Genomic DNA, 141,076 nt, shown 5'->3' with positions numbered 1-141,076 from the left:
GCATGTAGCCGTAATCGTCTCCATACTAAAGGAATTAAATTTGTCAGATATAAACCGAACCTATTTGTCAGATATAAATAGAACCTAAACTATATATAAAACCCGGCAACACACTTGCGAGACTCCTGGCACTGCGTGTCCATGGGCGGCGGTGTCACTTAACACCAGGTGAGCCTTCTACCCGTTTGCCTGCTATACATAAAAAAGACTGCACTTATGTACACGCGTTAGAAGTTATACTTTGGCGTAACAAGATAAAAATCATTTCAAAAATGTTATTGTATGTTTGTAGAAAAAACGACACTAACAATAGAAAAAATGTATTTACAATACATTGAAAGTTTTATTATAACTCATTATCTAGTTAAATAAAGTTTATTTAAATATCACAAAAAAAGTATTTCTACATAATTAAAGAAATGGGCATTTTTCCATTTTTTTACATTGTCGGTTTTTTGTGACAAGAAAGAGAAAGAAAAGTGTAAAAGAGAAAATTAAAGACACCCGGTCTTTAATTTTCTCTCGTCATCTTTCCCTAACGCGCCAAAAGAAGTATAACTTCACTTGAAACTGCTATAGTCCAGTTCAAGGTAGGCGATGTAACCACGACCAAATGAACAAGATACGAGCCAGGAAATATAAAAAGTATATACTTATTTTTCTTTTTATTATTAATTTCGGACTTGTCTTAGAAATAAATTTGTGAAAACAGTTGATTAATAAATAGCATTTCAGTTCATGAATTCCTAGTTATATATATTTAGTTATCTATAATATATTAATATAATAGTTTAGATTTTTTATCTGTTGGAACAAATAACATACACCAAGCAAAATTGTAGCACAAACAAAAAACGATTGAATGAAAAATGCATTTTCAAGACTACGTCACTTAAATTTGTTGTGTAATGTGAACAATGTTGCTCCGTCTGTTCCACTAATATTCCTCTAGCTAATAGCTTTTAACTGTGCAAACAATTTTCCGATAATTCTTAAGATAGTAAATAAACATATTTTGGCTGGTAACGACTGTTTTGTCTGCGCCACGTTCAAAGGTTTGAACACTTTGCGTTAAATGTATTACAAACGCCTTTGTTATGACGAGTCTAATTAAGCACAGACGTTGTTTAGAAACTTCTTAGTTCTTAAGATAGCGTGTTTATTAAGAAAATTATACGTATAATTCTTATTTTTTGAGGCACATAGATCATTGGGATCACTTACCGCCGCCCACGCGTTACAAGAGTTGCGTCGTTTGGCAATATACTCCCTAATCTTTTCCTTATTAGGATTTACAGATGGAAGCTTTGTATTTAACTATCGAGAAGGCCGCCCTTTTTATTTTTATAAATCTATAAGGAAAGTATTAAATAAATGTCAATTTATAAGTAGTAAGTAGGTGACCAGCCTCGTGTAGCATAGATATTTAAATTTAAGCCCAGTTCCTTACGAGTTTATACTGGTAGGTAATTGCGCACAGGTATAAGTGAATGGGTCGGGGATCGAGGGGAACACGTCACTTATCACTCATCTCGACTTCTATCCATACAAACCTTAAAAAGTGTGTTTATATGTTGCGTTAAAGGTATATTTTATAACCTACGTGAATGACTTCGTTAAATGTTTTCGGTATTCAGAATCGAAGACAGTTAACACTGCTAGTCTTGTGTATATCTGAAAATGTGATGCTAAGAAATGAATTGTCCGAACAACATCTAAAAATTATTGATACACTTTGCCGATACGGGACGAGTTTTATAGCTGTGTTATATTTGCCATTTCAAACAGCGGCGCTAATGTGGACAGTTTACGATATAATATTGAAATGTCGGAATAGATAATAAAGTACGGTAATTGGCACCTTAAGCTAGAACTCAGCGTGAAATTTAAATTACCGTACGTCATAGGTTTTGAACATTTTATGGAAAACGAACGACACCTGCAAGGCCGGGCTTACATGGTACCTTGAAAGGTCGATGTGTTTACTGAGTATGAGATGAGTTCTCCAGAACCTTAATAACGTTTTGTTACAAAGAGGAGAGCAGTGTTGGCTTCGTGGTTTGAGTGTGTGACTCTCGCCCTTCAGGTCCGATACACGGCTGTCTTTGTGCGCATTTAACATTCGCGCGAACGGTGAAGGAAAAATCGTAAGGAAACTCTTCTCAGACCCAATACTTCGACGGTGTATGTGGCATAGGAGGCATAGGAGGCGAGAGAGGCATCTTGACAAATGATCACGACCGATACAGAAATCTAGATACAGACCTAAAAAGGTTGTAGCGCCACTGGTTATTTTTTTGTTTTATATCAACAAAAAGGCCTTACCAACCTTATTTAACCTAATTGACAAGTATACTACGCAATGAGTTTCATTTAGAATTGATTGTTTGCTAGTGAGTTGTAAATCACGCGTGTCAAAATGTTTGGTAATTCAAATGCGGGGGCGCAGCTGTTGCAATTCGTGTTTGCTTTCAATATGATAGATCCACATGCAAATTGTTTGTAAATCTCCCTATTTTAGATTCAATTTCAGATATTACGGTAACCATCAAGGATATATTGATTCTATATTCGAATCTCGACTGTGTTAATAGATTGTTTCTGTGCTTACCACATTTTTTAAAAATAACTTTAGGAAAGTATTAGAATTCAAAAGTTTCAAGTGTCATCGTGTGTCAGGCACAGATTATACCTAATATTACAAAATTACAAGTCGCATATTGCGTTGTAGCATGCACATCCTTACCACACATATGCAGGGTTTTTTGGTCTTATCATTCTTAATTCTTTATAATTACTTATTAATAAAAGCTTGCCAACGCTCGGTATACTAATGCATTGTTTGTCATCTAATGTGACTAGCACTTATAGACAAACTTAACAAACAAAAAAAGAATTTATAATAATTGATTTTAAAATGTGAGGGGTGCTACGTTTATCAGAAATATCAATCCCAAATAACGAATAAGTACATGATTATAACCTACTCTATTCTTCTCTCGAATATAGTAAAATTATAAGTATCCAATAATATAAGCAAGCTGAGACTATAAGCGTCGATTGTTCAATTCAAAACCTCTATAATAAGTAAACATCACGCAAACATTGCAAAAGATTTCAACAAAACACGTGGCACGTGACATTATATTTAGGTTGATCCTCGTAATTTTCCGCTCACAACATTGTCTTAACTATGGCCCTGAAAGTTTCATCGTCGGGCACATTTTATTGGCTCTAAATTCGTACGCAACGGTATGAAACGCAACTTTAATTTGCCAAAACCAAGTAAACGTATTTTATTGCTTTTTAAATAATGTGTTTTGGAAATCGTAATGGCAACCCGCTAGATTATGTGTCGCATGTGCGGAACTTTTTTACTCTACCCCCTAATACCATAGCCTAACGACTTTCCTGAAAGAGTGGTCGTAAAATATAGAGAAATCTCTCTCTAGGCCGGTTACTCATAGTTCAGTATTCAGTCCTCAGCTGTATGAGACCTGACGTGAAAAATTTTCCTCCACCAATATCGGTCCTGCGCTTCTTTTACAACTGTGATTTGATGACGACGAAACTTTGACTTGATCAGTCCATCGTTGGCGAACGTCCACGCGACCTTTTGCCTTCGGTGTTGCCAATCACGATGAGCTTATCTAGATTATCGTCATTGTGTGACCAAAGTACGAAATTATGCTTTGTCGGGATATGGTTGATAAACGGGTTTTATATGGAGCTAGTCGAGTTGTATTTGTGCGTTGAGATGTCCACAATATTCTTAACATAGAGAGCCAGTTCTAACAAAAAAGTTCAAAACCAAACTTTACACAATAATAACTTTATTTTTTAATAATTTTCTTACGTAAATTCTTAAAAATTTAGCTAATTATATGTTTTGTATCGTATAAAATATACCATAACATAGATATTATTTATACCAATGAGTTGTTATACCCTCGTAGAAGTACATTTGGCTTGCCGATTTAAGATGGGTATAACGCTCTTGGCTGTAGTGCAGGATGGTATATACATATTTTAGATTGTAATGATATGCTGCAGACATGACCTCGAATCAGTGGGTGACGTTATCAAATTTAATTTAATTTAAAACAAGGAAATTAGTTTATAAAATTAATTTGTACAACCCAATAACAGTTTTATATTTTATTCCTTACTATATTCTTTTATATTTGGTATCTAAATATGATATGTTTATATCATCGAATCGTAAACCGATAATGAATTTTATTTTCATTATTATGATTGATTGTGACTATGACAATTTACAATCAAACGAATCTAAAACGATACGAATATATCGTATCAAGTGAATTACGAAAGTAACAACCAAATTTTGTAATAAAAACCAAATGTTTGAAACTAATTAAATTAAAATGAATTATTCGGCTAATCAATCTGATATTTGGAATTTGAATGCGCAGAAAATATCAAAAGAATGAGGTTCCACGAGGTAAAAAAAATGCTGACACCGTGCAACGTGAGGCACGTGTAATTATTATAAATGAATATGTATTTGTACTTGCCAATATTACCGAAATATATTTGGTTTGAGTATATCTAGAATGCGTTAAAATGCGTTATCATTTCGTTCGATACAATATATTACAATATTCACTTTTGCCGACTGTTTTTCATCAAAGCATAGTTTCGTGGAATATCTTTAGATAAAAGTTTGAATCATCCAGCACGTGGCAACTAAATTATATTTGTTTAGGCCGTACGTATTGACGTTGGCAAACGCGAAACGGCATCAAAATGCGATAAGAATAACAGATTCGTTATAAATTTATTGAACTGTTACTACATATCTTTGACTAAGCCACAAGTTCTATTGGATTAACAACCTACAAGTTCCCACAAAACATTAGATATTTCTTTTTTATTTTTATTTTCTTTATTCATACTTCTTTGTAAAAACATACAAATACAGCGAAGAGTGATACATTAGAAAAGGAAAGACAAGAATTAAACAAGTCACGATAAGGTTAAGAAGTGTATATACAGAAGAGTTTTAAAAGATGATAGAGAGGTCAATCGACAGATGATAGATCAAGAAAGAGCCAGTATGGAGTCGGGCAGCCTTTTCCACAACTTAATGGCGGATATGCTAAATGAATTGCCTATGAAGGATGAGCTGTGGGATGGAATTTCCATTAAACATCTATTGGAAGAGCGTATACTTAGAAGGACCTAAGAATTGGAAGTGATTTTTGAGATAAGAAGTAGTTTTGGGATTGAAAAGAATTGAGTATAGAAGTTGAATAAGATGAGCGTGAGCGTATATTTAGTATGACAAGTGACACAAACTGACCATTGAAACAAGTGACATAAAAACAAATAGTTATACATAGATGTTGTTATATATGTAGAAATTATGTTTAATTTTTACATTTTTTATTTCCAGAAAATTTGAAAGAGGTAAGAATGGAAAAAAGGCAGGCCTTCGCCGAAAAAGGGCAAATGGAAACATTTTCCTAGTTTAATTAATTCAAACATTAATTTGACTGTGAATAAGTTTGATTTTTTATATTATTTTAAAAATCCAAGAATACAACAAAGTTATAAAATAATTACAATTTTAAATAAAACAAAAGAATGGTTATAAGTTAATCACGCAGCGTATTTTCTTTTAAATACTGGCATGAAGGATAATAATCTATGAAAATAGCCTATTTCTGACATGTCATCTTACTGAAAGCGTTATGAAAAACCTTTTTTACGTATAGTATTCAAGGTTGTCGCTTAACAGTGACTTTTTTTAAGCAGTAAGATCTAGGATTGCGGGCACAACAATTATATATCGAAGCAAAGAGTATTGTAATATACCTTTTAAGGTGACTGCTTTATTTAGGTTTTAACGTACACAACTCTTGTCTCTTAATTCCTAATACTAATACTTCAATAAACCGGCTTTGTACCGTCTAATTACAGTGTTTTACAAACCACAGCGGTTTTCTAATGTAATATTTTAAATTAACTTCAATTAACTATTTATTAATTTAAATAATTATAATTATTGTATGTTAAGAAATTTTTAAATACTGTATATATTTGTTTTGTCAAAAATTAAATATACTTTAGTAAATTTGTTTTTAGATATTTTCCTACTAGTATAGACTAAAACTTATTGTCTCAATAATTCATCAAAAGCATTGAAACTTGGTAAATTAATTTATGTAACACCGTTAAAGATAAAGTGGTATGAATGATGACAAATGTTGACTATTGTAGTTATGAGAAGAATGGAGGAGGCTAACGTCAAAACTGGACTCAAAAGAATAAAATAATTTAATAAGTCCTTGTACTCATTTCAAAACTCAAAGTACTGTTTTCGTACATGTTAGCTCTGGATTATCTTAGCTATATCGATCTTGTCGCTGCGCACTCGCGCCATCAGTCATACCTGTCCTTCCACACAACTATTGTTCAACACACGTGCCCAACTGAAAAATTTATTCTATTTAATTTCTTTGGCAAGTCTATCGTCGATATTTTCATTTGGTCCCGGCGTGGGACGGCGTCCAATATAGCAGGTGACTGGCGTTATTTAACAGCTATATTCAATATTCTATTGTTTTATCGTCTTTATCGATTTTATTGAGAGTGGCCCTAAACATCAATAAAATCGTGGAAGTAGAGGCCGAATGACGACCGAAAAGAATAAATATAACTTTCCATTATAACTCAAGGTTACGATAGCCATCAGATATTTAAAAACTTTATGTACTTTGAGTATAAGTTTATCCACGACTTTAGAAGCGCGGACTCCTTAATCAGTTCAAAAGTAGCAAGAAACTTTTTTCACACTAAGATACAGCCATTTTAGCCGTATGTGTATCGTCTAAGTTATTCAATTTCCCCGAATAAATATGCTCCAAACATCTTTAAGGTTGTCAGTGCCTCCGTTAATGACATAATTTTATGCTGGACACAGCATCTGCCAAGGACGCGTCACCGGCCAAGCAAGGTCTATTTGTGATCACAGCTATTCCTGAAAGCTTACAATGTTTTATTTTAGGCCACTGTCAACTGGGAAGTACGCGTCTATTAGCGGCTTAAGGGTTCTGGCACATCATATTTTAAAATACTTGGCAACACTAAAAATATGACACGTTTGATCTAATGATTTCTAATACATCTGTTCGTCTATTCATAGGATTTATTGTTAATATAAACTTGTTTAAAATATATAAAACATTTGTGCGTCAATTGACGTCAATGATTTTTTTCGTATTTTTTCCGGTTTAAGATATTTATTACTCATTAAATACAATCTTACTTACATAAAAAAATATACTTATACAATTATTAATTAATTGTATATTACACTTAAACTTTATAATTGAATTTTATTGATCGGCTTTCATTGCATTTCTTTTTTCATTTGAAGTTGTAATTTTTATTTAAGCAATAATAACCCATCTAATTTAAAAAAATTATACTTATGTAGATGAAATATGGTTAATCCCGCTTTCTTTGGTACATCATTTCTTTTATTCTTTCAAACATCACACATTTTACTAGGAGGACAATCATATAATTATGAATATATGTTATATAAAGGATATACATCTGTGAAAATAATATGAGAACTTATGAAGGCGCTGCACTAACCAGATCCTTCCAACTTCCTTACAATCGAGTAGCCCGTAATATCTCAATACACAACTCGTGACTGTACTGAATACATAATTAATACAACAAGGTTTATAAATCGGACGTTCTGAAAATGTCTGCCGAGTCTATTTCATCACAGTTTTAATGATATATTAGTTATGGACACAAGCAAAATATTGCTTTTATTCTAACATCCATAAACAATAATAATGAATCGTGTTTAATTTTATGTACTATGGTATTGCTACGAGGTGAAAATTTCGTAGAACCTCGTAGCTTACTCAAACTCAAAATAACTATAGCCAGATAGGTAAACAAGTACATTTATGAACGTCAACAGAAAAAAAGTTAAACTGAATCTAAATTTAGATTTACCACCAGTTCGCAAGTCAAGGGCGTAGAGTGGGCAAGAAGAACTGGCAAGAAACTTTCCGCCACGGTTTTTAATCGTTTTGAGTCAAACAAAACTTGAACTAGAGCAAATCAATTCCAAGGATTAAGATCATTTAAACATTGGTTAAATAACAATTCTCTGATTTTGCTTGGGGGTTTGTTGTAAAAAAGAATACAATTTCCATATAAGGAGTCATTTGTATTCTGTAATCGTTTTGTTATAGTTCTTCTTTACTAGTATCGTTTCCGGCTTGTCTATTGTTAAAATAATGCAAGGAACTTATAATTAACTAATTTTAGTGCCAGGTTTTAAAGAAATTAAATACAGCAACGACAATACATGAAATTAATTTTCGTATATGTATTCTGATCTTCTATGTCAGCGACAATATTGTCTACTGTTAAAAATGAGTTATAGTAGGTGCGATACAATAGCATCAATCATCATCGACCGACAGACTAAGAAGGTCGAGCTTTTTGTAGTACAATGACACATACTTTACTATGAAGGGTATGACGGTATTTTAAGTGAGACAGTTATTTTGATTGAAACTTCATGGCTACTGCAACGATCCATACGCGAGTTCCTGGAAATATAGGACCTTATTTTATTAAACTTACTTTTTGTAAATCAAGTTATAATTTTATGAGAGTTCAGTTGAATAAATAAGGAAATAATTGAATGCCTTTATGCATTTAGTTTTAATAATTAGAAATTACAAATTCAACACTTTGATAATTCATCTTTTGTAGATTGGTATATTTTATAGGTATAATGTAAAAAATGCAAGTTTCTAGACAAGACACGCTTTACGAGTCTGACGGCCAACTCCAGTCATGGAGGCTAGAAGAGGCTGCTACATTCCAGGCTCTTTTTCTATTGGTTATAATTTTGAAAAGTACCTATTACCTTTATTACACGTATGACATATATGTACCTATATACACGCCTGATACGGACATATTTAAAAATAAGAGAAAAGTCACATAAACATTTCTCTTAAGAAAAATCTTCTGCTGTAACTATTCAGTCATTTGTACAGTAAAAATGTGGCAATATTGTTTGGCATTTACGTAGATAATATCTAGACATAGCATTGTAGCTGGCAGCTCTCATCAAGGTCCCAGATGACCGGCACGCCACTATAAATACTTCATGCACTCAATGGAGGATTTATTGGCTTCGGTACCTAGTCGAATATCTAGCGTTCTTGAGAACTGCTATCAACACTTGCCATCAATGCTTTCTTCTTAAAAATTATGCATTGTTATAGCTAAATATGCATTCTCTTTAAACTCGATACTAAATTTATGAAATTTATGAAAAACACAAAAACGTTCATCATATCACTGATTAAACGAAGTCTAAAATCAGACTTGGAAATTTTAACAGCTAATGCAATTTATAGGCATATAATAAGAAATTATTGAAATTAACTCCCAAAAAGAAAATTACTCGAAAGGTTTTAAGTTTACCGCTCGCTAAACTCTCAAATTTCTCTCAGAGACAATGAGATATGCCAAAAAGTTTATACATCAAAATATTTTATCAATTTAAGGACAATATCGACTGTTATGTCTATGCATAGACATTTATACTATACTTAAGTAATTACTTACACATTCTAAATTTAAAATGTTTTTCAATTTGCAAATCTCCACAGAGGTTCTACATAATAAAACCGTTTTTGACAAAATAAAAAATAAGTTACAATGCTTACAATTAATAATGTATGTAAAGTTTTATTTTTTCATATTTCATAGTACCGGTGACCCAGAGCTGGTGCTTTCTTCATTTAACGAATAAGTATCGCAATACATCGAGGAACTGCCAGAGTTATGGGCACACTGCCACAGGAACCAAACTTTTTAAATTTGTTTTAATTTTCAATTATAATATTAGATTTTTTAAGATGGAAAGCAGATGTTGAAAGGGACGTGTCAGTCTAATGTAAGCATAGCGTGAACGTTTGAAATACAATTAAAAACTGCAAGCGTGGGTTGACCGTCACGACTAATTCTGTTGGAAAAATCTACAAATCCGAGGAATTTATCCACGTGATATGATGATCTTTTTCTCCTGGAGATAATATAATCCAGAACAATAAGTTTTCTTTACAAAGTTAATAGTGCCATGGTGAATTAGACATAAGATTGTCTAAACAAATTTATAACTTTTGCTAAGAGTAATGATTAAAATGATGAAATTAAATTATGCACATATGAAACGGTTCAATTGTAACCAAACACAACAAAATACTAATACTCATAGTCACAAATGGACAATAATTAACTAAGTCTATATAAGCTATATTAAAAAAAAAATGAAACGCAAAATATGTTGCCAGCGCATAACTAGCAGACAACTGAACCAATTATAGTAATTTTGTATTATTTATTTTAGTATGGGATAGTATAAAATTATCCATATATTAGTATGTTGCTACTAATAAGGTAGGCTAAGTAAAAAACATATTAAGGCGAAAAATACCACGCGGTACCCCCGTGGTATTTTTGTGTAGTACTAGCTGCTAATTATACTAATCATTTATTTATATATTTTTTTAATGTGTGAAAAAAATAATATTAAACACATGATTCAATTAAATCAAACGGCTTCTTTTATATTATGACAATATAGTGTTGACGTGAAAACTGTGTACGTTGGAGATCATCGCTAAATTCCTTAGTTTCGTCTATCCTACATATATATATTTTTTTATATTTATATCTTTTTTTATACTCGTACAACTATTTTTGTTTCGTTAGATTGTTTATTAAAAATATAAATGTAGTCTATACATAAATCTGACGTGGCTTTTAAGCTATAAAGGCTATTACTGGAGCAAAGAGGAAACTAATCACAGTTAACTTGAATGTTTTTTTAATGAACAGAAAGAAACCGGACGGAAGGCTCACCTAATATTAAGTGATACCGTCGCTTATGGACCTGCTTTACCAGCCATTTAAGAATTAGAACGCTATTTTTTTATGGACCTTAAAGCTTCTCCCAGCTTCTAAAGTTGTTGATTGTTGAAGAACTATTGGTTACCTTGTTCAGCAGGTAAATGTTTGGCTTAGGTCATTAACAACAATCTCACCACCGCTGCTGGTGTAGCTGAAGTATGGTGTTCAAAACCGTATTTTTCCTACGTTTAAATAAATGTAAAATCTAAATCTATATTAACCTATTGTTGAAGGATAGTACAACAGTGCCGTGCTGGATTTTTACGAGTATCCGTTTGTAATAAAATTCTAATCGTACGTACAAGTAGCGGCAAGCGAACTATGAAATTAACATAAAATATCTAATGCTCGTGAGTTTTAACGATCTTTTAATAATTTTATGCGGTATATAATAACTTTATTGACGAAATCGGTAAAGCATTAAGAATACACTTAAAGGCCTGTATTCACTTTGATTAGTGTTTATTGCAGGTGATTAGTGATAAGGAGAAAAAAAGTGTGGACTGATGTGTGCAGGTGGTTGGCTGCGTAGTAACGTTATTAGAAGCGGTGTTCTATTTTTTTGCGAGTGTACTGCGAGTAGCCACGGCCCGTGCGCCCTCCCCTCCCCTCACTCGCAGCGTGCCTGCCAAAACACGTCTAGACTGGCAGCAGGACTCTTCGGACCTGAGAGCAACTTAATATTCCGTCGTATCTTCTGTCGATTCCTTAAAGAGTTGGTAGCTTGCACCATGATTGGGTCTTCTATTAATCCATTTTCGAACCCATACTTTTCTTGGTCTTGCAAGTTGAGCTTCCAAATTTCTTCGGTTTCAAATAGCACGGCGTTAATTACTTCTTTCTTTCAGTACTTCTTCCAATTGCAAGCGCGCTTCTCGATGTTCGTCCAAACTTGCTGATCGACAACTGAATTTATTTAACAGAAAACTAAACAATAATTGGACAGTATTTGCATTGCACTAATCATACTCAATTACTTATCACTTGCACTCGCACTAATCAAAGTGAATACAGGCCATAAGTTTGGTTAAATAAAAATATGTCTTGAATAAATTAAGATGGCGCCTGGTAGACAGTACCGGTGGTACCAGAGCTGGTGATTTCCTCAACGACTAAGTATCGCAATACAGTGAGAAATCTGAATTCATTTTTTTTTAAAGTTTAGCCTTTAACGTTGGCATAAAGGCTAAACTTTTAAATTTTGTTTTTGTTTTCTATTCATTATCAATTTTTAACCATTAAGAATATTGTAAATTCTGTAAATTTGTGTGTTGAAAATCAATACTTTTCTTCTTGAGTAAATGAATTTTTAAGAAGTTTATTCTCATTAAAAAACATAAATCATTTGAAAACAAACAAATAATTACATAAAAACATTGACTGCCATCGTGTGCAATTATTGTATCTAAGTTCATCTACCAACAATCTTCGCAGGTGTATTCGGTATCAGGTGGCTTACTCGCTCCGAAATAAGTTATAGCTGTGTGACCATTCGGATCTGATTTTAGATTGATGTCATAATTAGTGTTATTACGGCGTGTCGGATTGAAGATAAGTTTAAGCAGTGTATGTCTTTATTGTTTTTTAAACTAAGATGCAGATTGTGCATTTGTATAACTGCTGAATATTGATGAACTTAGTAAATGTAAACTTGGATACATTAAGATCATTTAAATTAATTTAATAGAACCTGAAATTGTTTAAGTTTATTAGTTGATTTGAAGAAAGACTAAAATAAAACAAAGAATAATACAACATTTACATGTAGATAATAAAATTTCATTTAGACGAGGCCCCAAACCGTAAGGTTCCAATCAACGGTACTGAAGGAATAATAAATATCTCGAATCAATAATATATAACCTATAATAAATCTAAACTGTGTTCTACATTTGAAAACATTGGAAATTAATAAAAAATCTTTTAAAAGTGTACTCCTGCCCTCCACAGCGTGGCGATCGCTGTATTAATCCCCTGCAAAAATATTCCCTTATCTATAAATAATCTTCAGCGTGCGACTCTCATCCCTGAGATCATAGGTTTGATCTCCGTCTGTACACCAATGGACTTTTTTTCTATGTGCGCAATGACCATTAGTTCGAACGGTGCAGGAAAACATCGTGAGGAAACCGGCTTGCCTTAGACCCAAAGAGTCGACGGCGTTCGTCAGGCACAGAAGGCTCATCACCTACTTGCCTATTCGATTAACAAATGATCATGAAACAGATACAGAAATCTGAGGCCCAGAACTAAAAAGGTTGTAGCGCCATTGATTTATTTTTTATAAATAATAAATAGGTCCTATTGCACGATTTTCAACACAGTTTGACAGAAAGAGTCAGAAGACTGATTTATTATCTATGAATAAGGGGGAAATTGTTTTTGATAGACGAGTGTCAATTTTAGCTACCAATAAAAACGTGTTGAATGTAATGAGAATTTTGTCTTTTAAAGAACACGTGCGAGTAAGCTATGAACCACAGAACAGCTTCAAGTTGAATACGCGATCCACGAACATAACGAGATGGATTTATGAGTTTTTTTATTTTTATTTCGTTAAATCAATCAAACGATGTTAGTACATCAGTACAGTTTTATTGACTAAGGTTTTAAAGTATATCATAAGTATCTCTCATCAGTTAACCGTTCAATAATACGATTAGGAAATGCAATCCCGATCTCGTGAAATCCCCGCGAGGTCTGGCTAGTGCCACCCAGTGTCGGAAAGGGTATTGTGCTGCTGGGTACATAGTGGCTTACACAAGATGCTTATCAGACAGCAGTCTCAATACTCTTTGCTACTTTAAAGGCCCTAAGGGACCATTTTATTGTTTAAAATTTCTTAAAATTATTTGGAAATTGAATTTCTTACTGTGACTTACAAAGCTATCATTTAACAAGAGAGTCAGTAAGAGTTTCATAGCAATGCAAATTTTTTATATTAAAAAAAAGTGCAACTTAAATTAATTATTACTAAGGTAAAAGCTCCAATAGATGATCACTCCATGTATTTGTATATCTATACTACTGTTTATACACTGTATATCTGCCTAAAATATTTTACCCTCATGCACCTCAGGAAGTGTCACTTCAATATGTATGTTACATTTTAATCAGAGTTTTAGACAGGCTAAGGTGGGGCATGGCTTAAAAAGCTTAGGGAACACTGATCTAATCTATCTTCTGTCTAGTAATGAAGTATGCGGCCTTGAATATAATAATACAATATAAACAATATATAGCACAGAATAAAGAACCGATGCACGAATATAAATTGTATGTGCAAAGATTCCGTATTAAACAAACACGTGCAAATCTGTCTAATTTTATAGCCAAGGTAAGTGTATATGCACGTATTAAAGATATTCTTGTTTCATAGAGGTTTTACATATCCGGATTTTGTTAGGAATCAGGAAACTGCAAAAGCGCTTTAGCCCCCACAACAAGGGCGTCCTGTCTGTTCCGTTATTTATTGTATTAACTTTTAGCTACAAAATCGTTGGATATGGAGATTTGTAAACCTATTTAGCTCCGACTCACCCAATACAATACTTCCGTAGTAGTTGTTACCGGGGCCCGAGGGGAGACGCGAATCTCACCAGTCCTAGCTTCATAAAATCCCTTTATAGAAAAGGGGAGAACAGACCCTCCCCTACTGTTAAGCTTTTCGGCTACAGATGTGCCTGATCGCGTGGTTGGTAGGCTATTAGAGGTCCTATATATGAAACCAGCACTTTTTTAAATATAATACCCCCCCACCGGGAGTCGATTCCACAGTTCGCTAGTTTACAAAAGAAAAAGCCATCACGGTGATGTTGATGAAATTTGGAATTGATGCGGTTCATACGGTGTTGAAACGAGGCAGGAGGGATCAACCCAAACATTTCTTCAGAACACTCACCCTAGTACACTTTATAGAAAACACATGGAAGATTGGTCAAAAGGAAAAGGCTAGTATTTGGGAGCACCAGCCCAGATGTGAGCAGTATTGAATATGAGGTCGTACTTGAGCCTTGTAGAGCTGGATATGTTGTACTTCAGTGAAATACCCAAAACAACCAGATTTTTTGAAGTTTGGCTTTTTCTTCCAGATGACTGCGGAATTGGACTTCTTACTAACGAGAGCGCCTCCAAATTGAGGAGACACGACGAAAGGATCTTTTTGACAGAAAACGAACAAACCTGAGTCTTTATAGAGTTAAACTTAATAAGGCAAATACCTCACACAGACATTTTCTCCAGTATCGTTTCAATTAAGAAAACAAGTTTGTTATGGTTCTCATCGACTTCAGATCGAGACATGTTCGTATGGCCGGAATATGATATGTCGATGGTTCTGTCGTCTGCATATCAATGAATGTTGTCTATATTTAACAGGTCATTGATATGCAGGACGAACAGGGTCGGCGAGAGGACACAACCTTTCGGAATGATGGGACGCTCCGTCAACTACAACTTTCATGTTTCATCATATAAGAAAATTAGCCAGCTATCGTATGACGGTAGCTTCGAAAGAAGCGCCCTATGCCTAACTCTATAGAAGGATATATCCAAGGTAGCGGCCAATGCCTTTCTTCTACTTTCCACAGATTCAGCATACCCATGAGTCAGATAGGCAAGAATATCACCAGCCATGACCTTGGAACTACGCCCAAGGAGTACTGTAGTCGAAAGAGCCTTGTAAGCACCGGAGTCAACTTTGAAGCACAAGTTTTAAGTAGGATCGAGGGAAGGCCGTCAGGACAACTCGGCTTGTCAAGGAAGAATAAGACTTTCGTAAAATTCGGTAAATTCCCTGAGTCATCGAGCGTGGAGTTAGACGTAAAGAGAGAGCACAGGAGCTCTGATTTCTCCTTCGCCGAGTGAGCCATCGAGTTATCCTCCTTTCGAAAAGATGGTAGAGAGGGTTGACAAAAATTCCATGTGTTGATTTCGCCAATGACCAAAAGGCATTCCAGAGGGCATTTTCAAGAGCTTCTCACCAATTATGCTCACATATTATGTTCCGATTTTGCTTTAAAAATTTCTCGTTAATTTAGTACCGTTAGTTTAGGACGGCAACGCACTCGTGAGCCCTCCGGCATTGAGAGTGTCCTCCTGCTCGTATGCCCCCTATTCTATAAAAAAAAACCTTCAACGTGTAGTCACTAGGAAACGTTCTCTAAATTGATTTTTATTTACTTTCCTTCAAACGAGTAATTCTTCTAATGCATTTATTTTGACGTAGACAATCTAGTGATTCCACCCTTGGTGAATCGTAAAATCAATACACTGAAAATCTATAGAACAACACATCGCGTAGCCAATAGCATATGGACACGTTAAGTAGAGCACGGTATTAGGAATAACAATCAATAAACTTTATTTTAGAAAAAAAATTCGAGCTCAGCAACATTACCACGTAATTTCAATAGAATTTGCGATTCCATTCATGATAATAAAAAAATATTTATAAGTTTATATTAATAATACATAGCTTCAATCCGTTTAAAAAGTGTTTTCTTCAGTATCTACTAATTGAAGCAATTCGTTCCTAAAATTAAAAAGTAATTAACAACCCTTTTAATCAAATTAAACACATGTTTCAAAGAATCAAATAATGATTTATGACCGATGAAAGCGAACACATTAATTACGATGTATATGATTTACTGGCACATTGACGCCAAATATATTTAAATATGTCGGCATTCCAAGGTTTATTTTCGCACTATTTCAGAATGATCTTGATAATATCAATCTCCGAGGATCAGCGCTCAACACCTTGCTGCATCTATTTCTATGAGAGACGTCCGCCCAACATTATATAGGAATGCGGCGACGAGGCGTTGAAATACAACTTTCTTCTTCACACTTCTGCATTTACCAATTCTTTATCACCTAACACCAAGTGAGCCTCCACCTCTATTCAGGAACAGGAGTAAATGCTCCATTGACGTTTCACTGCCATAGGGATCAAACTTTTTAAATGTATTGTTGTTCTCTATTAATCAATTTTAAATTATTATTACTTTGTAAGTTAAGAATATTGTAAATACTCTATATTTGTGTTGTTAAAATACTACTATACTTATTAAACATGCATTAAATTGTTAAAAGAAATTTAATTTTATTATTTCAACAGTAAATCAGTTAGGTGTATATTATATAATATATTATTTTATATTGAAATAACTATTACAATTTTTATAAATAAGTAAATTTTGAAATAAAATATACAATTATACTAATTAAATTCTGGTAAAATCACGGAGCGACTCATCTAGCATAATCTCTAACAATTTTCACACTTTATTGGCTAAATATGTCTATTTATATATCTATAAACTAGTATTTATATTTAACTCCAACACACAAACAGATTTAAAAAAATTAAAACAAATTCAAAACGTTTGGTACCTGAAATCCTACCTGGAATGCCGGCAGCATTTTCTCGTTGTATTGCGATACATAAATCTTTAATTAGTGCCTGGGCACTAGGACACTACGGCAAAAGAGGGAACCTCCAAAGGGAACAAAATCAAAGTCGAAGGAACGACTTGTATTTAAGCAGTTTTTGTAAATTGTAAATTGAATAGGTGAACTAAATAGACAACTATTAAGTTTTTTATTCTATTTATTATATATATATATATATATATATATGATATTAGGAGTTTAAGTTTCTGTTCCTGATAGTTAACTCACATAAAAACGAGGTTAATCGATTCCTTCGTTATCATCATAATGACGAAAAAACCTTATCTTTAGTCTATCTCCTAAGAAAACTCAAAGTACCTAAAGAGACATAGATGTTCAAATGCATGTGCGTCGTACGTTAGTGACATCAATATATAACAATTTAAACAGTAAATGCACCGCACCTGTACATTTACAAGCACTAAACCATTCGTCTTCCACTTTTGTATCATCACGCGACGTCTAGAAAATCTTGTATCTATTCATTAGGAGGAACCCTTGCCAAATCTAATTTAAACTATGATTACGTTAGGAGTTAGATATCCTAGCATGACCTCTATCGTATAATCGCAAACGTTAACGTTAAGAGATATTGGACTAAAACAATTTCGATATATGCGCATAGGTTATATATCTTATAACCATTAGGCAATTACTACACTCCGTGTTTCTTACTTTAAATTAACTTTTTCATAAACAAGTTTATATTCGTCTATTTTATAATTCATGGAAAATAATGATTATGATTGTAATTTACAACTGATGGACGTACCACCTGAAAGCTGGGAAGTTGAAATAAAAGAGATAGTGGGAAAAGATTGGAAAATTGTAGCCAAGATGAGAAACAAGTGAAGGAATTTGGACGTCCGTGGGAGGTTAGGTACTAATATTAAATATAATAACATGAATATATGCTAATATTTATTGTAGTACTCGAATACAGGCTATTTATTACATTATTGTATTTACTATATGGCCATATTAAGCCAATTGGAGAAAAGTGCCTATACTTTTGCAGTAAACTTGAAACGAACTACTTTTGGCTTAATTAGTTACGGGTGTCATTCAGTATAATTATGGAACTATATAATATATAACTTGCGGTTACCTGGATACAACACAGGACACTGTACAAGCCAAATTCTAAAACCAAAGTAATAACCAAGTCTTTTATCATGTGTCGCTAAGCATACATTATAAAAGACTAAATCTAACCAATGATACGATAACTAGATAATTTAAAACACGCACTTGGCTTAACGGTCCTGAAACTTGTTGATAGAGACCCTATGATAAAAACATACTAAATGTAACATCAAAAGCGATAATCAAAACCAAATTTCCGATTAAATTAGCATTCGATGATTTGCCTTCAAACTTACATTGATCTTTGATACATAATATCTAATGTTTCTAGAGACTAAAAAAAACATAATTATTATATTGTACATTATTTAGATTCTTTATTTCCGTGGTTTAATGCGCTAAATAATTTTTTATTCGTTTATTATATGATATAATAAACTGCAGTAAATAGAGCAGTGTTGGCCTAGTGGCTTCAGCGTGCGACGCTCATCCCTGAGGTCGTAGGTTCGATCCCCGGCTATGCACCAATGGATTTTCTTTCTATGTGCGCATTTAACATTCGCTCGAACGGTGAAGGAAAACATCGTGAGGAAACCCACTTCCATTAGACCCAAAAAGTCGACGGCGTGCGTCAGGCACAGAAGGCTGATCACCTACTTGCCTATTCAATTTACAAATCATCATGAAACAGATACAGAAATCTGAGGCCCAGACCTAAACAGGTTGTAGCGCCATTGATAATAATTATTAATAATAAACTGCAGTTAAAAGCACAGTTCTGTTTCTCGTTTTACATAATGCTGAGTGATTGAATATTAAGACATAAGAGCAACGTCTAAATTCTATTCTAACTTTACAGACTCTAGGAAAATTTAAGTCGCGGAAGCAATGTCGTTTTGCATTCTTTTATCGTAACGAAGAATAATGTTATACTATGAGGGTCAAGATTACCAATGGAATATTGCCAGAACACTTTTTCAAATTAATTATTGTTCCGCGCAACTCTATAGCATTCTATTATAATACTACCGCGGTCTATTCTTGATCTCTTGGAATATTTACGACCGTTTAATTTGCCCTCTTAATCTTGCACAAGGCGAATATATTTTAGAATCCTTGTTCATAAACGTACTTCAAAAATATGAAGATAGATGAGGATTAGATAAGAAAATAACGAGGGTTCATAATGGTTTTACGTAATTCAATTATATACAACGAAAAAGCATATTATATTCATATAATTAATTAAACTATAAAATTCTGTCCAATAACGAAGAAAACATCAATGTATTATATTTAAAAAGTATATTTATTTTTGTCTACTGACGTTAGTTTCAGTGACAAGCAATGCGGAAAGTTGGATTAAATAAATAACGGAATGCGTAATCGTTTTGAAACGAAGGACTAACACTAAAACAATAGTCGAAATTTTAACAGTTGATCACATCTCATTATATATATATATATCACAACCATCAATTTCATATACTAGGTGTACAAGGTTCCTACAAAGATTCCACAGATTATATAAACTATTTGTTTATGATAGTAGAATGATCTATTTTCACAGAATCTATTAATTTTAAAAGGCCGGCCATAAAGTTCATTTTCGTTCTCGATTCAAACACAAATATTTCCGGTTTCTGCATTTCGAATTTCAAATATTAGTATCATTTAAATCAATCAAGTCTTGTTACATCAAAGGTTAGCTAACAAGAATGTTCAGTCACTAAACTAAAAGCAACATCTGAGGCGCGAAAACACAAACAAATTGTTAATTGTGAATAAAACGCTTTATGGGCACATCCATTAAATACATTTCCGTGTGTTTTTGATTACTAAATATAACATTATCTTGTAACATGAACAAGTCACTTGGCACAGAATGACACAAATAAAAGTTTCAAATTGAAACCCGTGTCACACGCTCCGTCAACCATAACACACAGACAATACGACACTATACAAAATATAAATCAAAATCCACATCAATCACATCATATTCTTACGTAACAGAAATATCCAACACTCAAATCAGATTAATTAAAGCACAGAGCTGATGAAACCTGTTGCGACATCGAAGCGTAAAAGTAAAAATACACACCTCAAGGTAGATGCCTCTGTAGATATGGACATCAATTTCTTTTAAAGTATAACGAAATTGTAAATTACGTTTTATTCTCCCGGTAGTAAAGTACAAATTGCATTACATAATTAAGGTTGTAGGCGGATGCTATGCGTAGGTTGGCTGCTTGGCAGACCGCCAGGATTCACCTGCCGACCCTAGTGTAAGATAAAAGCTAAATATTATTTACAACTGTTTCCATCTTCCCTAAAGTATGCTGTTTAGTATTACATTGACTAGGATATGTTGAAAAATTTGGGTATTCGTTTTCACGTTTACTCCGGTATAATTAAAATAATATACATTTAAAATGTTTAAATTTACGTGAACATTTGTATTTTTTCTTTGTAGTTTTTGGTCCAGTTTGTCTTTTAGTTATAATGTTTAAGTTATTTTCTCTTTGTCATTGTAATGTTTCCCTTTAAATGTTGTACACACTCGTCATTGATGCACATGCATGTATCGTGTTGATGTATATCATGTGTTTTCTGTAAGTGTTTGTATGTGTTTCGTTAGTGTGCCTTTTAAAATAAAATAAAACATATCATTACTTGAAGAGAAATGATTTAATAATTTATGCAATTCGTGTCATCCACTATACATTATTTATTAACACTTCGTTACAGTTATACAATAGCAAATAATATAATACATAACAATTATAACGGCCATATTGATGACGAGCGATCTCTTCTAGGCAACCCTAGAAAGGAAAAAAACAAAAAGATATGACGGATAAATTGCAGGAGCTGCATAACCAAATCATAAAAAATAAAACATTATTGAAATACCGACCATAATAATACATAATACTAAAAAAATATATTTATTTAAATAAAATAAACTAAAAAGCTAATCTAAAGCTGCTTAATTGCTTAAGGCGAATTTATTAAATACTATTTACAATCGAGACACATCAAGTCAAACTATTTCATTTTCTGATGTATTTTTCCGTATGTATTTTGCCGAAATAGAAGAGTTGGTAGCCCAGCCCATCTTTATACGCGAATACAAGGCCCACCGACAAGTTATCTGGGGCTTCATGAGCGCATGGAACTAGATCGGCCGGTCAAGTCGTCTGCTCTAGGGTCACCGGCACCTGGTTATAGCTCAGTTCGTCCATCTAATTTCTTGGAAAATGTTTACTTTGCAATTTACGTTGACGAGTTTCTGTAGATTCCACAGTAAAAGACTCGAAAAGATTAATCAAATTAAGAATAGAAATTATCGCGTTTTTCTGTTATTTCGTGTATTAAAAGCTTTTGTTTCATGCACTTGTTGATCGGCAAATCACATTACGCGGTTCTGTGAAATATTTCGAGAAAATATTTTTAGCATCAAGATTCTAGAAAGATTTTTCCTTGTCATTGTGAAAATAAATAGTTTCTTGACAGACATGTCGTGTGGGAATGTTGTATTTTCATACTAAATGAGAATATAAGATGCCAACAAAAATCCAAATGAAAAGATTTAATATTAACATAACTTAGAGTGGTCAAATTTATATAATAGTTAGGCTACTATATACTGAGTAAGACTTAAATTAAGTTAAACTTAGCGTTAAGTACAACAGTTATACTTGTGTTGCATTTTCAATATTATAAAGTATTTTATTTATCAAAGCACCCCGGTTTGATTCGCCTCAATTCGGTTTTCATTCAAGCGTGGAGATTTGATAATCCCCACTCTAAAGTTATATTAGGAGCAGCAGAAGCAGCAACACCTTGATGGTGAAAGTCTTCTACAGTCCGCTTTACAAGACGGCTTCTTTCGCTACCTAATTGTTTAAACGACTCCCGGTGGGTATCTTCCCTGAAAGTTACGACTTCCAACTGTTTAATGAAAGAGTTTACTCCTCCCTCAAAAGCCGGCAACGCACCCATAAAAAAATGGGTGTCCATGGGCTGGTATGGCTTTTTATGGACGTCCCATAGCCTCGTTTGCTAGATAGCCTTTTTCAATAAATGAACACAAAATACTAGTAGTTCTAAATTCTAAATTCAAAACATTCTTTAAATTAATAATTAGTATATATGTAAAATCTATCAAAACAACATCCTTTCAAAAGATGAATAGTTTCCTGACAATTACTTCCAAACATTTCGATGAGACTACCGTCTAATGTATTTTTTGTTTCATCACGCGGCTTGAATATGACATGAAGAACGGATCTACAAATCAAAACGTCTATCAATAATTTCTAAACATATTTATAAAACCTATATGTTTTTTTTTTATTATCTCTACACTGACACGTCATTTAACATTACTAGCCTATCTTAAGACTAATAAGTATTAATTAAAATTGATATTTAACATAAGAAAGTGTCTAATAATAGTATTTACAGTATCTATGATATTAATTTATTTATTTGCAAACAAAAATATTGTGGTGGTACAATCTTAACTCGGCATATTCTGTTCATAATAACGCACAAATTTGTCTTACACAATTAAAAGGTAGAATTTTAATAAGTACGTACATATTACATTACAATTATATCAAAAATATAATTTCCATTCAATTCTTATATGATTATTTCATAACACATCATGACATTACTAAAATATATTATTGTATAATCCAATTAATATTAATTTTAATGTTTCACTCCAATTCATTAATATACTAATATTTTTTTCCGAAACTAGTATATTAAGTCAATTTTTAAAAACTTTAGTAGAAAGATCTTTGTTCCTATACAATTCAGAGATATTTTTGGCATAACCAATTTTTTCCCATACTTTTTTAATTCGGCAGTTGACAATTCTCGTGGACTTAAATATATTTATGTATACAGAATATACATACAGGGAGGAAATAAAATTGTAAGCTTCCTTAACAAAGGTACGTAACTATCTATTAAGTGGAAGATTCTGTTCTTATGTAATAATAATTGTGTAATCTGTAATTGTAAAAAATCACACAAAATTAAAACAAGGTTATTGATGTCAATGCACTTACACTACGTAAGATGTAAAAAACACTTGCCAAAATACGTTCAATATTTTTACGACTTCAGCAACGCTCACGACATTGTACAAACGAAATTAAAATACATTACGGATTTATCTCAATTTATTTTGAATTAACACAGACGACGTTTAAACACTTACAATATGTCTATAGGTCAAATACTAGATAATATATATCTATAAATTAACACCTTTTACCCGTAGGGCAAAGACTACTGATTTCCACTTGCAAGGGTACTGACATACTTCTCGCTTCATTCACTTTCATGATATTCACCTTATGACATGCGCTAGATAATATATATAAAGCACATACTAAATACATATTGACAATAATTATTTATGTTAATAAACAAGATGTTGTCTCATTCGGTGTCGAGACCCTTAGTCCGTGGGGTACTAGCGCTATAAGGCATAGTCATTTTGTATGATGATTTGCTATTTTAAAAGAGTACTGAGAGTTTTTTACGCCGGCTTTTTCTCTCGGCCTACACCCTCTATCTTCTATGCCGATGAGTAGGGATGTCTACCGATTCAAATTATGACGTGGATTAAGTGATACCTGTATCTTATATTCCATAATTAACATATTTTTTAAGGCTTTTTAACGCTGCCAGTAATTTAGGATCCTTGCCTAAAGGGACTCCTTTTAATAATATATTTTAGTTATTATATTTTAAGATAAGTTATTGTTTTTTGTTAAAATAATTAATGTTAGTTGTGTGATTACTTTATATACGTTAATTATATTAGGTTATCTGTTCAATAATATCTATGTTAAATATCTTCTTAGTTTTTGTTATTATTACACCTAGTCCATGCTGTAATAACTATATATAATTTATAGTAGATTACTTAGTTGTTATATTTACCGTCTGATTAATTAACAGGTGTTAACTCAATAATGATAATTTCTTAATACGTAAGTCGTAAATATATAAAATAAAATCCTATATAAATATACAAAATGAAGACTATAAGGCCTATTATTAGATTTGAATTCATCTATACATCACCAGAGTTTGAGGTGAGGTAAAACTGTATATAATGTAACTGTAATATCCCGCTATGTTTTTTTTATTTACTAAATCGTTTGTGCTACGGCAAGCGATAGTGTTGCTACGTTTGCTACGGCCTACGTTGCGTAGCATTACATTAATGTGTGTAATTCTATATACTCTGCTTTTTAGACCCACTCACACATACACAATAGTGTGTAGGTGTGTGTACTTCTAAGTCAAAGATAAAAAACAGTCCCAAATGGTAACTTATCTTTATTGCTCAAATATACGCACTTAAAAATACATCTGAATGGCACAAGCCTGCCCTATAATCAGTCTCCTAATTACATAGTCCTATATATACTTTGTTACTTCTGCTCCTCAGTAATAATTACCTATAGTAATTCAATAATAAGATAATAAGTTTTGGGTGCTAAATGCTACTTTATAAATCGTAATGAAAAACTTATATTAAAACATCAATTCCAATAATAATAATGACAATGCCTTCAGGCTTAGTATTAATCGAAATCTGTGAAGCTTTTAGCTTCGTATGACAGCAGTGATGTTGCCGCTGGCAGCTAGCCCGGAACCCCGAACCAAGATTATAAAAGAGGGCGTACTTTTGCTCCCACGCCCGTCCCGCCACTAATCACACGCTCTCCTCATGGGGCGCGCAAGTCTCCTCCGATAGTACAATATATTACTAATAAATTAATGTATATGAATTAGTAAAGTGTTTACAAAGTGATAGTGATACGGTAAGTGGAGTTGCCACGGACTGTGAATTGTGGATTGTGAGACAGTGTCGTCCTCTGGAATCTATGGATTTTAGTGTGTGGATCCTTGAAGTGATTGCATAAGACGAAAAACCAGTCCTGTACACAAACATTGCACGATTTAACTGTACAATAAATGGTTCTCCACTTTAATGAGCAAAGTAAGGAACTGATCCAAAACGAGCAGCACTGGTTTTCCGTACGAAATAAAATTACTCCACAATACTCATCTGTTTGTCGTGTGATACATTTATATATTGGAAGTTACATACCTTTATTTACAATGATAATCAAAACTAAAACTTTGAGGGTATGCCGGCAAAATACCGCCTTTAAACTTACGTTATATCGATATAGACATAGACATCTTAGTTTAGAATTTAGATTGATTTACGGCTTCTTAATAGTACTTATTTAATATAAATGTACCGTTCTGATTGACCTCAATTGTCGAACAAAGACTACATTATGGCTTCGAGATTAGCTTCCCTTACATAGATCTGGGTGTAATATTAAATATTATTTTGAGAATCTTAACACTGAGTTGGCGCCTGTCCATTTTTCATTAGAAGTACCTACACGCATTACATATAGAATACTTTTTAGATTATAAAATGACAATTATATGTTCGAAAACTATATACGTTTAACAATGTCTTTTAGCATTTCTTTCCTTATGTAATTATTGCATATTAACTAATTTGAGAAATTTATCGATAAAAATCTATTAATAAACGAAGAAGAATGAATAAATTATATTTTTAAAGAAATCAATTTTTTAACCGGATTAAAGCTATTTGTATTATTATAAACTTATAATTATTTACATAATTTTACATTTTTTTTATATAATTTTAAATTTTTCCGACGTTTCGCGTGCTGTAGCACCGTGACCACACACGCTGTACGTAAATAATTATAAGTTTATAATAATACAAATAGCTTTAATCCGGTTAAAAACATGTTTTCTTTCAATGTGTAAAAGCTATGTTAACAAAAGACAAAATTATATTTTGTTAATTCAATAATGTCAATATGCAATAAATCCACGATAGACCTATTGAGTAACCATTTAGGTTATATTATCAAAAACATTTTTTATAATCGTGGTGGAAATTAACAGGTGTTTGTGGGGGACAACCCACACCAGAATCTCTGCTATTCAGGATTGGTAGGATAAACTTAAACGACCTTGGATAGTCCCTGACTCTTAGAGAGACTCCAGGGCCGCGATTTTTGCATTCTACGGGAGCAACAATAGAATTCTTAATATATGGCCAACAGACAAGTTAGGGTTGCCAAAGTATTGGTTACGACACCTCAAGTACATTTCTATTTCGATTATTACCTTCGGCTGTTTATATCTGGATGACGAATAGTCTTATATTTGTTATTTGATAGTTCATACGCAACCGGGCTCGTTACATTATCTAGGAATTTTAAAAGCTTATTTTATTCGTGATTTCTTTTATCTATCCGCAGACATTTTCACGTTAACCTTTTTAATATGAAAACTTGTTAAATTAATTGTTAGACAATGGTTTTGTAAAAAGCATTATTATATTTTAAATAGAAACAGTTTTCAATAAAACTTTCATTACGTTGACAAGACATAGTCAATATTTAGTATTGTCTTTTGTTAACATAGCTTTTACACATTAAGAAAAACACTTTGTGAACGGATTGAAGCTATGTATTATTATTAAAAACTTATCATTATTTACATAATTTTACATTTTTTTTTTTCGACGTTTCGGATTTCGCAAAAATGACACCATAAATGACACAGAGGACACCGTGAGTCATTTTTGCAAAAAAACCCGTCATCTTTTAGTCGATATCAACTTCGGGGCAATAAATACAGATAACATAACTTTCTCTGCAGCTGTGATACTTTTGACATTCAACACCTTTTGTCTTCAGTCACCGTGACCACGCACGCTGAAAAGCACACTAAACGTCGGAAAAAATTTAAATAATAAATTTAAAAATAAAATAAGTAAATAATTATAAGTTTTTAATAATAATATATAGCTACAATCCGTTCAAAAAGTATTTTTCTTAATAGTCCATATTTGCCATAACAAAAACAAAGTTACTTTTGCAATTATGTCAATAAAATATAATCTAGAAACAATACACAGCTATCGTTCACATTCACAGTATTAATGATCGTAGCCATACCTAATGATAATACAGATTTATTTTACTGATAATGACGATGTAACTAAAAAAACGCGTGTGTACTTATGTACACGCATTAGAAGTTCTACTTTGGAGTAACAAGAAATTTTACCCTTCGGCTTCATCCACGAGAAAAAACGACACTAACAATAAAAAAAAATTACACTCATCCTTTTTCACTAATGCGCCCAAAGAACTTCAATAAATAAAATATCCTGTATTCAAGTACTAATAATGATAACTTTAGGTTTATATATTTAATATGAGTACACGACCTCCGACGGAGTGAAGGCCTCCTCCAAATTCTGCCATTTGTCTCTCATCTTCGCTACTACTTCTCTTTTTTCGAACAAATATGTAGGTGATCATATTTCGTGAGAATTTAACCCAGGTTATACTGCGTGTACCAAGTCGCAGAGACAAACACATATGACCGTAAAGATATTATGAGACTACATGTTTTTTATTCATAAATCATAGAATCTGACGGGTTATGCTACATAGTTACAAAAGAAGCAATCATTCATCTCTATCTCGAAACACGCAATAAAGCGTTGCTTCACTCGAAAACTCATAGAAATATTCACAAAGAGACAAAATTTATGGAGTATACACAGTTGTTTGGTTTTATATGCTTGCTATTTAAGAAACGATAACTACACGGGATATATGTGATTTTATTTTATGCGTTTTTCATTCCAGCAACCGAAATAGATGTTAACATTGGCATTCAACTGTTTCTCTCTTTCTATTTTCAATCTAAATATATTATTTCGACGGCTTCAAACGCGAGACTGACATTTTTACGTCGTTCACCGGAAAACGTTGAATATATCTCATATTATATATCGGACCTTTGTTATTCTTTACGTAGAGGAAGTCAATGGTATCGATGAGGTATGAGGGTAAAATGTGATAAGGTTTTCATTCAAATGACCGGTAATAAGCTAATTTAAAAATAAATATTATTCTTTAAATATTTAATCAAATATGTTTTTAAAAATGCATTATATGCATGCAATAATAACTAACATTATAATACCAACTATATAATCCTGTTATCAAACAATAAACCACAACAAAATATTTTTTTATATTAATATCACTTATATTCTTCCTTCTCCTATACTTCCAAAATCTCTATAACCGAGCAATAATTCTATTCTCTATTACTCTATATATTTGTTTGTATATTGTACATCTAAAATGGTTTCTATATAAATATAAAGCAAAATGTTTTGAAGTAAAAATGTTACTAGTTATAAACGATATACATAATAGGTTAAAATTTCTAGCCAGAAACAGCAAGATAAAGAATAATTGCGAACCTAACCAATTTAATGTAGTATTATGCAGTAACGCCTAACTTTATTATTAAATAACCCGTAGAACAAGGGTTTCATGGACTAACTACTCCGAGTCAACCATTCTTTCCACCAATTTCGTTCAACCAATAACTTTCTTAAGAATTGGGTTTTAGTTACGAAATATGCCTGATTAACGACAGTTTAAACTATAGATTTAACTTCTGCCAATTGGATTAAATAACGTTAACACGCGAATGACTCTGAGTGCGGATATAAGTGTCTACCAAGGACATAAAAGATATTTGCTTCTATTCGTTGACGAGATAAAACAGCTGTTGAATGTAGATGTTGACATTTCGTTTTAGTTGGTATATTATATTTCGTTAATGACGCAAAATAATTTTGTTTGAAACTGAGTTTATGAAATTTGTTAATGCTTAATATGCTGTTATGCATTTTAGTTAATAATTGTCACATTTAAAGATCTTAACCACAAACAAATACAATATCCTTATTTATATTTTATTTATTTATTAACACTTCGTTACATCTTATCTTAATATATATAAATCTCCTGTCACGATGTTTGTCCGCGATGGACTCCTAAACTATTTAACCGATTTTAAATTAAATTGGCACACCGTGAGCAGTCTGGTCCAACTTAAGAGATAGGATAGCATAGATCTTTAATTATTGTCGCAATTTTATTTTATTGCAAATTATTTGTCTATAATTAATTGACAGTCTCCAAAAGTTTCTAACAGATGTCGATACTTTTCGACTGGATTGAGGAAGTAATCAATAGATGGCACTGCTATGGTAAACCGACAAACGTGTCATATAAGCTATCATGATTACTACGTGTTATTGAGGCTAAAGTATAAATTAAATTTATTTTATAGTAAACGAAATACCGTGAAATTCAATTATTTCTACTTTTTTTAATTTTTGGTGTTAGCATAGCCAACCACGTGTTACTTAGACCGAAGTGTAAATCAAATTCAAATTATAGTGACGGTTATCATAGAATTATGTTTCACGGTAGTAAGGCTAGCTCCACATTAAGGAGAAACGAAGTTCGCGGGGGTAGCTAGTTAATATATACAAATTGAACATAATTAAATGAAGCGGCCTTATCGCTTTCGAGCGATCTCTTCCAGGCAATGTATCAAATTACATAAGGTAGGCAAGAAGTGCAAAAATACATATAACATATAGTTATAAAGAAGAAACTAAACAGGAACAAAAAATAAACTAAACTGATACTGGATACATGAAAAACAAAAAGTAAAAAGTGCACATTAATCTGTCTCACGTCAGTTGGTAGTTAGTACGAATGTTAGGGATACGATGTGGACATGTAGTGTTTGTACAGAAGAAATTTAAAGGAAGATAAAGAAGGAAATGTCTATCTTTAAGATCCAATGAAGTTTTTATTCAATGTAATGTCAGTTTTATAATTTCAAATCAAAACTAAGTAAGTAATTGTGATGTGTTTCAATCCGGCAAAGTGTAATATTTCGTTAATAATTTTATTAGAAAAAAAAAATTCCTATTCCTACAACACAACAATGCATGGGTTATGTCTCTTGAATAACGCTCGTTATTTCCAAACTGCAAACGATAGAACGTTTTTTTCTATAAAAAATATGTTTCGTGACAACGAAAATATTCTGTATTAATGACATAAGATTGCTTAGGTTTTGATTATTATAATATCATCGAGTATAAGCCAATATATTACAGTCAACTCTCAAAAGAGCCAACTGATAATTACACAGACTACTAAAGTGATACATTTTATTAGTTTGGTTAAAAGCGCTAATTTCATTCTTTTCGTTTTGGATAGAACTCGATAGATCATATCTCTATACATCAAGGCAGGCTAAAGTCCATAAATGATGCTATGTCCGAATCTTTGCGTTTGACAGTCATTTATAATCTATCATGTATACGTTACGGCTGTCATGACGTAAATTATGCAGACACATTGATCATTGTCACAGGACGTCCATCTTTGCCAGAAAGTGTCTAGAATCTTGCAATGTATCGGCTATGCTCCAATTGCAAGTCTAATCTTCAAGCCAAACTATTTTGCTGGTTTATTATATAATTTGGCCTAGAGGTATAAGCACTCTCAATCTGGTCGTGTGTACTCCCAACCTGCTATGCTGCCATGTTTTTTACGTATGCAATAAATACTAGCTCGAACGTCGAAGTTCAACATAGGAAGGAAACCGTCATTTTTGGTGATATTTAGAGTGACTTCGGTCAAGTGAAAATCCTATTAAATTTTAAGCACTAAATCTTGACTGTAAGGAAAAGATTCTGAAATGACTTTTGTGGATGTCAAAATCTCGTTTCTTTTGACATTTTACTTTTGTTTTTTGTCTTGCAAAGTTTCATTTCTGAATATTACCCAAAATGTTACTGTGAGATCTAATTAAACAGACAACGTGTGACATACGCGCATCCCCTTTAATTATAGGCCTTCTCCAATTTTTCCATTAGTCTAATCTATGTCTTATAATAAGGACTAAATAGAACTCAGTAGTTAAACGTCAAGGAGTATACTATTTAGCTCCCCACTTCACGATTTAGTTGGCAATATAATATTATTTATTCTAAGTAAAACATCTCATTTTTCCTCGTAAAAACTTAAACACTAGGTTGTAATATATATTAAAACTGTGAATGCACTATATATGTGTGTTAATAAATAAAATATATAACAGATACATATCATCAAAAGCTTTAATCAGACGCAGAATGGTGTCTTTCCCATCCTGTTGCGGAAGTACGGAACGCCAAATATATACGTAGTCCCTGTTATACCTCTTATGCAATGATGTATATGTCTATTAACAACTGTATGTTATATGACTTAAAGGTCTCGTTACCAGGCCATAAAATTAAAAAAAAATCTGTATGTTATTCCCAACAAATGGTTCAAATCAATGATTACGCGAATACATTTTACAAGTTTGGTATCGATATTGGTTGGCAATATTCTATTGAAAATGCTTGAATTGTTATAGGAAATTAAACAACTTCGACAGTCCTTGGTTTGAGGATTTTTTTAAACAAAGAAAAAACAAAACATACACACCATGAAACTTTAATGAAGATTAATTTTAGTAGGTCCTGAAGTCAACTTCCAATTCTGCGTTAATTTTAACAGGTTGACAGAAGTAAAAATCCAAATCGGTACATATTGTACGTACTAAAATGTATTTAAGTAGACATAACGGGTAACAGAATGGGCATAAAACTCTGGGTTTTACTCCAATCGATTAATTATTTCAGCTTGGTAGGCAAGTTCCGAGTTGTTTTACAAAATGATATTGTTTTTTTATATTTCTGGTCTTTTAGCGTTAATTAACTGTTTCGTCTTTTATTTTATAAGTTTACACATTACATAAAAATAAGTATTATGAGTAAAAAAATACTTATTAATAGTAAGCTCGGAAGCTTTCCGTTGAAATCGACACATGTTACTATAATAAGAAAAATCATAAATAATTCATAATTTCGATAAATAATTCGATGGCCGGTGAGATAATAAAGATTACATACTATCGGAAATTTTCTGTACTTAAAACGTCATAATTATAAAGTCTACAATAGAAAAATACTAATGAAATAATAGATTAAAATGGCACATAAGTCTCAAAATCTGTAACCTTAAAACAAGGTGAAGGGCAAAGAAATCCTTGGCCCCGAGCCGGGAATGAAATGTTCGGTCGAGAAACTGTAGGTAGGTTACGATCAAAAAATCCTATTAAGATCGTTAGATTTTCTTTATTACGAATTTTAAACGTGGTAAACCTTTAGAAAAATATTATAAACCCCGAAATCTCATCCATTTAATTCAAAAAAATAATAATGATATTAAACCACAAGCTTGTAAATTACTGGGAGCTAGGCCCGGGCTGCGATTGCTATAAAAAGATTATCATAGGATGGCCGGCAGCGATGGCTGTGCGACATGCAACCCTGGAAAGCGAGTCGACTGTGCCATCGAGTACTGTTGCCAAAATAATTAAAGAAATCACTGTCGATGTCCCTCCGCCGCGCCCGCGCCGCTCTAAAAACGTCGCTCTTTGCCCGGGAGTCGCAACTCGGGGCGCGGCGGGAAAACATCTCCCGCGTCACTCTTATTTCTTCTTTCCTTCCCGAAGCTGTCGAAAAAAAGTTTTTTAGTAAGTTCAATTAAATCTATATCCTACAGCAGCAGTGTTTTAGCATTGTGTGTGATAACAAGTGATTAATAATGACTCTTTGGAATTGAATTAGTGAAAATTGTTCAAGTGATTGTGTTACATAACGCGAAGAAAATTTTGTAGCCGTCTTAGAATTTTAAAAATACCGCACTTTCTAGGCGCCCAAGAACTAAAATAGCATTATATCACGTGGTACACTTTCGACCTATAGTAAAGCTCCACATTTCTGTATACTTTATAATTATTCTAGCTATTCTAAGTAACTGCAGATACGTTTTTCATCTGTTTTCGAACATTATTAATCGATGTTTATTTTATAATCATCAGTATTTAAGCTTTTACAAAATTTTATTAAGAAAGGATTTCATTTGATGCTGCTATTTCGTGACGTTAATAACAGGTGGCGTTAAGAGCAGTGACATATTTACGTCAGTCTATGAAAAAATGACGGATCAGTTGGATACGTATCGGAGCAATTTATGATAATTACGAGAAATAGTAATATCAGTACAAATTTAAGATATTTAACTAGTTAAAACAGAACGTTAATAGTTTATGTAAAGTGATTATCAAAAACGTTATATTCGCTCATGTAATAAACCAGTTTTCGGTGAGTGAAATAGTGAAAAGAAAACGGTCCCTTCAGCAAAGGATATTGCTTGTTAAAATCACTTTATTATTTTGAGTCAATTAATCGTGACATGAATTAAATAACTAAGTATTTCTTTAAAAATAACAAACGTCTTTGAATATTCAATATGACATGATTACTGTCTACGTTTAACTCTTACTTTAAATGAAGTTTCAAATAAAAATCACCTGGTACATATTTCTTTATCTAATTTTAAGTATTAAGTCGTAGAAAAAGTGGATGACTCATTAATGTTTATGTTATAACTGCAAATTGAAATTAGCATAACCTATAAGTTTTAGAACTGATAATGATGACTTGTCATTTTCTAACCTATGTTTTCTTTGCGTTTTAGAACTGACGGCAACGTAGTAATTCCACCATGGAGGACGCTCACACGAAATCCGTGGACGAAGTCTTAGGATTTTTCGGCACAGACTCGGACAAAGGTCTTTCACCAGACCAAGTGAAAAGGAATCAGGATAAATATGGGCCAAATGGTAAGTTTTATATAAGTTTTCTAAAAAAAAATAGTGTTGTCTCATATCTTTTAAATCCAGTCAGAGCCAGACTTTCAAGTTCACATTATTGATGAAAGCAGTAGTGAATAACTTTTGTAAAAAATGCAGTCTCATTGATAAAAAATATCCTGTTTGTCACATTCTAGTCCTAAATATCATAGTAATTTATTAAATTGATACATTGTGTACTATTATTTTAAAATACTTATTTTACTATGATTAAATAGGGCCCAAAGTTTGTATAAACAAATTTTCTGAATAAAGAAACACAAAAGTTATGTATAAAACCCCTGTGTTTCTTATATAAATTTACTTCAATAAGGAAGAGCATTGAAATTCCCTATGTAAACCTTGATGACTATATTGAACTAGTCTTCAAGATTACAACACAACTGAATGAAGCTGAATTCTTATACAGATGTATATCTAATTTAAGAAGCTTGAAATTAAATAATGACAAATAGTTTAATATGTAAATAAATATATCAAATCTTATTCAATTCAAAAAAAAATAGAAAAGGCACAATAACATGGTTACATCAGTTTATACAAATTTCGTTAACTGTAAAATATAAATGTTATTTCCAGTATCATTTACATTTTCTTTACTACAGTACCAAAGCATTGACAACTTTCACAATAGTTTTTTTATTTCAACATTTTAGACAGCAACACAGTCAGACATTGTCACAGTGTTAAGGGAAACCATTAATTAAGCTTATTGTGCTTGCTTTATAATTCAATGATAAATGAGACTTTATGACCTATATATTACTGACCCTTGATCCTTCAAACTTAATGGGTCAATTGAGAAGTTTTATATTGTTAAATTTAAAACATATATAAACTTGGTTTTAAATCTTTTTTAATCTATCTAACTCCGTTAAGTGTAAAAACTTTTGAATATTAAATATAAATAATGATATTGTATTTAATGCTAATAAATGACAAATTGTCTTTAAAACCAACATTAACAATTAAATTCAAACAAATCTGAAACAGTGTGTTAATGGCTGCTATCAGTGAAAAATCTTTATCCTTGAATACATACACTGTTGAGGCTTAGCACTGGATGACACATATTTTCTTGTACTTTTTAAACAAAGATTAAAAAGCTTTGTTTGTGTTCAACACAAACCATTTCTATTGTTTCAACACATTTGTGATGATATTCATCTCACTGTTTATGTGTAAAAATTAGTTATTTTATCGATTTCAAATTTCACTCTAAACAATGAAGTTAACATAATAATTTCTATATATTTTTACATATTAGAAATGTAGTTTTTAAGATGAAGGTGTTGATTGACTGTTCAAGGTAGATAAGCTGATGCGTTAAAAAATACTTGAATTAGATTTAGATCACTCTCAATAATGATAGTGTTGTTAGAAACAGTATCTAGGCCGAGATATAGACAGTATTGTATGTGTGCGTCATTGGCACGTTTATTTTTAGCTGGATAAGAGGTGGCCGGTGAAGTGTTATATACCAATGGTGCGTGTAAACCTCCTGTGAGCCGTGATCGCCACCGTGCCCTGTGACCCTATCTATTTTTAATACTGAGAAACACTGTTAGATGATGTATTGCATACTTTTAAAATCTGCTTACTTCAAAATGCTCATACATATTTGTAATAAAAAACGAAAACGTAAAATAATTAAAAGGTTATGAGTGTTTGTATAAAAAAAATTGTTTAAAGGCCTTGCTCAAAGACAAATAGTTATGAATAATACCTTCGTGTTGGGAAAATTAATGAAAAAGTGCAATCCAAACTGTATACATTTACGGACATATTATACTATATCCATTTCAATATATTTTGATTTATTAAAATCAGTTTGTATAATATGTCCATTGTGTTCACATTCTAGGATGCGTGCCGCCGCGTTCAATAATGATAAGGCGGCTAGTGATAACGTAATTGGAATCATCTTTTTGCAATGTTAATTGTTAATTAAAATACGTTAATCGCTGTTTTTCAAAAGTACTTTCGCTGTCCCAAAAATGGGCAGGGACTAAATTACGAGAGCACATTTTAAATCACATGTCAAAAATTCCATTGATTTACATTTGCTGTCGAAAATGCACGATGAAAAACGTCTGATCGGAACTAATGAGTCGGTTAAAGTAGACAAGTGTATGTTTATTTTCACGGCTTCACATCACTTTGCAGCTTGTTATTTTGCTTCAGCGTTCAAAGCAAAATAATCGCATACAAACAATACGTCACTCTACTTAAAGCTTGGTCACAATACGGAAAACTTCCAACGAGAATAGATTTAAAAATAAATAATGTGTCCTTGTGTTTAATATTGTCCTAAGTATTTCATAGGTAAACGGCATCAGTATAAAGTCTTAATGTGATCCGGGTAAAAGACTGTATAATAAATTTGCCCTTATATTTTGTCAAATGTAAAATATGTTCTATTTTCAAATGTGTGCATCCTGAACGCATTCTTAAAAAAGGAATTCCTTTATCGTACTCTTAAAGATCGTACGGGGAGTGAATCTTTGATGTGTGCAGTATATTAGGCCATGTGTTTCTATACCGCAGTAAATGCTCTTTTAATGCCTTTGTACTCAAATTTATTGGTTCCCAAGGCACATTCAAAATTGTTGGTCATTAATTAAATATTTATAAATATTAAAGTGGTCGATAATTCATTCATTGTAGCTTCGATACGATTCTAAAATTGTGTTTTATCTATGTTATTGGTTTTATTAAATGTAACTAAAAACGCGATGACTTAGCCTTTCTTTTTTAATTTATGAAGTTACAAAGTTTCACGTGGCTTACACTACTATAGCCGATGGCTCACGATTGCAGACCATTCAATCAAGAAACCAAGTTAAATTTCGTATAAGAAATATAATTCTAGAACGCCACGTCCAGCGAGTTAATATCATTAAACGGAAGCGACCCGTTCCCTATATAAACGCCGTAAACGCGTAAATCATACGAGATTTAAACCCAGTAATATGAAATAGCTATTATTTCATTATGTTCTCCGGTACAATGCTAAAATGGTTTTATCGTGGAGGAAAATGACTCAATCGTGTGTAGTGAAATGTGTAAATCTAGCAAGTACACATGAACGGTTTCAATATCTCAATTTGCCATAAGGTGTTTCATATCGCGGAACAATAATAGTGCATACGGTATTTAACGACTGGTTGGATAGTGGAACGGCGCCTCGTACTGTATTTTAGAGTCGGGTTTATTTCGGACGTTACGTTGGCGGCTTGCGTCTATTATTGCGGCAAATACTATTCACAATATTTTATTTATTGAACCTACTGTTTAACGTATAGTCGAAGAAGAATCACATGAACAGGAATGTTTCGGGTTAAGGAAATTAATATATAAGCTGGATAGCTCATAGAAGTGTTGGGCTAGAGCGATTCTCATACCTGAGTTTCAGTGGACTTGTTATGTGCGCGTTTAACACTCGTAATGGGAAAGCGTCGTGAGATAAACGGCCTAAATACCAAAAAGACGGCGTATGACATCTTGTAACCTATTAGAAAAAGTAAATGATACAGAAAATCGAGGCCTAGATTTAAAAGGTTTTTAAAAGAAATTAAACAATTTGGTGCAACTAGTTGATTTTTCTTAAGTCTCCGGACACAGATTACGAAAATATTTTGTACTCTATAACCACTACGGAGTGAGTCTATAGTTTAGACTATTTATTCATTAATGACTTGACATTGCATTCCAAGCTTAAATTTTGATTTTGGCTCTATAAAATAACGTTACCATTGACTGGAATGACTTGTTCTGGTATTGATTGGCTGGTCTCGCCTATCGTAGACAAATACTTTTTATAGACGTCACAATAGTCTGTCTTTATAAATGTACTAAGAGACTAATGAATCACAGCGTATGATACGCAAAATAACCGGTCAATAACGAACTAATCCGGTGTTACTTATCACAGCAATAGCTCGTTAACCAGTATTATGTCGCATTAATAGTCAAAGCATGTGCGGAGTACTGACGTAATCCGTTATCTAGGCGATCAGATAGGTTAGGCGATAGATTCCAAATTGTTCTTTATAAATTATGGCTTAAATTAAAAATGATGCATTTACTGCACAAAATAAAATATTCTCATTATATTTTGGATGTTTATGGATGTGAATAACGGTCTAATACAAACTATAATCGGAATTAAGAATTCCACCCGTATAACCTCGACGTCCGTTGTTCTACTGAGCGTTTTTAAGGCTTTTTTTGGCGCGCACCACCACTATGTGGAACCCACAAGGCGACTTAGGGTACTTCAAGAAATTAGCGTTCCAATTCTTAAAAGGCCAGTCCAAGTGTCCATGGGCGGCGGTCACTTAACATCAGGTGAGCCTTCTGCCCGTTTGCTTCATTCTATTAAAAAATGTATTGTGATGTTTATTGGCAAATTTTAGACGAGGTTCGAAGCATTCAATAGCTCTTTAGGTATATAAATCAAAATTGAGAAATCCAACTAAATTACACTTAATACGTATAAACGAAATAATTAAAATACGTCATTACAAATTTCTCGTAATTATTTTTTTCTTTACCGTTTAGAAAGTCGTTTACTGCACGCTTAGGGTAAAATTCACAGGGCCCTCTGCTCAAACTACGACGCCTCTGTTAAAAACGTATTGTATTTTTTTATATAACAGGAGGCAAAAGCTCACCTAATGTTAAGTGATACCGCCGCCCATGGACAATCAATTTCAGAGGGTTCGCAAGTGCGTTGCCGAACTTTTTTTGTCATACAAAAGTCAGCAATCTGGACTGAACCTTACCCTTAAATCTTTCAAACTACGATAGCAGTTTGCTTAGTAAATATTATATGAACAAATGTGTTCTTTGATGTAGACAGTAAACAGATTGTTTTTTTTTTATTGAATTGAAAACATGGCTACGTTGACTAATTGATTCTACGATTTCAATCATCGTTCACGCAAATAGAATGATCGAATGATATGAAACACATTGCTCTGGATTAAGACCCGAATCAAATGTTTAGCCTAGCGTATAACGGTTCTATTGAACGTGCTATGATGACTGCGTTGTACCGTTTGAACTTCAAAATATCTAGTACGACAATTTTCTAAATTTCTGACCATAGAGTTTAGATTAATTTTGGATAGAGAAGGTTATTGATTTATGAAAAACATATTTGTATTATTTCTCTAATAGGAGGGAGATTTAGATTTAGTCGAGACAGGTTAAGATTCAAATACTAGTAGATTTTCTTTCTATTGCGAACTAGCGAGCTGTGGAATCCAAGTGGGGGGTCTATCTTGGGAGATACGTCCTCCAACTGTTTCAATGAAGGGTATACCCTTCTCTATGGGCCGCCAACGCACCCACTAAAATATGTGTAGGCTCGTGTGCTCGTCTAGCGCCCGTACCTCAAAACGTATTGTTTTTTGACATAAGGTAGTCATAGTTTGCGCTGAGATTCATTTTTAAACCATTAGTGCTAAGTATTACTTCCGTATGTCAAACATAATTTTTTACATACTTAGCGATAGCATAACCATGTTAGAGAAGTAAAATTAATAAAAAAAGGGTCTCGATATCTCCGGTTAAGAATTGTTATGTAATATCATTTATGAAGAACATATTTTTTTTTTTAATCACATCTATGTCCTTACGTACTGTTTACGTAAGAACGACGTGCGTCTGCGCACACGTCACTAACGTCCACTGTGATTGTTACTAGAGCTTAACCTCGACTTACCCATCCATATGTATAATTAATTATCACAAATAAAAATCAAGGCCAAATCAAGACTTATATGTAAAGTTTTCGATGTTTTTGTTCGTTAGTAGTTTATTCTAAATATAAAAGCCAATTTTATATATTATATAAAACTTATCCCTAAGTGGTCGTTCAAGTATTAAGCACAATGATACATTAGTATATATAGAGAAATAAAACTTATAGGCAAACATAACAAACATTAATAGAAAAAAAGACAATTTATTAAAACTCTAGGAATATTGATTTCAAAGTGGACCACACTCGTTTATCAGAATGCTGAAACCTTGGCCAAAACGTGAAAGAGACAAATTGGATGATGGGATGCCTGGGGTATCTAGAGGGTTACGAAATATAAATTAAATTTTAGTTAAGCAATCAACCTGATTCAAAAATATCTTAAACGCAAACGAGGAAGTTGTGTTTGTAATGTAATTTTAGTCGATTCAGTAAATTTAAAACAGTGCTTCGTTATTGATTAATCACACTAGACAAGACCAATGTGCTCAAAAAAATACAATCACTGATAAACGAGCATTCACCGAGTTTTTGTAAAGCTGTCTACAGTTTATAATATTCGTAAATAAATTTTAATAATAGTATTATCTAGATTATTTTAGATAAGATAAGACTTCGTTCAATCAACCCGACATTTCTATCCATGGTAATGAGAAAGGTTAGTGTTCTTAATAGGGCAGTCTGAAATTTTTGATGTCATATGTCGTCACAATTCTATCAGTATCGGTGTTGTCCTAGTGGCTTCGGTAAAGGAAAAAATGATGAAGAAACCGGCTTGCCTTAGACCAGATAAAGTCGACGGCGTGTGTCAAGCACAGGAGGCTGATCACCTACTTGCCTATTAGACAAATGATCATGAAACAGATACAGAAATCTTTGGCTCAGAGCTAAAAAGGTTGTAGCGCTATTGGCTTTTATGGTGAACAAACGTATACGCGACATAAGTAGCTTGATGGATCGCCCGCTCTGACTGGTTTTTGTCTGTTAAAATCTCTTTGATCTGTTCAAGAAACTAATTACAATTTCTTTCTTTTTCAGAGCTGCCGACAGAAGAAGGTAAATAATATTTTACACTTATATAACATGTTATCAAAAACATATAATAACTTACTCAACGTACGTGGGAAGTGCTCTCAAGCAATAAAATATCCGTTTTTATGATAATCTAAACAAATTTTATATTTGCACGATCGAATAGCTGAGGCTATAATTTTGATATATTTGCTTATCTCTATATAATACTAACAAATTGACAACATATCTTAAAATGTATGTCATGGACATATACGGAAATATCTAGTTCTGAACAAACGAACGTGACTATTTGCACACATAAAATTTTAAAGATTGTTGTAATTACTGAGAGTTATTAACAAAAATTATAAAATTTCACTATAGCAAATTTTATTCATCTTAATTTTCACAGGCAAAAGTATATGGCAGTTAGTTTTGGAACAATTCGATGATTTGTTAGTCAAGATTTTGCTGTTAGCTGCTATTATTTCTTTTGTAAGTATCACTTGTTATTGTCACATGTCTTTATGAAGTACTGGAATGTCTCTAACACCGTTCATTGTTTGCAGGTATTAGCTTTATTTGAGGAACACGAGGATGCCTTCTCAGCATTCGTTGAACCATTTGTTATTTTACTAATTCTTATCGCTAACGCTGTAGTAGGAGTATGGCAGGTGAGATACATTTCAGATATATTCTCTTTACTTTTTTGTAACAGTTAAGTGATCATAATATTCTGTGTACAGGAAAGAAATGCAGAATCCGCCATCGAAGCTTTAAAAGAATACGAACCCGAAATGGGTAAAGTAGTAAGAGGAGACAAATCTGGCGTTCAAAAGATTCGGGCGAAAGAAATTGTACCTGGTGACGTCGTCGAGGTGTCCGTTGGTGACAAAATTCCCGCCGATATCCGCCTTATTAAGATTTTTTCCACTACCATCCGTATCGATCAGTCCATCTTGACCGGTGAGTCCGTGTCTGTGATCAAGCACACCGACGCCATCCCCGACCCCCGTGCCGTGAACCAAGACAAAAAGAACATTCTCTTCTCCGGTACCAATGTTGCTGCCGGTAAAGCTCGCGGTGTCGTCATCGGTACCGGTCTCAACACTGCCATCGGTAAAATCAGAACCGAAATGTCTGAGACTGAAGAGATCAAGACACCACTCCAGCAGAAATTGGACGAGTTCGGTGAACAACTGTCTAAGGTTATCTCCGTCATCTGCGTCGCCGTATGGGCTATCAACATCGGTCACTTCAACGACCCCGCCCACGGTGGTAGTTGGATCAAAGGTGCCGTCTACTATTTCAAGATTGCTGTGGCTTTAGCCGTAGCTGCCATTCCAGAAGGTTTACCCGCTGTCATAACCACCTGTCTCGCTCTCGGAACGAGGAGGATGGCTAAGAAGAACGCTATTGTCAGGTCTCTGCCTTCCGTCGAAACCCTAGGTTGTACATCTGTTATTTGCTCAGACAAAACCGGTACTTTGACCACTAACCAAATGTCAGTATCCCGTATGTTTGTCTTTGAAAAGATCGAAGGTGGAGACAGCAGCTTCCTCGAATTCGAAATCACCGGATCCACCTACGAACCCATTGGTGACGTCTACCTGAAGGGACAGAAAGTGAAGGCCGCCGAGTTCGACACTCTTCACGAATTGGGTACAATTTGCGTAATGTGCAATGACTCCGCTATCGATTTCAACGAGTTCAAGCAGGCTTTCGAAAAGGTCGGTGAAGCCACCGAGACCGCTCTTATTGTACTCGCCGAAAAGATGAACCCCTTCAACGTACAAAAGACTGGCCTGGACCGCCGCTCAACCGCTATCGTCGTGCGTCAAGAGATTGAAACCAAATGGAAGAAGGAGTTCACTCTCGAATTCTCCCGTGACAGGAAATCTATGTCCAGCTACTGCACACCTCTCAAGCCCTCTCGTCTCGGAAACGGACCCAAACTGTTCGTCAAGGGTGCCCCCGAGGGAGTCCTGGATCGTTGCTCCCACGCCCGTGTCGGAACCAGCAAAGTCGCTCTCAACTCTACCCTCAAGAGCCGCATCTTGGAGCTTACCCGCCAATACGGTACCGGGCGTGACACCCTCCGTTGCTTAGCTCTGGCCACCGCCGACAACCCAATGAAACCTGATGAAATGGACCTCGGAGACTCAACCAAATTCTACACATATGAAGTCAACCTTACCTTCGTCGGTGTCGTGGGCATGTTGGACCCTCCCCGCAAGGAAGTATTCGACTCGATCGTCCGTTGCCGCGCTGCTGGTATCCGTGTCATTGTCATCACCGGTGACAACAAAGCCACCGCCGAGGCTATCTGCAGGTAAAAACCGCTTCGGCAAACTCCCCTTCTCCCAAGATGTCAGAATATTTAACGGTCCGTAAATTTCAGACGTATCGGAGTATTCACTGAAGACGAGGACACAACTGGAAAGTCCTACTCCGGTCGCGAATTTGATGACTTGCCTATTCACGAACAGCGTGCCGCGTGCGCCAAGGCCCGTCTCTTCTCCCGTGTGGAGCCCGCGCACAAGTCCAAGATTGTTGAATACTTGCAGAGCATGAACGAAATCTCCGCTATGGTAAGTTGAAACACTATTCCATATAAATTAGAAATTACAACGCAAAAGTTACTAACTTAATATAATTAATATAGTTCCCATCGAAATTAACAAAGCTATATATATATATATAAACATACAGGCAACATTAACCAAGTCTATATTTATTACTCAATAAATTCTAAATGCGTTATTAATGTTTACAATTGTAGTGTTAGATGTATAATTCGGTTTGTTTACAGTAGCTTTGTTCTGTTGATAAACACGAAAGATATTATATACTGATTTGGATAAGTAAACAAAACTATCGACGATAAAATGTAAATTAACGGGCTGTATTATGTCATTGCAAATACAACTGCGAAATTTCAAATCACACCACATTATTTATATTTCTATAGAAAAACTATATGTTGTAACCTTTTGCATCGGGCTCCAATTCGCCCATAAATATTATGCCAAGCCTTTTAAGCAAATAATTTCTCTTTTTAGGAAAGGGAGATTTGACACTGCCTAGATTCTCAGATCTGCCTAATCGCGTGCCTATAGGTCCTATAGGACCTATAAAATAAAAAATATAATTCCATATAAAATGCATTTAAGTCAATAGTAATACCTAGGTAACACTGTCAACTAACAAATGTTTAGAAAATGAAAAACGGCTTAATGTAGAAAGTTGCCAATACTTTTATTGTTTTTCGAAGTAATCTCCGTTCCTCTCTACACATCGTCGCATTCGGTGGAACCACTGATATAAGCAGTGGGCCCATTCTTCCTTAGGGATCTCTTCTATGGCATTTTCCTACGCTTTCACCGCGTCTTCAGGGCTCGTAAAGCGAATACCTCGAATTTTATCTTTAGTTTTTGGGTATAAATGAAAGTCACAGGATTACTCATTATCTCGACACCTGCAAGCATTGTCGTGGTGAAGGACGATCCTGCTTCGAAGCGCTGCTGTCGATTTTTTTCCAAGACAACAGATAAACAGCGATTGACATACCAGTCTGCAGTAACTGAACTTCCATCTTCTAGCACAACTGTCGCGGAATGACCTTTCCGACCAAAGAATGATGATCGCAAGATGCGGCTTCATTAAGAAATGCTTATCGCAACCTATCATAGCTTTGTTCTTGAATAAGCACACAACGAAAATCATAATAAATCATTGACCGTAAATTTTCTCGCGTTAGGTCCATTTTCACGTGTAACAAGAGTTTTAGATTTGCCGCCAATTCACAAAAACAAATGACAAATAAATGCGATATACTACATTAGGTTACCAAAGAGTTCTAAAATTGAAATTCAAAAAAGTAATGTTTCTAACTGCTGGCCAGTTCTAAACATGTTCAGTATTACCCACGTATAAAGTATTATTAATAATACAAGAAAATAATAGAAATTATACATTTGTCTCGCTTTTTGTTTTATTTATTTAATTTACAAATTTAGGGTTTTTGTTTTATCTAGAATGTTATACTATATAAATATTAATAGAAACTTGCGTACGAAAACGTTTTTATAAAATGTTATATTAAATGTTTTCGTGTGCAGTTTCTCGTTAAGGAAATATTAAACCCAAAATCTAAAATAGGTTCACCTGTAGGTTATGTGGCATATTTTGTGGATTTCTGATTATGGTGTTTTCGACTTTAAGACTGGTGATGGTGTGAACGACGCCCCCGCTTTGAAGAAGGCTGAGATCGGTATTGCCATGGGATCGGGTACAGCTGTGGCCAAATCTGCCGCTGAGATGGTGCTCGCTGATGATAACTTCTCATCCATTGTAGCTGCTGTTGAGGAAGGTAAGATTTTATCGTGATACATCTAAATAATGTCCTTTTTAGAGTAAGTCTATATTTTTTAATATTCCGGAGTTAGTCTTTGTTTTAATAGTTCCAAATTGGAACGCGTCCACAGATTCATATTTTTAAATTTAATTTCAAAATATGAATCAATTTCAAAGGATTGTGCTTTTAATCCTTTTGTATTTTTAAATGAGTGTTACTAGTTGCAATAATAGCTCAAAATCCAAAAAAACAAAATTGTTACTGAATCAATATTTCTCCGGTACTCAGCAACTTCCTTGTGTACTAGTTACAAAATTAAAAGTTTAAATCTATGTTTATCTTTAAGGACACGTAATTTTATCAAATATACTTTAAGAATATAAATATGTTATTTACGTAAAAATATCGCAATGTCTAACTAAAATTATCCGAAATGTACCTTTTTAATGCAACATAATATGTTTGAGGTCACGATCACAAAGTCACGTCTTTGCGATTCATCATCTAAGACATTTAATTGTAATTTCTAATTTAAATACGCAATTAAAACAAAAAATAAGTTTTTAGAAAGTTGCGCATCACAAATAATTGTCCTACCATTTAGTTCTCATTGTGTACGGAGCGTTCAGGGTTTCCATAAATATATCTTTCCTTACTTAGACTTTTTTGCCTTAGTCTGAATAATGTGTAAAATCGAATAGCTACCGTAATAGAAAACTTAAGCTTATAGACTTATTAATAGAAAACTTGAAACTTAAGCTATAGCGTTATAGACAGTTGTCGTTAAATGGAGAGAAGAAAAACGTATAGATAATCCATGACTCCTACTTATTAGTATTGTTAAATACAGTCTACACGTCTACAAGCAATCCCAAGTTGTAAACAAAAGAACGAATTTCTGAGAAAGTTCGTATGCATGATGCCGACATTCGAGTCTAGGATAATAAAGCGACAAAAGAACGTACACAGCTGCGCAGTTTTTACTTATTAAGTAACTTAAAAAGTACTTTATTACTCAATTGGTGTCGTTATTGAGAGTGTAATGCTATGTAGAGTGTGTCATCGTATGGAAGGCAAGCTACACCAACCAAATCCAATTAATTTCAACGCTTTAGGGAATTACATGGAGTTTACACTGTATATACTATGTATAGTATATAATAGTTTATTTTAATAACTATTTACTTAATACTAATGACACAATAATTCCAGGACGAGCTATCTACAACAACATGAAGCAATTCATCCGCTACCTAATCTCATCCAACATTGGTGAAGTTGTCTCCATCTTCTTGACTGCCGCCCTTGGTCTTCCCGAAGCCCTGATTCCAGTCCAACTGTTGTGGGTCAACCTCGTCACTGACGGTCTGCCTGCCACTGCCCTCGGTTTCAACCCACCTGATTTGGACATCATGGACAAACCCCCCAGAAAGGCCGATGAGGGTCTTATCTCCGGATGGCTGTTCTTCAGGTCAGTTGGTTAAGAAAATTAATTATTACTATAATGTTACGTTTCTAGTGTTTTGTATTCTAACTGATATTAGTAGGCACTTAAAATATATTGTTAAAATTTTAACTAATTATAAATATTACAAAAAAAATTATGGTAAGTGTTTATCAACAATTATTTTGTGTTTAGTTCGTCCCAATTTAATATCATATTACTTCCGCAGATACATGGCCATCGGTGGTTACGTAGGTATGGCGACTGTGGGAGCTGCCTCATGGTGGTTCATGTACTCCCCCTTCGGACCTCAGATGACCTACTGGCAACTTACTCACCACCTGCAGTGCCTTGGTGGAGGAGATGACTTCAAGGTAAAATATATTTTCTATAGTTTCTTCTGTACCTTATATAAGCCAAGAATTTGATATCCAACAAATATTAAATACTTAAAAACCAAAATCTTATAAAAAAGTATAAGTGAATTCACTTGTTTATTGTTGGTTAAATATTATATTATTAACACTTATTTTTTCTTGTTATATATTTAAATTCGTGGAATTACTCTTTTCAACCAAATAAATAAACCAACATACATTATTACTGTATTTCCAGGGTATCGACTGCAAGATCTTCACCGACCCCCACCCAATGACCATGGCTCTGTCCGTGCTGGTGACAATCGAGATGTTGAACGCCATGAACAGTTTGTCCGAGAACCAGTCGCTGGTGTCCATGCCCCCTTGGTCCAACATGTGGTTGGTGGGCTCCATGGCCCTTTCCTTCACTCTTCACTTTGTCATCTTATACGTTGAAGTTCTCTCGGTTAGTCAAATGTTTGTTTTATTAGCTTGAAGTTTATTATTATTTTATAAGTCTCATGTATGGTTGAATCCCGGCTGTCCACTGTATGGTGAAGGAGAACATTGTCAGGAAACCAGAAATACCTTAGGCCTGAAATGACAACGGCATGTGTTAGTCACAGGAGTGATCACCTTGTCTAGTAAAAAAATCTCAGAAATCTGAAGCCTAGAACTAAGGCCGATGAATGCTTTTTTTAAAGTAAGTTTCTGGGTTTGTAAGGTTATCAAATATTGGTTTTTTTATTGCTTGTGATAGACTCAAGGTAAAACGGTAAGTATGATGAGTAAAAATATTAATTATCTTAAAATAAATATTTTTGAAGTGAAACTTCTTTATCGGCGTTGTAACAAAATTTACCGTCACATTTTTCGGTTACGCGTCACATTTTTCAGTTACGCGTCATCATATTCTTGTCCCTACCACGGTTGATTCAAAGAGATTCGATGCCATTAATAACAAAAATATATAATAACGATAACACTGATAGTAATAAATCTATTACAATTATTGAAATTCTGTAATAATCTTAGTAGTAATAAGGTAAAATGAAATAATTGTATGATTTGTATTCATGTCTATGATAATAAAAGCCCTGTGTTAAACTTTATCTAATTTAACTTTATGTAACCAATTTCTGTAAAGTTGCATATAGTAGATTTTTTTTTCGAAAAATAAGGTCATGAAGAAATTTCGCTTACGAGTGTATACTAGTACACGCACACTTTTTTTTATTCATTTCTTTTCAGTCTCATTTTCTTCCCTCTTTCATTAACAAAATATTTAATTTTAACGTGAAATAACGAAAAACTTTGACAATAGGTCCATTGTCTATAAGAATTATTAACGAGTGTTTTTAACAATTGACTTAATTATTCAGTCAACATTAATTATTTATCAAAAAAATTCTTGTGTGTCTACTATTTATATGTGTTTGTGCTTAACCAGGCCGTGTTCCAAGTGACGCCTCTGTCCTTGGACGAGTGGATGACGGTGATGAAGTTCTCGGTGCCCGTGGTCCTCCTCGACGAGGTGCTGAAGTTCGTGGCCCGCAAGATCTCCGACGGTAAAAGCTCCTGGCTCCAGGGCATGCAGTGGATTGTGCTCATGTGGGCCGTCTTTTTTGGCCTCGTCCTTTACGGACCTCTATAAACCACAATACAAATGCGACAGTCGCTCACTTTAAGCGCGCGTTGTAATTATATTGCCCGTTGGCTATAAATAGTACCAGCTCTTGCAGTCGAATGAAACGCGTATGCGCTGCATATTTAAATGGTTTTAACTATCACATACGAGGAAATTTACTTTGTTTTTTTTTAAATATAATATTAGAAATATGGGCGTTCTGCCATTTTGGAAATATTTGAGTTTGAATTGAGCGGCCGTCAAATGTATTGTGCTAACCTCCCGCCAAATTCCGCGCCAGCCACGTTTCTCTTGGCTGACGCAACGAATTCCACTGTGGAAACCGATGAACATTGGGCTCTGCTCACCACAGTACATTAACCGAATGCTAATCCACAAAGTGTGAAGTGAACCCTGTGCACGTGTGAACTGAGAAGTGACCAACTGACACGTTCAATGGACTGCGGTGCTGTCCTTTCGAGACAATAATAGCTCACGGAGTTTTACGGGCTGTGAAGATCATTTCAGCATTTCATTTAACGATTTTATATTAGGAAATTGCTCCGATAACTCGCACACGGCTCAGTCTGGACGGCAGACGTCCTATTGCCTGTTAAATATAGCTCGATTCCTGTCGCCTTCTAGGCCTGGTACATCTGGATCTTACTGAAATTATCCGGGAATTAAGTTTTATTTTATTTTCAATAGCGAAGTGCATTGTTAGTCTAGAATAATTTATTGTAAGATAGGCTCGTTATATCCGAAATTTTCGATGTATGAAGAATCTTTATTTGTCCTCTCACCTCTTGCTTGCTAACCTGCATTTGTCCTTTGCAATTGTCTGTACCGTCTCGGAAATGAATAATTTCGTCCGCCAGTGCTTTTAAAAACTTATCGGAGACCTACAGACATTTGCATGCAGTATGTTGGCATAATGCATTTGTATGACTAACAAACTTCATGTTAAATTCCTTGAAATTCTGTACTTTTTATCTCAAAACAACACAAAATTCATTGTAAAATTAAAAGTAGCCTACAATTATATCGGTTTTGGTTTTTACAATAAATATACAGTAAGTTTGATCTTATGATAACTTTTATAAAACATAATATTTATGTATAAGGATTTACGAATGTGTTGAATAGTTCAATCAATCTTAAATGTTAGAAAAATAGACCTAAGTGATTTAATAGTTTTTAAATAAATTTGCATGACTGCAACGCATGATTTGTTTTTAAAAGTATGATTTCTGTGTGCCTTAAGCTTATTAATCAATAACTATCAAATGTGAAAATTAAACGTCAGCCAGTCACGAACTATGTTACATGACACTACACACGGCACAAACACTAGCATGATCAACTGAACATTGTAAATCCCTTGAATACATTTATTGATTTAAATAACTTCATTTTCAAAATGTTTTACACTAATAGTATTTATTAAAGGTAAGAAGTGTTCCCCTTACACCAGATAAAACAAAGATGTATTATTTATCCACCTTTCCTCTGCACTTTCAAAATTCACGCACACCCCTAAAGCCGCACTAACTGCGTGTTCGATGTTACCTCCTAACAAAAAGTTTTGCAAGCTTCGAAAATCCAATTGCTATTGGCTATATTTTTCGAAATTCAAAATTTACAAGAACAGCTACTTAGAAGTTGCAGTCTTGTCACAGTACACAGTAGCTCTATATTTGAAAGGTAATACTTTTTGGTTCTTGAAATCTAAATGACCGTGTTTATCAGAGCTACTGTTGCCATGTACTGTGTTGCAAAACTTTGTCTGGCGCCGCCACAAAGACGCGTGCGCGGCGCCGTGTTCCCGCATGCACTAACTAGTGTTGTCTGCCCCCAGCCACAACGTGGAACGTGTAAACGCCAAGGAGCCAGCCGCAGCACTTCTGCACGCACTATTCCATGAACACTCATTGTTTGTTGTGATCCCGCAGTGAAACTACACATTAGTAACTACGACACGGTTGTGATCTCTGCATAAAGACCCAGTAAGTTCGGACGGCGGCACGCGCTCGGACGCACCACTAACGCTATCGTTGTTTTGCAGTGAACGAGGTGGTCGTTGACAAGTGGTAAACGCCACCGATTCATAGTTCCTCATCCGCTTCTCTCTGCCACTCTACCGTCTATCGTCTCGGTATTAATTGATTGACTCGTAATATAACGAGTCGCCGACTAAATGTAGCCACTAGCCAGAATAGGGCTCCGGCGCAGCTCCGAGTGCGCCAACGACAACGTGCCGCAGCCAGCTCCCGCTCCCACCTACGCTAGCTCACCACTCACCAGAGAGGACATGTTCATAATGTGTATATACAATAATATATGCTTAGGAGATTTAATCAATTTGTTTAATTACGTTATAATTATTATTAAAGACTACATGGTGCCCGTCGACAGCAGTGCGATAGACTAAGTGTACTTAAGTTGACAGCATGCTATTAATTTATTGTTATAATTTTATTCTCTTCGTCTAGTTTGCTTATCTAGAGTCTCTATCTTTTATTTCTATTAGTGCTGACACCTCGACGAGCAATATGGTGTCTGTAAGTGAAGGGTAAACATATTATCCAGTTTGGGACCGAAGTGTCCATAAATTTAAACATACCTGTACATTTTAATGTATTATTGTTTTGTACAATAAATCGTTATAAAATAATAAGTGTTTTATTCAACCTCATTTAAACTTATATGTATCATCAAAAAAATAATAAGGTAGTTATTTTTTTAAATAAAGTTTTAAGTGCATCAACAGGTCTTATCACAGTGCTTTTGTTTGCTATGTACATATTTAGAAACGTTAAAAGTCGCCATAAAAATAGTCTACAACGCTTAAACTATCTCAATGATTTAAAAAGATTTTATATGCTTTTTAATTTGGTATTAATGTATTAATTCTATAAAAAATATATAAAAGTAGCCTGCCACTTTCCAAACAAAAATGGTTTTATTATTTAGAAATTCATCCAAAACTTAACTAGCCACGAATATGTAATTTTAATCGATACAACAACTAACGTCCTTTTTTATGACTATCGTGAATTTATTAAGTCGTATCAAGTCGAATCTGTCACTCTGTTCAGTATTTTAATACAAATTCAAAAATTTTATTATAATAATATACTTCTATCAGTATTTTGACTGAAAGACTGGTATCCACTGTTACTGGGCCTTAATTCCTAATTAAAAAGTTCAGAAAATCTTTAATTGTTCACACTATTCACTATTGACATTTATGGCGAAAAGCACAGAGTAGTTCTGTAATTGGTATATATATATATATGATGATACCCCTTGCGAAAACTAAACAAGATGTTTTAAATGGTGGAGAGTTAAAGAATGGAGGAGCTTTAAGTGTATAAAGCGTAATTGCAAACGCTTGTATACAGTCAGGCTAAATTTGTGGAAGGCTACGTTGTAGGGAAATATTGATATATTCCAACATCTGATAATGGAGAAACCCAAGTAAGTTTTTCTACAAAAGTTCACAAGTGCTTTTCTTTTATTTTCTTTTGTATAACAGTTATTGCAAAAGTTGGTTGTCTTTTCACAGATCAGATACCGAACTGCCTAGTAAATTAGCAGACCTAAAATTAATGGAAACACAGTCGGAGGAGACAGAATCTACGACGAGAGTTTTAAGGAAACGAAAACAGACGTCCCCTGAAAATAAATCCACTAATCGTAGAGTTAGTATGAAACCTCGCAAGCATATTCCTGTTACTGAGACTGGGAATTCTAAGCAAATTGAGGCAATATATCTTAATAATAAAATTAAGAAAACTTCATCTCAAACATTGGAAACAATATTTGAGGAACCGAAAAATGGAAATACAGATTGTAACAATGTAATGTCACGTAGAAAAGTTAAAAGGCTTTTAACATTCCACCTAGGCAGTCACTATACGAAAGACAAAATAAAGAGACGAAGAGAAAAAATTAAAAAGTTAAGGGGAAATGCATTTCTAAGTAGAAAAAGGATACCTATGGATGTAGTACTGGAAACTTTGGAAGCATTACAATCTGATGAAGAGACTTCAGCTGTAAGTAAAACAACAGAAAGTGTAACTGTGTAATTCTTAAACTGTTTGTATACATAAACTACCTTTAATACTTTTTCATTAAATTATAATCTGTCTCAAGAATAACTCTTATATTTATTTAGTATACACAAGTGGAATAAAAGAGCAACAGAAGTGTAAAAATATATTTAATCTCTGTAACAGACATCAATCCAAGATCCTTCATATTGAAACAAAAATAATTATTTATAAACACTAGAATAAATCTGGAATGCATTAGGTACAATGGAATAAATAAAATTCAGATAACTTATATGGTAATCATGAAATTAAATGTTATGTACATTACTTAATAGATATTTTATAAAAATTTCCTTAGAAATAACAATATTATTAATCTACATTAATATAACATTCAGTAGAGGTACTTGAACAACCATGATAAGGTTTTAACATATTAGTGTCTTCTTTAATGCAGACACATTTAGGCTTCTTTTCGCCAGGAGTGTATAGTTGGCGTGGAACTCCAATCCAACTTCTTTTTATGCCACCACTGCAAAGATTGGTTTGTAATTAAATAAAAATTCAATGATATGAATTATTGCTTGTACAGAAAGAATCAGTTTGCATGGTCAGTGTTTTTTTTACAATATTTCTTTATAAAATTAAATTATGTCCAAACAATCACATCAAAACTTTGATTGGTTCAGTTACAATGAAGCAAGTTAGGTTAACAAAAATGATCAGTAAAAAACAGTATGTTAATTGTGTTAAAGGAGGACTTGAGTGTAAGAACAAGTGTCACCTACGTAAATATGGTAAGACATATTTGGTAAGAATGTCTATAATTACCTAGACTTTGAGCACCATACTCTAGTACCCTCTGCTTCACTCCAAGCGATATTACATGGAGGGTATAAAACATTCTGTTTTTGTAACTTTTCCTTTTCTTCTCTACATTCCTTTAATTTAGTTTTAAATTTCTTCATGTATTCTGTTTCTGTACCATCTGATGCATAGTACCTTCCTTTAACCATACCTAAGGACATTATGATTGTAAATTTAATAAAATAAATAGGTATTTGTTTGTTATTAATTAAACAAGGAGGGCAAGATAAGGGTGTTGTGAATGATTTTTCTTCCCAATTAACAAATGCTCATAATGCCAAGAAAAAAATGGTTGGGAGCACCAGTAGATTGTTATAGTTATTCATAGTAAGAGTCACTCTAACTTAACACTAAATAATAATTTTTATTGTTCTAATAATATGAGTACATACCTACATACAAATATTTTTGACGAAAAGTCTTTCTCCAATTAATAATAGCAAATATATCATCACACTTCAAATCTAACACATGATCTTTTTCCTCTGATTCATCTTTAAAGTTTCCAGTTACAAGAGCTCTAGTTCCATCTTTACCTGAAAAATTAATCTAAGTAATATATGGTATCAACATGATTTACGCTTTTAATATTTATCCCAGCTTCATTATGTCAATAGACACCTAACACAAATCAATAGAACCTCTGACATAGCACTGTAATATAAGAAGATACCTTAATACATCGTTTTTTTTTGTTTAAAATATTACAAACCTACAAAATAATGATAAGAACTTCCTTCCATGTAATGTCTTTTTCCACTTGAGACGTCGAAAACAGATCCAAGTATACCAAGATATAACTTTTCATTACGAACGCCATTATAATGTGATAAATCCTCTTCAGTTAAAGGCAGTTGTACCGCCAAACTACTAGAAACTAAATTATTATTTTTAAAGTACCAATTTTGCATAATAATCGATCCAACAATGATAAGTAAAGAACTAATTACTAATTTTATGCTATTATTTTGCAAAAAGGTATACATCATTATTTATAAAAGGTTGTGTAATAATTAAAATACAGAATTTATGAAATAGTTATCAAGATATTTAAATTTACATCAAAATAAAATACAGATTTGTCATTTGACATAAATTTATTGCAAGCAAACAGCTGATTACAATCACCGATAAGTTATTGTTTAGTATCAACGTCAGAAGTCAAAATCTTAACCGTCATAAAATATCAAACAAAACAAAGGACATTGTTAAAATAAAAATGAATATTTGAATCGATTAAAAAGCTTTTCTACTAAGTAAAATTTTAAAATAATTATTTATTAAGTATCAAAATTGTTACAAATTTTATTATACGAAATGTGAAAGTTATTAAGCAGTAGAAAAAATAGTCTGTAAATAATTAAAAATCAATTCCTCTAATTAAACCTTAAATTGTAATTTTATAAAGTTTAAGCTTTGAGCTCAATGTTATTAAAACATCTACAAAATAATGGGCTCTTATAAGAAAAGTTTTAGGTTATACCTTAACCTACGAAATTATTCCTGTCTAGCTCCTAGAAGAAGAGTTGTAGTAACAGGTTTAGGTGTTGTTTCTCCTTTAGGAATTTCTTCAGAAATTGCATGGAAAAGTTTATTAAATGGTAACTCCGGCATTGTTGCTCTTGGTGATGAATATAATACATTACCTTGCAGGGTTGCAGGAGTTGTTCCAAAGCAAGAAAACAGTCATGTAGAAAAAGCTTTGTCAAAGTCAAATTTAAAGTCAATGGCACCTGCTACTTGTTTAGCTTTACTTGCGACACAAGAAGCATTATCAGATGCCAAATGGAATCCAAATTCTGATATGGATAAGGAAACTACTGGAGTGGCTCTTGGAATGGGCATGATTGATCTAAGAGATGTTTGTGAGACAAATGCTGCCTTACAATTAGGTTATAACAAAGTTAGTCCATTTTTTGTACCTCGAATATTACCTAATATGGCTGCAGGCCATGTGAGTATCAAGTATGGGTTTAGAGGCCCGAACCATTCAGTGTCAACAGCATGTGCAACTGGTGCACACTCTATTGGTGATGCATATCGATTTATAAGAAGTGGTGATGCAGATGTCATGGTTTGTGGTGGAGCAGAGTCGTGTATAAGTCCTCTAGCTATTGCAGGATTTTGTCGCTTAAGAGCATTGAGCACCTCCTTTAATGATCAGCCTAGCAAAGCATCAAGACCATTTGATAAACAAAGAGATGGATTTGTTATGGGAGAAGGTGCAGCAGTACTAATATTAGAAGAATATGAACATGCTCTCAAAAGAAATGCTAATCTTTATGCTGAAATATTAGGTTATGGATTGTCTGGTGATGCGTCACATATAACTACACCTAGAGAAGATGGCAGTGGAGCAATATTGTCCATGACCAGAGCTCTAAATGATGCAAATATTAATAAACAACAGATCACATATATAAATGCACATGCTACTTCTACACCTGTTGGAGATAACATTGAAACTACAGCTATTAAAACACTATTTAAGGATCATGTGTCTAAAGTATATGTTTCCTCAACAAAGGGGGCCCATGGTCATTTACTAGGTGCAGCTGGCAACTTGGAAGCAATATTCACTATTTTGGCATGTCACCATCATGTTTTGCCCCCAACAATCAACTTGGACAATCCGATAGACGACCTAAATTATGTAGCTAACACACCACTGTCATGGGTCAGTGACAGAAGGGTAGCACTAAAAAATTCATTTGGATTTGGAGGGACCAATGCAACTCTTTGTATATCTAGTATAAATTAAGAAAATGTATAGAAATATTTTATAATTTAATTATAGTATATTTAAACTGTTACAAATGTTTTTTTTTTCTTGATTTTATAACAGTGGCAAACAGCCAATGACACAACATCATGTTACACATAGCATGTTATACACTTAAATACCTGAAATGAAAACATTGTTTACCTCGTCCAGTAAAGCAATGAAAATAATATAATTTGATCAAAAAAGCTACTATATCTCATAAGAAAGCTCTAATATTTTACACAGTTATTTTATTTGATAAATGCTGGGTTTTATCCAGTCAAATTATGAATTAAATATTGTTAACAGTTGGAATCATTCAAACATGCACAAGTGTCACCTATAAAATAGCTGTCTCAGCAATATAATATGTTTATAAGACCTCATTTAAGTCATTTTACAAGCACCTTTTACTTATTTGGACATTTTGTTAATTCACCATTCATCTAAATAATGTTTTCCTCCTTGTCTGCTGTAAAATCACCATTGGAAGATTTTTGGCCTCATTAGTATGGTAAACATTACTAACTAGAGGCTTGGCAATATTACAAACATCTTTTCTATAGTATAATCTTACTTAAGGAACATGACACAAAGATGTTAATTTTAGTGTTGTATAGGTCGAGGGGATAAAATGACATAATATGTAGGAAACTTATAAGTAAGCCATCTATTGCAACTACTTTACATTTATCTTATGTTATTTTTTAAATAATTTCTGAATCTGCCAATCTGTGATACTGGATATTGCGTGCAGTTTGAATGTATCAATATCTTTCTATTTTTCTTTCTGTGAGACAGGTTTTTGGGGTGAATTAACACACAATTGCGCAAATTTTTTACGTAAATTCTGTCTCAATTCTTGTCGTTTCTCCGTTATATTCCTTCGCGATTTGAATTCCATTACCTCCTCTATGGGTATATAGCTGGTGTTGTGTTCTTCATCTGATGAACATGTATCCTGTAAAAATGGTTAATATCATTTATGTTACAATAAATATATAAATAATAGGAGAATCTTTATTTTAAATTTAAAAAAAGTTTAAGTTACGTACCAGCATCTCTTGTAATGACAGCGTGAGTCCAGTATATAAAAACTTGTCACTCTTTGTATCAAGACAGTCCCCTCTCTCATGATTGCAAAACCCTTCGGAACAGGCCACTTCTGAACCTTCTGGTGAACTTATCAGGGATGATGATCCAGACATTGTCTCACAACATCCACCATTATTCCCTGATGAATAGCCACAATCATGTGAGTGTTCAGTTTGTGACAAATTGCCTTTTTTAGCCCTGTTATTATTAACTTTTTTCAGAGAATGAAGTTCTGTGAAATCTTCCTGACATGAATGGCAGCCATCTGCATTTGTTTGCATTTCTTCAAAACATTCATTACAATTGTCTGTCGACAAATCAGTCGGTACATCCCTTTCTTCTTGTAAACATTCCTCACATTCACATTTTTCTTCAGGTTCTTCTGGTTCCTCTGAATCAATTTCCTGCAGAAAAAATAAAAAAATATAATGATTTGAATTATAACTATGGGGTAAGAAAATATTCAATATTGAAGAAATCTAAGTATTGAATACTTAGATTGCTTCAATATGCCCTGTATGGAAAACTTTGTTGTGTATCTGTGATTATTTTTATTTTTTTAATAAGCAAGTAGTCAATCAGCCTGATACACGTCCTTGAGAGTAGCACACTGTAGACACTAAGCCGACTGTGCTCTTTCTACTGATACATACTTTGCATTTTGTCTCGATGGCCTGCCTTTCTTTCTTCTTACGCCGCTTGAGTTTCTTCTGTTCTTTCCGTTGCTGCCTAGTTACCTCTTCTTGAGTAATCTCATCGTACAACAGCTGTAATTTGGAGACGCCGCTCTTGACTTCGATAGCCATCTCAAACTTGCGGTACAGCGCTTGAATTCCCACAGCAGCCAATGTTTGACATGTGCCTTCTTCTTCACGTAGTCTTAGCGATATGCGTTGTAACCGCTCGTATATGCATATGCCGAGGCATATAAGCACCTAAAGGTTAATATACATAATTTTAATTTTAGTCAATTAAATTGACCATATTAAAAACTAATAATTAGAATGTGCTTGCCTCGGAATTGTCATGAGTAACTATCAGTTTAATACATTCTAAAAACGATAGTTAGTCAATTGTGCGAAGATTCAGTTTTATACCACTTAACAGAGCAAAGTGGATCAACAAGTTTCTCAAATTGGGCTGGATGTAATAAAGCAGAGCAGCCACTGATCATAAAATCACAATGATTCGTTCAAATCAAGTGCAGTCTTTCCAGTAGAATTTACAAGTGATAATGAAAATATGCCTTTATAAATGCAACTTATTAATTGTAAACAATAGTAAATTATGTATGTAATCAACTAATATTGGAATATTGGGATACTATGGATAGTATACAAAGGAAATTTCTTACTCTTCTGTTTCATACAGTCTCCAATTCCTATTTCAATTGAAACACATAAGAAAGAATAAAAAATAACTTTACCTCCTCTTGTGCAATCTCCAGAGTTTTTGCATGTCTCTCACGGTGGTTCCCAAGTAATTCTGGTTCTGCTCTATTGATAAGGTGTGCTATATATTCTGTTTTAGCTTGAAGATGTAAATGCTTATCTAACAAGCACCTCTTGATTCCCCCATACAATGCTCCAACATAGCCCTTTTCTTTCTGTGGTTCCTTTTCCTCAACTAGCAACAAGTATGCTTTTAAAACCTGAAATATAGACCATCACACATATTATGTCCAAAGAATGTTAAGTGACATTTCTACATTTTTAAAGAGATATTAGTAAAATAAAAACGAAACCAAACAAAGCTTATGAACAAGAAGGTCCTGAAATGAGCCATATCAATAAAATAAATACCTTTTTATCTTTTATAATTTATAGGAATATACCAAAAAATATTGTCGAAAAAGATAAATATAATTTAATTTTATGCATAATTTCAGAAAGACTAGGTCCTTATTAGTCAAATTATAAATGTAGTAAATTCTATTTCAGAAACCTTTACTTTAGCTTATCATTACCACTTATCATCGATAAATTGTTACATACGATATTGAAAATTTTCAAGCAAAAAAAATAAAGATAACTATAAGAGTTTGATAACAAAACTTAAATATATTATGTACACTGGAACAACCAGCCTTAAAGAATACCCTCATTTAAAACATTTAAGTTACAATATACATACAGAAGAAATCAATCTATTAAATATAAAACTTGAATTTTACAATGAACAATTTGAACAAATTTGTTACCATCTCCATGAATTAAAGTATAAAGTTAGGTATATTAAACAAATAAATATACAAGATAATATGTTAAAATCAGTTACAAAAACAAAATGTATTTAAACTATATTTTTATATGAGTGAACTGTACCTTAGTTTTGCAATCAGCACAGAAGCGATGCTTCCGTAGATAATTGTGTATTGTATCATGTAAAGTTTTAAAATGTATGAGAGTGACATGTTCCCGTGCTGATGTTTTCATAGCATCCCAGGCAGAGCGCCAAGCCGCTCTCCCACCCCAATTCCAGGCTGCCCAACCCCAACCACATGTTGTGGAAGCACCCCAACCTCTGGCACTGCCTGCTTCTAGTGAATGTAGGGTACACCTCTGTGATTTCTTCCATCGTGGCTGACTAAGAATAAGACATTCTATTCCTGAGCTGAAATTATTAGAAATATTTTGTAGTACTTAAAATGAACATGATCAATAATTAAGTAATTATTAAGAATTTACAAATGCCATACCTATGGCCATTGAGTAAAGTTGCTAAAGCTTGAGGATTTGTTATTTTATCTTCTTTTATTGTCATTATTTCTCCTGGTGTGAGGATTATTGGATCTAATGTTGGATGTCCTGACTTACATAACTGGTAAAATAATCTTTCCACACTAAAATTTTAAATTTGATTAACTATTAATAAATAACTGAAATATAAATAATTAATATAATATACATATATGAATATTTTATGAAAACACATTTTTCGTAATATGCAAATCATGTAATAAGATTTGTTACATTATAATACATCATACAAGTGTCCCAAAGGAAAAGGTTGTAAAATTTATATATGCATGAATTTTAAGGTATGTATATGTAACTTGATCATTTTTTATCTAGTAATATCAAAAACCGTCACATTAGGTTAATAATAAAGGTGGTTCCTAATCATTATTTTTATAAAAGGTAATATATAAAATAGAATGAAATACCTCCTTCTACAGCCCACACAGGGAATGCTTTGATTTAAAACATTAAAAATATCTGACGCGTCAACTCTCAGTGCTGATTTAAGCTCATCTGTTGTGAGAATTCTATATTTGCGCAAAAATTCATCGTATTCGCGACCTTTTACTTGAGGATTATCGCAGATCAAGCCCATAGTATTTAAATCCATTATCATCTGTAAAAAATCGAATATACGATACGAAACATAAAACAAAAAATATTCAGAAAATTAAGGTCAACTTTAAGACGTAGTTGATCACGAAAAAAGTCGGCTCCATAGTCATCCTTAAATATAAGATTACCACCTTTGTTGAATGTTTAGATTTAATAAGGGAACAAATACTTAATTAGATAGAGGCACATGACGATTAATCAATTTGATATTAATAATCTTCGTTAGAGGTAGTGTCAACTACATATACGACTACTTACAATTAGATTATCGTAAATTGTTAGTGGTAACTGACGCCGTTTAATAGCTGGATTTTTATCGCAGTTGTAAACATCCACTAATTTCGCCATTTCTTCGAATAATCACATAAAATTACCGACAAAATATACAAATATCACAAAATGACGGCTGATGACGGCCAAGTTTTAGGAAATATACGACGTGAAAATCACAGATAACATTTAATCAAATACTCGAAGTAGAATATAAAATATAACGACATATGAAATGGTGCCACCTTTGATGCCACTTCTGTTCAGCTTCACGATTTCCTTCACATTACCTTATTTCATTATAACTATAATGATATTATGAGAAAATTTAAAAATAACAAAGTCTCGACTCCTGCATGGTTTTCAGAGTTGCCCTCAACCTTATAGCGTAATAAAGTTGTCAAGTTTCAGATTTGTAATTGTCATTTTTCATATCTAGTAAATATTAAATAAGTGATAAATAAGAATTATTCGTTAATAAAAGTAATACTTGTAAACTATGTCTAAAATATTTACTCCAACGAATCAAATTCGATTAACTAATGTCGCCATTGTAAGATTAAAGAAAGGTGGTAAAAGGTTTGAAATTGCCTGCTATAGAAATAAAGTTATATCTTGGCGAAACAAAGTGTAAGCAAAAACAATTTTACCTGTAAAATGAACATTACATACAACAGCTAACAACCTTTACTTAATTACAGAGAAAAGGACATTGATGAAGTTCTACAAACACATACTGTATTTACAAATGTTTCAAAAGGTCAAGTTGCTAAAAAAGAAGATTTAGTCAAAATATTTGGTAAAGATGATCAGACTGAGATATGTAAGGAAATATTGGAAAAAGGTGAATTACAAGTGTCAGATAAAGAGAGGCATTCTCAAATTGATGCTTTATTCAAAGACATTGCAACTACTGTAGCTGACAAATGTGTCAATCCAGAGACAAAAAGGCCATATCCAGTTTCAATAATAGAAAAGGCCATGAAAGATATTCATTTTTCAGTTAATGTAAATAAAAATGGAAAACAGCAAGCATTGGATGTAATTCAAATGATTAAGAAAGAGATTCCTCTTGAAAGAGCTCAAATGAGGGTCAGAATACTATTAAGTGGTAAAGAAGCACGTAAGATAAGAGATAAGGCTGTGAAATTAACATCAAAAGTTGAAGAAGAATGTTGGGACGCTGGAACTGCTAACATTATCTGCCTGATAGATCCAGGTAGCTTCAGAAACCTAGACGAATTGATTAGAAGTGAAACAAAAGGTACTGGGCAATTTGAATTACTCAATCTGAAAGAAACAATTGAGGGAGAACAAACACTCTAATGTATTTTGTTATTATCTTTAATTAACACTTTTTTTTAACATAATAAACCCTTTTTTAAGTATATTTATTTCCCTTTTGTTTGAACAATACATACTACATAATTATGGTAAAGACTACTGTTAGAATGCCAAATGAAAAGTTTTTTAATAATAGTGAAATATGTAGTTTATACAGCACCTAATGTCTGAGACTATCAGCTATATGTAATATATTCTACGAGCGAGTACTATGCAATAATAAAATGCATTCTTTAAGTATGGTCTAACTACTACTTTACATAGATTTTTTTTCTTTATTTTAATCTAATTGTATGTTTATAAAGAAAATTGGCAATACATTGGTACCGTGGGAAAGGTGTATAGTGTACCCCTTACAAACCCCTAAAGTTTTTGTTGTACACACTCAGTTTGAGAGGTAATTTCAAATATGAATTAAAAATACATTCAAGTAGTATAAAATAGTTTTTCAATCTTGAAGTATTATAGCTTTTTGATGTTTTAGTTAAACCTTGTAGTTTAAATTTGGTTTAGTTTGTTGGTTGGATCGAGGCTTAATATAAATTCTATAGAATGAAAATATCTTGAAAAATAATAATAATGTAGCGCCTAAAAAGCCCCTGGGCTAAATTTGGGCGAAAAATCTCCAAGTTCGTATTGCTGGTTGAATGTTAGAAAATAGAAACTTAAGGATTTCTAATTTCTTTCTTTATAAGTAAGGATATATATGATGCTTGTATTTACATTTCACAATTGCCAAGATAAAGAGTAACAGTAAACAGACTACTTCAACTGGAACATAGTGTATACTGTAGTTATGTTTATAGTTCGTTTATTGCCACAGATCCACTTACGCAAATTAACATTTCGGGCTCTTAATCTTATTTTAAATAATTAAAATTGTGAGTTTTAATTGATCAAAACGTAAATAAGTAATAAAATTCATTCTAGTGTTTCGAAAAATACATTTATTGCGACAAAATTTGTAGTGTTACCATTGTTACAAATTACGTAAATTGGAACGTCAAAGTGAATGTACCCATCAGCGAATGAATGACAAATTAAAAAGTTTTATTTTTCTTATATTGGTACGAGATTTTATTGATTGTTTTCTTTCAAGATTTTCGGCCAGACGGCGACTGAAATTGCAAGTTACTGTGATATATTTATTTTCAATATTTAACTTTTCTTATCAAGCAATTAAATGATCAGGGATATCGAGTTATGTCTATAAGTAATGGAAGGTACAGAACTGGGTGGCGACCAGCAATTCTGTTTGAGATGGAACAATTTTCAAGCAAATATAACATCTCAATTCGAGGCACTGCGCGATGATGAGGACTTCGTGGATGTCACTCTGGCATGCGAGGGACACAGGTTGGAAGCACACAAAGTGGTTTTATCGGCGTGTAGTCCTTATTTCAAGGAATTATTTAAAGTAAGTCCATCTTTCACTCCCCACACTTTGATGTGTCACCATTACAATGACTCTAGTGAAAGTTGTTATGTATAAAACACTTGATCTACTTACAAATGCCATGTCTCGCGTTCCGGTTAAGTATTCGTGATTTCATTTATTTGTAGCTACTTTAGAATTCTGTTTCACAATTTCTAATTAATTCACTACCATTGAGTCTACAAAATCATTTTAATTGGAAATTTCACAAATCCTTAACATGAATTTATTTACATGCTTTAATTTCCTAAAAAACTTACATGCAAGGCTTGTATGTATTACTCGTTATTATGTGGATATACACAAAAATAAAAAAAATGTGTTTGAATTTCATAAATAGAAAAAACTGTAAACACAACTAAATATTATATAGATATTAGCAATGTTTTGGTAAATGTTGCAATTGCAATATTTTCTAATTAGATATATTATATCATATTACATAATATTTAAATTATTAAGGAGTTAATGTTGTCAAGTCTTGCAAAATTCCATGCAAAATAATTCAAGCAAAATATAATATATATATATATATATATATTGTTACTAGGTAAATCTTGTTACATTCTCTTTTTGTTGTTATTGTTTTTAGTAAATATTTGTAATTATACTTTTTGCAAAAAACATACTTACATACAATAATTCATGGGTATACAATTTTACAGTGATTGTTAGTCATGAGATTTATTTTTTTAAACTCTTAGTCTAAAGTAAAAACAGGAGATATAAGTATGTGCTCATATAATCAAAAGTGTTTAATTTATAAAAAATATTAAGAGAAATTTTTTCATCTGTTTAATGAGTTTAAAAATTTGATTTGTGAATACATCATCCCCACCCTATCAAAAGCTAAACAATAGCAATATTTGTTATTATTGTTTTATATATGTAAGATAAAATGTACCAGTATGTGGTCAAGTAGTTCACAATAAAATGTCACATATGGTAAGATAAAATAATACTTCAAAGATAAATATAAAAACTTTAATAAACATTACCTAACTTTGCAAATGATAACAATAATTCATATAAATCTGTTACTTCAGAGGAAGTAACAATGTAATTTTTATTTATGAAAATCCATATTGCACATGTTGGCAGTGTCAGTGACCCATTACACAATTGATAAGATCTAGGATTACTCTTATTTATTGGTGCTTTGATAAAATATATATAATAATTTGTTTATACTTAATAAGTAATTGTAAACTATTTTATGTACATAGGAGTTGCAAATAATCTGTTTTGGAATATAGAATGCTTTTATTATATATTTAATTATTTGCTTGTTTTCGTTGTTAAAGAATTAAGGTTAAGTGTTTGTCTAGTCTACAAGTGCTTTTAGAACAGTATTTTTAATTCAATTTCTTAGGAGACTGAGGCAAATGTTTATTACAGAATAATCCATGTCCTCATCCGATAATATTCATGCGGGATTGCGAAGTCTCTCATATAAGGGCACTGCTCCAGTTTATGTACGTAGGACAAGTGAACATCGCGCAGGCACAACTCAGCGCATTTCTTCGGACTGCCGATGCTCTACAAATTCGCGGCCTCACTGACTGCTCACAACACAACGATAAAGTATGTCATTATAATTTATTGAATGCTATTATCACATTGTTATATTTTAACATGTGTTTTATTTGCAGAAAACCAATCGAAAGTCTCCCCCGTCTCAATTACGCAATTTGCTCAGCGCTAAGCCCTCACATTCTACCTCCTCCTCCAAAGCCGCAAACCAAAATGTGGAATCGACCTCTGCCGATGACCAAGAGAAGAGCGCTAATCGCCGTTCTGCGAGGAATTCTCCTGAAGTGCCCAGAAATAATCTCAGCGAAGAAGCTTCCTTTCAAAGTTCTAGTCAAACGAGGCCTAATAATGATGACTATAGCCAAACCTGTAACTACCCCACATTGCGGGTGAAAACTGATCTCGAAGTGACAGATGTTAATAACGAAGAGAATGATATTCTTATGGATCCCGGTGATGCGGAGAGAGATAGCAAATCCCAGGATTTCAGCGCCACAGATTTGTTGGAACCAAAAATGGAAGTCCTCGAACAGGAAGCTAGTGATGAAGAGCGATCGGGGTTTCAGCCTTTATACTTTACTGAAAATAATACTCTCGCAAATCCTTTCGCCACACTTCAAGGTATGGGAAAGCAAACATATTTCTCAACACCCTAACAAGCACCACGTTTCTAAAGATTACTTTTAATACTGGTGTCTCATTGCAGGTAGTATGGATCTCATGACGGGAATGAACGCGGAGCTGACTGAGAACGCGGAAGGTAAATTCATTTTTTTAAATTCTCACGCCATTTTCACATGCACCAGTCGAACCGGCAGCCGCGCCCCCGGCGAACCTTTTTCACATTCGGCCTAGAAGAGAGCGCGCGGTTTTAACTCTCGTATACGGATTGAAGTATTAGGATGTTTATGAACGGTTAAAAATTTGTATGAAACCTTGGTGTTCCTTTTTGTCGTTCATAAGCAGCCGCATTTCTTGGTGCGCGGGTGTCGGGATATCGACGGCCGCCGCCCGCTTGTGTCGCCCGCCCAAAACCAGCCACCGCGCCACGGTTCAACAAGTATCGAGTGAACTAAGTAAATAATTAAAAATACGTTCTCGTTAATGATACTGAGTTGAATTTTACTGCGTCTGCGCCCTCCCGCCACTGTATTAATCTCCGAGCGCCACATTTAACTTATAAAATTATTTAAAAAATCTTTATACTGAATTGGGTTACCGTTTCATTATATCGTCATATGTAGAGCATGAACATTAAAAGCAGTTGTCAACAATAAAACAGTTGTCTTATCAAATACACGATTTACATCCATTAAATAGTATAACGTCGAACTTTCGGATTTAATTTGTTAAATATAAACCAATTGTTGCCGAAGTCAAATTTGCTCAAAATATATAATATATTAATATTATTATTATCTACTACTATTTTTTTACCTAATTATTAAAAATATCAGATTCATGTTTGTCATTCCATCAGATATATATCTATAATATCCATTCAAGTATTTAAGATAGAAAAAATATATATTTTGATGAATAATATTCTGAACAAAAAATATAAACTATTGAGGATAAACTCGGGAGTATTCTGTAAGGCGATGCAGCAGTGTCGAGGGGTAACGAGACTTGAGGTAATCCTGTTGGATGATAGAGCGGGGGGAAAACGTGTTCGCGTTGGCGCGGTCGTGGCGGGTAGGCGAGCGGACGGGCGGGGCGGGGCGTAGCGCAGTCGAACGTGGTGTTGTTGGCAGCGGGCGGCGCGAGCGGTGCGGGCGGCGTGCAGTGCGCGCGCTGCGGCCGCCGCTACTCCAACGCCTCCAACCTGCGCCAACACGTGCGGCTCATTCACGAGGCCCAGCCGGTGGTCTGCGCGCAGTGCGGCCGCTGCTTCAAGACGCCGCTCTACCTGCGCCGGCACACGCTTGCCCAACATCCGCCAAGGATCAAACCGCCGCCGCTGCCCCCCCTTCGCCCCGCGCACCGCTGACTTGACACCTAGGGCTTCCCGTGACACGCGCAACGTGACAGACGCTTATAGATTTGTATGATTATAACCCGCGGTAAATGTATACGAAGTAAAGACCATACAAGTATGTTTCAATTCGAGTGGTTGGGTTTAGTTGTTTCATTTTTTTAGATTATAAATAACTACGCCGAGTCTAATAGATTCTCTTAATTATCTATTGGATGATACAGTACCAGTCTATTGTATTGTGTATCTTAAATTATTGCTAATCATAAATTTTTTACTGTTCAGTTTCTTAATTATTATCAAATTACCTTTTTTGAACCCATCTTAATAACTCCTAAACATCCTTGCATGGTGTTTCGTGGGTATCTTATTAGATTTTACATTTTATCACATGACGGAAAGCCCTAGTAACCGCGCGCTCTCTTACTAACTAGACAACGCCGCAATAAAATAGCTGAATATTGTCTAATTTAATCTCACTCGTTTTTGAATGATCATTACTCACACTCGAATATACTTCTACTACTTTATTGCGGCGATGTCGGTCCTCTTCGTTGGGTAATATTATAGGGATGTGGCTTAAAGGAATAATGAAGACTGTGTAGGTACTAGTCTGTGATCGGAATGTTGCCGGGGGCCTGTATGCCGTCACACCTCTTCGCTTATTGCGTGCCTTTCAATAGTATACCGAGATCATCGCTTTAACGACGCTCCTCTTGTTGTAGCAATAAGCTTCCTAGATGTGTACAGTAAGCTTCCTTGCGTACGGGAATTCCTTAGTATTTACTACTAAGATAGTGCTGATTCACGTTGTCTGTTATTCTATACATAATATATGAGTCAAGGGGCCTCGTTGAAGGGAATTGAATACCTTCCTTTCTGACAATAGACTGATCGTTGTTAAGACATTTGTTGCAACCGGTGCTGATTTTTAATGTAGATTATTTACAGGTTAATGTATATAGATACCTATACACGTTACACACTCGCTCGGCCTCGTCCAACGCTTTGCAATAGGTATTTTCACGTGTTTCTTTTTCTACAGTTCACGCGTTGGATTGGGTCGAACTTATCGGTTTTATGTGTCGGATATACAATAATGAACCCGTCATTGACAACAATAGCAAAGTAATATTTTTATACACAATAGTTTTATCTTTACACAGATGTTATATTGTTGAGTGATCGGACGGCTCCCGGTTATAGTTTGTACAAATCTCTCGCATGTTACAATTTATAATACATAATTAGCTCGTCAGAGATTACACTGAGATAAGTAGCTATCTGTGTGTATTGTAAAGCCTAACTCACTAATGAATTATTAAAGGATATACACAGAGTTAAGAAAGAACTTGAATAATAATGGCTGATATTTTCAGTCTGGAATGTTCTACACACGATAGATACTTTAAAACATTTTATCGTCTGTGGCGTAGTCTCTAAGTTGCCATATAAAACCAGTGTCGGCACGCTGCGCTTGACTAGTATAAGATTACATATTCGCTTTATTTTTTATCTGTTATTTTTGAAAAATGATTGCCATTAAAAAAGCATCTAGTCATTTTAAAACATCTTAAAAGGGAACGATGTCGATATGATTAGGGTTGTGAATTACAATATTAGTTTGTAAAAATGTATTATTTGTGTATTGCCACGAGATCTCAGTAAGTTCCCATGATCTCTGAAATTTATTTTGCATTTAAAGTAATTTAAGTGAGCAGCCAAGTGAAAATTATGTATCGCGCTTTTTAAAGCCATCTTTAGGCTAAGTAAGGTCTAAGTTTAAATGATTTCTTTAAAATTGAAACGGGAATTATATGCTAAAAAATATTTCCTATTAACTTATCACTACAATTACAATGTATATGGATGTAAATTTAAACAAAATTATTCTCATGAAGTAATTAATTAATGCTTAAATCGATGACATGCTACTTTCGTATGGATGTCGGATATTTCGTATAAAATTGTATTCTATGGCACGCTTATTCATTTTTTTTAATCTAAGTAAAATATGTTCCATTCTGATGTACAAAAATGATGAGAGATACTAACAGAGCCTAGTAGGGTTTCTTATCTAAAATACGAGTCATAAAGGCTAGGAGTCGTTGATACTCCATAGAAACGGAAGGAAAGGAACCTTGTTACTATGGTAACAAACACGGTACAATATGGCCGAGTTTTCGCGACACACATGTCAAAAACCATTTAGTTTACTTTCCCTAATTAAGCCAATTAATTTCCGACAAATGTAAAGTATGTATCTGGTTTACATTTTTTGTTTAAAATACTTAATAATTCGTGTACATCAGAATTAAACACAGTTTTTAATAGGTTTAACTCATACAGACTGTTGCTTTTAAACGTTTTGTTAATCAAATTGTATTAAGTTTATTCATAAACCTATATTTTGATATTGCCTTATATCAATAATGTGATTAAATAGATACAATTTAAGTTTTTTCAAATCAATATTTAAAATAAAATGATTTAATGATCTGTCAATTTTAAAGTTATTTTATGATGTTTAATCTGTGCAATCGTTTCAGCAAAGACTATGTATAGTATAAATCATTGTAATTTTTTACAAAATACAAATAAAATAATGCTGATAAAATCGTTTTATTATAATAAATATATTTATTTTCTTTTGAACTTCTGAAAAGGTAAATGGTGAGTAGATAAGGATAAGACATTTTATATAAGGTTGTTCGTATGCGTGCACGTGAAACGCGTACAAAATTTCACGTGCTCTCGTGTGGTTTATTTATTTTAAACTCTTTAATACTGCTTAAATTATGTCGAGTTACTCAATGTGCACGTTAATTAACTTCAATTGTTGTCGGCCTTGCTATTAACGAGGACTAAAGTTAGTACCGTGTTGCCATGGTTATCAAGATATTTCCATGTAATAGGACGGTATCAATGGAGTTATATTTTCTGACGTCAAGACAATACAAATCTCTCATATTATCTAAGTATAGTATCATTAAGTAAAGACAGTACCACTTTCTTAAAAGTTGGCTATCCCATCGAGCGTTCTGGCACTAAGTGTCCATGGGTGATGGTAACACGGAACATCTGGCGTTCCTTATGGTTTGCCCGTTTAAAAACAGCTAACTTTTTATCCACGCTGAATAATAAGGCCGTATGAGTTTAATGTTCCTTATATTATGAACAGTTCCAGGTCGATGGGATGCGCGTAGGAACCGACCGGTGCCAGATGCAGTGTGGTTGGAACAGCATAGACGCGCTTTGCCTTTCGTCCTAAAGAGAGAGAACGAGCGAGCACCGACACCTAGACTCGTAAGTATTTCTTTAATATTAAATTTACAAAACAGATCCAAAGTTCTGTCTTAAACGGAAATAATGATAAAAACAAAAGTACTGATCGGTTTTTAATGAGTGATATATCAATTTATAGTACATTAATTAATGATTAGAAATAGCATCGAAAGGGCCTTCCTTATTTTTAAAACAGGCCCTTAAGCGCCGTGGCCAGTCGTTTATCGCAGGACGCACCATATTCATGTCGATTTCAGTGACTGCTTTTTTTCAAGATGACTTTAGAGTCTCAAAATTTTTATGGGGTTTATCACAGATCTTCCTCTCTAAAACCTGCCAAATTTTATAGTCCAAAGGATTAAGGTCCGGACTGGAGGAAGGCCAATCCTCATGTCTAAATAAGTCGATGTTGTGACGCTCAAACCAAGCTTGAGTGGTCATGGCTTTGTGTGCAGGCGCAGAATTCTGCTGGAACTCGAAGCCCCCTCACTCCCCCCCCCTAAGATCCCTCAAATAGCGTCTTTGACAAGCCGATCCAAAATCGTCTCTTGGTACGCTTTTGCACTGGTTTTGCAAAAATGAACCTCCATTGGCCCGTAATAGGACACTCCCAACCAGACCATTACTGATGATGGATGATGTCCATGTTGCACCCTCGTAACTTTATTTTAAGCTTTTTCAGAACTCCTAGCGTACACTCCATCATTCTGTTTATTGTACTTCTCTTCAATATCGAAAATGTTTTCGTCCGTAAAGAGGATATCACGGTGTCAGTTTTTCTTGTACCGCTTTAACAACACCCGCAATTTCTTAAGCCCTATTGCTTTTAGAAGAGCATGAAGTAAGTGCCCACTCTTTTTTTGTGTGCTCGTCGACCAAAATCTTCATTTACAATCTCTTTTACTGCTATCCTACTGACACCCATCTGCAAAGCCATCAACTTCTGTTTTCGGACAGGATTTCTTGCTATCCGCGCCTTGATAGATCTGATTACTGCTGGTGTTCTTGCGGAGCGTGGCCGGCCAGTTATTTTGTTGTTGTCACCACTAGAGACTTCATTGTACCTGTCAATAGTACGGTACACATGCCTAAGCGATATATTCAAATTTTTGAGCAACTTGAAAATGGTACTCGGTGAGTGCCCACAGCAGTGCAACGCAATAACAGCTATTTGGTTTTCTTTCAATGTACACTCCATCGTGAAAAATTACGGAAAGTGATTGTTTTTTGTTTTAAAACAATAGTCAAACATTCAAAAATAGAATGCAATAATTTTTTTATAAAATCATGTTCGAAATTTAGAATTTATGTGCCAGTGACAGAACTTTGGGACCAATTAACACAATGTCATTGCATCAACAGAATCTACACCACCCAAAGGTTACTAATGGAGCTTCATCAAACGGTATTCATTAGTTCCATGGAAATTAGGGATGTATTTTTAAATCTAGCTCAATGGGGGGATGGACTTTCAAGAAAAGAGCGTACCAATCCTTAAAATGCCGGCAATTCACTGGCGAGCCTTCTGGCAATGTAAGTGTCTATGAGCGGCGATAACACTTAACATCAGGCCTTTGCCGTTCGCCTTCTATTTCAAAAACCACAAGGCGACATAATTTTCAATTATTAGGCGAATCAAGCAATTTTTAAATAGTGTATATTAATAACCTCAATAAATATATTTTAATATTATAATGAATTGCTTAATCTGGATTTCTTGTAGATTCCGAAAATGCTAATATACATCGTAGATTGCATTGTTCTAAACAATTATGATTAACAACATAATATGCATAATGTGTGTCTCATAAGCACGTATTGTCTCGTTGACAAGTAAATTTCAATATTGCTTATTCAGTAGATTGGGCGACCTTTGCCACGGGATACTTTTTCATATATTCTTATATAGAAACAGATTATGTTGTACAAATAAATCGTTTGCGTTTACTGAGCCACTCTATATGTGTAGTTGGATATTTTTTTTTGTATTTGCGTAAATCAAAGATATAGTTATCTTAATCGATAAAGATCTTAGCGACCTATGATACTTTTACACAACTAAAGACATTACCTGTCCACATCGTATACATAATTTTCTTACTAACTACTAACTCACGTGAGACTGATCTTAAATTATCGTTTCGTATCCTTTTTTAAGTTTAGTTCCTATTTTTTTGTTCCTGTTTAGTTTTGTCTTAATAATTATGTGTAATATGTATTTTTTGCACTTCTTGCCTATCTTATCTAATTTAATACATATTTTTCTCTTCTCACAGTGGTTGCCTGGCAGGAATCGCTCGAAAGCGATAAGGCAGCCAGTTGCTCCTCCTTTTCATTAAATTATGTTAAATTTTTATGTGTGAATAAATAAATAAAGATCAGAGTTCAAAAACTGAGGTTTTTTGGGTATGAAACACAAATACAAACACGCACGCACGCATAAACACATATAGACACACCAATATTTATAGGTTTTGGTAGGCCGTTCACGGTAATTCTTTGTTACTACATACATTCGGTTTTGTAATTTTTATATAGGCTACCTAAATAAAAATATAAAATAAAATCTGTCTCTATATGAGATCTTCATAATCTTTGAATCAGTAACTAAAAATTGTTTTGTGTTAAACGGAATACGTTATTGGCCGTGCACTAATGAACTTTCTTTTTATATTCTCCACCCTCAAAGGCCGGCTCTAAAACGGCTGTCCACGGGTTGTGATGACTGCCCGTTTTGGGCGTCAACAAGCGTTTCTCACATATTTCTTCCATACGGTTGTGAAATGCTCTTCCTGTAGCTGTGCAGTCCTCGCTGACTAAATTATTTTAAGAATCTACTAAAAAGATTGTAGCATTTTTTATTATTTTAAATCGTCTGGATCATCTGGAAAAAACTGCTTATAGTGAGAACGCCGCTGTCTTCTTTTATTTTCAGCTTATATGTGATATAAATAAGTTTATTATTGTCGTCTGGTATCCAATCGTTCACAGATAAAACTCGGCGAGGGCGTGGAGATTCGGGAAGACCTATTGCGTGGAGTCAAATGGGGGGACTACAGAAAAGTGACGAGAGGTTTAGCAGCTGCGTTGTTCTCACCTATTGAATTGGCCACATGTTCTGTAACCGGGCAGAGGTGGTCACGCGCAGGTCAAGAGTCACGACCGACGAAGCCACCGTTGGACAGACGCAGAGTTCACGCACTGATTACATATGTGAGCAGGCATTTCCCCGATGTTGAAGTCAGTCGGATCAAGCAAGTTCTGGCCTATAAGTGCAAGGAGAACTGTGCAGCCCTAAGAATGAGAACGGCCAGGTAAGAGTGGCTTAAGATTAAAATGATTAAAAAGATTACGGTAAACTAGTCGAATCACGGCTCCAAATTATTTTCAAAATTTTTCATCACTTGGCAATGGTGTACCATCCAATAATGTGGTCGCGCATGCTCTTTAACCCCATAGAAATTAATTAAAACATTATGGTTTGTGAAAGGAATGAAAGAAGGTACAAATTTTTGTCTTAACCTAATCTAATTTGAACACAAACGTCACTTATTATACAACTGCGAATAGAGACAATATCTTTTAAATCATGCACTTAATATTATCAGGTTTAAAAAAAAATAAGGGGTCCAAAGCCATCCTTAATATTACTTGGGGTACTACATACAAATTTACCAAGATTATTATGGTAATGATAACACGATGTGATGAAATATTATATTATATATTCGCCGTCGGTAATTTCGTATTATCTGCAACGTACTTTGCTTTACCATTATCTTATTGAAAAAAATCTATACATACAAAAAAATATTTTTCCTCACATCTTTAATGATAAATTAGTACAATGTTTCAATTGGTTCGTGTATTTTCTATGTACTACAGTGCATATCCTGAGTCATGCATGAAGTCTTTATAAGAACGGGAATAGTTATGTCTTCTTCTTATCCTTTACACTCTTGACAGAGCGGTCGTGATCGTTATGTAGTATTAGAAGAGGCAGATGTGATGCGCTTCATGACGTTTCGCCATCGTTGCTTATTAGACGTCATCCTGCTACACTTATTGAGTGAACCTCCTACGGCATACTTGATCTGGTCAGTCCAACGTAGGTGGCATTCCGCGCGGTCTAGTGCCTACCTGGACGACAAAGCGTTCTATGGACTGAACACCACGCCGAGATACATGTCCGTAGAATGTAAGGATACGATATGTATTTCATTTATATTTTCTTTAATACTGTGTTCATAATAATCATATAAAGAAAAATTTAAATCCTCGTAGGCTTATGATAAACTGTAGTTTATACAAATATAATTGACTCTAAAATATATATTACAATTATTATAATCATTAAATTATCGTGCAATTCAAAGTTAGTAGTAATCTCGTTTCAGTAAGACTAGTCCAAACCTATTGAGGGATGAATAATGTTTAAGTTATTTATAAGGGAACATTTTCAGAAAAAGTAAATCTGTACACTATATTAACTATAGTCTCGTCTCTTTCTGTCAAATGGTGTTTCACTGTGATGAAAAGTGACAGAGTCCTTACATTTAATCGAGCTATTTTATTTTTATCAATAATAAAAGTGAATTTGTAAAAATATCTCAATTCTATTATTCGATTATATCTTCCGCACAAGGACTACATTATAGTGAAAATTACTATATTAAAAATCCATTCGTCTGTGAAACTTTATAATGGCATGTAAATATTTAATGATCTATCAAGACGGTACTCAATGCCGTCTATTATAATAATTATTATACAATTTATATCTATTTTATAAAATATGTTTTTATGAAAAGCAATCAGATATCTCCCATTCCAAAACAAAGGAATCCAGGAATTGGTCTTAGTTTTATAGGTAAAACCTTAACAGAACGTAATAATTTGATTCCTCAATGTTCATATGCGTTACCAATAGAAGATTATTAATGGGTTCCGACATTACGACATAAACCTAATTCTTGCAACATTACGACTGTGGTTTCTGATAATTTGTAATATATTGTATTACGTATGCATGGTTTTGTCACGTGATCAATTATTGATTGCTAATGTGATACCCATAAGTCACCGATAAAATTTGATTAGAACACAAAGGAATTAATGCAAATGAATTCCCTTTGGTTTTATTATTGTGGATAAATTCAATAAATGTTTGGGGCCATCGGGGCCGATGGGCAAACAGCACTTTGCGTGGGTTGTATTTTACTGTTATTACCATAAGTTCTTGGTTTTCTGTCCGCCATTAAAAATGATATATCAAACATATTTGTTGCGGTAGGAAGTTTTTTTAGAAGGCTATTTTTCTTCTTCGTTTCGATCTAATAAATAAATGTTTCGGTATCTACCAAAGACAAGGCATTTCCCTTTAAAAATACGTAGACGATAATTTAATTATTTCTCTACATAAATTGTGCTTAATTGTATGTTATGTCTACATATTATTTATATACTTAAATTGTTCTAAATTGCAACAGATTTTTGGCCTTATGTCTTAAATTTATTGTACATATTTACTTGAAAATATACTCGATGTTTGTAAAGATTATAAATAATTGGTCTATAGTAATATGAAATAGGCGTTTTGGATGGGATTAACACAAAAGTTTATTTCTTTTTAAATAGAATATATTTTATTAATCAAAGTATGTACCATTGCTATCTAAAACGGGAAAATAAAATTATATATTGTTTTCGATAAACAAATGCACGATAGTCAAAAAGAATAATTGGGAATTCCTAACCAAAGAGGTGATATTTGAGGTCAAAGTGGCCAGTACGTCAAATCGTCAATTTCATATGTAAAGACCTTATATTTTATTGATAACTGATTGATGAAAGAATGTCTAGAGATTTGCATATCTAACTGCGATATTGGTGTTATCATAATGACGGACAGACCGTTTTTTTTAATCGGGCATTCCGATATATTTATTATATATACATTTAATATTGCCAAATAAGTAAGCGAAAGGGTTTTCGTAAGTACTTTACGTCGTAAAACACTACTGATAACCGTTGCGAGGCCATTTATGTTTTTATCTAGCAAAGTAAACGAAAAACAAGTTTATTCAATAAGATATAATTTTAACATACACATATTGGTTATGTAATTACATATTGCGAGTTTTTTTTAAAAGCGTTCATCTCTGTTGCTTATGAATTATAATCAAATCAAGACCGGCTTGCCTTAGACCCAAAACGTCGACCGTGGGTGTCAGGCACAGGAGGCTGATCACCGACTTGCCTATTAGATTGATAAATGATCATGAAACAGATACAGAAATCTGAGGCCATAACCAAGGTTGTTGCGCCACTGATTTATATTTATTTTTTAGGCTATATTAAACTGTATATGGTAACATGCAACAGTTTTAAAAATTAAACACTGCAAATAATATCATATATATATATATGTACCTGTTCATGACATAAGGCTTTTTAAGGAAATATCCAAAAGGTTAATCGACATCACAGAAGACCGTAGAGCTGGCAGCTACCTACAAAGAATGCGTCTATCTATTTAAACCTTGCCTAAAGGGACTTTTAATAATATATTTTCCTTTTAATAATATATTTTAGTTATTATATGTTAGGGTTAGTTATTGTTTTTATACCTGTATCTTATATGCCATAAAATATTTTTTTGCCTATATGTGATACAAATACAAAGGCCGCCGTACGGGCGCACTCGAGGCAGTAATCCAATTTGAAGCAGGTTGTCGAACTGTTTCAGCGAGTCGAGCAACTACTTGCTAAGTGCAGCTGGCCGCCCGCCCTGCGACGATCCGCCCCATCACCCGCCCACACCCACGCCTAGACCGTCTTATTCCAACTAGTAAGTATATTTGAAATGACATAGGAGCTTCCTTTTACTTTACGTGACCATTTGTTTAAAGGCATTTTTTTGTTATTATTATATGTCAAATTAATAAAACAAAATTTTAAGAGAGCCAGTGACGCGCACCTATAAGTTTCGGCTGTAGTAGTGTTTTGGTCGGATCCGTGGTCCGCGGGCTTAACATGGCTTATAAGGCGCCAGCTGTGTCAGCTTATAAGTGAGTCTCCATACCTAAAGAGTAAAAAAATCCGTTAACTGACCTGTTTACTTCATAAATAAACTGATCATTTAAGAGCGCCCGTATTAGCATAATTTATTCGTGAGATGAGACAGACTATACGAGCGCGGAACAAAAATTAAATAAATGAAAAATTATTTTAATTTAATAACTCGTTACACAATGTTAGTAACAGCTCTCCTTATACTCAAAATGATTGAGTAAAAACGAAATTAGGCAAAAGTTAGAGCTGATGTTGTGTATTGAATATATTTTGTATTGTTTTTAATTTAAACATTACTTCGATCAAATCTAATTTACGATGAGTGATTTTGGTTAGTAAGGTTTTAATTAATGGAAACTTTCAGTGAGGCTTCAAAAGGCGGGGGGGCAGGGGGGACTAGTGGTGCGGGAGGGAGCGGGACTCCGGGAGGCGGAGGGGTGGGAAGAGGGCAGGGAGATGATGACACGCACTGATCCGCACATTGAGGAAACTATTAGCTATGTCCACACAGTGGGTGAACCAAATTATCAAAAAATTGCGGGTACCCTCTTTTCTGATATAAAATCAAACTACGACGAAATACTAGGCTACCTGCAAAACAGTTAAGAAGTTAAAAATTCTCCACATTAACATCAAGTCATTGATGGCATCGACAGAGAAATAATCAGAATTAACACATATCGTATAGGGTTTAACCAGTGTGGGCACACTAAAGAATCTTCCACTTTGAATTTTTTATACCCAGAGAGAATATTGCGATACACATGCGTCTTTCAAAGTGATAATTCTCAAACGGCATTGTTTCGAAGTTTTAGCGCGTTCGGCTCCCCGGCGATTTGATTTAGCATTCAGAGTACAGGCGATGCGCATATTTATTGTTTAGGTGATATTTTTCTATTGGCTACTAAAGAGGCCTCAGTCTCGAAGCTCTAGCAATAATTTATCAGGTTCCTAAGACATTATTCGTAGTTAGGTTTTCTTGCACGAATTTTCGCGAAACACTGCCGCTTCTAAACTTCTCTTCGCCTTTTTTTTTTAACTTTTAGTCATTTTCGAACCGCGTAACTATTAAGCATTTGAGTGCTGTACGAGGGACCGTTGCAATCGCAAAGTAATGGCATAATTATAGGACTAACATAGATATATCGTAGTCATTTCATTTTATAGTTGTAATGTAAAGATGAATTTATTTTGGAACGAGTCAGGTATTGGGTTTTCGGAGTGCTGTGATCGCGACGGTTTAAATGGAGTCATATTTTTTAATATATAAGTGTTAATTGTCTTTGCATTGTACGAAGACCTTTTTCATGAAAGTCTTAATTTTTCCAAGTCACGGTTTTCGTTATATGCAAAGATTACTTAGAGGTTATTTGACTATCACCACGCATTCACGGAGGGGCTGCATTGGGCGGCCTTAGTCGCGCCTTCACTGCCCATTTAATTAACTTTGGTTTACCAACTAATTGAATTTGAACTGTTTATGCATTTAACTGCGGATTCTGTTTTTACGTTCGCGTCACTAATGCGGCCTCGTGCGTCCCCACATTACGTCAATTGGTGATCGGAAGGCATTGCACATACATCTGCATAGGGATGTATTTATCATATCAATTAAGCAATAACTATTAACTATAATTTGATAAAGAGAATGATTTTTTTTTTAATTTTTTAAAAATACTATTTTAACCAAGTTGTTATAATGAATAGTTAGTAAATAACTCAATTCTCTAAAGTCCATGATCATATATATAGTTCTTTTGAACGGTGATCAAATCCTCATAATAATTATGTGACACACATAATCTAATATCATATCATATTATTTTACAAAATTTTCTACATATCCTGCACGAGTCACAGAAACAGACTGCGTGTGCCCATTCTAGATGTGAATGGTAAAAAATGGTTAACTTCAGAGCCAAATTAGTTTCCTACAACCTATGATCTCTTATTTAGTACACTATAGCTTATAAATTGTTATCTGTATATACAACGGTAGGGGTCAATTCGTATGTCAGTCTGTTTCTATGCCCCGCACTAGTCTCCCGATATTAAAGTTACAGTTACCAGATTTAGGATATTCTAGACACTCGACGCTGCGTAGTGATCTATACGATGCCAATTCAGTCGAAATGCTCAATTTTGCCAAATTTTTACTTGCCGAAAGTCTTGTCTATTGTTTTTTTTCGCGTTGTGTTCAGCCTTTCTCTTCGGTGAGTGGCTCGTTTTGCTCAACTGTGATGGGTGTTAGATGTTTTTCTTCGTAATCTGATTATACTCAATAGAGATCACGTGAGCGTGTGTTAATTGTAATTTAAAATGTATAACTTGAATGCTCGAGATGCAATATGTTAATTTTGTGCCAAATGATAAGTCGTAGCAATATAATCCTAATCTTGCGTAATTTGTTGCGTAGTGACCTATGAGGTTTCGAAGGTTTCTTTTACAAGACTATAGTAGTATATTTATACAGGGAAAGTGTTAGAATGTTGTTTGGATATAAGAATGTTGTAGCGGTATAATACTCAATACGCAGGATGTAAAAATAAACGCGTTACGATTACCTAAATACGCCTACGGGCAGTGGTCGTCCCCAAATCGGCTATTATTTTTACACTCTGTTCGTGCGCGAGCAATGGAACAAGAGAATTTATTTACTCATATAAGAATTCTTTATTAATTATGATAATCTTTTTTTACTAAAATGATATACTTTATTTCTCATTTTACAATTGTAATGGCAGCTGTCCGTATATCAGTGAGTGATATGATCAATCACTGGGTAAGGTTTCAAAGGTAAAGGCAACGATACATCGAACTTGACACATTGGGCACAAACTATTGAACGCTATCGCTTCCCTTCGTTTGTTGTAAATGATACGAGATTTCTAAAACATAGTTTGATAGAATGTTTGGGAGGCCCTTGTTATAAAGTCTAATTATATACATATATCGCTGAGCAATAAATCTGTGAACTGTAAATAATAACAACTCAAAGCCACTGTGCTGTGCCAAAATTATGTGCTAGTCCTAAACAAAATGTTGTTATCATTTTTCAGATTTTATTTAGTCCAAAATGTGTTTGTTCCTGTGAATTAACTCTAAACAAATCAACACTTTTATTGTGATATGGTTTCGCATGATGTAATCGCTCCGATACTAGTTTAGTGGATATCGATAAGGGCTAGGAAATTCTATTATAAATTATATAAATTTATCTTCCAAAAATTATTAGAAAATTAATTTTCACGTTAAGGTAGGCGATTTAATTGTTATTTGTAAATATATTTCTAATGTTGTCTAAGACAACTGGAACTAGGAGCGATTATGTGGTGTGATGGTATGCGTAACGTATGATAACATCACAGGGTTCGTTAGATAGGATTTGTATGTGATTTTTATACAAGAGGTTCGGGTGAAGGTGTTGTGAAGGCTAGGCTTGGTCGAGCGGTCTATTGAGCGAAGGCTACCAGAGAGTCGGGGCACTGTGTTGATTTGTTAATATATTTATAGTATTTATAAAAAATGCACACAATGATTTAGCTTTGAGCTCGTGCAATATTATTCCAAATTGTTTATAAGAAAACTGTTATAATTATTTCTACTCTAAATTGTTATATAAATATTTTTGTATATGTAAAAGACAAAGGCAACTTGAATTCTATTTTTGTTGTGCATTTATTCTCAAATTTTATCGATATGGTAACCGCAAACCCATTGTGGTCTGTAACGTCTGCAAGAAATATAATTAATATATTATGGTAGATGGATTTTTTATATATTACCGCTGATATTGTGAGTCAATTGAAATAATGATTATTCTCTTTTTTTTAGAGTTATTTACAATATATCAACTATGATTGCTCAATATGACGCAATGTTAATTACAATGTAGAGGAATCAAGTACGTCGTTTTATATGGTTATTTTACTGTTTATAATTTGCGAGTTGTGGCAGCGCATGTTTATAGTTTTATGTTTATTCTAAGAGAGGCCAAATGTTGACTTGCTTATGTGAGACTGTTTTGCCAAGAATCAGAAAGTATATTACCTACATTGTTTTAAAATAAATGCTTTTATATAATGTTTGTATGTTATTTCAATCCCCATTGTCCAAAATGATGAGGTAGCATGTCCTACTTCTTTAAATAAAATCTACACTATGAAATTATTAGTTTTTTTTGTTTAGTTTGTAATCAATTGCATCTATAGAATGTTATGTTTTTATATTTTATCTGCATTAAGATAAGATGTATGATTCAGATAAGCAAAAATACTATAATTAATTTAGGCCAAAACGAGCTCATTATGTATGTTAATTAGTCCAAAAAGTATCACGGCCTTTCGTAATAAGATCTGTGATCTACGATTGCGACAATGGACATATTTTCTAATCTTTTATAGGAGTTCTGACAATTGGCTCTAGCCGATAGTCAGTTATCAAGTGTAATGTAAACAAGAATTCTAAATGATGAATTTATTAAATATTCTATAAAATTCGTCAGTATAACTCTAGTGAGCCAGTAACATCGACTATTCAATTATTATATTAATACTGTCAAAATTTATTAGATGGCGTTTCCTCAGCCTAATGCACAAAGAGGTTAGTTTTTAAATTAGTAACAAACCAGAACTTGGATTATCCAGATTATAACATCTAATTTATTTTGTTAGAGTTAACGAACAGGAAGATTTTAGAAGAATTACAATTAAAAAAGCAGATGCTCCTCAAGCAAGGAGCCGTTGCCCCACTAACTGCAACTACTATTTCTCTGACCCAGTCAAATCCTGTCAGCCAGCTGCCTATGTGCTCTATACCACCACTTTCTGCTACTGCCGTAAGTTCATTAATAAGCAAATATTGAATGCAAACCGTCATGGACTATAAATAATAAAAATAATTTTTAGGGATACCCACAGTTACCAGAAGCAAATATAGTAAACACAAGCCATAGGGCAGCACTACAACACGCTAACGCGACGTCTTGTGGCTACTTTGTTTCTCAGGACTCTTCTTTTGGAAATCAAATATTACCTGTTCTACCCCGTTTTGATAAATAATGAGTGCTACCATGAAATTAAAAGTTTTGGAGGGACATTTGGGGGAAATATCTGGTTTTACTAAGCCCAAAGTTGAATATGAACAGTATGAAACTCCTTCTCATATTGCTGCAGTGGCCCTTTACACTATGCAAGTAAGTAATTTAAAGAAATATCATGTATTTTTCTTGTCTTCTCTAATTTATTTCTGCTCTCTTATATTTTTAAAATTGTATGTATTTCTATTTATTTTATATAAATAGAAGCTTAATAACTTTTCAGACACAGTTTGAAGCATTGGAAAGCAAGTTAGTTTTAGATGCTGGTTGTGGCCCTGGTATGTTATCATGTGGGGCATCATTGTTAGGTGCAGGGACAGTTACAGCAGTAGATATTGATGGAGAATCTCTGGATATTTTAAAAGAAAACATTGAATTTACAGAAGTTGACAATATAGATATTATTCAATGTAATTTCCTTTGCCCTGAAATGTATAGGTAAGATTTGTACTGTTTAGAAACCAATTTTTTGTAACCATTTTATGCTAGATTTTTTTTACACAAAGTTAATACACAAGAACACAGTTTATTTAATTGAATCTAGTTATCAGAACTAATTTATATGCCATATTATATACTATTTTTAATTTTGAAATATTTTTAGGTGTGAAAATTATTTTGACACAGTTGTTATGAATCCTCCATTTGGCACAAAGAATAATGCGGGAATAGATATGAAGTTCCTTAAAATGGGCTTAGATTTAAGCTGTGATAGTGTTTATTCTTTACATAAGTCGACTACAAGGTATGATAAAAAACTTGCTATGGTTGTAGTTATGCAAAATATCATTGATCTGTTTCTGTAGTTTTATTTGGAAAAAAAGTATAGCAAATTTGATTCATGCTTTCTATAAATTGGTAAATGTGCCTGTGCAATACAGTTTAATAATGAATTAAATGGGATATCTTTAATAAACAGGTAAATTAAATATGCAAATGATACTTAATCTTTCATAACACAAGTTATTTAATTCCAGATCTCACATACAGAAAAGGATCAAAGAATGGGGGGTAAAGGGGAGTGTAATAGCAGAGCTCCGTTATAACTTAAAATCTTCATTCAAGTTCCATAAACAACATAGTAAAGATATTGCAGTAGATCTATGGAGGCTGCACCATTCTTAGTGTTCACCTGACATCCTTATATTAATAAATTATAGACAAAATGGTCTTCAAGCTTAATCTACGACGAAGACATTGTCTCTTATAGCCAATTTTTATTGTTGCTTTCGGCATTATCTTATTACTTTATTTGACTTGTATTTTCTTATACTATAAGTTTTTGCTTAGTAAAAGTTTGTGGATCAACACATTAAAATTAAACAATTTTATACAATTTTATTACAAATTTATTAAAGGGTATTTTTATCATGAAAAGTTTTATTAATTATCAGTCTTCATATCTTAGTTACCTGACAGATAAAATGCTTGATGTGCTTAAACAGAACTAACAGAACTAAATTTGGAATGATATCTACTCATCTCCGAATTTGATGTTCTGTGCCAGTTTGATTGCCCCTGAGTAATTGATAGTGACAGTTGACCGTCTCATGTAATTCTTCCAACTGTCAGAGCCACATTCCCGTCCGCCTCCAGTTGCCTTTTCACCTCCAAAGGCGCCTCCGACTTCAGCGCCATTTGTGGGAATGTTAATGTTTACTATTCCACAGTCAGATCCGTGAGGCCCTATCCACTGAAAATAGAACATATTTATAAAATTAAATAAAGTACGACATCACACGATTCGATTTAGTTTTTATAAAAGCGGTGATCTGCACTGAGTCAGTTTGCATCTACGTTATCAAGCGGAAAAAGACAAATGTCTTGATAAATAATAAAAAAAAACGTTTCAATGGCCTGCAACAAACTAAATAAACATCAATCAAAAATAATCTTACCTTGAAAATATCCGCTAAATTCTCAGTGAAAAGACTTGAAGAAAGTCCCTGTTCCACTTCATTATTGTACTTAATACCGGTGTCAAGGTCGGGGATCTCTAAACAGTAGACGATAGGAGCGAAGCACTCGGTCTGCACCAATGGAGAGTCATGTGGAAGACCAGTTACGATGGTGGGTTCCACGAAATAACCATCACGTTCTATTATCTGAAAATCGATAAATAATCATATTTCGTTGTTTACAAATATCACAATGAAAGAATGAAGGATTCGTAATATCATTGTGCATATGGAAGATGAAGAAACCTAAGTGTCGGTTTCGGATTTGCATGGTAGTTTTTCAATAGATACATACAGGCATATTACTTCAGGTATTATTTGCTAAACGCAATCATCGAATAACAAACTTATTTTATATAAATCAAATGTTTTTTAATGTCCGATTGTGGCCAAAATACATAATTATAAGAAACTGGTACGCATGGTTACATTGAGTGAAATAAGGTACCTTTCCTCCAAATTCAATAGTACCGCCTTGTTTCTTGACCTCTTCGACAGTTTTTTTGTACGCTTCAACCGCCGCGGGCGTGTGCAGCGGACCAATGAGCGTGTCACTAAGTAGCGGATCACCGATTTTGCTAACAACGCCAGAGAATGCCTTCTTCAATTTTGTCACTACTTCGTTGTATACCTGTTAAAGTTTTTAAATTTTAATAAACCTTATTTCTTAATTTACTTAGAATCTGGTAGAATCTGTACTAAAACAACAGGCCTGGTTGCAACAGCCAGTTATACGTACTCACATATCGCTCAGTTGCTACGCATAATTTTATTTGTTCACGAAGATTATACCTACACTTTTTATATAATTTCATGATTACAATTTTACTGTCCATCTATAATGACGTTAAAAAAGGTTATCAAAATAGAAAAGATAATTTAGCACTGCTGCAACTGATTAAGAGAATCGTAAATCAAATATTTTGTTTATTTATTGTCTGTAAACATTGAATACTTTTAATTACAGTTCAGTATAACGTTTCAATAATTTCAAACATTAAAATGTTTAATTACTGAGACTAGTATATATATTTTATTTATAAACAAGTGAAGTTAATACAGATAAAAATATGTTTTAATGTTTTAAATTTTCAGTTTTGTGTTCGCTAATGTATTATTAAGAAGTAATGGTAATATTTTACATGAATAACTTACTTTTTTATGAATAAGTAATCGCCTAGTAGTTGTGCACCTCTGGCCAGCTGTGCCTGCACATGCAAACAACGCTGCGTTCAACAACAAATCAAGATTCGCGTCTGAGTTAACGATGATAGCATTGTTGCCGCCCAGCTCCAGTAGATGTCGCCCAAAACGTTTTTGTACTTCGACTCCCACCTAATAAATTTTTCATAAGAAATACTTATTTTGTAAATTTCGATAAGGTTTTGCAAACGGGCAGGAGGCTCAACTGATGTTAAGTGATATCCATCGACACTCTTAATGCCAGAGTACTCGCGAGTATGATGCCGGCGTTTTAAGAATTGGTACTTCTTTTCTTGGACGACAATTAATCGAATTTATTTAGAAATATTGCAGTGGTTTAATATTTAGGAATACAAAAACCATTTTTAAAGACATTAAACAATACACAATTCCATAGATAGTGAAATCCATTTCCACATTAGGAAATATAATTTGACTAAGACTTATTTTAAAATAACTTCATATAATATGTATTCGTATAATTCAAAATTATGTTATGAATGCTTCACTTTTAATGTTTATGCACATAAGCTAAATTTTTATATAATGAACACATTTTTTATAAAACACCTACTTGTTGTCCAACAGCCGTGCTGCCGGTAAACGAGACCAGCTTCATTCTAGAATCCTTCACCAGTTGTTCACCAATATCCTTTCCTCCCACACAGAGTGAAGCAACAGCGGCAGGAATATTGTTCTTCACCAAAACACTTTCCACAATCTTTGTGACAGCCACTGAGATTAAGGGAGTTGTATCTGATGGCTTCCAGACACTGACATCACCGCAAACCTATATAAAAAAGGGATAAAACATTACAAATGTTTCCCAACCGCAGGCCAAACTATTTGACAGACGAAGGACTTTGACAGGTTAAATCAGTCATTTAAATCTAATAATCCTAATCTTATATACAAAATCAATGACATGTAATTTTCATATTATTGCATTGATGATGGATAATGTTTAAACATCGAACGAAAGCTTTTATTTCCCTAAGACTCCCTCCCCGCATGCGACAACATATTCTCAATAATTCCATGTGCCTCGTACAAACATGATTTATTTGCGTAATTCGCCAATCTTTCGGGCTTTGGCTACCTATAACACGAATTATGAAAATGTTGAAATTTTCTACCGTACCAAAGGGGATGTAAGGAAATATTTTTAAAGTCGGGAAGACTATGATTTTACTTAGTAACAATTTAGATTTTATTGTTGTTGTTAAGTTGTCGTTTGTTTAATTTCAATTTATTTTTTAATACAAGCATGTACGTTTATTCTGTTCCATATATTATGTTTATCAATTTAATAATTGTCTAACTGTTTTCATTAGTGGATGCATAGCTGTACATACTTACAAATAATTAAAAAAAACCTGCATAGTATATATAGAACCAAAAAAGCGGCAACGACGATTTGACGGCGTGTGTCTAACACAGAAGGCGAATACCAATTAACTCGCCTACATGCCAATTAGCAAAAACAAATCATGATGAAACACAAATCTGACCACATCTAAAAGGTTTTAGCGGCACACGCCTCTTTAAGCTAGTTGAAAACCTTTTAATCACTATTGCTCCTTAGAACGAAAGAAGTTTATCACCATAGCGATCGCGCTGTTCCATCCAAAGACCGCGACGGGGAAATTAAATGCTGTGATGATTCCAATAGCACCCAGTGGGTTCCACTTCTCAATTAATACGTGCCCAGGCCTTTCTGACGGGAACATTGTTCCTGGTAGTGTCCGGGATAAACCCAGCGCCAGGTCACATACGTGGATGTATTCCACAACTTCACCTATGGCCTCGGGAAGAATTTTACCTACAAACAAAATGTTGTTACGTGAGTTAACTTCGGTGGCAGTTGTTGGAGGGATGTTCTAATGTATGTTAAGTTAAACTCTTTGTTTGGATCTAGGTGTCAACTAGCTTTCACAGTTTACAACATGAGTGAAATAAGAGAAAACCTTTCATGAATATAAGGTTTTAATAAGCTAAAATTAACACTAAAATATGTTTTGGTTACATTAGATACATTGACATAGACACTAACAAAACAGAGTGACAATGTCATCAAGTTATGGCTGATAGTTTTAAGCAAGAAGTTTACATCAATGAGCTTATAACTAACATAAAAATCAAAAATTTGGTATAGTGGGGTTGCGATCAAATTGCAACATTATTCATGTACCTATTGTGGGTGGCTGCTGGATTTGTAATGAGAATGTTATTCAAACATTACTGAACATGTAATATCTCTATATATATATATAAAATTCTCGTTCAATGTTCGTTACCCAGACTCCTCCGAAATGACTCGACCGAGCCTTTTTTTATGCATATTCAGTAAGTCTGAGAATCGGCTACTATATTTCAAAACCCTAACTGATCAGGGGTATGTATCAACTGTATTAAAAAAAACTTTTTGTTTAAATAGAAAAAGTAATAATTTGTATGTCTCTGAAATATTTGTTTACTGATCTATGTTTATGCAATTTTAGTGTGTTAACTATTACTATACTTAGATACTGTTATGTAAATAAGTACGTACCTAAGTATATATTAAATAAGGGAATAGCCGATAACGTTAAGTTTAGTAGCAAAATATAAATAGCACTATAATACAATACGTGAAAAGATAATGCGACACGACATAACATCTATTGTTAAATCATATTTAAGGAAATTATTATAAAAGAGATTACCCATTTCCAAAGACACAAGCTGTCCAAGAGGCTGAAGTTTTTCTCTCAAAGCGTCACCAATTTGTCTGACGACTTCGCCCCTTGCTGGCGCCGGTAGCTCCGCCCACGTGTACCAGGCATCCTCAGCCGCCTTCGCACATGACTCGTAGTCTGCAGAACTAGCGCTCTGGATCTCAGCTATAACTTTTCCGTTAGCCGGACTGAATGATTGTATTACCTAGAATGTATATCGTATTTTTAAACGAAACCAAAAGGTTCTTTATTTATCTTTTTTACCGTTGTATATCATTTACTTAATTCATGTGTTAACTAACAATTTAATAAAATTAATTAGGATTTTATTAAATCTTAAGAGAAATAAATAGCTTCTGAAGTTAACTAATTTTGTTTGAACACATGTTTTTTCCTGGTAGGCACTTACAATTAGTTAACCGAAATTTAATTTATCTTATGTGCCTATCACCTAACGTACCAATTAAATAGTGTTATGACTTATCAGATAAGTCAAATTTATTTTATTCAATACCAAGGTTATGTTAGCCACCATTGCATTTTACAATATAGAAAATTCCTAGTCCGACGCCAAAGCTCCGACACGATAAGTTTAGATGACACATTTTACAATAATAGTTTAAACAAATACATAAGTACGTATGTAATAAAATGTATTCATTACCTTTCCATTGGCTTGCCATTTACCATTGAACACACCGACGTTAGTCTTCTCCAACCCCAAATCCTTTAGGAAGGAATACTTTGGATCTTCAATCAGGTAGGACGCGTTTCGAGCCATTGGGACACGTAGATTCAACTTTACGTTCCAAAGAGTACGACTGAGGACTCGATTCATCGGTGTAATACTTAAAACTACTAATAAACAAGAACGAGAGAACCGTCCAAGTAAACAGATAAAACTATCTTATTTGTAATTATAGTTGGTCTTATCATGTACTGATAACTTCGTTGCTGGGTCAGAAAAACGTTTTCCAATCAATTGTTTGCGTAATTATCGAATGGGTGTGATAATTTTTAAAGGCATTTTATCTTTAAGATTTTAGTATTATCACAAATTTATTATTTATAACATTGTGATAATCGTGAAAAAATTTACTATATATATGAACTGATATATGTTAAAACTTTTTAATTCAGATTACAAATAATTGCATTAGTAAACTAATTACCAGTATTTAACATGCTTGGAAGAAACCAGGCTTAGTTTCTTGGCTTGATCTCACATTCTTGAACAAGTTTGAAAACTATTATCCATAGAAACCAAATAAGTATAATCACAATTATTTAACTAAATTGAGTAAATTTCTCAATTTGTCAAAGAATACTGATTATGCTGGAATGAATAGTTGTCCTATTGTTAAAACAGTAAAAATATAATTTTAACAATACAATTTTAACAATAGCCGTTTGAGTGACTTTTATCCATCATAATCATAATAACCATTTAAATTAAATATTTAGTGTGAAATTATTATATGTTATTTTAAAGGATATGCCAAATATACCTTGGGTAATTAGATACCGTAAAGTACAGTAAGTATTTAATACCTTCTTTAGGCTTAGCCCTTAATTAAAAAAAACAATGTCTTAATAAATAACTGTAATTGTCTATTCAATCTAATATGTAGCAAAACAACTTACATTTATATAATGTTCTAACACACTAAAGAGGTATCTTGTTAAAACTGTTTAACACAGTTATATAATCAATGTTTTTGGCAAAACTTAAAATGTCTTTTTTGATAGAGATAAACATCTTATCGAACTGGAGAGAAGAAATAGACCATGTCTACTACACTTTTGGACTACATTATTGAACATGTGCTTTCTTTTTCAACAGTTTCAGTTCCTTCTCTTATTTCCTTAGCTTTTTGTGCTAAATATGTATTTTCATCCCTCTTGACCATCCACTCAGGTAATGGGGCAGACCAGTCATCTGGTGGTAAATCACGCTTTTTCCAAATATCATTCCTATAGTGGGCTCTTAATCTATCCATTCTCCGATTCTTCTCACTAGTTATGAGTGCTTCCTGTAAGTAAATTTATCTAATACAAACAAATTCTTGACAAATTATATTTGTCTTTTTTAATAATTTGTGCAGGATCCTTATAAACATACAATGTTTGTAGCACTGGAAAGTTCTGTACCTTTCCAGTATCTTAACAAATGCCCAAGACAATACTGATGTAACTTAATTATGCTGCAGTTTATTTATATTTTAAATCTACAGAGAAAAGCTATGAACTATTTTTTACATATAAACTTTTTTGTTTTAATATATGTATGATTTTGTATATTATGGTAATAATGTGTAAATACATAAATAAACTTACTCCAGCCTTAACATCTTTACTATCCACCCATTTGTAGCAGTTGTCACAATCTCTTTTCCACTGATTGCAGTCCAGGGTCTCGCCATATATAAAATATTGGTGAAACCTTCCTTTAAAGCTTGTGCATTCATTATATTCATCACTGTATACTTCACAATCCCGTATCTATGAAAAATAAGTAAATTTATAAAATGCTTAAGTTTACTCTTTAGTAAAAAGTTTGTGGTTGAAAGATATGATATATGTCTATTGCTACTGGTATATATTTTCATTATAATCATAACCAAAAAACACATTAACACTCACTGATGAATGATATATTTTTTATATAATATTTACTTACCAACCAACTATCCTCAATAACCTCATCAATGTTAGTTTCAGAGTCAGCTTTAGCTTCTTTATGTTCCTTGTGGTCTAAATCAGTTTTATCTTGGCTATATTGGGCCATCATAACTGTGCAGTACACATACGATTATTGCAAAGTTTAATTTAAAATTTAAGTAATAAACTTTTATTACATAACCTTAACGTGCATATTAATTTTCTTGTTAATAACTTTGTAGATCGAGATTATGTAGATAGGGTTTATTTAATAAATTATAGTTAAGAATTTATATAGTCTAGGCTTACACCTGAAATATGTACAAAAGACTAAAATCTATAAGAAAACCTTTTCAAAACAATGGAAAGGCTGTAGTGTAGAAATGAGTTGGTCAAGTGTCAACCGACATTCACATAATCAGCTGTTTTATAGCATAGGGAACAAGTAATGTACATGGTTCAGAATCGACACTAAGGAGAGATTCATAAAAGAGACAGCGTGAAGTGATTTCTGTAAGTCAAAAACCGAAACATTTTTGATGTACGGGAGTCAGACATAGCGCTGTGTATAGCGCAAAGTACCAACTCTATTTAAAATAAGACAAAAATGCAAAAACAAAAATTTTAATCAAAATTCTTTCTTTTATATAAACAAATTCTTTATTCTTTATTTTAAACGAATAAACACTGGTTACTTATTCATATGTTAACAATAATTCATCGGTCCAAATTTAAAAATCCGAGACGAAACGATATTCAAAAACGATATTGGAAGAATAACTCCTTCAGTGCTTGCAGTGTTTACCAAAGTTTAGGTTTTGACTTTACCAAAGTTAGGAGACTCAATTCAAACCTCTACGCGGTTCACTTTCACCTAAAAACTGCGAAACCGGCCTTATTCTTCCTTACTGAGACTTAGATATCCTCCCCGGATGATACGTCCTACCTTTCCTATACGGGGTACAAATTGGAACACTCCTTTGTGCCGCGGGCGGGAGTTTGCGTGTACATCAGGGAGGATATCTGTTCTCGTCATCTCGGGATCTAACCTATCTATCCGCATTCCGCGATTCTACTCGTGCTTGTATATGTCCCACAGGGGAAATGTCATAACTGATCGACTCATTGAGCACATCCAAATGACTAAAAATTCCCTGCTCGAAAAGGTCCCGTCCACCGAAATCTTGATGATCTTTTTAATACTTGAACTCTTTATTCAATTTTCTGCGGTACCGATCGGTGGCAAGTTACAGCCCTAGTTTAAACGTTCTTGCCCTCGTCGAGGGATCCTAGCCTCGAAAGCGAAAATGCTTTAAGGTATAGACGGAAGCCGCGATATCTCGTGGTGCTAATACCAGCGAACATAAAAAAGCATATAACTGCCTCCAGGTCCCGCAAACGAGAAATCACTAATGCAAAATCAGAGCACATTTCCTGATTTGGCGAGAAATTGGATCACCAATTGGTGATCTGGGTCTTCTCGAACCATCTGGGGTTTCTCGCCAAAGCTGTCGAAGGGAATTTTTCTCAGCCCTGCTTAGGGAGGATGACTTGCTGGCCCAAACCACGACGGAGAAGGTTGACCTTTTGGGCTGTCTCTTCGCGTCTTACTCGACTTTGGATGACAAAGGGAGATCAGCAGCGACCAATTTGCGGTGTAATTCTTCGATGCCAGAAGTCATTCTGGCGATGTGTTGTACGTAAAGCATTTTCTTCCTCGGACATTAATAAGTCGAACGGGCCGGATGGTATCCCCCCAATTGTGCTACGTGTTTGTGCTCTTAAGTTTGCTCCGGTTCTAACGCGCGTTTTCTGGTATCTGTACTCGCTGGGCACTGTCCCGAAGTGCTGGAAGATCTATCGTTCTGAACCGTTCAGCTATCGCCCAATTTCTATAAGTAACCTGTTCTATAATAACTAATATATATATTATTTAAATAGTTTTCTGAGATGAAATTGGTTATGAAACGTGGTAGATTATTTTAAAACCATAACAAAACGTTACTTATTATTAATTGTTATTTGCTGTCCCTACTTAACTGTTACATCAGGTTCTAAATATTAGTTAAAATTTGTATTTTTTCGTTTTATTTACATTGGGTATTATTTAAAATTAATTTTAAAGAAATTTTAAAGAATTTGTGATATTTTTAAAAAATAAGTTGCTAGTTTTTTTATACTTTTAAAAACTGCACGTCAAGTTTCAGAACGATTTAAATGCTTTTATGAATTGAAATGAAAAAAAATCTAAAAGTAATCGTATCGTATATATCTTGTATTTTAAAATTTGGACAGATAATTTTTGTTTTAATGTTGACAAAACAACAACACTGGTTATGTATAATAGTTTCTATAAATCAGAAAAAAGAGCAGGTTTATATTGATATTTTTTGTTAAATAAATAGTAAATTGACTTGAATTCATTGAAAAAAGCCAAAACCATGATAACTTAAAAATGTTTCACTTCTGCCTAATTATGCATATGGGTTATCCTGTTATTAGTTATGTATATTCTATGGCATTCTATTGATGATTTAATTAAAGCAGTTTACTACTTAGCACAGCACAGCACAATCACTTCACAATCTTTATATCTGTGATTAATAAAGTAAAACTGGATAAATAATAAATTTAAAACCATACCAAAAAATATTAAATCATTCCAATTTTCCATATATATAAAATAATTAGACTCTTAGGTGTGAAATCAAATATTTATATATTGCAATAATTTCCTTAACGTAAACATTTACATCGCAGTGACCTTTAGATACATACGTTTGAAAATTGAAACATTTGTGTTCATAACACTTTACGTGTCGTGTGTATTGAAAATTGAATATGTCTCTTAATAAATTAGTAGGTGGTGATTGTGGAGGAAACAATTCTTTAGTACAATTGTCAAATATTGTAAGTCGCGATGCAAGCCATTCCATGTCTCAAGCTGACCGATTTGTCAATGAGTTTATGGCCCAAAACACAGAAATACCTCAAACATTTAATATGAATGCTTTACTAAATAACATCCATGCTGTTGAAAAGGTAAATAAAGCCTCCTCTATATCAAAAGTTAACCAATTATCTTCAAACATAAACTTCCCATGGCTACCTGGACCATCAACAGTGATTCCTGGCCCTAGTATGATGAGAACAATGCCTATGCAACCTAACTCATTACTACTGCCTCAAAGAAACACTAATATGCAGATACAATACATAAATGAATCAGAACTTAAAAATACTGATGTACAAGGTAAAGCCCAAGAGTATGTAGATAGTGTCAATGAGGATAGTGAATTAGCATATAACCAGTTTATGTCTTTCATGAAACGTATGAGTGCTGGTGAACTAAATCTTGGTGAAAATCACTCTGAACAAAGTGATTTAAAAAAAGATACTTTTGTTGAAGAAATGGCTGAAAAATATAAAGATGAATGGGAAAAACTTAGTGATGTTAATGATTATTGGGAATCTGAAATTGCATATGGTATACCAGCAGAGTATATGTTTACAGAAGGAAATGCTATGTTAGAGAATAAAAATGCCTTGGAGTTGGGCAAAGAAAGATTAAAAATGGGTGATGTACCTGGAGCAGTATTATGTTTTGAGGCTGCAGCCCAGCAACATCCAGATTCTGCTGAACCCTGGTTTCTACTAGGCACCACTCAAGCTGAAAATGAACAGGATCCTTTAGCAATTACTGCTCTTAAGAAATCCCTCAGTATTGATCCTCGTCAATTAGAAGCTTACATTACTCTTGCTGCAGCATACACAAATGAAAATATGCCTAAATTTGCATATTTAGAATTATCTAAATGGTTAAAAGGTAGTCCCAAATATAGTGATTTGTGTCCACAAGATGTAAAACCAGAGGAAATGAATTTGAAGCAATTGGAAGCCTATGTAATGTCCCAATACTTGAAAGCAGCCCAATTAAACCCTACCCAAATTGATCCAGATGTTCAAAGTGCTATGGGAGTAATATTTAATGCCAACCAACAGTATGATAAAGCTGTAGACTGTTTTAAAACTGCTATAATGGTTGCACCAGACAATGCCAAACTGTGGAACAGACTAGGGGCTACTCTAGCTAACAGTGATAAATCAGAAGAAGCAGTTGATGCCTATCAACAAGCTTTAAATTTAGAACCAGGTTTCATTAGGGCAAGGTACAATGTAGGCATCACTTGCATGAATTTGAAGGCTCATAGAGAAGCAGCTGAACATTTTTTGGTAGCACTCAACCAACAATATAAAGCCAGGGATATATATCCTAGCAATTCTTCAGTTGACAACAGTTCTTCTGCAATTTGGACAACCCTTAGAATGGTTTGCTCCTACATGGGTGAACATGATGCTGCTAAGTTAGTTGATGAAAAGAACTTAACTGAACTGAATAAGTTTTTCAAAATTGATGTATAGGGATAAGCATAAGCTACTATTATTATTGTGATAATCCTTAAATATATGTAATTTTTTATTTATTTATTTATTTTATTTATTTATTTATTTACACTTCGTTACACTACAAAATAAAAATAAAAATTAACATAATTAAATCAAAAGGAGGGCAACTGGCGGCCTTATCGCTTACGAGCGATCTCTTCCAGGCAACCACTGTGAGTAAAGAAAAAAATAAATGTATTAAATAAGATAGGCAAGTAGTGCAAAATACATGTAATACACAGTTATTAAACAAAACTAAACAGGAATAAAATATTAAAGATACATTAAAGAGTAAAAAGACACATAAATCACGATAATTTAAGATAAGTCTCACGTCAGTTAGTAGTTAGTAAGAAAGTTCGGGATACGATGTGGACAGGTAATGTTTGTACAGAAGAAATTTAAAGGAAGATAAAGAAGGAGCTAAGCGAATAGGGACGGGAAGTGAATTCCATAGCCTAACTGCGGAGACCTTAAAGGAATCGCCAAGAAAGGAGGAGTTATGAGATGGGATTTCAAGGGTATAATTTTCGGAAGAGCGTAAGCTATAGTTATGGGCTCCCAAAAAATTGAAATCATTTTTGAGATAGGAAGGAGTTTTAGGGTTGAACAGGATGGAATATAGGAGATGAAGAACATGAGCATCGCGTCGCTGACGAATTGGCAACCAGCCTAGCCGCTTACGGAACGCAGAGATATGATCGTACTTTCTTAGACCGAATATAAATCTGATACAGAAATTTTGGAGACGATCCAGTCTATTTAGCAATTCCTCGTTAAGATCGGAGGAGCAGGAATCGGCGTAGTCCAGTAAAGGCAGGAGGAGAGATTGCGCCAGTGAGGTTTTGGTACTAAAGGGAAGAAAATTACTAAGACGTCGAAGGATACGTCTATATATTATTAAAGGGGTGTTTTTTTTAGAAAGAGGGCTATAGTAAAAAATATATTTAAAGGATAAATACATTTTTATATTTTATATTTTTTATTTTATTTTACAAAATGTAAAAAACTACAACTGTCATCAGACAATGGACAGCCTTGTGGGTGATTGTCATAAAACCAGCACCGTTTGACTTGCACTTTAAAGGCTTTCTTTGTATGCTTCATAGTTTTTTTAACTTCCTCTATACTTTTTGGGTATCTTATCTGAACTTTTCCTTTAATTACTTTAAATATATGGTGATTATTTCTTAGCAGAGTTTGCAAGCCACCACACTCAGATTTAAGGTTTTTTAACATATTTTCAGGAATAAGTTTAATGACCTCAGCAATTTCTACTTCCTTTCCAGAAGACCAGGCTCTTTCAAGCTCACAACCTTGTATTAAATATTTTGCAATACATTGAACAATCCATTCCAAGATATCTTTATCAACTTGTGTACAATTTCTTACCTTTTCAACTTTTTCCCTTGCTTTAAAATTTAAATTATTGTTTATTCTCAGTGCTATGTTCAATGTATCTTGAATAAAATAGCAATACTTTTCATATTCTTCTGCTTGATATGACCTGTTTTCACTGACAAGGCATATGCGTTTTGTACTAGGAATTTTCAACCTGTCTAGTTTTACATCAAAACCAAAATCCTCACAAAGTGATTTAATATATTCTAAATAGTCAGCATATTGACTTTTTGATGAGTCTCGTCTCTTGTATTTTGTTCCATTTAGGTTAAATGCACAACAAGGAAGTAGGAAAAATTTATTATTATATGAGCCTTGGGCAGCAATAACTGGAATCCAAGGGGTAAGTTCATCTGAATGATTTCCAATTATCCACTCATATTTAGATAGATCCTTAATATTACCAGGTGTTATTGTTTTTTCCTAAAAAAAAATAGACCGCATTTAAACCAAAACTATGAAATGTAATAAATGCCAAATAGTTAAATGAATGCATTAGTATTTCTTTTCATGTGGTAGTAGTCATGCTGTTTCCTTCAAAAAATTGTAATGGTAAAACTAACTATTATTATACACACCTCTAATTTTACATTATTAGGATACATATCCCAGATACCTCTCTTCCTGACATCCACACCAAGACCTATACAACCTTCCATTGTTAAAATATAAACTAACAATCCATTGCCACAACCAACATCTACAAATGTTGTATTTGATGTATTACCCCACAGCAACAGTAAGTATGTGGCTATAGATATGTCTTCATACACAAATTTAGAAGGGTCTGTACATTCAGGCCATATCTGTGAAAAATAAATATTTAGAAAATTTTAACCCATTTTGAACACAATTAATTGTCTTCACTAACCTTTACAAGTGCTTTTCCATATTTAATTTTTAATTCATTGTATTTATCATAAAATTTATCACTGCAAATTAAACTCAAAGAGTCCTTACAATTTTTTTTATGTAAATCTAACTCAGGTTCTTCAGCCCATTTGATAACTTGAGGAAAAACACATTCTTTTAGCCATGATATAGATTTAGAATTTTCTGGAAACAATCAATAATACCTATAAAAAAATTGTTATGAAATGTGTCAGCTGAAATTATAGAAAAGTACCCTACCTGAAAATGCTTTTAATATTAATTTATTAGATTTATATGAGAAGCAATATGTGAAATTTGGGCATAAGATCTGGTTATTATCAGATACAGTGATATCATAAAATGTTACTGTTACTTTTTCTTTATCTATTACTATAAATTGATATGCATGATTTTCGTCATAATTTTTAGGTAATAGTTCTATAACTAAACATTCTAAAGTTGAGTTTAAGTTTGTTTCTAATTTATTTTCAAGGTTTAATTGATCTAACGTAATCATTAGTCTTTCATAGAATTGTGTAACAGCACAGCTGTTGTTAATCTTCAAATCATCCAATGACTTATAAAAGAAAGAATTTGACAAATTTTTATTATATTCCATGTTTATTAAAATTTTACAACCCCATAACCTTTTATTTACTACATGAGGTTTACTAATTAAAATATGAATGGATTTCCAAAAATCTTCCACTGTACACTTAGAAATTGTTTCAAAAATTATATCCATTATTTTTTTTATTTTTTATGGGATTTAACCTTAATCCAGAGCTTTATTTACAAAGTATCAGATTATTTTAAAAAATAATGCAAACCACAGATGAATCAGAAACCAGATATAGCCCATAGACTATCGAATATAAAAAATAAATCTGACAATCTTCATACACAAAAAGGACAGCTCTCGAAGTTAAGTTTTAGTTTGATTTAGGTTCTAGAATATGACTTAACATAAAACTGCACTAAAATTGCAAACAAAGAAATATTCCTTTGTGTATTCTCTCACCCTAACCTTAATTACAAAATAAAATTCACTGGATTGCATTGCCAACTCTATAACTATATATGCAGCATATAATACCCACCTCTTCAACTGTTACTTTATCACAAATGAAACAAGCAATGGAAAAAATGGATAACGCGCATTACTCAGTAGTCTTCTCAAATTATCGTGTGGCAGGAAAGAATATCTCAATCTTAAAGGTAGTTAGAATAACTCGCAACTCTACAATAGAATTAATTAAGACGAACTCATGAGCTCACAATTGTGAATGCCAACAATGCAATTGAAATATTACATATATCATTAAATATATTCCCACAACATCTAGAAGGATTCGTAAGGTACGATCAACGATTGAAAAACGTACAGTCTCCAGAAACAGATATATTTACAGATTCCAATGGTTCCTGAGAACTCTATAGAAGTGACATTAGGAATACATTAATCCAGACACAATATGACGGAATAAGGTGATACGAACAGCAGCTCGGAGCTACGTTATCGACTTTGCGGTAGTGTAGTAATATGTCTCTTGGCTTCTACTAAAGCGTTTTCGAAAATACAATTATGCAAAAGCGGTAGTGTATATATACTTTTTGGTTACTTAACTGAAAATATGGACAACGCAGTGGCAGCGTTAACATCGCAGGATCCTGCCGCAACCTTTTCCCTAATAATAATTATATAATTGTTGTTGTATACGGCAATCTGCAACATTGTCCTCATGTATCTATACTATGCAGTGTAGAAAAGAACACTTGTTTGGTTGTGATGCTTTAGACAAACTACATGAGGCGAGCGGAATCGCATTAGCTCACGCTTTGTCACGTTGCCATTTTCTTACAAATTCGTATGAACTTGGGTCACGCCTGTCAAAAAGTGACTTTGTCTCAAGCCATTGGTGTTAGTTTACTTTTTGCCAGCTGTTATTTGTTATCTGTCACTTTATGACAATTATCAAAATTACGGTGACTTGTTCATCAATCTTTAAATATTTTGTTTTTAATTTTAAATTAAAACAAACACGAAATTTATAAGCTAATGTTTGCATATAGAAACTCGGAACGCTTCTTTTTAAATAAATACGAAAATCTTTTTTTTTCAATAAGCTAGCTGTGTAATGTCATACACTGAACTCGAACATGGCTATCAAGGATTGCGGCAAGCGACTCATCCACAATTCTATGTCGGCGATGACGGCAATCTTGTTCCGATAAGATCTCCCGTGAGTACGCAATGAATATCATTTTAATATCATATAAGCAGATCTTTTGTATAAATGTTCAACCTAGCATAATCATCATTATAGCTATTAACACCTAACGTTTTGTGATGTGCTCGTATCGCCGTGGAATCAAAATAAATATATTCATTAATTTTATTTTGTTAATTGCCACAATTTATATAAATTGTATTTAAACAACGGCAAAACATATCTAAGAATTTGCTTTTCACCTATTCTCAACCTCTTCAACTAGATATTATTACACCAAATACTGGTCACTAATAATAAGGTTACTTATGTACACTGGTAAATGAACATATTGTATGTAGAAGTTGAATAAAACTAATCAGTATAAATAAAACATAGATTGTGCTTTGTAGTGGGGAGAACATATAAATGGACCTTGTGACAATGACAAGTCAAGTAACTTGTTAATTATGTCATATATTTGTTGGTTATCATACAAAATACAAACAATCATTTACAAGTCTCCTTATCATTGTTTAAGTTGATAAAAGTGATAGTTTGAAATGGAGTGGCAGTGGGTGAAAGACTGGTGGCGATTAAAACACTGGAGAAATAAAGAAACAAAGGAGACAAGTGATGATGACTTTTGTTGTTGTGATGAGTGTTTACCTGATGTGAGCTATTATTAGTTAATACAATACTTATAGTAAAATATATTGAAAAGATTTTAAAGGTCTTTCTTTCATTATTTTTGTTTTGATCATGTTATTTACAATTAGCATATCAAAAGGAGTGTCAAGGATACATATTGATAATATGAATTGAAGAGGAAAATTAAGGTTATTTAATAAACTTACTTTGCCAATGTTTTAATGTATACTCAATGATAATAGATTTTTTACTTTTGACTTTGTATTTTATAGTGCACCTATTATACATATATGTTAAGTGATGTTTTTTTATATAAAATTAAACTGTTATATTAAATTAATTTAGAACATTAAATTTTTACTATGGTGTATTTTTTTGTTCATCTTCAAATGTTGACTGTATGAAACCATTACAATGCATAAGTAAGTTATCGGACTAATGTTTTATATAATATTATTCTAAAAATAAAACATGCATTCCCCTTAGTCGATAACTTTAAAGTAACTAGTTTACACTCATAAATTAAAATAAATTTTTCACTCTGTCATATTGTAAGAGAAATACTGACTGTAGTTCAAAGTTTATTGTCTGAAGTTGTCTTTGATTGATGTATAAAATTGATGAATTTTACCATTTCTGTTTGTTACCACTGAGAAGTAAATTCTGATATGGTTATATTAGTACTGAATTCTCGTGGATTGTAATATCATCTATATTCGTTTGGGTTATTCGTATTAGGAGTATTTTGCAATGCCAAAGGTTATAATGTTGTAGTCTTATATTGAGATACAGTGATTGTTGGTATACATTTCTCTGTAGTGATGTGAGAATTGTACACACTTAAATCCAGTAAGAAAAACACTTTTTGAACGGATTAAAATTTAGAATTATGTAAATAATTATATGTTTTAATAATAATACATAGCTTTAATCTGCTCAAAAAGTTCAAAAAAGTTTTTCTTAATGTGTAAAAGCTATTTTAACAAAAGACTATACACTTAAATCCAGTTTGTGCTATATATTTTATTTGCAATCAAATCAACAGTACCAAGATTGTAATGATTCCAGTTAAAAACAGTCTTGCTTGCTCTATGGCTGATATAGAGCCAACATAATAAACATTCTGTTGTTACAGGGCGAGTTGGACCTGTGCGAGTCTATAGATTCGAATGGCGATGGCTGTGGCAAGAAAGTGGTGGTCGGCGTCTGCGCCATGGCCAAGAAGTCGCAATCGAAGCCCATGAAGGAAATACTGACACGGCTGGATGAATTCGAGTATATAAAAATGCTCGTGTTTCCAGAGGAGGTTATACTTAAGGTTCTGTGAATGTCTAACCTTAAATGGAAAATAATATAAAAAAGAGAACGACCAAATCTGCTCGCTTGAGAACGAACGTTATCATCGTTAAGTTTGTAACGCAAAATGGCTTTATCTAGAATGAAATTAAGAAAAAAACTAAATAAAAAGAGAGGAAGAGAAAGGGAAGGAATAAAGAAAAGTTACGACAAAAACAAACATAGAACGCTCCACCGGAAATAGAAATATTATTAAAAAAATTAATTACTTAATTGTAAGATTATCTTAGATAATAGAATTGATTACAATATGGCGGCACAAATATGGTCTTTCTCCTTTAAATATTTTCCTTCCAAATTTTTTTGAAGTTATACTTTGGCGCGATAGGAAAATATGATGAGAATATTTTTTTAAAATGTGCGCGAACACCGTCACAAAAAACCGACGCCCTGAAGTTAGCTATAGTCAACATTTTAGTTTTTTCTACAAACTGTACGTTTGTATAAAAAACGTTAAAAATTTTGATAAGATTTTCATCTCGTTTTGCCAAAGAAATATAACTTCTAACGCGTGTACATAAATACGTTTTTTATTGTATTTAACCAATAATAGTTGGGTGTTGTTCCCACAAGAATGTAAGTATAATGCTCCTATTTTACCATGCCATGCTAATGGACAAATCTTTGTTTTTTATTATTAATTACTTAAATATGTCATGTGGAACATGGTTTAATGGATGCAGTTCCTTACAAACATTTTGTAAATTAAAAAACTTGCCGATTAAAAAGAGTTGCGGAGAGTATGCCAGATCCTCTCGTTCGTTCTACGCCGTGTAAAATGTAAAATTAGAAGCATTTAATATGTATTACTTTATTGACGATCATAAGTGTACATTATGTTATAAAAAAATCAATGGCGCTAAAACTTTTTTTGGGCTGGGCCTCAGATTTCTGTATCTGTTTCATGATGTTTTCCTTCACCGTTTGAGCGAATGTTAAATGCGCACATAGAAAGAATGTCCATTGGGGCACAGCCGGGGATCGAACCTACGACCTCAGGGATGAGAGTACATTGTGTTACCTAAATGAATAAATTAATTTAAATTTGAATAAATTTAAAATGTAAAATTGTGTAAATATGATTTATATTTTAGAAACCAGTTGAAGAATGGCCTATATGCGACTGTCTTATATCATTTCATTCGAAAGGATTTCCACTTGATAAAGCTATTCAGTATGAGAAGTTGAGGAAACCCTATGTAATAAATAATCTTCACATGCAGTATGATATTCAAGTAAGTTTAGAGACTTACCTCCCTGACCTCAGGGTTACGGTTCTCTTTAGGGCTCCTTAATATCTGTAAGGTATGGAAATAAATGTAAATATTGATTTAATTAGTTTTAATTGAGTTTAATAAGTGACGTCATACGGACACTTATATATCAGCTCATTTTTAATTCTCTTAGGAGGTTTATTATTAAATATGAAATCTAAATATACCGTAGAAAACTTGAAAAGTTAAATTGGGCATAGTGGTCGAATGCAGTACTGATTTTTAGATTGGTACATATTCTTAGAATGAGCGTTTACACACGGCTTAGTGTCGCTCGGGTGTAGGCAAATCCTACTCTAATTTCATTATCAACCCTATTGCTACTGTCGACGCGACGACAACGCTTTAAAGCAATATAGTATGTATATAGTATGTTGTGTTTTATGTTCAGGATCGCCGCAGAGTGTATGCTATTTTAGAAAATGAAGGAATTGAAATTCCAAGATATGCCGTCCTAGATAGAGATTCATCAGATCCTAAACGTAAGTTTTTAAATACCATTTTTAAACTTATTTCATAAAATCCGTTCTATTCTATTTATAAATATTATTATAAAATTATTCATCCAAATTAATTAGTTGAATGTTTCGTGATACTGTTTTAATATTTGCTTCGAGCAAGATTCAGAAACAAGACTAAGCGCCATGACTCGTGTATGTCAAAAACCATAATGTTTTTCTCATATTACGTACTGGTCACTGAGTTAGGGAACCAATCGAGCGTGTCTAATGTTGCTTTGTATATAAATATTATATTGTTACGAGTTGGGGGATCAGATCAGACGCAGTACATCTCTTCAAGGGTTTATTTTAATAAATTAACGAGGATGATGTGGAGAGATAGACTCATTTCCACACACCAAATACTGTCACTAATTTCTTCGCAATTTATCGGAGTTAATCTCCTAAAATTGATATAACGCTAGAAGTACCCACACTAGGATGCCCCAGGGTATAATTACACACCTTCACACAAGTCCGAATTTGGTGTTGCGAAGTTAAATGTATTTAATAATGTATTAATTTTTTCCTTTTGTAAATGTTTGAACCTTTTTGTATATAATATGTATTCCATCTTTGGCTATATATTTATTATAATTGTTTTTGTTATATATAATTTGTGTTCGCTGTAGTATTACGAAATAAATAAATAACAAGAGATAATAGATTTAAAATTATTTACGAAGTGCTTACAATGATGGAACGCATATAAAGATATCCTTCTTTGTCCGATAAAATTAGTTTAAATGTTTTATAGTCCGGTCAATTGATAATACGTTTTGTATTATCATAAAAGAATGTTTGATATAATATTACATACTTATATTGAATAACTAAATATGTTTTGACGTTCGGACTTACGTATAAACAATTGAATTGATTGTGTAGACCACGAGTTGGTGGAATCGGAGGATCACGTGGAAGTGAATGGTGTCGTGTTTAATAAGCCGTTCGTGGAAAAGCCAGTGTCGGCGGAAGATCACAATATTTACATTTACTACCCGACATCAGCAGGCGGCGGTAGCCAGCGACTGTTTAGAAAGGTATTTTATTGTTAATTAATTTAAAAAACTGATTTTCCAGCAATAATAATTGGTTTTAATGCATAATTTTCTTTTGGATTAATTTGGTTTCTATATACACGCAATATCATAGTACTTTACGTGATTTAAGGCAGTTTTTTGCCGAGCACCACCACTATGTGGTGCTCGGTAAACTGAAGTATTTCCGAATCAATTCGACTTAGGGTCTTTCAAGAAAAGAGAACGTGCAAATTCTTAAACAAGTCCTCTGGCATTAAGTAGCACTGCCGATAAGAGATACCCTCCATGGGTATCACTTAACGTCAGGTGAGCCTACTACCCCTTTGCCTTTCTGTGGGGCACAGCAAAAACTGCCCTAAAATGCTCAGGAACGACGGATGTTGATACGGTTGGTATTTTGTATTCGGCTTTGACGTCTGATGATGAAATTTGCCTGTAGGTAATAATCCGAACCAAAGAACTTTGAATCAAATTACCAATAACTCTATATAAGTTGCAATACCATGTTTTAAAATACAGTTTTATAAAATATCGAAATGATATTATATTAGAATGGATTAACATTAATAAATGTTGTAGATTGGAAGCCGCAGTAGTATTTATTCACCGGAATCTCGTGTGAGAAAAACTGGATCTTTTATATACGAAGATTTTATGCCTACTGATGGTGAGTCAAATTACCTTTATATATTATATTTTTTTTATTTATAAGGTATCATATAGCTACATATACGTATTATGAAAAAGAAAACATTTAGACAATATACATATCTAAAACAAATTACATTGATAAACAAAAATACTAAAAAAAGTCGATGATTATAAGGAAAACAACATTGGTCCTATTCTAGTAATTAATCTAAAATATTGTGTGTAGATAAATATGATCATTGACAAGATTTTAATGTCAATTTTCAACAGAAAAACTGTTTTCATTACATCTACTTCGGCCAACTTATTAGCTGTTTAAAACTGAAACTCGCACTGGCAACACTTAAAACTAAAAAAAATAATTAGTGTAAACTATATAACGACAGTGAAGGGCGTTATTGAGAGTTGTCCTTAAACGCATAGACGAAATATAATAATTTGAAAAAGAAAAAGTTTATTTCAGACTAGTGTTAGTAGTTAAGTACATAAAAAAGAATCTTATTTGAAGGCTATTCCGTATGGTCTGTTTTTTTTACTTTATTCATATCTTGCAAGCGATCCCAATTTGTAAACAAAAGAACGAATTTCTTAGAAAGTTCGTATGCATGATGCCGACAGTCGAGTCTAGGATAATAAAGCGACAAAAGAACGTACACAGCTACGCAGTTTTTTCTAATTTTAGGAACTTGAAAAGTATTTTATTACTAAATTTTTGTCATTATTGAGAGTGGGTGCAATGTTATGTAGAGTATATCATTGTATGGAAGATAAACTAAACCAACCAATTGATTTGACGGTTTACGGAGTTCGTCATTAAAGAGAGACGTTATTTCATGGAATTTACACTATATCCAAACCTTCTTTGTGAATCATTCCAAATATTGGTGAAAACAGCTTAAAAGTTTTTGAGTTTATTGCGAGCAATATACAAATATATAGTAATATGCATAAGAGACTTATAAAGTGGCTTAATATAGGTAAGATAATTTCAAAACTGGGTTCTCTAGACACAGAGATTACCCTCTACCCCACAAACTTTTTGTGCTTATAATTTTAGTATAGATTAATTAATTAATATAAATTTAGCTTAGTTATAACTAATATTACGCGTACAAATACTCTTTAAAAGCTAATTATGATAAAGAATGTAGTATGTCACGTACTTTGTAGGCACAGATGTAAAAGTCTACACGGTAGGCCCGGATTATGCCCACGCCGAAGCGCGCAAGAGCCCAGCTCTGGATGGCAAAGTTGAACGCGATTCTGAGGGCAAGGAAATCCGATATCCTGTTATATTGTCCAATCAAGAGAAATTAATATCTAGAAAAGTCTGTCTGGCCTTTAAGCAGACGGTTTGCGGGTTCGACCTGTTGAGGTACGTTATCAATAAAACTGAATTGTTACTAAATATATCTATATGTTCTCTTCTTTGAATAAAAGTAAAATAAATCAGTGGCGCTACGCGCGCTTTTTAGGTTTGGGTCTCAGGTTACTGTATCTGTTTCACGATCATTTGTTAATCTAATAGGCATGTAGGTGATCAGTCTTCTGATCTGTCGACGGTTTCCTCACGATTTTTCCTTCACCGTTCGAGCGAATGTTAAATGCCAATGTGAAAGAATGTACGCAAGGGCAATTAATGTATATAAACAATACTTTTTTCATATTTTTTTTCTTTAAGTTGAACTGATATTATTTCGTAATAACAAACACTTTTCAGCATTCCTGTACCGAAAGTTTTGTTTAATATTATATATTAGTTCTCTGTTGTTTTCCTTGGCATGTTTGCGCTGTCTGTGTACCTAGCACTTAACTTTGTTTAAAATAGATAGCGTGCCTAGGCTACAAAGGCAAACGTGAAAACATTTTTCTTATTATCTGGAACGGTTGAAAATAAATGATTTTTAACAAACTGTAATTTATTACTTGTTTTGTATGTTGATGCCTCTTAACATCGTTTTTTGGGGGTCCTCTTTTGGGGTTTACGTAAAAAGTCTCCTCAGTCTCCCGTATCCGTCATTGTCCTATTCTTTTATCCAATAAACAACACCAAAGCTACACCGAAACATATTATGAGGCGCTTTTGAATGTAACTTAATATTCTTACGGTGTACTTGTTACCAAAGAATTATTGAATTTAAGAGTTACTGACCATAATAAGTCACAGTAAAACTCTTTACAGGGCCAATGGCAAATCGTTTGTATGCGACGTAAACGGATTTTCATTCGTAAAAAATTCAAATAAGTATTACGATGACTGCGCAAAAATTCTTGGAAATATGATATTAAGAGAATTGGCTCCAACATTGCATATACCATGGTCGGTGCCTTTTCAACTTGACGATCCTCCAATAGTCCCCACGACGTTTGGAAAAATGATGGAATTACGATGTGTGGTAGCTGTTATAAGGCATGGAGATAGGACCCCTAAGCAGAAGATGAAGGTCGAAGTTAGACATCCTAGGTTAGTGTGTTTCCTGTTATATATGCAGTTCTTAATTTTTTAGTCGTTATAATTTAAATATGTATATTCTTCTGTTGTGTGACTTAGACGGTAAAAAGGATTTTGTAGAAAAAGTTTGAAAAATATCATTAATTAAAATGACTACCAAAAGTTTAGAATATTAGCAATTAAAACATCTAGAGAATATTTGCAATACTAAAGAAGCTTTAATTTGAATTAAGATAGATAAATTTCTTTAAAAGTTGAATAATGATCTTCAGATTCTTTGAAATCTTCGAAAAGTATGACGGCTTCAAACGCGGTCATGTGAAATTAAAAAAGCCAAAACAGTTACAAGAGATCCTTGATATTGCGCGTGCGTTGCTTGCTGATATTCACACACGTCACGCTGACCCGGAAATAGAGGAGAAGCAGGGGAAATTGGAACAGCTCAAGAGCGTGCTTGAAATGTAGGTAGACTCCAGTGATGACATCTCTAACAGAATGTTCCCCCTATAACCAATTTTAAATAACCCTTTGTACACTTGGTTTCAAGAGTAGTTTTCAATCTTGGATGGGTTTTACATATTTCAGTTCTATAGATTGTATTTTTTTTAAGAAAAAAAAACCTTGTATAACGTACACTCTAAATGTGCCCCCTGGACATCTTGAGTCCTTCTATATTTGAGCGGGACACCACAGAGTTGGCATCACTAGCAAGTGAAGTGTGATGCCAATAATATAAATTTGACAGCTGACAGTTGACAGTTATAGTCAAGTGTTTCAAGACAACTTCACGTTAATATGTTTGACAACATATTATTTATCTTAAAACACATAAGTAGTGCCTTCCTGAAAGCCGAACACATAAACAAACACTTTACTTCATTATATACATTTACGATTAATAGATTAAAGAAACACATGTTATCAGATTGTTTTTGCATACAGTTTTAATCTTATTATCTGATAATAATCACATCTCGGATAAATATTTATCTATCACTTTGAAAGTGGCCTCTATTACAATTTCAGCACTTTCTGTAAAAAGTACATTGAAAAATTACATCTTTACTAAACACCATAATTTCAAAGCAACAAGGTATTGACGGTATTATATAAATAAATGTACCATATCAGATAGGATGATTCAGAGTCGAGATTTAGCGCTAAGTATGGCTCTCATATGTCAATTCTAATATATTTTGACATACGTCATATAACATAGTCATTAATCTGAATGTTAACTTTTAAATATGTAGTCCATATAATTAAAACTGGTTGTTGATACCAATATAGCGTGTTGAATACATTTAGTATAACTTAACAAATGTGAGATCGGGTAGGCCTCATTGTACATACCCGAACCTAATCCAGAAGGTACTAGAGAAGGCATGTATGGTGAGGTATGTCAGGTCAGTAGCAAATGAAGAACCATGGTATCAATCACAGCGCTAAATCCAAAAGCTATATTTTCAGTTCTTAATACGGGCAGAGTTTACGTATACTAAACTGAGACCAAATTTACCGGTCAATAAACGTCGTTAAAAATACATACTTATTGTCGTTGACGATATTTTGTTATAAGGTACGGTCATTTCTCGGGGATCAACCGCAAAGTCCAGATGAAGTACCAGCCCAGAGGCAGACCTCGAGGCTCCTCGTCGGACGACGGTAACGCCCCCGCACCCGCTACATCCGCTACACCCGCTGACGGTCCGCATGCATACACTCCTGCAATAGATTTATTTGCATTTTAATTTAAGTTATATTCAACCACTTGTGTGGTTCTGGGTGAAATGATTGTTTCGGGTTGGATATCCAAGTTAGATTTACCTAACCTAAGACATGTGTTTGGCCCATTGGTGAACTCAATGGTTCAGTGAAATATCCATTGCACGAATACCATATTTAGTTTTAGTTTAGTAGATTGGGAATAGCCTTGAAGTTTCATAGTCACATGCCAAAAAATCCAGTTTTAATAAAGGAAAAAAAATTACTTAATTTGCTCCTGTTTAATGTCATGTATGCGATTTTCATTCAATAAAGATGTATAGATAATCATAACGTCTATTTGGAATCGTATACTATAATAGCTGTGTTTTGTACTATTGTCCAACGAATCAATGTGACAAAACATTGTTTAACTAATGAGGGTTTATAGTAAGTTATATAGGTTCCTAATAAGTGAAATGTATTAAAATTTAAATTAAAAATGGATGTAAAAAATCGAGGAATCCTTGGACATGTTGGAAATAGGTTTTGAGTAATATACATATACCTACAAGTGCGAGTAATATTTAGTAGGTTGTGCTGGTGAACCATCGCTAGTGCTGATACTCAAGTGGGGGGGAGAACTGACCCCCGCCGGAAGGATACAGGCGGAAGAACTAGGCCGGATGTTCCGGTGCATGTACCCGGGTGGACAGGGCAGACATATTCCGGGTGAGTTACTTTGAAACTCCGCTTTGGGTGTATGAGGTTTCTGCTGATGTTAAAGCTGAGATTGGAATCCTAGGGTGATATTCAGAAACTTTAATAAGGGCTAAGTGTGACTCCCGTCTGTCAAAAACGTATTCGATTTTGACATAAGGAAATCATAGGCGTCCTAAATCTAATTTCAAGAGCTGTCAAAATTGTCATTTTTTTAATGAATTTTAGCATATTTTACAGTGCTTAAGACGAGGTTATCACTTAAGTTATGAATTACATTATGGACCATGGTCTCATCTCTTTCTTGATTTAAAAGTTATTGTTGTGGCCTTTATACTGTTGTTACTAACGATTATATCCTATGAAACGTTACAGAAATGGACAATATACTTATTAATTGTTAATAATACATTGGTTTATGTGTAATTGTTACCCCAGACATTGCGACTACGGAATTTAATAAGGTCGTAACCACCACTTATGTTTCCTTTAAAATTGATGACGTGACAACGTCTAATGTACGCTGGCTGCACGCACGAAAAAGCCCGATTCATTGTCCCGTTACGCTCATTGTACGCTTGCGCCGCATGTATCATCCACTCGATTGGTCTATGCGTCGTTCTTAGTATCCAAACAAAATATTGATAACTCAATAAAAATGATTATATTTATAAAAGTATGGACTCATTTTTTCAATGTTTTGTTATGACGATGTCACGTTAAACTATCGTCTGTAAACCGAATTTACAGACAACCATTTTTTTTTGGGACAGGACGCAAACGCGCAGGAGGCTCACCTGATGTGAGTGATAACCACAGCCCATAGACACTCACAAAGGCGAGTGCGTTTAAAACCGGCCTTTAAAATTCTCTACAGTACCGAAATTCTGAAACTGACTAAGAATGCAATTAAGAAAACACTTGTTAAACGGAATTTGAAGCTATGTATTATTATTATAAACTTATAATTATTTACATAATTTAAATTTTCGTCCGACGTTTCGCGTGCTTTACAGCGTGCGTGGACACATAATTATTTACATAATTTAAATTTTCTTCCGACGTTTCGCGTGCTTTACGGCGTGCGTGGACACGGTGAAAGTGTTTTCTTAATGTGTAAAAGCTATGTCAACAAAAGACAATAAGAATGCAATTGTTTTGATAGGTTAGCTAAATTAAAAAAAAATTGTGACTACCAAATATTGTACTGTAGACTACCATATATTGAGTTGTTTTAAAATATATTAATGTCTAGGTGAGGCTGGTACGCAAGGCCTAGGCCTCCTTCGCCTCCACTCGACGTTTCGACACGATCTCAAAATATACGCATCAGATGAGGGCCGAGTTCAGATGACGGCAGCGGCTTTCGCCAAGGGTCTGCTGGCGTTAGAAGGCGAATTGACTCCGATACTCGTGCAGATGGTGAAATCAGCTAACACCAATGGTCTTTTGGATAATGATTGCGATTCATCGAAAGTTCAGAATATGTGAGTCAAATTAAGTCTTTTAAAACCTTAATGCTTTTACTTTTAATTGCCAGTTTTAAATCAAGAGCGTAGAAGAGACGGTAAGAACTGGCAATAAACACTCTGTCACTCTTTTAAATCTGGAGGAGGCATCGTGCTTCTCGCTCCTCCTTGCTCCTACACTTAAAGCAATAATGAACAATAAATAAGACGTATTCAATAAAATTGAGCAGTGTTGCCCTAGTGGCTTCAGCGGGCGACTCTCATCCCTCAGGTCGTAGGTTGAGTCCAAGCTGTGCACCAATGGATTTTCTTTCTATGTGCGCAGTTACCATTAGCTCGAACGGTGAAGGAAACCATCGTAAGTAAACCGACTTGCCTTAGACCTAAAAAGTCAACGACGTGCGTCACGCACAGAAGGCTGATCACCTACTTCCCTATTCGATTAACAAATGATCACGAAACACATACAGAAATCTCAGGCCCAGATCTAAAAGGTTGTAGCGTCATTGATAAAATTCAATAAAAATATTTATATATTTTCAAGATTCTAATAGGTATACTTGTAAATTGCCGACAACTTCTTTTTTTTTGGCCGTATATAAAAATGCGTGTAATAAAAAAATTCAGTATTTTCGATGGCGAAGCGATCGTTCCGGCTGGGACAAAACATTCATCGGACATACAAAAATATTTAACGATATATCCCAGCCATACTAAAATTCTTGCTGAGTTATTGCATAGTCTAGCCGTAAATGCTACCAGTCACGTCCTTGCAGATATTTATTTTTGTGAAAAATAGCCCGTCTAGGAGCCCCCCCTTAACATCTGTGCTATAGGTGCGGAAAAGCTGGACACAAATCTGTCACATGTGACGATGCACCACATTGCGTTGTATGTGCGAGCGAGAACATGCCGGCGATCACGTGTTGGGTGCAAGAAATTGCAACCCTACTGTAAAGACTTGTAAGGCGATTGCAATGTAATGAAAGGTTGCTTTAGCAGCCAGTCACGGGGTCTCTTGGTAGAATGCTTACGCGACCCCAAGTTACCCCAACAGTGACCTGATTGGTGGGAGGGGTTTAGTGGGTAGGGCTTTTAGAGCGAGTCCCACACTCAGTGCGGAAATGCATTCCCCTCATTAAAAAAAAAAACAAAAGGAGCCCCTTAACAGTATAATTCTGCAACGAATTATGACCAACTCGCCAGCCAGTATTGAACTCTGCGTCCTCAGCTCACACTTTGTATGAGTAAAAAGAGCGCAAAAATTTCAGATAGTGAATTTTCCTCGTCCCCCTATCAAAATATACATGTCTGTCCTGCTATTAGTAGGAGGCTGGGACCTGGATGGTTTGTGTATAATTTTGTGCTCGAAAATCAAACCTAAAAATAATTTTACGAACAATTATGTACAAAGAAATTGTTTGATTCTCAAAATAATTAAGTACATGACAATTGTAGAGGCAAGGGCGGCAAAAACTATACCTTAAAATTTCTAAATCTCCCTCTGATTATATACAAAAAACTTAATATTTTCCGAAAACATAGACGAATAGTGAGGTCTCTATTGTCTATGTTTTAGGCAGAGGAGAAAAATTCGCCTGACATACCAAATTTGGCAATTTTTTAAAATACTTTTTATATTTAGGGCCAAAGCCCGCCTCCATGAAGCGATGCAAGCAGACCGCGAGTTCACTCCAGAAGACAGGGCTCGTATTAATCCATGTTCCTCATTAAGTATAAACGCTGCTATGGACTTCGTTAAGAATCCTGTAAGATGCTGCGCACACGTGCATACATTGATACAGCAGTTGGTGAGAATTGTTTTGACGAAGAAGGACGATCCTAAAACTAAAGGTATTTTATAGATTTTTTAAATTAATAACATTTGCCTTCACTGAGACATCATGGAACATTACGATCTAGTCTTACTTGAATGAATGAAGCCTTTCTTTCAAACAATAAAGTTCTTACAACTTATGACTAATGTAATGAATTTACATATTTAATATTATAATTAATTGAACACAATCTTCCTCGGTGTTTGCTTGAAATCAAACTCAAAATTACTTTATTCATATAGAAGTCAGAAAAGATTTTTAATTGATTTCAAATTTACATTTACTATCAGTTCGCAAGTCAAAGGCGTAGAGCAAATCGATCCCAAGGATTAGGATAAATTAAATATATGAAAGCTTTATTGATTAATTTACGTTCATGCGATTGATTGACAAGATTTTTAATACCATTTCTAATTATTTATTAACTTTAGTAAACTGTTATTTTCAATTTATGTGTTAGCTTTATAAAAATCCGTAATTCTAGGCAAGTGTCTATGACGTACCATGTAATAAAGACTAGATCAAGGGTTGGAAATTAAACACTCCAATAATTTCGTGATTCACTATAATTCACCTCACTAATATTACATAAAATTTTAGCTGTAGGAGTACGAAATAAATAAATAAATGATTACACAAAGTAAAAAAATATAAAACTGTATCACTATGCGCGCTTATCGAAAAAGTCTTAAGAATATGTTTATATATTTCTTTAAAAAAATAGATTTAAATTCATTAAATATTAAAAGGTAACACACTTGAACAAACATCAAGGTTTTTACGTGTTATTTATCACTCTTAAATTAAGCAAATATCAAATTTAGATAAAAAACAGTATCCGACGAAATTAAACTTCAAGAAAGTATTAGGATTAGACGGGCGAAGAGATATTATTTACAAACATACATCGTCGTTTCGACTAATCTGTGACTTTATCAATTTATTATAATCTAAAATTGACTGTTCCAAACTGTAATTCCAAATTTGAAAAAGTTTTTAAATGAGGTTACATATACATATATTTTAAAAGACTATTATAGAAATAGAAGCGTTCCAATTTTAAATTTTCCCACCATAACATTAAACGTTAAAATTGTTGCCCATTGGAAAATATGATTTGTTTACATTTCCAAGCACGCTTTGTAAATGTACTAAAATTTTCGGAAACCCTTAAAATCTATCAAAATCGGTCCCGCTTTTAAAATATATAAATAATGTTGTCACTTATAAAAAAAAATCTTATTATTTAGTTAAGATAAGATATGGTGATGTGGGGACAACTGTCGACGTGTGAAAATTACGAGTCGCGAGTCAGTTGTCTCCGGGCCCCGTTGCGCTTAGACGAGTGTTAGGCAATAAATAATAGTCACGTAATTACTCGTTTAATTTAATCCTGGCCCATAAGGAGATGACTCAACAGTGATAAAGTTTATTCATACTTATATATACGTAATTGTATAAATTTAATATTCCAGACACAATACTATACCATGGCGAAACATGGGAGCTAATGGGTCGAAGATGGGGCAAAATCGAAAAGGATTTTTGTACTAAACACAAATCTTTCGACATATCTAAAATCCCAGATATATACGACTGTATCAAGTACGATCTGCAACACAATCAGCACACATTACAATTTGACCTGGCCGAGGAACTGTATATGTACGCGAAGTACTTGGCTGATATTGTTATTCCACAGGTAAAAAATCTTGTAGCTCAACACCACTGTGTATATTAAAATTACTAAATTACGTAGACTAAGCGTTGTTAATGCAGTTTTTACCGCTTACCAACACCAAGTGGGATCGTTGAATATATCCGAACCAATTCGCCTTAGGGTCCTTAATAACAATGTGTAATGTGTGTGCGTATACTTGTGTACACACGTAAGAAGCCTCCTAGTTATAAAATTACTAAATTACGTAGACTAAGCGTTTTTAATGCAGTTTTTGCCGTTTTCCAATCAACACCAAGTGGGATCGTTGAATATATCCGAACCAATTCGCCTTAGGGTCCTTAAAAAAATGTCTGCGTGTACTAGTGTACACACGTAAGTGAAACTTCTTTATGACCTTATTTTTCGAAAAATGATCTACTATATGAAACTTTACAGAAATTAAATAAAGTTAAAATAGATAAAGTTTAACAAAAGGCTTTAATTATCATAGACATGAATAGAAATAATACAATTATTTCATTTTACCTTATTACTAGTAATATTATTACAGAATTTCATTAATTGTAATTAAATTATTAGTATCGTTGTTTTATATTTTGTTATTAATGGCTTCGAATCTCTATGAATCAACCGCGGTAGAGACAAGAAAAATATGGCGCGTAACGGAAAAATGTAACGAAATTTTTTTTTACAACGCCGGTAAAGAAGTTTCACTTCAAACATACCCATTCATAAAAGCCCGGAAACGCACTTGTGGTATCACTTATCTGATGAGCCTGCCCGTTTGCCCCCTGTAATTTCTTTTTACATAATAATTATATTTTGTTATAATAAAAACCTCCTAAGTAAGGTTCAGGTATTAATAAGTTTAATATGTACAGGCGTCAATATTATTGATTAAATAAATTCGATTGCAGGAGTACGGCTTGACGATGCAAGAGAAGTTAACGATAAGCCAAGGTATCTGTACGCCGTTGTTGAAGAAGATTCGCGCAGATCTCCAGAGGAATATTGAGGAATCGGGTGAAGAGAATGTCAACAGGCTTAACCCAAGGTATGGAACAATTTCAGAAGTATAGTCAAAGACTGCTACGGACGGACATCGGAGGGACTACTCATATTTGGTCGTAAAAACCGATAGTCGTAACAGCCGATGACGTTGTTATTTAAGCACCTATTACATAGAATTGAGCCGGGATTTTGGTCAATATAACCGGTATGTTGTTCTAAACGATGTCGTCGTAAACGGTATTGACTGTATTTCCCACTCAGGGTCTTTCACAGAGGCTGGCAACTGCTTCTGGCATTGTGAGTCCGGCATTATTATTATCTTCATAAATATATAATATAAATAAAAGTATCTTATAAATATTATGTCGAATTAATAACCTACGGTTTATTTGAAGTCGGTTAATAATGATGTTGATTTGTTTAATGTGTATTAATAATAATAAAGCCTTATTTTGTTTCCATTTCAAATGTTGTTAGTATTTACGAAGTATGTAGAGAGTGGCAGGGCACGTAGCCCGTTATACAGTTGACAGATGATTTAAAACAGTAACCCAATGGACTGGTTCAAAAGGAAAACGGTCTCACGGTCGGGGGCCACATCTTAGAGTAGTAAAATCCTATAAATTTATAAACATATATATAATTGTATTTGTATAATGTATGTCAATAAGATGAATAAAGGCTTATTATTATTATTATTTAATGTTAGTAGTAATATGTTAGTGGTCTGTGGGTATGGAACCCTTTTGGGTAAAGGCCTCCTCCGACCCTCTTCCAGGTGACTATCTTTGCCAATAGTTTGCCAGCATTTTCCTGCTACCGTCTTTTTGGCCTGCTGCTCGTTCTGGGAGGTCCCTTCCATTGTGTTGAAATAAATTTAATTTATATTTAATGGATGTCAAAAACGATTTTGACATACGAAGGTCATACTTAGCGAAATATTTTTGACTTTGAATCTTACTTTTTAAGTGTATATAGGTGTTCATCGGTAGTGGGATAATATATAATGATATTATAATTAGAATTTATTGTAGGTACAGTCACGGCGTATCGAGTCCGGGTCGTCACGTGCGTACGCGTCTGTACTTCACGAGCGAGAGTCACGTGCACTCGCTCTTAACTGTACTGAGATTCGGCGGACTGCTCGATGTAAGTATTTGACTATAATAAATCCAAATATACTTATTTATTTTATTTATGTACACTTCGTTACACTACAATATAAAAATATAAAAAATTGAACATAATTAAATCAAAAGGAGGGCAACTGGCGGCCTTATCGCTTTCGAGCGATCTCTTCCAGGCAACCACTGTAAGTGAAGAAAGAAAGCAAAATGTATAAAATTACATAAGATAGGCAAGTAGTGCAAAAATACGTGTTATACACATTTATTAAGACAAAACTAAAAAGATGATACATTAAAAATAAAAAGTAAAAAGACTATGTGTCTTTCCAATTTTTCAATCACGATAATTTAAGATAAGTCTCACGTCAGTTAGTAAGAAAGTTAGGGATACGATGTGGACAGGTAATGTTTGTACAGAAGAAATTTAAAGGAAGATAGAGAAGGAGCTAAGCGAATAGAGTCGGGAAGTGAATTCCATACCCTCACTGCAGAGACCTTAAAGGAATCGCCAAGAAAGAAATATACTGTTTTATTTACCAAAAATGTCTTATTTATTTAGAAAAACTAGCAGCAAAGCTTTACCGGATATCGCGTATTTTGGTAATTTGGAGATCTCACGTGATATTTTAGTCAATTTGCAGAAAGTCATAATGCTCAATATATTGATAAATATTTTATAAAATGTGGCCAGGAGACATCATAATATGTTGTGTTTGGTCCGATTTGGTCTTTCTAGAATAAATTTGACAAAAGAGATTACGACTTTACATTCAATTAGCTAGCCTATACAATCATTATGGCTAATAAGTAATATTATATTGACTTAATTTTCTACAACACAAGTGAATAGTTACACTAAGGTAATGTTTATTAACAGTCTTAGTGTTCTATAATGTTATGACACTATGTTCGTGTGTGCGTGATTCCGCACTTGCGCTTAGATTCACTACACTAGGTTTATTAACTCAGGGATTGGTCCTCTTTAGGCGTCTTGTTACTGTTGTATCAAGTCGTTGGTTTTCCTAAGCATTCACAGGATTAAGTATCCCGTTTAAGTTAGAGCTTAGACGAACCGTTTCGCCGTATTTAGGACTATCCACATTAAGATACAACAAAAAAAAACGTGTGAAACAGTGACAGCGGTATTATTGTGTGTGCAGTTTTGTTGAGTTACCCAGTAAACTCAGAGTGATTCCCAACAGGAAGTGTATTTAGTGCCTTATAAAGGTACTGTGAACCACATATATTGGAGATTCTTTCGACACATCCCGAATTACTGAGTAAACTAGAAAAATCTATGCGACACATTCTATGAATCATTTTTAAAATACCTTCATATTCCTTTGTCCACATAAATAGAAACATTCAAACACGACAGTCAACGTCATTGTTAAATCTGACTTTTGGCAACTGACATCTGACAGCGGCACTATTGCCATACCTAGTAGACCTATTGGCTGGATACAAGGATTTTGGACCAAATTATTTTAACATAATCTTTTAATTATTCCTACATTAGGATTTGAGTAGAAACCATAATAATGGATTGCCGTAGGTGTTTAAAAATTGCATCTGATACGGAAGGCATCAAATGTACCTCCTGCCTAGCATGGTTGCATTTCTATTGTGCTGAATTGACGGAATTAGACTTTAAGAAAATTTTACCTATGAACAGAATAAAATGGAAGTGTTCTGCATGTAAGACTAAAAGGAAAACTGCGACCACCTCACCTACATTTCCCACGGGTTCGCCCTTGAATGTGGATACGGAGGCTTTGACTAAATATATGGACTCAAAATTTGCAAACTTAAGTCAACAGTGGCGTGATGATCTTAACTCTGCTATCTTGGAGGTTTCGCGAACATTCAGGAACGATATAAGCGCCCTAGAAAATCGCATGAGCACATGGGAAGAAAGGGTAGCTCAAGTAGAATCAGCGGCTGTCATGAGCTCCTCTACCCTGCCATCCAACTACATAGAAGAAAATGCGTCACTACGTCACGAGCTTGAAACCTTGCGTAACAGGCTCGACCACTTCGATTAAGCCTCTAGAAATTGCAACGTTGAGATTCAAAATGTGCCCGAAAGTAAAGGTGAAAACCTTATGCAGCTCTCTTTTACACTCAGCAACATTTTAAACGTCGAATTAAAAGACTCTGACATAAAAACTGTACACCGCGTTGCGCCCGGTGTACCTGCGTGTCGCCCAAAAATATTAAACTGCAGTTGACAACTCGCAGAAAACGTGATGATTTTATCGCGGCCGCGCGTGTGCGTGGCACTCTATCAGTTGATCAATTGCTTGGTGCATCTGCGGCAGTGTCTGGCGTTACAAACAATAATCGATTCTACGTCAATGAGCACCTTACCCTGAAAAATAAAATACTTTTCAGTAAGGTCAGGCAACTCGCTAAGGAAAAAGGGTACAAGTATGTATGGGTAAAAAACCTTTGTATGTTTGTCAGAAAAACTGATGAAGCTAAAGCCATCCAAGTGCGATCCAATGATGATCTAGCCAAATTAGTATGACTATATTCCCGTTTGTATAGCTCACATATTTTTTATATTGTATTCAAATTTTCTATATTTTTTGTTAGAATCTTGATCTTTAAATATTCTTTAACTGCGGTGTGGAGTGCGAAACTGGATTTTTCTATAATTTTCACCTTGTTTCCTATCTTTCATATTTTTGACTATGGATAATGGCTCAAAATACCATATCTATTTACTATCAAAACTGTGGAGGCATCAAGAGTAAAATAGATAAACTCAAAAATAGTATTCTTCTTAGCAACTTTGATGTTATTGTTCTGGTTGAGACTTGGTTGGTGGATTCTGTCTTTGATGGAGAGTTGCATTCGGGTGGTTATGATGTATTTCGACGGGACAGAAACCTCCAATTCTCTCGTAAAAAAGGTGGCGGTGGAGTTTTAGTTATGGTAAAAAGAGGAATTAAATCTATCAGATTGACTGAGTTTGAAGCCCCGGATTTGGAGGAAATATACATTCACTTGCCATCTCATGCTGGTCTCCTCCTGACTGCTTGTTACTTTTCTCCCGTTACTCATACCTCTGCATACTTAAAATTATTTCAAAAACTGCATGACATACACGCCAGTGCTCGATTTTCTAATTACATAATTACAGGTGACTTTAATTTACCTTATCTCATCTGGTCATCCTCTCCAGATACCCTACTACAATCTGCAAATACTGAGTCATCGAAATTGTTGTTGCATATCATGTCTTTTATGAATTTATTATTTTACCAGTATTTGAACCTCAAACTCACTCGGATGGAGACGCTGTGTACACAGTTGAAGAGAGCCTTTCCAGTGACTCTCAGATCCTTGTGCATAACTTGTATTTCAATGTAGACGAGATCAGCAAGGAACTATATTTGCTTGATCCGAGTAAAGGTCCTGGTCCAGATCAAATTAGACCAGTTTTTCTAAAGCATACACATCGTTCATTGTGTGTCCCTTTACAGATTATATTCAATAAGTGTATGTCCAGTGGCACTTTTCCTGATTGCTGGAAATTATCTTATATAACGCCTACCTTTAAGACTGGTGAAAGGAGTGATGTCGAAAATAACCGACCGATTTCAATACTTTCTGCAATCCCTAAGATCTTGGAAAGATTAGTTCACCGACGAATTTATTCCAGCCTAAGGCACGTTATTATAGACCAACAGCACGGATTCGCAGCTGGTAAATCTACTCTCTCTAACCTTGTTTTTACTAATTATATTTTTAGCGGTTTAGATAATAAACATCAGATAGACACAATCTACACGGACTTTCAGAAGGCTTTTGATAAGGTTGACCATATGATGCTTTTACAAAAGCTGTTTTTTAATGGTATTAAGGGCAATCTTTTAAGATGGTTTACGGCATATCTATCTAATCGTGTTCAATCAGTGGTAATAAATGGATTTACTTCTTCTCAAATAGGAGTGACTCAATCCTTGGACCGTTGCTCTTTTATTTATTTATCAACGACTTATCTAAATGTTTTTTACACTGCAAGTACTTGTTATACGCAGACGACTTAAAGTTATATAAAACAGTAGTTGCACTTTCTGATGTGGAACTTATTCAGGAAGATCTCGATAGGCTAGATGACTACTGCAAAATAACAAATTATTCTTAAAATACAGTAAATGTCAGCATATCGTGTTTACAAGGAAAATACATAAAACAATCACGGCCAACTTCACCCTTGGAAACCATTCCCTCGAACGTGTGAGCTCTGTAAGGGATCTTGGGGTCCTTCTTGACTACAAATTATCCCTAGATAAACACATAGGCTTGATTATCAATAAAGCCTACCGTATGTTGGGTTTCATAACGCGTGTCACCAAACCTTTCAAAGACAAAACCACATATATTCACCTCTATAAGACGCTTGTGCAGTCTCAGTTGGAATACGCTAGTCCAATCTGGAATCCCTACTACGCTATATATGTCACAGAACTGGAGGCTGTACAAAAGAATTTTTTACGTATTTTAAATTGTCGCATGAACGGTGGTAGGGCTAAATACAACGAACTTTAAAAAAAATATAATTTACTTTCTTTGAGTACTAGGCGTAGTTTGATAGATTGTGTCATTATAAGAAAAATATGCGTACATGAATTAACTTGTTCAAATCTTCTCGAACTCATAAGATTCAATATTCCTGCCAGATCTCTACGCTCGCACAGAACCTTTAACCTTCCGACTCCCAGAACCAACATTGGGTTCCGTGAGCCTCTTCACAGGATGTGTTCTACTACTAATATCGATCTTTTTTCGCACTCCTCTACTGCTTTATTTAAGAATAGGTTAAAACAACTATTTGAGTAGTAAACCTTGTATCTTTCTTCTTATTTTGGCTACTAGTATACCTGTCGTTCTACCGATTTATAAACTTTGTATTGTCTACTTAAATATTTTGTTCTGCTGTCATGTCATGTTTTGTTTTGCTTTATATCCTTTTTTATCAGTGAAACTTTTTGTGGATATATCCAATGCTTTAATTTTATGTTTATATTTCTTTTCTGACTTCTACTTTTAGAGATGTATCTGTTTGTTTCCCAAATGAATAAATAAATAAGATCCTTGTGTAAACTTTCATTATTAATATACCATGCTGGACTATATATAGCCAATAACCAAATTATATCGTTTTTAATTAACACACCTACTGCTTGGATTTCCATTACCTCGTTTTTAAAATATTCATGCTGTTTAATATTTTCTTGATTTATGACGGAAATACGGATTACTCCAATTTACAGTTATATCGCATACAAAACAATACATACACATAGAAAGAAACAACATTACATGGACTTGCAATTGCCCTACTACGTACTGAAAGTCTTGAAGAGTTTCTTTGTACCTATGTGATATGTGCGACGGCGAAAGCCTAAGTTATTTTGCGATACCAAGGGCAAGAACCAGTCTGGTGCACAGTTCCCCGTTATCCAAGACGTTGCGCCCATGGAATGCTGCCTCCGACAATATAGACATATTTATATGTTCGCAGAGTAATTTCACAGTAGCGATATTGTGTATATTGTGTTTAATATTATATGCTTTATTATGTTTTGTTCTAATTTTCTCGCTGGTATCGTATTGGCATAGCGTATATTTCTGTAATAAACAAATAAACTCTTGCAGTATTGTTTGGATTAATACATTATAAGATAGCTATCCATTTTATTTGATATATGAGGCATATTTATGTCTTCACTGTCAAGAACAGCTTGTACGTCTTGTTGGTGTTTAATTTCTTGTTGGCGTCTTTGCGTCGGGTTGTCTCTCTTCCTAAAATATGGCGAGGGGCCGATGGCTGGAAATGCGTGATACTCGTGAACGGGTGATACTTGTGGGACTCGCCGTACTTGAATTCGTGTATGCGATGTTAGTTATTTCGACTATGTATTTGCATGTTGTTCCCACGAGAATGTAAGTGCGTGCTCCTATTTCACATCATGCCTCCTGCTGATAGAGAACAGATCTTTGTTTTTAATTTATTTTATTATATTTAATTACTTAAGATGTCATGTGGAATATGGTGTACTAGTTGCAGTTCCTTACAAACGTTGTGAAAAACAAAAAGCTTGGCGATTAAAAAGGGTGGCGGAGATTTTATTGCCAGTTCTTCCCTTCCGTTTTACGCCCTTGATTTGAAAACTGGCAGTAAATGTAAAATTACAAGCATTTTATATATATACATTATACATTTCTATATATATTACAATATACATTTCTGTTTTTGACGTTCATATGTGTACATTGTGTTTTTAAGAAGGTCTCAAGAATAACGAGAAATATTAATTTTATTGACCACTGTCAAAACATATGTATTTAATCAAATGTTCTAAACCTAAACCAAAAAATCTGTTAATATTTAGTTTATCATGTGATCTGATGGCTTTTACAGATAGTGAAAGATGAGCAATGGCGTCGTGCAATGGAGTACGTGTCAATGGTGTCAGAACTCAACTACATGTCTCAGATTGTCGTCATGCTCTATGAGGACCCTACCAAGGACCCTTGCTCTGAAGAGAGGTACAATTTTTTTAATTTATTTATTTTTAAACAAAATAAGCTTTACATTTATATCACATACAAAACTATACACAGAAAATGCACACTATTTGAAACTTTAATAGATTATAATATTGACAAAAGGAGTTACTATTTCTTCGAGAAGCAGACCTTTTGTCACTCAATGGAATTAAAAGCTTTTGTTAATCTATGCAGTTCATTATTTCCATACATTGTTATCTTGCCCTTTTCGATAGGTAAATTTACGCTGAAGGTACGAATAGTAACGGAGTTGTATTTTTATTATTTTAAATGTTTAGGCTCGATTGACCCTATCATATAAAAAATCCAATACAAAATGTTCATGGGCTTTGTAACTGTCAAACATTGGATGTTCACGATGATGCGGTAAACTATCCCCTCAAATTAAAGAACGTATTTAAAGAAGGCTTTCGAGTTCTCAAAATAATTACGCAAAATTCGCATAATGGCGTATTTAATATATAAAAAATGTAGAATAATGCCAGTAATAATAAAGGAATGACATATTTGCTGTCAAATATTTATGCGTGCGTTCAGACGCTTATTTCTTTTCTAGCAAACGGTTTCTAGTGTTTTTGTATAATGTGTAATATTTTTTTTAGTTATGCCTAAATAAATAAAATCATATAATCTGTATCACGATATTAATTTATTGTTAGGTGGTACGAAGTTCGTACGGTCAGCCACTTAATCAACTTATTCATATTTTTTTATAGATTCCACGTGGAATTACACTTCAGTCCGGGCGTGAATTGCTGCGTGCAAAAGAATCTACCGCCGGGACCCGGTTTTAGGCCACATTCGCGGAATCATTCCACGGCTAATAATGAAGTATGTTTTCGATATTATGAAGAATTTATTTTTATCGTCTGTTTCCTAATAAATATGCTATGCTATTTTGTTATTAACAGCTGAGCAATCTTGTTCTAGTTAAGTAAATCTTGAATCTGTACTAATTGACGTCCTTCCACGATTGAGAGTTCAAGGCAATTTTGGCACCACCGCTAGTTGAACCAGCTGTCTACTTCGACTTACGGTCCTTCAAAAAAAAAGAGCGTAAATATTTTTAAAAGGCCGGCAACGCATTCGTGAGCCCTCTGGCATTGAGAGTGTCCATGGTATCACTTAACATCAGGTGAGCCTCCTGCCCGTTTGCTCCCTGTTCTATAAAACAAAATATTTTATTCTACATTTGTCACAAAGCTTATAAAAAATTCCTAAAGATAATTTAAAAAATTTCAGCAATTGTCACCCGATTCGGTTAAATGTATCGAAGAAGAAGTGGAAGACGATGAGATGGCGAGCCAGGAGACATTACAGCCTGTAAGTTTTATTTTTTAAAGGCTTGGATATCATGAATATATCAGACTGCCAATTCGGGTAAACCATGATACGGGTGGATACTGGTAATACGGGTGGTGTCCGATGGTGAAATCTTCGGTAAGCTTTAAATTTATCCCCTTTACCAGGGCCTGTCCATTAATCATTTTAAATAAAAGAAAACACTTTTTTTAACGGATTGAAGCTTATGTATTATTTATTTTACATAAAAAAAATTCCGACGCGTCGCGTGCTTTACAGCGTGCGTGGTCACCAAATTTAAAGCTTACCGAAGATTTCACCATCGGACACCACCCGATACTGGTAGTATCCACCCGTATCACCTCGACGTCTGTCGTTCCACAACGGAGCGTTTTTTAAGGTAGTTTCTGCCGCGCATCACCACTATGTAGGACCAGCTGCAAACTGAAGTATTTATGAAACAATTCGAATTAGGGTACTTTAACAATAACGCGTATCAATTCTTAAAACGCCGCACTAGAGCCCTCTGGCATTGAGAGTATCCATGGGTACAGGTAGATTTTTTATAAAACATTTTACAATTTCAGGATGTGATTGACGAATTGGACAACACATTCTCGGGGACGAAGTGTTCAAAATCAAAATTGAGACCCTCTGACCCAATACCTATCTGGTAATATTTTTTTTATACTCAAATCTTTACTCGTATTTACAATTTTGCTATCTATAGAATAATAATAATTAAAAATGTATAATTAGCAAACTAAAATAAAAAAAGAAGTTTAAAAAGATTTTGAATTAATTATTAATTATTGTAGGTTCTATTCCAGGCTATTTTCTTTCCATTTCTTTCTTTTTCTTGCTATTTTCTTACTATTTTATTCCATATTCTTTCTACTTTCTTTCTATGTTATTTCTATTTTCATTCTTTTTTCTTACTATTTTATTCCATTTTCTTTCTATGTTCATTCTATTTTATTCCATTTTCTTTCTATTTTCTTACTATTTTCTTTCTACTTTCTTTCTATGTTCTTTCTATTTTCATTCTTTTTTCTTACTATTTTATTCCATTTTCTTTCTATGTTCTTTCTATTTTCATTCTATTTTCATTCTATTTTCTTACTATTTTATTCCATTTTCTTTCTATGTTCATTCTATTTTATTCCATTTTCTTTCTATTTTCTTTGTATGCGCATTTAACAAGCGCTCGAACGGTGGAAGAAAACATCGCGAGGAAACCGGCTCCAGTCCAGGCTCCGATCCAAAAAGTCGACGGCGTGTCAGGCAGATCACCTGTGCCTATTATATTTACAAATGATAGTGGAACAGATATATAAATCTGAGGCCTAAATCTAAAAGGTTGTGGCGCCACTGATTTACTTTAGAGAACGATAACGAGCGTTATTCTTAAATATACTTTTTATAGAATTTTGTCAGTTTAAAATTATTTATTAATCTCAGTTAGGGTGGAGTGTAATCGGATTAAGGGAAACTGCTACCGCGCCTCAGTCCATTTGCTAACTAAATAATAATAATAAAAATGTAGAAATAGCAAACAAAAAAAATTGATGTTACTCTATAAAGATTTTGAAACCTGTATATAGAATTAATAATTTACTTTTAGAAGTGACGCGACGAATCTTATCCCTGAGATCGTAGGGTCGATCCCATGCCGTGCACCAATGGGCTTTCTTTCTGTTTATTACTATTTTCTTTCTTTTTCTTACAATTTTCGTTCCATTTTCTTACTATTTTCTTTCTATTTTCCTTGTATGCGTATTTAATTGTTACTGTGCCTCCATTCCATAGCGAGCAGATGGGGCTCTTGGTATTTAGTTAACATTGTATTTTTTTTTGCTTTTGCATTGGGGATTTGTGGTGTGTACTAGGACCTTTTTCTGTAAATTTATTTCTATTATGTAGAGACAAATTATGTTGAAAAAGATAAGTATAATATGCAGGATCTGATTCAGTTGGAAATGTGTTTCGTTTATATATCTATCAAAATTCATATATGTATTTTAAAATTTATAATTAAGCCATTGTATTTTATTAAGAGTTCTAGTAGTTTGAGCGTAAGACTCTTATTCCAAAACACCGGAAGTACAACAATAGTCGTTATATGTGCGCATTAAACACTCGCTTGTACGGAAGAAAACATCGCAAGGGATTCGGTATTAGATCCAAAAGGTCGATGTGTGTCATTAAAAAAAATCTCGTTGTCTCGCTAAAACTCGAGAAGTTCTATTGTGGAAGTTCAAGGAAGGCTTAATCGGTGGTTACAATAAAAACTGCTGGAAATTGAATACTTGATGTCTTTTGTCGTATTAGAAATAAAAAATGTCATATATATACTTTGGTCTGTTTTAAAAATGGTGTATTATGTTTCGACACAAATATGTTTGCTGATAGAATTTTCTCCGGGTCATCTAGTTAAGTATAAAAAACGAAAGTGACAATGTGAACATTTTAGAAAAAATAATTTGCCAAGTTATATTACTTATTAGTTACCTAAATAAGTACCTTTATAATAATACCTTTTAGCAACCTACACTATACAGTGAGTGGTCACGAAGCATCATCTCTAGCAGCGCGCCTCAACGAAGAGCTGCGCTCGCGCAGTCATACACATCCTGATGATAGGGAACATGCGCAGGTGCGTATAAATGTGTATTTAATAAGAATGCTTACCCTTTTTCGGATTTGAATAATAATATTATCGTTTTCAACGATTTTTTTAAATTGCAAGACAACAACAAGTCCTTTGGTTATATTAATATTAATTAGTTGCAATAATCTCAGAAATATTTCTACGTTTTTGCTACGATTAAAAATTAATATTTTCTAGGCTTAAACGACGCCAGTAGAATAGTTTCTTAACAAATTAAATATACTAACACAAAGTTGAAATCTTTGAACATTTTCGTTTGGATTTGTTATAACATGAAAAATTGTTATAGAGCGAAGAGAAAGAGACTAAAGAGGGCGAAGAGCCACAGCCGCGTGCGCGCAGCTACGACCAACAAAAACAACACGATAATGGTAACACTGCGGACACAATTACTCGCAACACCGAATCCAATTCAATGCAACCCTTCTATATGACTATAAAGTATTTTAGCTTTATGACTGTTTGTATGTCTTTAATGGGATAGATTGCGACGTATATCCATATCGTTCTTATCAAAATTACACAGATTTATTAATAATCTGTGTATAATCGAGAGTTGGGCAATAATTAAAATGCATAGATATAAATTGTCTATTTGACAAGATTTCAAAAATCATTGACATAAGAACCTATAATTCTTTTTGAATTCGGTTAAATTGAAATTAATAATTTCAAGAACCCGCCAAAACGCTTCATTAAGCAAGATGGCGTCGACCCGTCGTCCCTATGACATAAACGCATAAACAAACGTCAAGTTTGTACGTGTTAATTGTCATTACTAAATTTTACACATATGTTCCACTTCGATCAAACACAGTCTTCGATGAAAATAAACTCTAAGAAAGTATTAGGATTTATCCCAAGACATATTATTTACTATTCCATCGTCAGTTCGACTAATATGTGACCTTTTTTTTAAATAAAAGAATTTACAAAAAAACAATTCAGTCCTTAATTGACGAGAATGCATAACCAATAAAAAATTCAAAAAAGGAACGTAAGAAGTTAATTAGGAAAAACAAGCTAAAGAATTACATACTATTGATAAAATAACGCGTGAAAAAATAAAAATAAACGCGTACGTGACTTACTTTTACTCGACACGGCTTTCATTTATTCATATAGGTAACACAATGTACACTTATGAACGTCAAAAAATGAAATGTGTATGAATCGCTTCTCATTCTACATTAACTGCCAGTTCTCAAATGAAGGGCGTAGAACGGAAGAGAAGAACCGGCAATAAACTCTCCGCTACTCTTTAATACAGATTACTCTCCGTTTTCTTTTTTCATACTGTCAGTCTGGTATATCAAAAGATGTTGGAGTTTGCCTTGGACCAATTGAAGATATGGTCTGAAATTGGCGAGATTATAATTTTGAAAGACACAGAAGAGCATAGCTCAAGGCCTAAGATATTTTATATAAGGGCCACGGTTTTGGATTCGGTGTTTATCGACTAACTCAAGTGTGGTAACTATGGCCCAGTAGTGACAAGTCGACTTAGGAGCAGTCCGATTAGATGTTTTTTTACTAATAAACACTATTTAGTCTAGTAGGCTAAATTTAAATCTCAGTTTAGCATCACTGATGATTTTTGTTGAATTGAAACTAGTTGTATACAGGTAAGTATATTTACAATATATCATGTAGTATATAATCTATATATGTTCGCTATGGAAGATTTTATTTACAACATATAGTATAATTGAGTTTGTTTTCGGTCCGGTTCTAATTCTATGGAAACAAATATGTGCCCTGTGTTATGTCAAAATAAAAACCGGCAACGCACTCGCGAGACCTTTGGCATTTAGAGTATCCGTGGGCGGTGGTATCACTGAACATCAGGTGAGCCTCCTGCCCGTTTGCCCTCTGTTCGATAAAAAGAAAACAGTTCACGGACAAATTACTTCTAAATAGAACTTCATCAGTCCTGGCGATGGCTTGCATGTCATGTAGATTCTTTCACACCATTCCTTTTGTATGGCTTACTTGAAGTCCATAGAATTAAGAAATAATTGTCTACTAATAGAGCTCGTTATCGTTTGATGTTTGTAATTTTTGTGGAAGTAGAAAGTTGGCTCCGGCGTTACGGCCCTTAGCTAGCTCACTCTGGCCGGCGATCTTGTGTGTTGCGTTGCCTCGGAGGCGCGTGAATACGAGTGTTTGACTGACAGCATGATCTTTTATTAATGCACTAATCTCTAAATGTTTAATATGCCGAATGCGCTATTGACGATGTACACGTCACGTCTTTACTGATCAGTGATCGTCTCTTGTCTCTGTATAGAAAAGAAATATATAAAGGTTGGAATATAAATAGAGGGTTTTTATCTTTAATGAAATGCAAACTTGAAACTAGTCGCTTTGTTAGTTCTGCGTCGACGTCCGTCAACACAGGAGTAGTATTGCGATGTACGGTACAAGTTTGCCGGTCAATCGCTCGTTGCCACCGCGTCGGGCTACAGTTCTATCGTACCACTGCCACGCTTACGAGCACCTCTATTCTATGTATTATTATGTAGTTTATTTATTTATTCGCCCGTGAATTTATTGTTGTTTTGACATCCCATTTAATATTAACCAAAGGTTTTTCTCACAGAAACTGTCGTCAAAACGGCAATTGATTCGCGGCATATCTATACAATACACTAATGTATTCTATATCACTCCCCTAACCCGCTCGCATATCATATAACCGCTCGTGCCCCGTCGCGTAACGTAGCCCCCGTCGTCCCCATACTGAGAGTGAGTCCCCCTCATTGCCCCCCTTCCCCCCCTTTCGGGCGCGTGGGGACGGGGCGCGTGGCCTCGTGGCCGGACTGTAGCGTGCGCGGCGCAGGGCGGCGTCAGCGGCACAGCATCGCCGGCCAGATGAGCTACCTCAAGATGTTGGGGCTGGCTAGAGGCAAGTTGGGAGGCGCCGCGGGACTCTTCAGTACCGCTGTCATATCGGGCTCCAGTTCAGCGCCTAATCTCCGCGTTATGATACCCTCAACTACGAGTAATAGTGAGTATTTTTGACAATACTTTGAGTTTTGACAATACAAGCGCATGTATAGAAAAGGCCAGCATTCAAGCCTTTGAAATAGTCCAAACGTACGAAAACAAGAAATTACGGCGAGGAAGACTTTTTTGTGTTGAACAAAACTTCAAAACTGTTATTATTTTGAATACATAATTTCCAAGTAAATACTATATTTATCTATTTATTCATTTATACTTCGACGCAAGAAATACATCACATAATTAAATAATAAGTAGGGCTATTGACGGCCTTATCGCTTTCAAGCGATGTCAACCACTTTAAGGATAATATAAAATTAAATAAGGTAAGCGCAAGAAGTGCAAAACTACATAAGATATACAATTACTTAGACATAAAGTATGGAATAAAACAAAGCAATGAAAAATGACAGCAGTGTTCAACGTACGACTCTTATCCCTGAGGACGTTCTATGTGCGCATTTATCATTCACTCGAACGTTTGAAGGAAAACATCGTGAGGAAACCGGCTTGCCTTAAGGCTGATCACCTATTTGCCTATTAGATTAACAAATGTTCATGAAACAGGTATCTGTTTTCTGTATAGAAAGGCCCAGACCTAAAAATATGTAGCGCTATTGATTTATTCATTTTTTAATAATAACACGATATTTTCAGTTAGTACAAAAGTTATGAATACGATGTGTATATGTACTATATTGAGTTTTTTTATATAGCGGCATTGGAGGGTTTCGGAGGTGTTCCAGCTATTCGCCCTTTGGAAACACTCCACAATGCGTTGTCACTGCGACAATTGGATGATTTCCTTGAGAGACTCAGCGCAGCTCCGGTTCAGCCATTGACAAAACCGCCTGTTAAGCATTCGCCTACAAATAGTACGTATTTAATTTATATTGCTTAAAAATACACTTTATAGTTTCAAAAAATGGAAATGGGATTATACCTTGGTGTGCATAGAACCTTCATCTAAGTTAAGTTAACCTAAAAAACGGAACTCTTATCACAAATTGATTTAACTTTAAAAAAATCACTGGAAGCCTTCAAACAAATTTTGGTGGTCTTCCATATAAATAACCATATCATATACATGCAGTTTAAGTAATGAAATAAGTTTTTCTGAAGTTAAACAATTTTAATATTAAATAGTTCAACTTAGATTAGTTTAAGTTATCGCTTCTGTCGGGCGCACACATTTTTTGTACAAGGGTCGTGATGTCATGATCGTTCCATTTTTCTAATAGCCTAGGTTTTAGTAGATTCAGCTAAAAGCCTTTCACGATTTACTAGCTGTGACCGCGGTTTCTTCTACATACTCGATATACAACAATGGTTCAAATTGTCGTACATATACAATAAAGAGTGTAGATTTCGTGACGAAAATTTCTCTTATACTAATATAGGTGTAGGTTGGAGTGGTCCATCTTCATTGATGTCATCGTCAGGAGAACTACCCAGTGCCTTGTCATCAGCCGGCCCCTCATCACCCAACTCCAACTACGGCGGAACCGAAAATAAGAACAACGAAAGGTACGTCGTATTCCACAGATTTGTAGGATACAGATGGAGTGAAGATGCCCGAGTATTTATTTTTGAGTTTAAGCAAAATAGATCTATAAATAATATGAAGGCATTTTTACTTTCAATTACATTTAACATTATAGATATAGACCTATCACTCTTCTTCGATTAAGTATGTCTTCCGAAATTATCTAAATAATAATTATTATTCCCAATCTTTATTTGCAAAGATTTTATTATTTTGTATTCTACATACAGTTTAGTTTTTAGATTTGTTATAAAAATTTAATTTTTCTTGTTATCCTAACTTCCTTCAGTACCATTAATTGTTACCATTTAAATCATGGGCACTTCTCCAGCTTTTTCCAAATATCCATGGCTTTCTTGCTCTATTCGCTTCCTGCTAATGCTTCTATTCCGTTTATCCACCTCAGGGCCGCCCTCTTCTCCTTCTCCTTGGTCTTTTAGTTGTCTTTAAAATCTAAATAATGTACTAAATTTGATAATTTTATGTTAACTAAATATATTTCGGGAAACCTATTTAAGATAATCACTTCTTGTGTCATTAAATCTGCTAATATGCTTATTTTTGTTGTACATACACGACCTGAGTCGTTTGTTTTCGCATTTTGCACATTGTGGGAGTTTAATGTGCTAACACCGCTTACGTACCATGATCTTATTTTAAAAAAGCCGTTATAGTTTATTACAAAAACAGTTCTGTCCTATGAACAAATACATCAAAATTTGTATTATATGCCATGTTATTAAATTATTAAGTAAACGTTCTAGGTAGCATTTAAATTGAGATTTTGTTAATTACAAACAAAAATTATAAATTTTTCGTCTTAATAATATTAGTAGGTACCGGCAAAAATCTTGAACAAATGTCCTTGCCTTGCCAGAAGCGATTTTAAGGTATCACTGGGACAGCGACGTGTCGATCGCGTGATTGGTAAATCACTTGACGTTTGTGTCCCGCGCTGTGTGCGATGCGCAAACTTTCCCCCACTTCCTTGTTTAATGCTCATGAAGTTTGCCGGTATCTGTATGAAAAACAGTGAAACCACCAGTTAAAAAATTAGATTATTATATAACTTTGGTGATTTTAGATGTTTTTAATGTTTTTTTAAATTGATTTGAGGCATTTCTTGCACTTTACCCTTAGTATTTAATTGTAGTTTTTTCCGTACTGTGGTTGTTAGCGATAAGGCTGCTCTCATTTATGTTATTTGTTTGTAATTTAATGTAACGAAATTGTAATAAAATTAAAATAAAAGGAGCGCTTGTAGATAGAACATATCATTTCACACATGACTATAATGAAAGTATGAATCTTAATTCAAGAATTGAGACAGATGTTTAAAATCATTATAAGATCATGGTACGACAGCAGAACAGTTCCCGTTCGTTTGGGAAATGCATTTTAACATTCCAGTAGCAATTGGAGTAAAAATGTGCCAAACAAGCTCCCCCAGTGGGACGGCGAGGCGGCGACATTGTGCGAGCTGCGGCCCTACGCTCTCGGGGAACTCCTCCCAGGTATCACTTCCGCACACGATACACTCATACACATAAAATGCCTTGAGGCTATTCGTAAACACGTTGATAACGCAATTTTTATGATTAATTGTAATGCGACATTATTGTCCCCAGTGGCTATTTGAGCTTTTTTCTAAGTGGTGGACACGACACACGACACACGACCCACTTGGACAGTGTACACTGTAAATTAATTCAAGTTTTCTGTCTGAATAAAATACTGTCTGCTTTAAGTTATGTCAATAAAACATTGAAACACACATAAAAGAACTGAAAAGTATAGCCGAAAAAAATATTTTTATAAACAGCAAAATCTTCATTTAAATATATTTCTATCAGCATGCTTATTCTATGTTTCGACACGGAATATCAGCGCAGCACAAAATCGTCGCTTCTCGATTATTTAATAAGTTGCACGTGCACGAAATCATGAAGCATGGGATTCAGTTTTGCATGGTTTAATCTAAATATAGTTAAAAAATTAATGTATGAAAGTTATAAACTGAATCGCTTAATATTTAAATATAATTGCATAGAACTTATTTTTTATAGAATATATGTGTTAAATACAGTTAGATTCTAGCTATTGTCTCTGATGTATTTCAAGACGGTATTTTTTGACCGCACTACTGACCGCAGTGGTACTGCGATATACGAGTTTAATTCGTTCCGTATCTTGCTCGTACCTCAAAGCAATTCTCCCCATTGAAATTAATTGAAATGCCATCAATCCGTTCGCTGGATCCAAAACGTCATTTTTGTTAAGTTGTAAGTAAGTATGTAGGAAGAAGAAAATGATTTCACGCTTTAATTAAATAGATGATTCCTTCGGACCCATGGCTCTAAAGATAAATGTGATAATCTTTTGTCAATGTACAAAATGCAAAAAACGCGAACCTAACTTTTCAAAAATGTTTTGAAAACGAGGGAAACAAGCTAAACAGACTGAGGTCTAGTGGTAGAAACTGTTAGTGCAGTGTTTAGTGTGCGATTCCTTGTATCTCAAATCTTGCGAAACTCTTATGTCGAAACAGTCGTATATTAGGGCACTCTTATATCGAGGTATCACTGTATTTGTACAACATAATGCAACCGGCAACGTACGGTCCTCTGACTTCTACCTCATTTGCCTAAATATAAAACTGTTTGCGTGAATTGTTCCTTGTTATTTTTTGCGAAGAGATGGACATATATTTTTCGAATAAAGGCCTTATTTTACAATGGACATATAAATGGTTTGTATTTAAATATAGGCCCTAACAACAGTTTTAAGTTTACAGAGTTTCCCATTTGAACAATGGATTTCCATTGTCCAGCATTGTACCTAGCTAAAATAGTATAGCATACGCTATACTTTCATTCAGAATAGTTTTGATTTTGAAATACAGCGATACGGTCTTTCATGAGTTACATAAAGTATGAAGTGTAAATTTGTATGAAACATATTAGCGCTGTTGGATGTTTCGTACGCAAAGACAGCGTAAGTACTTGTCAAATTCTTAGGATGAGTTTGGGTGATTATATTTTACTGAAAGTGGGTTTTAACTACTCGTAAAGACGCTAATTATAGATAGCACATGTTTATTGAGTTATGTATAATCCCTGTAACCGGTATTATGGCATAGGGTTTATTTAGATTCCTCTGAAGATCATGAAGTCACGTCGCTGTCCTCGCGATGATTTGCCTTCACTGTACTAAATAAGTGTTTATCCTATTTATATTTTAAAATGATAGATAAAGATATTAATGTAATAAACTCAAAAACTACTCAAGTGTTTGTAAAAATAGATATTTTGATAACGGAACGCTTAGGTTATTTTTAATTGTCTGAAATATCAGATATCTACGAAGAATTGGCCGGTAGTAGTGTATATATAAAAAGACCTACTACAGCCAGAATTCGAATGCTCTAGATAATATTACACTTTCTCTATTTTTTTTGTTAGTAGTTCAAGTCTGGTACAAAAGAAGTATCTGGAACAGACTATCCGTCTCTCTTATAGTGTTGTAGAGTTTTGAGGACGATCAGTCTTTGCCTTCTGTGTTACCAACTACGATCGGTTTCTTCGAAGTTCTCATCGCCTCTGTCCATTAGTATTTTTTTTTAATTTGGCGTAAATATTAAATAATTCGTATGCGGAGTTGGGTCACGATTAGTATTAGTGCGCTTCGCACACTTTATCAGGGGTATCCAGCTTAACGTGGTATTCAAACTTAAATGAAAATGTGTTTTCGTCATGTAATCCTTTGTATAATAATTATATGATTGGCGAAATGTACGCTCTATGGGACATAGGGGTTAAGATTGGTAATAAGTTTATAATAATACAAATAATTTTAATCCGGTTAAAAAATTGTTATCTTTCAATATGTAAAAGACAATACTAAGATTGGTAATTTTAACAATTTTATTATGTTATAGGTTCTTCTATTAGCGGCGATGTGACGCCCGTTTCTGCGAGTTCAGAACTCGAGTTCAATAGTAACGAGGCCACTGCCGGATCGCTCACCGATCACGATATTATGGTGGGTAAATGACCTGTGGTACCAGATTAGCCAGAGACATAGACCACTGTTCTATACATATTTTTATTTGCTACGATGTCTTGTCAATCTAATAATTATATCTAATCCACAATGTCTTAACTATAAGTTTCTAGTACTACACCGTTAAACCGATTCTGATAAATAATTAATGGCGAAAACGGAATCCATTTTTTTTACTTCATGTTAATTTTAAAAATTAATAGGTGGGATTACCTCTAGTTATGAAAATAATAAACAATGGGACATTAGTAGAATTAGTGTGACCTTTTATGACGCCGGTCAATGGCTTAATCTTGGTTACTATAAACTCGTATTATTTTACCGCATTGTTCGTCATTATTAGACGTTAGGACTTAAACATGCTCGGTTATTGGGTAATTTCTTTATATTCTTCAGATAGGAGTGAAATATATTTACCAGAAATAATTTCATTGATGGAAAAATTAATTTTAACTCTTAATAATATAAGTGTAAAAGTATAAAAAAAATCACTAGTGTAGAAGTGTTTGGCAAAGTTAAAAAAAATATTTCATTAGACTTATTTTATTCAAATATGTTTCGTTCCCAGAGTGCAGAGGGTGAAGATGACGAAGAGACACTATCAGCGGATCCATGTAGTTCACCTGTAAAGATAATACGTAATGATTTGAGCCCAATATGCACAAGGAACACCCTCAAACCGACAAAAACTAACTTAGTGTCATATAATCTCACCCCTCAACAGACAGAAGCCTTCTTCAAAGATCTTCCCTGCAGCAGCAAAAACTTCAACAAAGACGAAACAAAGAAATGTTCAAAGGAACGGTTGAAGTTCTACAAAAACTTAGATTCACTCAATATACAAAGAGATTTAGGAAAATTAGAAAGCGAAGTTAGCACCAATAGAAGATATAGTGACAGTAGCGCCCAAAAGAGTACAGCTGTAACCGGAAGTAGATTCACTACAACGCTTGTGTCTGAAGACTGTTTGAGAGCTAGCGCTTCTGGTGAGAGCAAATCAAATAATAACATAGCCAATACGGTACACAAACCTATCCTAATGCCATTAGTGACTAAAGCTAAGAATGTTAATGTTAAACCCGGTTTTAACTTATGTAATAATTAGATATTTTATTTATCATGTACTAATATTGTTATGCACAAACTGACATGAATGTTAATAGAGGCTATAAATTTTCAGATAGTGAACAACTTGCCGATTGAATGGATATAAATAATATGCAGGCTACATTGTTACCCCTTCACTGGCTATTTGTAGGTTCTAGATAATTAGTGATATTTACAAAATAGTTTCTAATAAGTTGTATTATTTAATATACAATGCTTCAGTTCAATGAGAATTCAAATTTGGTTTTATTTAGTCTCCGCTTCTGGTTTAGAAAAAACATTAGTTACATTTAAGTTTTAAAATATCAAAAGTAGGATAATGAAAGTAGATCTTTAATACATTGAGTAGGTAGTACTTACTATGTCTATCTAGGCAGTACTTCAATATGAAGAATTTATTCTTAACACTGTTTAAACTCTTGTTAAGAATAAATACTTCACTGACTGTGATGATAGTCACATCCAATCAAATATAGATTGGATTTATGTGGGAGAAATGTTTACCACTGTCTTGACTCTGAAATTTACCCATTAATTGTAAATAATGATAGGAAAACAACAATTTATTAAAAATACCCTTTTATTTAATAAAATTTAAAGCTCACAACATAATGTACCTAACTTAACTTAAAATATGGTTATGACCAGACTTACATCACATAAAAAGCTAGCAGCGAAATGCGGGCATAGTACATTGTATTACTGCAATTTAATGGTTTTTGGTGCCATGTGCATCATACCAAGAAGGGTGTTGAAAATACCCCTGTGCTGGATACCTGGCCAGAGCAAAACCACCACTGAGAATATATAAAGCAGAAAAACATTGTTGATTGATGCTGCCATCCATGCTAGAGTGCATAACATGCTGATTGATATTATATAGTACTGAAAATAAAAAGATAACAAGTATATAAAAAAGATTTCTGAAACTTGTATATAATAATTGAATTCTTACCATAAAGGGGCTGTTTTCCCTTAGGGAATAAAATTGGCACAGCTGACGAAGAGTTTTATTATAAGAACTCACAACACTTCTGCAAACTTCGTCAAACACCTTCTCATGCTGACCAGTCCATGAGCTAGGACTGCAGATTGAGTTAAATATAATTGGTACAATAAAATCTAAGAAATTGAAAAATAGGCCAATTATGGCAAACGTCGCCAAGCTATTGAGATCCATTAACCAGATAATAAAATAAAGAACCGATACAGTTGCAACTATAGCGCACGGATGCCACTGCTGTTCCCAGAGAAATATGGATTTTATAGGCAGAACTGCCATACGCCATCCTTCAAGCAATTTTTTCAAGTTCTTTATTTGTATTTCCTAGAAAAAAAGATAATATAATTCTCATTTACCGCCGGTCAAGCAGAATCTTCTAAAAAGTTGGTTAAATACCTGGTTTCCTTCAGACATAGTTATTTTTATAGGTTTGACTGTACCTATGGCAATAGTTTAATATTTGAATCTTCAAATATTGGTTTACCACTTCGTAACTCCCTACTTAACCTGACCGCCTTGGGTTCTTGACCGTTTTCTTTTGTTAAAAATTTCAAACAAAAAATCGATGCTCCGTCACTTATGCGTACATTTTCTTTCCACCCCTGACATATGTCAAAATTGTAGTCATAGATTATATATATAATTCATAGATAGTACCCAAATATATTGGTCACATTAACACAGGTCTAAAATATTTTGTTACGACTGAATAAATTTTTTTTATACGCAAAAAGAGATGGCTCGAAGACATTGATAATAAGGATAATGCAGTAATGTGTTTTCAAATAATAAACCTACATTATTAGCATTTCTTGTTATTTGGAGTTTCTTCAATGATTCTATTTTGGTCAATTTGGTATATCGTGATAAAAAAAGACAGGCCATAAAATTATTTTTTTATTGGAAAGACTTTAAATAGAATTTATATAAAACATAAAAAAAGTATAAAAAATTATGATAGGTATTTTGAAAAAGTAAAATATAAAATCTATATAAAATAATCTCATAACTTAAGTACTAAGCAATTCAATCAGAAACATATCTAAATATTTTAAAATAATTTATACAAGAAGTATAGAGGTTTAGGAAGTTACTCTTTTAAAATACCTTTTCGCAGGGGTCTTTGCCTTTTCATGAGTTAATGTCTGAAAAATAAAAGATAAAGTAGTTGATATTACAGAACAATAAAGCTGTAGCTAGGAGGTAAACAAAACTATACTCATAATAATTTAATCTATTTATATGCTAATACAAGTCTTTTGGTTTTATAATATATGAAATATTCATTGGATTACTTACAATGACACACTCTTCATCTGTAAATAGGTAATGCCTGGAAGTTTTCTCTCCTGTCTCTGGTATCACAGATTCAGTTATCAACTCACTCTCATTCTGCATTTTTGTTATACTCTGTAAACATAAACAGTAATTACAATTTAAAATCAATTCACTGCTAAGCACAATATAAGGCATTTTTAAATATATTAGCTCTGGCTATTATTAGGAAAAATTATCATTATTTTATGAAGTGTTTCCGTTATGTATATTTTTTGGGTGAATTTTTCTTGCCTATATATAGCAATATATTTACCTTAGTAGTATAAAGTATTTCACTTTTCCATTAATATATATATATATATATATCCAGGATTCAGTTAGTCTAATTTTATGTAAAGTTTACCTTAATAACAGTTTTACTAGGCATTTCCTCTTCATATTCCTCGCCAAGGGTGAATTTGTATTCTACTGTTCTTAATAAAGATGAAGTTTTAATTGTCATATTATCACCATCAACTGTTATCTCCATAAGTGGTGATGACAATCCCATCA

General features: G+C 33.7%; 14 protein-coding genes across 33 annotated transcripts; 8 read left to right on the top strand and 6 right to left on the bottom strand.

Moving 5' to 3' along the window:
* The first annotated feature begins 25,253 nt into the window (after positions 1-25,253).
* Positions 25,254-51,221, top strand: LOC123720368 (calcium-transporting ATPase sarcoplasmic/endoplasmic reticulum type). Of its 5 annotated transcripts, none has more exons than XM_045676946.1 (13): positions 25,254-25,400; positions 34,119-34,263; positions 41,102-41,119; positions 41,490-41,572; positions 41,647-41,751; positions 41,824-43,409; positions 43,479-43,668; positions 45,302-45,449; positions 46,647-46,905; positions 47,108-47,252; positions 47,494-47,703; positions 48,688-48,805; positions 50,930-51,221. In XM_045676946.1, exons 2-13 carry the CDS (start codon positions 34,146-34,148, stop codon positions 50,956-50,958), a joined length of 3,009 nt encoding a protein of 1,002 aa, XP_045532902.1. In that variant the 5' UTR covers positions 25,254-25,400; positions 34,119-34,145; the 3' UTR covers positions 50,959-51,221. The 5 variants fall into 5 exon arrangements, with proteins under 5 accessions (XP_045532902.1, XP_045532903.1, XP_045532899.1 ...); XM_045676947.1 differs by having other exon boundaries at positions 50,723-51,221; XM_045676943.1 differs by lacking the exon at positions 50,930-51,221 and having other exon boundaries at positions 48,688-50,695.
* A 725-nt stretch (positions 51,222-51,946) lies between these two features.
* On the top strand, positions 51,947-53,024 carry LOC123720891. Its single transcript, XM_045677722.1, has 2 exons — positions 51,947-52,344; positions 52,433-53,024. The coding sequence occupies exons 1-2, from the start codon at positions 52,331-52,333 to the stop codon at positions 52,953-52,955; spliced, it is 537 nt and encodes a 178-aa protein (XP_045533678.1). The 5' UTR covers positions 51,947-52,330; the 3' UTR covers positions 52,956-53,024.
* A 48-nt stretch (positions 53,025-53,072) lies between these two features.
* Positions 53,073-54,850, bottom strand: LOC123720889 (neuferricin). The gene is made up of 4 exons (XM_045677720.1): positions 54,502-54,850; positions 54,182-54,325; positions 53,754-53,940; positions 53,073-53,454 (listed from the first exon to the last, which is right to left on the bottom strand). The coding sequence occupies exons 1-4, from the start codon at positions 54,776-54,778 to the stop codon at positions 53,295-53,297; spliced, it is 768 nt and encodes a 255-aa protein (XP_045533676.1). The 5' UTR covers positions 54,779-54,850; the 3' UTR covers positions 53,073-53,294.
* Positions 54,851-55,069: 219 nt separating this feature from the next.
* Positions 55,070-56,600, top strand: LOC123720887 (3-oxoacyl-[acyl-carrier-protein] synthase, mitochondrial). Its single transcript, XM_045677719.1, has one exon. It carries the CDS (start codon positions 55,240-55,242, stop codon positions 56,548-56,550), a length of 1,311 nt encoding a protein of 436 aa, XP_045533675.1. The 5' UTR covers positions 55,070-55,239; the 3' UTR covers positions 56,551-56,600.
* On the bottom strand, positions 56,564-61,446 carry LOC123720886 (gametogenetin-binding protein 2-like). Its single transcript, XM_045677718.1, has 8 exons — positions 61,263-61,446; positions 60,815-61,005; positions 60,347-60,490; positions 59,973-60,261; positions 59,075-59,299; positions 58,302-58,583; positions 57,609-58,052; positions 56,564-57,514 (listed from the first exon to the last, which is right to left on the bottom strand). The coding sequence occupies exons 1-8, from the start codon at positions 61,350-61,352 to the stop codon at positions 57,332-57,334; spliced, it is 1,848 nt and encodes a 615-aa protein (XP_045533674.1). The 5' UTR covers positions 61,353-61,446; the 3' UTR covers positions 56,564-57,331.
* Positions 61,447-61,706: 260 nt separating this feature from the next.
* On the top strand, positions 61,707-62,664 carry LOC123720890 (ribosome maturation protein SBDS). The gene is made up of 2 exons (XM_045677721.1): positions 61,707-61,904; positions 61,976-62,664. Exons 1-2 carry the CDS (start codon positions 61,774-61,776, stop codon positions 62,598-62,600), a joined length of 756 nt encoding a protein of 251 aa, XP_045533677.1. The 5' UTR covers positions 61,707-61,773; the 3' UTR covers positions 62,601-62,664.
* A 928-nt stretch (positions 62,665-63,592) lies between these two features.
* LOC123720053 (protein tramtrack, alpha isoform-like) lies at positions 63,593-77,939 on the top strand. 2 transcript variants are annotated; one of them, XM_045676497.1, is made up of 8 exons: positions 63,593-64,035; positions 65,452-65,637; positions 65,706-66,207; positions 66,293-66,346; positions 70,743-70,867; positions 73,838-74,160; positions 77,595-77,696; positions 77,808-77,939. In XM_045676497.1, coding segments are annotated over exons 1-8 (1,494 nt in total). In that variant the 5' UTR covers positions 63,593-63,834; the 3' UTR covers positions 77,809-77,939. The 2 variants fall into 2 exon arrangements, with proteins under 2 accessions (XP_045532453.1, XP_045532452.1); XM_045676496.1 differs by having other exon boundaries at positions 63,596-64,035; positions 77,577-77,696; positions 77,808-77,933.
* A 4,902-nt stretch (positions 77,940-82,841) lies between these two features.
* Positions 82,842-84,318, top strand: LOC123720075 (rRNA N6-adenosine-methyltransferase METTL5). Its single transcript, XM_045676534.1, has 4 exons — positions 82,842-83,114; positions 83,242-83,456; positions 83,623-83,763; positions 83,996-84,318. Exons 1-4 carry the CDS (start codon positions 82,980-82,982, stop codon positions 84,141-84,143), a joined length of 639 nt encoding a protein of 212 aa, XP_045532490.1. The 5' UTR covers positions 82,842-82,979; the 3' UTR covers positions 84,144-84,318.
* A 37-nt stretch (positions 84,319-84,355) lies between these two features.
* Positions 84,356-89,797, bottom strand: LOC123720074 (putative aldehyde dehydrogenase family 7 member A1 homolog). Its single transcript, XM_045676533.1, has 8 exons — positions 89,561-89,797; positions 88,885-89,101; positions 87,784-88,001; positions 86,754-86,969; positions 86,132-86,311; positions 85,425-85,607; positions 84,917-85,123; positions 84,356-84,711 (listed from the first exon to the last, which is right to left on the bottom strand). The coding sequence occupies exons 1-8, from the start codon at positions 89,732-89,734 to the stop codon at positions 84,493-84,495; spliced, it is 1,614 nt and encodes a 537-aa protein (XP_045532489.1). The 5' UTR covers positions 89,735-89,797; the 3' UTR covers positions 84,356-84,492.
* A 687-nt stretch (positions 89,798-90,484) lies between these two features.
* LOC123717438 (UPF0545 protein C22orf39 homolog) lies at positions 90,485-92,018 on the bottom strand. Its single transcript, XM_045673427.1, has 3 exons — positions 91,577-92,018; positions 91,234-91,398; positions 90,485-90,929 (listed from the first exon to the last, which is right to left on the bottom strand). The coding sequence occupies exons 1-3, from the start codon at positions 91,685-91,687 to the stop codon at positions 90,705-90,707; spliced, it is 501 nt and encodes a 166-aa protein (XP_045529383.1). The 5' UTR covers positions 91,688-92,018; the 3' UTR covers positions 90,485-90,704.
* Positions 92,019-94,010: 1,992 nt separating this feature from the next.
* Positions 94,011-96,956, top strand: LOC123717421 (peroxisomal targeting signal 1 receptor). Of its 2 annotated transcripts, none has more exons than XM_045673417.1 (2): positions 94,011-96,038; positions 96,898-96,934. In XM_045673417.1, exon 1 carries the CDS (start codon positions 94,399-94,401, stop codon positions 95,977-95,979), a length of 1,581 nt encoding a protein of 526 aa, XP_045529373.1. In that variant the 5' UTR covers positions 94,011-94,398; the 3' UTR covers positions 95,980-96,038; positions 96,898-96,934. The 2 variants fall into 2 exon arrangements, with proteins under 2 accessions (XP_045529373.1, XP_045529366.1); XM_045673410.1 differs by having other exon boundaries at positions 94,012-96,035; positions 96,895-96,956.
* A 6-nt stretch (positions 96,957-96,962) lies between these two features.
* On the bottom strand, positions 96,963-99,868 carry LOC123717406 (probable tRNA (uracil-O(2)-)-methyltransferase). 2 transcript variants are annotated; one of them, XM_045673392.1, is made up of 4 exons: positions 98,536-99,868; positions 98,276-98,460; positions 97,983-98,210; positions 96,963-97,827 (listed from the first exon to the last, which is right to left on the bottom strand). In XM_045673392.1, the coding sequence occupies exons 1-4, from the start codon at positions 99,020-99,022 to the stop codon at positions 96,991-96,993; spliced, it is 1,737 nt and encodes a 578-aa protein (XP_045529348.1). In that variant the 5' UTR covers positions 99,023-99,868; the 3' UTR covers positions 96,963-96,990. The 2 variants fall into 2 exon arrangements, with proteins under 2 accessions (XP_045529348.1, XP_045529354.1); XM_045673398.1 differs by lacking the exons at positions 98,276-98,460; positions 98,536-99,868 and having other exon boundaries at positions 97,983-98,261.
* Positions 99,869-100,244: 376 nt separating this feature from the next.
* LOC123717343 (inositol hexakisphosphate and diphosphoinositol-pentakisphosphate kinase) lies at positions 100,245-138,476 on the top strand. 13 transcript variants are annotated; one of them, XM_045673341.1, is made up of 30 exons: positions 100,246-100,520; positions 100,901-101,161; positions 102,274-102,456; positions 103,589-103,729; positions 104,160-104,250; positions 105,157-105,311; positions 105,891-105,978; positions 107,133-107,337; positions 108,145-108,426; positions 108,687-108,875; positions 109,994-110,121; positions 110,710-110,850; positions 112,094-112,325; positions 113,953-114,161; positions 115,621-115,847; positions 116,744-116,880; positions 117,872-117,986; positions 124,401-124,528; positions 125,266-125,380; positions 125,792-125,872; positions 126,439-126,524; positions 128,396-128,507; positions 128,812-128,893; positions 131,248-131,532; positions 132,245-132,403; positions 132,929-133,055; positions 134,485-134,588; positions 137,012-137,115; positions 137,705-138,122; positions 138,317-138,476. In XM_045673341.1, the coding sequence occupies exons 2-30, from the start codon at positions 101,051-101,053 to the stop codon at positions 138,337-138,339; spliced, it is 4,458 nt and encodes a 1,485-aa protein (XP_045529297.1). In that variant the 5' UTR covers positions 100,246-100,520; positions 100,901-101,050; the 3' UTR covers positions 138,340-138,476. The 13 variants fall into 13 exon arrangements, 12 of the variants coding, with proteins under 12 accessions (XP_045529274.1, XP_045529328.1, XP_045529336.1 ...); XM_045673318.1 differs by having other exon boundaries at positions 100,245-100,520; positions 132,935-133,055; positions 137,705-138,451; XM_045673333.1 differs by having other exon boundaries at positions 109,994-110,079; positions 110,713-110,850; positions 137,705-138,451.
* A 329-nt stretch (positions 138,477-138,805) lies between these two features.
* Positions 138,806-139,845, bottom strand: LOC123720109 (ADP-ribosylation factor-like protein 6-interacting protein 1). The gene is made up of 3 exons (XM_045676604.1): positions 139,643-139,845; positions 139,199-139,570; positions 138,806-139,128 (listed from the first exon to the last, which is right to left on the bottom strand). The coding sequence occupies exons 1-3, from the start codon at positions 139,658-139,660 to the stop codon at positions 138,943-138,945; spliced, it is 576 nt and encodes a 191-aa protein (XP_045532560.1). The 5' UTR covers positions 139,661-139,845; the 3' UTR covers positions 138,806-138,942.
* Between the last annotated feature and the right edge of the window lie 1,231 nt (positions 139,846-141,076).

This window comes from Pieris brassicae, chromosome 2 (assembly GCF_905147105.1).
Source record: "Pieris brassicae chromosome 2, ilPieBrab1.1, whole genome shotgun sequence".
Lineage (NCBI taxonomy): Eukaryota > Metazoa > Arthropoda > Insecta > Lepidoptera > Pieridae > Pieris > Pieris brassicae.
The sequence above is the reverse complement of the archived record's forward strand: the minus strand, read 5'-3'. Positions and strand labels throughout refer to the sequence as shown.

Coding starts and splice junctions, on each gene's coding strand:
- LOC123720886 (XM_045677718.1), bottom strand. CDS start 61,352: ATGGCGAAATTAGTGGATGTTTACAACTGCGATAAAAATCCAGCTATT. Junction 60,262..60,346: donor ACTTTACTCAATGGCCATAG/GTATGGCATTTG, acceptor TAATAATTTCAG/CTCAGGAATAGAATGTCTTA. Junction 58,053..58,301: donor CCATCGAGACAAAATGCAAA/GTATGTATCAGT, acceptor TTTTTTCTGCAG/GAAATTGATTCAGAGGAACC.
- LOC123720887 (XM_045677719.1), top strand. CDS start 55,240: ATGGGCTCTTATAAGAAAAGTTTTAGGTTATACCTTAACCTACGAAAT.
- LOC123720109 (XM_045676604.1), bottom strand. Junction 139,129..139,198: donor GGGAAAACAGCCCCTTTATG/GTAAGAATTCAA, acceptor TTTTATTTTCAG/TACTATATAATATCAATCAG.
- LOC123720368 (XM_045676943.1), top strand. CDS start 34,146: ATGGAGGACGCTCACACGAAATCCGTGGACGAAGTCTTAGGATTTTTC. Junction 46,906..47,107: donor TCCGGATGGCTGTTCTTCAG/GTCAGTTGGTTA, acceptor TTACTTCCGCAG/ATACATGGCCATCGGTGGTT. Junction 47,253..47,493: donor GTGGAGGAGATGACTTCAAG/GTAAAATATATT, acceptor CTGTATTTCCAG/GGTATCGACTGCAAGATCTT.
- LOC123720889 (XM_045677720.1), bottom strand. CDS start 54,778: ATGATGTATACCTTTTTGCAAAATAATAGCATAAAATTAGTAATTAGT. Junction 54,326..54,501: donor TTCTTATCATTATTTTGTAG/GTTTGTAATATT, acceptor TTAATTTTTCAG/GTAAAGATGGAACTAGAGCT. Junction 53,455..53,753: donor GTATGGTGCTCAAAGTCTAG/GTAATTATAGAC, acceptor CAATCTTTGCAG/TGGTGGCATAAAAAGAAGTT.
- LOC123717343 (XM_045673287.1), top strand. CDS start 101,051: ATGGAGTGGCAGTGGGTGAAAGACTGGTGGCGATTAAAACACTGGAGA. Junction 133,056..134,484: donor GAAAATAAGAACAACGAAAG/GTACGTCGTATT, acceptor TTAACATTCCAG/TAGCAATTGGAGTAAAAATG. Junction 134,589..137,011: donor TCTCGGGGAACTCCTCCCAG/GTATCACTTCCG, acceptor ATTATGTTATAG/GTTCTTCTATTAGCGGCGAT.
- LOC123717421 (XM_045673410.1), top strand. CDS start 94,399: ATGTCTCTTAATAAATTAGTAGGTGGTGATTGTGGAGGAAACAATTCT.
- LOC123720074 (XM_045676533.1), bottom strand. CDS start 89,734: ATGAATCGAGTCCTCAGTCGTACTCTTTGGAACGTAAAGTTGAATCTA. Junction 86,312..86,753: donor GCACGGCTGTTGGACAACAA/GTAGGTGTTTTA, acceptor AAAATTTATTAG/GTGGGAGTCGAAGTACAAAA. Junction 84,712..84,916: donor ATTTAGCGGATATTTTCAAG/GTAAGATTATTT, acceptor TTCTATTTTCAG/TGGATAGGGCCTCACGGATC.
- LOC123717438 (XM_045673427.1), bottom strand. CDS start 91,687: ATGATGGCCCAATATAGCCAAGATAAAACTGATTTAGACCACAAGGAA. Junction 91,399..91,576: donor TTATTGAGGATAGTTGGTTG/GTAAGTAAATAT, acceptor TATTTTTCATAG/ATACGGGATTGTGAAGTATA. Junction 90,930..91,233: donor GTAAAGATGTTAAGGCTGGA/GTAAGTTTATTT, acceptor ATTTACTTACAG/GAAGCACTCATAACTAGTGA.
- LOC123720075 (XM_045676534.1), top strand. CDS start 82,980: ATGAGTGCTACCATGAAATTAAAAGTTTTGGAGGGACATTTGGGGGAA. Junction 83,457..83,622: donor CTTTGCCCTGAAATGTATAG/GTAAGATTTGTA, acceptor AAATATTTTTAG/GTGTGAAAATTATTTTGACA. Junction 83,764..83,995: donor TTACATAAGTCGACTACAAG/GTATGATAAAAA, acceptor ATTTAATTCCAG/ATCTCACATACAGAAAAGGA.
- LOC123717406 (XM_045673392.1), bottom strand. CDS start 99,022: ATGGATATAATTTTTGAAACAATTTCTAAGTGTACAGTGGAAGATTTT. Junction 98,211..98,275: donor ATGGAAAAGCACTTGTAAAG/GTTAGTGAAGAC, acceptor TATTTTTCACAG/ATATGGCCTGAATGTACAGA. Junction 97,828..97,982: donor CTAATAATGTAAAATTAGAG/GTGTGTATAATA, acceptor ATTTTTTTTTAG/GAAAAAACAATAACACCTGG.
- LOC123720890 (XM_045677721.1), top strand. CDS start 61,774: ATGTCTAAAATATTTACTCCAACGAATCAAATTCGATTAACTAATGTC. Junction 61,905..61,975: donor ATATCTTGGCGAAACAAAGT/GTAAGCAAAAAC, acceptor ACTTAATTACAG/AGAAAAGGACATTGATGAAG.
- LOC123720053 (XM_045676496.1), top strand. CDS start 63,835: ATGGAAGGTACAGAACTGGGTGGCGACCAGCAATTCTGTTTGAGATGG. Junction 64,036..65,451: donor ATTTCAAGGAATTATTTAAA/GTAAGTCCATCT, acceptor TGTTTATTACAG/AATAATCCATGTCCTCATCC. Junction 65,638..65,705: donor GCTCACAACACAACGATAAA/GTATGTCATTAT, acceptor TTTTATTTGCAG/AAAACCAATCGAAAGTCTCC.